A 107294-nucleotide genomic window follows, 5' to 3' on the forward strand; every position below is an offset into this window, starting at 1 on the left:
TAATACAATAAAATTCAAAGTAAATATATTAAACAGAACAATAAAGTTTATTTTATAATGAAGGGTGTAATTCACACTGAAAATATAACTCTCAGAAAAACTCTTTAATTGTATGTGTTAGTTTTTATTGCTGCATAACACATTACTACAAACTTAATGGCCATTACTATCTCTAGTTTATGCAGTCTGAAGTCTGAGCATGATGTATTTGAGTGCTCTGGTCAGGGTCTCACAGACCGAAATCAAATCAAGATGCCAGTCAGTCTGTGTTCTCATCTAGTGTTCATCTAAGGCTTGGGGTCCTCTTCCAAGCTCATTCAGGTTATTAGTAGAATTCAATTCCTTGAGGTTGTAAGACTGAGGTTCTCTTACTGGATATTGTCTTCTTTAGTTAATTTTGGCAATCTATCTTTTCTAGGAAATAATCCATTTCTTCTGGGTTTTCAAATTTGTTGGAATGAAATTGAACATCGTGTTCTGTTTATTTTTTTAATTGCCTCAGTATTATGAATTATATGTTCTTTCTCATTCTTAATGTCCTATAGCTATAATTTCTTCTTTTTTCTTAATTAACATTGCCAGAATTTTATGTATTGTTTTTTCTTCAAAGAACTAGTTATTGGATTTGTTGACAAGTTATACTATCATTCTACTTTCTAATCTTTTAATTTTTGATGACTAGCTCATTTCTTTTTATTGTTTTACTCTTATAAATAATCCTACAGGAAATATGCGTGACTTGCATCTTTTTACCCTAGTGCTCTTATGTCTATAAGGTAGATTCCTAAAAGGGGGATTAAAGAGTCACAAGTCTGATATTTTTTAATGTTGATGGATGCTGCCAAATTGTCCTTTTAAAGAGTTGTGCAGACTTACATTTCCACAAACTGTGAGTGAACCTGTCTCTCCATACCTCGTCAACACTGGGTACCATCAGTCTTAGTAATGTTTCCAGTCCAATAGGCAAAAACATGATACGGCCTATCAATGCACGGAACTGATGGGGTGGGAGTGGGGCAGGCTAGTGTATAAAAAGCAGGTACGTTATCATGGTTAGCTAGTGAGAATAAACTGAGCCAGGGTATTACATTTAGAAAAGAGTATACAGGTCAACAAAACTCTATGATAAGAGAAAATGGAGAAGAAACCAGCAGAATTGTGGAATTTTTCATTCTTTTGACCGCAAGAGGGAGGGGGGCCAAGAACAGAGTGGGCACTGGATGGAGCTGATTTGAAGTTTCAGTTAATGTCCTACGTGTTACAACTCCGGACTGGCCTGGCAGGGGACCCCGCTTTATCATAATGATAAGAAAAAATCATGTAAATAAAGTAAATAATAATGGGGTCTTGGAGGGAGCTCAGGAAGAAGCGTGGTAGGATGTGCCAAGGTCAAGGAGGAAGTTCCAAGGGGAGAATCTGAGTTAGGAAGCTGAGGACTAAATTGACCTGCGTGCTCAAAAGGTTCCGTGGCTTTTCCCCCTGGATTGGTTGCTTCCGGTGTTGTTAAATAAAGGAGAAGCCGACAGAGGCAAATCAATTCTTTTCACGTTCATCATGATGTACCGACACTCGATAGCTTAAAATATTTGTTCTTTGTCTTTCTTAACAGTTTTCCATTGTTGCCTGGACCAAAGCCAAACTCAGCCTCCTTCCTTGACCTTTATGCAAATCCTAACACTTTCCAACATCTCACCAGGGCTCTCTCTTCCTGGCCTCTTTCCTCCCTTATGTCATAGTCATTTTCTTCATACACCCCACTTATTTTCAGCTTTTTATCTCATGCTATACATACCTAAAAAGCTCTCACCTTACCCCCAATGCTCATATTTCACCAGTAAAATCTAATCCTAACCTAAAATAGTCTTTCCTTTTACCGGAATTTCCTGGGCTCTATGTGTATATGTAACTCAAAGCTAGTCAACATACATAACGTGAAGCTAGTCAACAGTCCTTGGTTTCTGTTAGGATAAAACGGAGAAGACTGGATGGATGACTTTTAAGATTCTCAGATTCTGAAGGCGGGTTTGGGGAGTGCCGTGGTTCTTAGCTTTGGAAATTCCTCCACCTACTGGTTGTCTGAAGTCAGTTTACGCTGAGATTGATGTTGCTTTGAGTCCGCCCATTTTCAGGAATAACATGTGCCTCTAGTGAATGCTGACACATTTATAAATCACTTCGAATTCCTAAAGTAAAAAAGGCTGTTTTGAAGAAAATGTATTCTTATAATATACAATATTTTTAAACAGATGATAAATTTCTTAATGCTCTTTGACAACCACTGGCGGGCAGAAAAACATAGAGCAACTCACTCCAAGTTTGGCTAGAGTCGGAAAAGATGCCTTATTTTAATGTGTATTTCTAAAAGTTAGAAATCAAATTATCTTAAAATTTAATCTTTTATTTTGTGCATTGGACATCTTTTCAGATGAAACCTATGGCAGTGGTTATACTTTTTTTTTCAAATTGTGTTCTATCAATGTATCAGATCAGACAAACCTTTATTCTAAAGTACACTTTAAAAAGCAATTTGCCATCAGGTGTGGGTTTGTCAATATTACTAATAAGAACAGTTGAAATATGTTGATAAGTTAAATATCACTAAAAATTAGAGAAATCAACACTAAAACCACAGATTCATAGCTGCCTGATTTTTAGGAACTCTCTTTTCAGTTATCTTAGCAAAACGCAGCTTCAAACATGGCTTAAAATTATTAGCTATTTCCCTAACACCTTCCCTTCCAAAATAAACTCCCAGAAGTTTAGTATACAATTACTATGTCTACTTCCTCACCTTCCATTCCCTCTTCAATCAACCTTTCACCCTTCACCTCAAGAAACTACTCAGGTAAAGCCATCAGTGACCTCTTAATGGCTGAATCCAATTAAGGTTCTTTAGCTAGAAGGATCATAAGCCAGCACTTGCTAACTTCCACGTCAGAGGAACTTACTGGAAGGATATCACAGTCTCTGAAATTAAAGAAAAATGTGTCCCAGTCTCCAATTTGGCACCTCTCCACCCCATATTCCACAGGACTACCAGAGAGATATTTATAAAAGACAAATATGACCAGGTTTATCTCCCTGATTAAAAGTCTTCAACAGCTCACACAGAACCAAGATGGCGGAGTAGAAGGACATGCTCTCACTCCCTCTTGTGAGAATGCCAGAGTCACGGCTAGCTGCTGGACAATCATTGACAGGAGAACACTGGAGCTCACCAGAAAGGGTACCCCACATCCAAAGACAAAGGAGAAGCCACAATGAGACGGTAGGAGGGGTGCAATCACAGTAAAATCCTATAACCAATGGATAAAGAGGTTGTGGTACATATATACAATGGAATATTACTCAGCCATAAAAAGGAACGAAATTGGGTCATTTGTTGAGACGTGGATGGATCTAGAGACTGTCATACAGAGTGAAGTAAGTCAGAAAGAGGAAAACAAATATCGTATATTAACGCATGTATGTGGAACCTAGAAAAATGGTACAGATGAACCGGTTTGCAGGGCAGAAGTTGAGACACAGATGTAGAGAACAAACGTACGGACACCAAGGTGGGGGAAGATGTGGTGGGGTGGGGATGGTGGTGTGATGAATTGGGCGATTGGGATTGACTTGTATACACTGATGTGTATAAAATTGATGACTAATAAGAACCTACTGTATAAAAAAGTAAATAAAATTAAATTTAAAAAATTTTTAAAAAGGATAATAAGGGAATATTATGAAAAGTAAAGCATTAGGCTAATAAATTCAACAACTTAGAAAAAAATGGACAAATTCCTTGAAAAACACAACTTACCAAAATGAATAAAATGAATTAGAAAACTTGAATATCTACTTAGGATATTAATTCATTATCAAAAACCTTCCCCAAAGACAACTCCAAGCCCAGATCATTTTGCTGATGAATTCTATCAAATACTCTGCAAAATTCTATCAGACACAATACCAAAGAAGATAAAGGAATAGCTAACAAGCCCACAAAAATATGTGTGATATAATTAGTCTTCAGGGAAATGCAGATCAAAATCCTATGAAGTGATATTACTTCATACACACTGGAATGGTTAAATGTAAAAAGGCATTGTGACATCAAATGCTGGCAAGTGTCTGGAGCCACCAGAACTCTCATACATTGCTTGTGCACTACGACCCCTTTGGAAAACTTTCTGGCACTTTCTTACAAAGTTAAAAATAAACCTATTCTATGACCCATAAATTCCATTTCTGGGTATTTACCCAAGATAAACGAAAACATATGATTATGAAAATACTTGCACAAGAATGTCTACAGGAGCTTTTTTTTTTTTGCGGTACACGGGCCTCTCACTGTTGTGGCCTCTCCCGTTGCGGAGCACAGGCTCCGGACGCGCAGGCTCAGCGGCCATGGCTCACGGGCCCAGCCGCTCCGCAGCACGTGGGATCTTCCCGGACCGGGGCACGAACCCGTGTCCCCTGCGTCGACAGGCGGACTCTCAACCACTGCGCCACTAGGGAAGCCCTACAGTAGCCTTTTAAAAATTGGGTACAAACTTTCAGTTATAAGATAAATACATTGTGAGGATCTAATGTGCAGCATGGTAACTATAGTTAATAATATGGAATTGTACACTTGAAATTTGCTGACAGTAGACTGTATGTGTTCTCAGCACACACACGAAAAAGAGTTAACTATGTGAGCTGATGGATGTTAATTGACTTGAATTTGGTAATCATTTCACAATGTATATGTACATCAAATCATCAAGTTATACACTTTAAGTATAAAAATTTTATTTGTCAATTACTCCTCCATAAAGGTAAAGAAAATAAATAAAAGTTAATAGCTCCAAATTGAATGTCAAAGGACAAATGAATGTCCTTCAACAAGAAATTAGAAAAAATACAGTTTATTTGTACATTGGAATGGTGCTTAGCAACAGAAAGGGACAAATTACTAATAAATCACAACACTGATGAATCTCACAGACATCATTTTGTTGGAAGAAAAGATACGAAATGTTATTCCATTTGCGTGAAGTTCAAGAACAAGCAAAAGTAAACCTATGTTGATTTGCCTCTCTGGGCATGGAGGATTGACTGAGAAGGAGCATGAGCTACAGTTTGCTGGAAAACTGGCTCTCGGGGGCAGGGGGGCAGGGGGCAATCTCTGGTTTGTAGTATTTGCTGATTTCCCGTCATGGCCCTCTTTAAGATAACAGCAGGATATGGGGATGAGATGTCTGGAGTTGCCTGTGTGGGAGCTATCTCCTGCACACCACTGGACCCAGGAGACTTTTCTGGGTTGAAATGCTTTGTACTTTGACTGGGGTGGTAGTTACTTTGGTGTACACAGTTGCCCAAACTCACTGCACTGTATAATAAAGATCTGCATATTTCACTATTAAAAAAAAAAAAGTCTTCAACAGCTTCTGTTGTCTACAGGATAAAGTCCAAACTCCCTCCTAAGGGATAAAAGCCCTTCATAATCCAGCCCGTCCCTACTTTTCCAGATTTACCTTTACTCCAGACCATAGTATCAGCTTAGCTCTCTGCACGATTTTAGCCTTGTTCCTCCCTCTCCCTGGAGTAACCTTCCCTACTATGCCCTTATAATAAATAACTATATGACTCAACTCAGCTCAAAATCACCTCCTATATAAAGCCCTCTGGATCCACACTTCTTGCAGCTAGAACAGACAGTTGTGCAAGACTAGAGTTCTAGAGATCTGCTGTACAACATCGGGCTTATAGTTAACAATATCGTATCGTACACTTACAATGTTCAGAGGGTAGATCTCACGTTAAGTGTTCTTAACACACATATGCACACACACACACAGAAGCTGTCACTACACAACCAAACACTAGCTGTTCTCCTCTCCCTCTGCTCCCAAACCTCAGATGTCAGAGTAAGAAGGGTTAGGTAAAGATATAAAGCCTATTTTCTGTGATCTTGTTACCTATTAACTAAAAATATCAAATGTGTTTAAAGTAAAATTTTCTAGTTTGGATCTGAAATTCAAAATATTTAATAACAATTACAGAAGAAGAAATAAAATGGCCCCCTTGAAACTTTATGTGTATAACTCTGTGCTGCCTTCTAATGCAGTTGTATTGTTGAGGTTTCCACATGTGTGATCTGTACAGAGACCTGGTCACCTTGGATGGGGTTCATCTTTTCCAGCATGGATCACCTGGGAAGAGGAGTTGCTGGACTCGGGTAAGGTATCAAAGACTCTGTCTTTCTCTTTACTGATTATCTGGATTTAGAGGCAGATATAACATTTCCTATAACTGTGTAGGAAATGAATTGGAGCAGGTCAAGACTAGAGAACCCTGGAGGCCGGGAGGCCATCATAGGCAGTGTTGTAGCGTCTGCACTAAAATTGATGATGGGAATTCCCTGGTGGTCCAGTGGTTAGGACTCGGTGCTTTCACTGCCTGGGCCAGGTTCGATCCCTGGTGGGGGAACTAAGACCCCCCCACACTCTATGAGGCTCGGCCAAAAAAATAAAATTGATGATAACCTGCTGTAGAGTAATACAGAGATGAATTCATTGGCGAATTTCAAAATAAATGTTTTCTGGTTAAGTGATAAAGTCCCACAGTTCAAGCACCCTCTCACCCTTTTCCTTATAACCTAGTTTCCATCCCCCTCAGTAGATAACCATATTATTTCCTATTTGTCCTTCCAGAGGTTTTGTCAACATACATAAAGTCATTGCATTATATATATATATATATATATATATATATATATATATATATATATATATATAAAATTTTGTTCCTTTCTTATTTTACACAAATGACAGCACACCACACATGCTATTTTGCACCTTGTTTTTGCAACTTAATCTGGAGATATGGGTATAATTTATCTGGGCGACATCAGTGCATGAAGAGTTTCCTTATTTTTATTATAGCTACATAGCATTGTATAGAGTAGCTGCAGCACTGTAGAGTTTACCAGTCCCCATTGATGGACATTTAGTTTCCAATCAATAATGCTACAACCTTGTATATGTCATTTTGTCTGCATGCAAATAACTGTAGGGCACATTGCTGTAAGTGAAAATCCTGAGTTAGAGGGTATATGCATTTCTAATTGTGACCAATATTGTTAAATTGTCCTATATCGAGATTTTACCAATTCACACCGCCAACAAACTTTAGCGTGCAACTGGAGGTCTTATTAAAACACAGCTTGGTGGGGCCCGGGCCCAGAGTCTCTGATTCGGAAGGTCTGACGTGGAACCCAAGAATTTGCATTTCTAACAAGTTCCCAGGTGGTGTTGCTATTGTTTGCTGGTCCAGGAACCAGACTTTGAAAACCACTGTAACAAAATGACTGGGCTGCCACTGCACCATGGAACTATCCTCTCAAAGTCAGCAATGTCTTCGTCAATGTCGTGGTCTTTTCTCCATCTTCCTTTTCCTCGACTTTTCTGCTATATTTTAAACGTTCTCCTTTTTTTGAATCTTCTCTTCCTATTTGACTCTGTTAATGTTCTTTCCTGCTGCTGTTGTCTTGTTTTCAGTGACTTCCCTGCCACTTAACTGGTCCAGGCTCCATGTATCGACCCACAACTTTTCAGCCCTAGAAAGCTCACTCCTTCTGAAGACTAGGAACACAGAAAGTAAAGGCTGAAGCAATCTTTTGATCCTAACAGGAGCGCTTGCGTTGCTGAGAGAATCCAGATCCTGATGACATTACTTGAATCCTCTCTATTTAGCCATACCTGAAGCCAGCCCCTCCCTTCACTTTTTCTTTCTTTGCCATCAGAGTAATAGATATACATAGTTTAAAAAAATCAAACTGTAGACGAAAACTGGAAATACTCTGCCCCACCTTTCCCCGCTGCAGACCCCATTCTGCTCCCTGGAAGCAGGCTTGTTGCCGTGGAGAGAGTGCACTGCGTAACCCTTGCAGGTGTATTTACAGCACAGACATTATTTTCTTGCAAATGGCAGTGATTTTTTGTCTGTTTGTTTGTTTTGTTTGTGTTTCCTTTTTGGCCGCACTGCATGGCATGCAGAACTTCCCCAACCAGGGATCGAACCCCCAGCCCCCGTGGAGTCTTAACCACTGGGCCACAAGGGAAGTCCGATAGTGTTTTTGGTTTTGCTTTTACAAAATCAAGATATTAAAATAACTTTCTTACAGGTTTATGTGTCTTGGAGAAGGGGGGCCTTCATTTAGTTTCCACGAAGGTGACCCTATGTACCTTCCATTCTTTTAGTTATTTCATCTGACATTTGCTTCTGTATTTAAAATTTTTTTTTGCAGTATAGTTGATTTGCAGTGTTGTGTTAATTACTACTGTACAGCAAAGTGATTCAGTTATACATACATATACATTCCTTTTTTTATATTCTTTTCCATTATGGTTTATCGTAGGATACTGAATATAGTTCTCTGTGCTATACAGTTGGACCTTGTCATTTATCCATTCTACATATAAAAGCTTACATCTGCTCACCCCAACCTCCCACTCCATCCCTCCTCCAATCCCCTCCCACTTGGCAACCACCAGTCTGTTCTCTATGTCCATGATTCTGTTTCTGTTTTGTAGACAGGTTCATTTGTGGCATATTTTAGATTCCACTTATAAGTGATAACATATGGTATTTGTCCTCTTTCTGACTTACTTCATTTAGTATGATAATCTCTAGGTCCAACCATGTTGCTGCAAATGGCATTATTTTGTTCTTTTTTATGGCTGAGTAATATTCCATTGTATATATGTACCACATCTTCTTTATCCATTCATCTGTTGATGGACATTTAGGTTGTTTCCATGTCTTAGCTATTGTGAGTAGTGTTGCCATGAACATAAGGGTGCATGTATCTTTTTGAATTAGAGTTTTGTCTGGGTATATGCCCAGGAGTGGGATTGCTGGATCATATGGTAATTCTATTTTTAGTTTTCTGAGGAACCTCCATACTGTTTTCCATAGTGGCTGTACCAACTTACATTCCCATCAACAATGTAGGAGGGTCCCCTTTTCTACACCCTCTACAGCATTTGTTATTTATAGATTTTTAATGATGGTCATTCTGATTGGTGTGATGTGGTACCTCATTGCTTCCGTATTTCTAAAGAATATGTTTACTCTGATTTTCTTATATATCAGTTTTAGATGTCAACTATTGACTTGTATTAATAAGGAGATCAGCATTTAGCCGACTTATCTCTTCCCCCACTTCCTCTATTCTCTCTCTTCCTCTGTTCTCTCATAGTAAATACATCACAAATTTTGGTTAAAATAATAGTATTGATATTGTTATGACTCTGTAAATATTATTCAATGATAAGCCAAGTAGTAATTATGATTAATGTTTCCTTTCCTGGGCCTTTTTTTTTTTTTTTTTTTTTTGCTATTCTGTCATTTAACTGTTTATTTTCCATCACCCTTATTTCCATTTTCTATTTAAGAACTAGTCTTAAGCTGGTCTGTAGAACAGCTTAAGACCCCTCAGTGGTTGCTCCTTCCCATTCAGTGGTCTAAGTGGTGGGAGCTGCAGACCAGTCTTTGGTGGCCAGCTGAGCGCTCCAGGCCTCAGCAGGAAACTGCTGGACAGACTCGGGGGCACCTGTGCTCCTTCAGACCAGTCTGTGACCTCAGGTTGAGTAGCAGTCAACTCAGAATCTGGAGTGGTCCATCCCCCCTGAAATTCTCCCTGGGTCCCGGCCTTTTCAGCAGCAGCCTGCTCTTCCTTTTCACTCTCCTCAGGATCTCTGTAGAAGAAATGATCAGGCCTGACTTCCCAGGGGTGGTCACAGGAAATGGTGCCGTACATGTGCAGAACCTCCTGAAGCAGCATCCACTACATCAGACCAGCTGAGTGAGTTCTCCTGCTGGTGCGTGGTGCGGCCGTGTCCACACAGCACAGAGGAGTGTCTGTTATACAGAGCAGCGGTAGGCAGGTTAACATAAGACGCCTCTGTGAGAGGCTGGTGGTCAACCCTGGGATCAGTAACCACTAGAAGTCAGAAAGCCACTCGCATCTGGCCAGTGAAGGTCCCAGGAGTGAAGCAGCCAGGAAGAGGAGTGGCTCCAGTGGCAGCAGCAAACTTCAGCACAGCTCACTGGCCGGTATTCCTGGAGTATTTCACGTGACACTGACATCAGCCAGGTTTTCAATGGCAACAACAGCAAAAGCTGCCAGGAGAAGCTTCTCCCAGGTTCTCTTCAGATTTATGATGTAGATGTCATCACTTTTTGCAGATATGAAACCATAGGTAATCATGAGTTAAATATATTTCATCTGCCTTCACTAATCAAGGTTATTTTAATTGCATGTCCTCCAAGCAGCAGGTAGCCTAACTTGGGACTTGGAGTCAGCTGTGTCTAGTTCCATCTGAGCTGATTAAACCTGGTTAGGACCACCCACCCTCCAACAGGGCATGCGCTAGTGCCCCCTCGGTGACCTTTGACATCAGAGGGCTGAAGACTCCACCCTCAGATTGTGCTGAGTGCCTCCTCATTGGAACGTGGGGAGGCCTGTAGCTTATTACGCCTGCGCAGAACGACGATTACCGCACCTTTTTCTAATCACCTTTCCCGACTCTCCCCACACCTCAGACCGCCCTGCTCCCCTTCAGGGAGGCGGTTTTGAGATTTGTCCGCCCATATCCTCGTATCCTCACTTGGTTGCCCTGTGAACAAACCCTCTCTTGGCTGCAAACTGCAGGGTCTCAGCGTTTCGGCTTGCTGCACATCCCGCAAAATGAACCCGATTCGGTAACAGATGCTGTATTCCATTTGGAAGTCAAGGTTGATGCCACCAAGGTAGGTTCCTGCTGCAAGGAATTTGAGGACACCCTCCTCCTTCATTTTCAGGCTATCGGGGGCTCTGGACATTGTGATAGTTTCCTTTTGAGTTAAGATGGGAACTCAGAACAATGCCATATGGACCCCTTTTAGGGTAACACAGAAAGGCTTGCTTTTCCCGGTATTAACGATTGCCTTTCTTTTAAAAATTTGTTTGGTTTTCTGTATACCTATCCAACTATTTTTTTAATTGTCAAATACTCATCAATATTATTCTCTGCAATTCATATTTATAGATTTCACTTTTGTTTGGGTGACTAATAGGTTTGTTTGGGGGGACTTCTTTCTACACTTATTTTTATATACTAATAGGTTTCAGGTGAGAGTGATAAGCTGGTAAACCAAACTTTTTGCTCTTGGGCCTCCAAATGGCAACATATAGAAGGCTTTCTCTGGGACCATTCAGTTTCTCGAAAGAATAATACTCCAGTATCTAGTTTAGGAGGCATGGCTTTGGCTGATGGAGTTTCAAAAAGAGGAATGGGAAAAAAATGGGGGATAAGGAGTCACTATTCAGCATACAGATTTTTACTCATCAGCTTCCTGTAAGCACTTTCCACTTCCCCAAGTACCTTATACCTTCAAGTTCTGAGCCTCTCCTCAAATCAATGACCTACTGTCTTGCAAAACTGCAGCCACCTTGTCAGTTTATAACTATTCCTTTGTTTCACTTCAGTGGGTGCTTTGGAAAGAAAATGAGTGAATGTGGTCAATTCACTATGCTTTTCCAGACTCTCTTTCTCAAATTCATTTAACTCAGGAATTATATTCTTTCAGGATCTAATTTACTCAAAGTCATTTCTTTTTGCATCTCATTCCTTGCTTTTGAGTTCCATTTCCCTCTTACTAAAGTATATACCCTTTAGAGTTTAGGTGTTTGAGTGAAAAATTCTCCATTTTTGTCACTTTCATTAACAGCTTGGTTAAAATGTTTCATTAACATCTTGGTTAATAAACAGATGGTTGATTACAGGTGAACACACTTGTATTCGCTTCCCAAATCAAGAGTTTTGTCAGTCACACCAGAAGCCTGTGTTCTCCATTACAATCACAAATCCCCTGCCTCCCCCAAAAGTAATCACTATCTCGACTTTGATAATCACCACTTTTAAAAATGTTTTTAAGTGTGCCTCTAGACACTATAATATAGTCTTACTCTTTAATTTGATGTCTTTTAAAAAATACTTAATTGAAGTATAGTTGATTTATAATGTGTTAATTTCTACTGTACAGCAAAATGATTCAGTTAGACATATATATATTCTTTTTCGTATTCTTTTCCATTATGTTTTATCACAGGATAATGAATACAGTTCCCTATGCTATACAGACACTGTTGTTTATCCATCCTACATACATAATAGTTCGCATCTGCTCGTCCCAAACTCCCGTTCCTTCCCTCCCCTACACACCCTTCCCCTTGGCAACCACAAGGGGGAGTAGTATTCCATTGTGTATATGTACCACATCTTCGTCCACTCATCTGTCAATGGACATTTAGTTTGTTTCCATGTCTTGGCTATTGTGAACAGTGCTGCTATGAACATTGGGGTGCATGTTTCTTTTTGAATTATAGCTTTGTCCAGATATACGCCCAGGAGTGGAATTGCTGGATCATATGGTAACTCTATTTTTAGCCTTTTGAGGAACCTCCATACTGTTTTCCATAGTGGCTGCACCCATTTACATTCCCTCCAACAGTATAGGAGGGTTTCCTTTTCCCTGCACCCTGTCCAGAATTTCATATATGTAGACTTTTTAATAATGGCCATTCTGACCCTGTGAGATGGTACCTCCTTGTAGTTTTGATTTGCATTTCTCTAATAATTAGTGACGTTAAGCATCTTTTCATGTGCCTGTTGGCCATCTGTATGTCTTCTTTGGAAAAATGTCTATTTAGGTTTTCTGCCCATTTTTTGATTGGGTTTGTTTTTTGATAGTGAGTCATATGAGCTCTTTTAATATTTTGGAAATTAAGCCCTTGTCAGTTGCATCATTTGCAAATATTTTCTCCCAGCCTGTAGGTTGTCTTTTCATTTAATTTATGGTTTCCTTTGCTGTGCAAAAGCTTGTAAGTTTGATTAGGTCCCATTTTTAAAATTTTGTTTCTATTTCTATTGCCTTGGAGACTGACCTAAGAAAATATTGGTACGATCTATGTCAGAGAATGTTTTGTCTATGTTCTCTTCTAGGAGTTTTACGGTGTCGTGTCTTATATTTAAGTCTTTAAGCCATTTAGAGTTTATTTTTGTGTATGGTGGGAGGAGGGTGTGTTCTAATGTCATTGATTTACATGTGGCTGTCCAACTTTTCCAACAGCACTTGCTGAAGAGACTATCTCTTCTCCTTTGTGTATTCTTGCCTCCTTTGTCAAAGTAATTGACTATAGGTGTGTGTGTGTGTTTGTTTTTGGGCTCTCTATTCTGTTCCATTTATCCATGTATCTGTTTTTGTACCAATACCGTGCTGTTTTGGTTACTGTTAGCTTTGTAATATTGTCTAAAGTCTGGGAGGGTTATGCCTCCTGCTTTTTTCTTTTTCCTCAGGGTTGCTTTGGCGAATCTGGGTCTTTTATGGTTCCATATAAGTTTTAGGATTATTATTTTATTTATTTATTTTTTTTTGCGATACTCGGGGCTCTCACTGTTGCGGCCTCTCCCATTGCGGAGCACAGGCTCCGGACACGCAGGCTCAGTGGCCATGGCTCACGGGCCTAGCCGCTCCGCGGCATGTGGGATCTTCCCAGACCGGGGCACGAACCCGGGTCCCCTGCATCAGCAGGCGGACTCTCAACCACTGCGCCACCAGGGAAGCCCAGGATTATTTTTTCTAGATCTGTGAAAAATGTCATGGGTAATTTGGTAAGAATCACACTAAATCTGTAGATTGCTTTGGGTAGTATGGCCATTTCAACAATATTAATTCTTCCAATACAAGAGCATAGGATATCTTTCCATTTCTTTGAGTCATCTTCAATTTCCTTTATTAATATTTTATAGTTCTCAGCATAATATAAGTCTTTCACCTCCTTGGTCAGGTTTACTCCTAAGTATTTTATTTTTTGACGCGATTTTAAAAGGGATTGGTTTTTTACATTCCCTTTCTGGTATTTCATTGTTAATGTAAAGAAATGCAACTGATTTCTATATGTTAACCTTGTATCCTCCTACCTTGATGAATTCGTTTATCAGTTCTAGTAGTTTCTGTGTGGCTTTTTTTTTAAGGTTTTCTATATATCGTATCCTGTCATCTGCATATAATGACAAATTTACCTCTTCCCTTCCAATGTGGATGCCTTTTATTTCTTTTCCTGATTGCTGTGGCTAGGACTTCCAATACTATGTTGAATAGAAGTGGTGAGAGTGGGCATCCTTGTCTTGTTACAGATTTTAGTGTCCTGAAAATACCAATTAGTCTAACTGTTCTAATGTATCATTTAGGATAATTTGATGTCTTTTAAGTCTCCTTTAATCTGTTGGTTCTCGCCCTTCTTTTTCTTACAATTTATCTGTTGAACTCAGCCGTCTGATCGCAGGCTTCCCCACAGTCTGGATTTCGCAGATTGCACGCTCATGGTGTTTTCAGTGTGTCTTTGTCCTCTATTTCCTGTAAATTGGCAGTTGATCAGATTCAACGTGATCAGATTCAGGTTTAATCCCTTTGGTAAGACTACATTATTATTATGAATTTATGTATTTAAACTTATTTAATGGGTTTCAGTCCATTCTAATTATTACCCTTATTGAAACTCAAATTGTCCCATCTTTGGCCAATGGGGAGCCTCTTCAGGTTGGCTCCTGGGTCCTTTGGACATGACCCTAGAAGTCTTTAATAGTTCCTCTGCTCTTCAGTATGTCAAGATATTTTATGCTCATTCTATACATTTCCTACCCCAGATCAAGAATCACCCATTTCTCCAAGTAGCCTTTGTTTCTTTAAGTGGGACTTGGTATTTCAAAACCACACTCCAGATGATAAAAATGAGCACTGCTACTGAAAAGATGCAGGAAACTAGATAGATAGTTCATACTAATGATAATTACTCATTTTACCCCATATTAAACATACATTCTCAAAATACTAATATTGCCACCATCAATATACTGAAAAGTTAAATTTTTGTCGATGCTCCTCCCAAACTCCTTTCCAGTTTTACAGTAATTTTGTACCAATATTTCAGAATACAAATCCATCTCAGATTATACTTTTTGTGGCTCTCAGCTCCAAATCTTTGTTTGCTGTGCAATAATGGAGCTGAACTCTATAAATACTTCTCCCATATCAGCTGGTTTAATGTTAGGCTTTGTTAGCAGAAGGTACTGTTGCAAGGAGGGGGCGGGGCCGGAGTAGGGGCGGGGAGGCACTGGAGGAGGAAGAGGCTTCTCTTTCTGATTCTCCTGTACTTAATCTCCCTGGGCTCCTGCAGAGTGTGTGGTTCCTTTCAGCAGCGCCCAGTAGCCAACAACAAGTGGCAGCTTCCCAGGGCAGCTTCCCCCAGTACACCGTTTCTTAGATGGCTTCATGAAGTGGTGTGCTGCTGGTACAGCACCTTCCTGTAAGTGGCTTCTCTGGGCACTCTGCGGTGAATTCTGATAAAGGCACCTTGCTGTGGCTAGTTCTCCAAGAACTCCAGAGAGGATTTCTAACGGGGCGCACTGAGGCCACAGCAGGGAGCCACAGTCATGCCTTCTCCAAAAAGGAGGTGGATGGGGCATGGGGGCAAGGGTGCTTCTTGGCCATTCTATTTCAGTTCAGGAGTGGTGGCTGTTCCCTGTATCTACTGTTCCTATATGGTAAGAATTCTCTTTGCCTTTTGCTAGTCAGCCTCCCTTTATTCCAATTCCATTAATATTCTTCATAGTAAATGTCCTCTGTTCAAATTATTGTGTAGTTTCTTTCTCTTGACCCTGACTGAAACAAAGCCTCATTTAGTCTTGGTTCTACAAGTAATATTGAAAGTTTCACTAACTGTCTTTCTGTCACTGTCAGTAATTTTGTTGCCAAGCTTCACCCCTCAGGAAGCACTCAAGTAACAGTCTGAGCCCTTTCATTTTGATAACCAATAGGCTTTTATACTTTTTGTGTGTGTGTGTGTGTGTGGTACGCGGGCCTCTCACTGCTGTGGCCTCTCCCGTTGCGGAGCACAGGCTCCGGACGCGCAGGCTCAGCGGCCATGGCTCACGGGCCCAGCCGCTCCGTGGCATGTGGGATCTTCCCGGACCGGGGCACGAACCTGTGTCCCCTGCATCGGCAGGCGGACTCTCAACCCCTGCGTCACCAGGGAAGCCCCAAGGCTTTTATACTTTCAAGTCAGTTTTGATGGATACAGGGTACTTGGTTCTCATTTTCTTTCTTTGAATATTTTAAATGTTTCACCATTTTCTCCTCACATAAAGTGTTAATGTTGAAGTCTTATGGTAATCCAATTTTCTCTCATAAATTTTTTTTGGCCTAAATGACCATTTTTCAAAACGTAAAGTCTAGTAATTTTACTGACTAGAATACATCTTGTTCACGCTCAGTGCTTTCAGGCGCACAGTATACTCTTTCAGTGTGAGGTTTCGAATATATATGTAAATGTATATATGAATATATATGTGAATATATATAAATAGAATATATGTATTTTACTTCAGGAAAAGTTCTCTTGAATTATGCGTTGTATTCTGTTAGCTAGCTTTGGTTTTCTTTATCAAGAACTCTTAATCCGTACACTGGATTTTCTTTACCTATCTTCAATATTTATCTTTTCTCTAAAATCATTTCTGTTTCTATATTTATTTAAAATCTCATTTTCAAATTCTAGTTCTCTTGGGCACCATCTGTATTTACTCCTGTGTTCCTTCTAGTTCAGTATTTTCTGAAACCACTTTTTCTCTTACTTCTAATTCTTTCCCAAGTTGTTACTTTATTTCTGAGGTATTTTTAATTCTGATTTTTTTTTTTTTTTTTTGCCGCGTCATGCGGGACCTTAGTTCCCTGACCAGGGATGGAACCCGTGCACCCTGCATTGGGAGCATGGAGTCTTAACCACTGGACCACCAGGGAAGTCCCTATTCTGATTTTTCTTTCATGTCTTATATAATTTTCTTAATATCTTCACAGTTTTTATCTGATTTTTTTCGGCATTAACACTATGCAATTTTGCGTTTGTGGTTTGGTCCCACACTTGTATTTTGGGGTTTGTGGAGTTATCTGTTACCTAGTTTAGTTGTAAATGTTGCCCCATGCATTTTTGGTTTCACTATACAGTCTGTTTTGATGTGGTGATTCATGGAGATTCAAGATTCATGTACTGCCCTCTTTCCAGAGTCCATTTATATTTTTGACTCATGAATACTTCCCTTTTTATATCCCTGAGACTTCAGCCCTTGGCTGAGTATGATGGGAAAGGACTAGGGTTGATCCAGGGTGTTGTTTGGATTAGCAGTGGTGCATTACATCACATCCTCATTCTTGAGTGATGATTTACTATGTTGTCCAGGTTATTTATATATATATATATAGTTATATATAGTTATATACTCTGTACTATATATGTTCCACTATCTTTGGCATATTTTTACTTTTGACAATATGGCTTCCAGTCTAAATGTCATTTCTTTCTAGTTAGATTACGTTTTAACTGCTGCTATTTAAGATCATTATTTTTCTCTTTGCTTACATTCATCATATATGTGTTATATGTATATGTTATTTTCCTAAGACTTGATGTGCTTCTTCAATGTAAAGAGCCATCTTCCTTCAATTCTAGAAAATTATTGGCCATTATTTCTTTTTCTCTCTTTGGAATGCCTATTAGATGTACTGTTGAACCTTCTTCTATTATGTAGAACCTCTGAATTTGTTGATTACAAAAGGCAATAATTTTATTTTTGCTTAAGCCAGTTAGAATTAGGTTTATCACTGAAACAGAAACACTCTTACTTTCTCAAAAGCGAAGTCAAAGAAAGAAAAACAGGTGATTCCTGAAGCTGTTATGATTATCTGTAACTAGATATCCTTGAAACCTAAACTACTCCTGAACTTTCTATGCAAGTCAATAAATTCATTTACTTTTTCTCTCTTAAATCAGTTACAATTGGATTTCTGATAAAGCAGCAAAGAGTGCTGATAAATATAAATGTCTGCTATGTGAGTGGCACTATGCCAGGTGCTACCTAATCAGTGGTATGCAAAACAAAGACCAGTGTCTCCAATAACCACAATATTTTACACTCATTCCATGCCATCTTCATTTATTTGTTCCTGCTTCTCCTTCCTCCCCTACCCAAACTTGGAATGCATGTTTAAATGTTACAACTTTTTCACAGTTGATTTTTTTTTTTTAATTTTTGGCTGTGTTGGGTCTTCGTTGCTGCGTGCAGGCTTTCTCTAGTTGCGGTGAGCAGGGGCTACTCTTCACTGCGGTGCGTGGGCTTCTCATTGCGGTGGCTTCTCTTGTGGAGCACGGCCTCTAGAAGTGCCGGGTTCAGTAATTGCAGTGCGTGGGCTCAGTAGTTGCAGCTCGTGGGCTTCATTGCTCCACGGCATATGGGATCTTCCCGGACCAGGGATCCAACCCATGTCCCCTGCATTGACAGGCAAATTCTTAACTGCTGCGCCACCAGGGAAGTCCCGGAGTTGATTTTTAAAATCACATCTGTAAGGGTAACCTTTCTAGCAATAGGCCACCATTATCTTTCCCTTATTTTGGACTCATATTATATTGGTATTGTCTTAAATAGGTCTTCGAGTGTTTCATGAAAGTCTTTCCCTTTAACCAAATCATTAGCTCCTTCAGGGCAAAAGTTAAACCTTTTACTTTCATCTCCCAGAGCAAAGTCAAGAGTGATTACGGGAATCATTGTTAACAAGTATAACCCACGATACCTGGCCCCTGTAGATCTCCTGTATGGGACTGGGGATACGAAGATATATTCCTATCACTTAACCAACTTAAGGACATAGGAAGGTGTATTAAACTATACATATGTAAGGCGCCATATATAATTCAGAGGAAGGGGAAATCGTGCCTGGGCTTCTGTACTCAGAGGAGGCTCCAAAGCCCTGGGATATGAACGGGGGCCTTGCCTTAACAGAAAATAAAAGGCAGGCACCAAAGGTTGAGATAACGGGTCTGAGGAAAGGCACAATTTTGCTGAAGTAGGCTTGTGTCTGCAGCAGTGGCGAGTAAGATATTATGGACACAGGTCAGCTCCAGGATAAGGACAGAGTCTAGCTCTAAAATCAACATAACTCCTCTTTTCTCTTACAATCAAGATCTCTGCCGCTGAGCCATACTATCTTGATAGATCCCAGTATGGTTTGGTTATTAATTTCTTATCCTCTAAGGGGATATGCCTCATATCACCTTGAGTACAGATGGGCGAGGACCAGTTAAGTGGAATGAACGCAGGCGGAAACAAGTAACAAGCCCTGTGCCTAGAGACCAAAACTGTCGCGGTCCCAAACAGAAAAGGCGGCGCCGAGCCCTGGGACCTCTCTCTGAAATCTTCTTCTTCCATCAGCTCTTTCTCCCGGAGCAGCCTGAGTCCACATCCTGTGAGATTATCTGGAGAAGCCTCGGGCCTCCAACTTCATTAAAACCACAAGAGGTGTGTGTCTGGGGGACCGGTGATAGTCTGGGTCCCTCAAGGGATAAGCCCCCGCCCAGCCGGGGAGGAGTCCTCCTGCCTCCCAAGGCTCTGAGCACCAAGGCCCACTCTCACGCCCCGCCTCCTGGCTCCGCCCCGCGCCGGCGACGCCGACGAGGGGGTGGGTTTCCGCTTCCGGTGGCGAATTGTTGACGCCTGCGGCTGCGGCGGTGGTTACCGGGCCGTTGGGGAGGGGCCAGTGGGGGAGTGAGACGGCGCAGTGACAGGACCGCCGAGCGTGCTGCTGAGGCGACGATGGCGGAGGGGCCGGAGAAAGCCCGAGGCCGCCCTCCCGGGCAGGACGACGGCGGAGGGGACCACGAGCCCGTTCCTTCCCGAAGAGGCCTTCCCGCCGCCGCCCCACGGCCCCGGGACGGGCCGCAGGCCGAACCCCAGGCTCCGGGCCGGCCCCCAGCCCCGGGCCTCGGTCCCCCCGCGGCCGCCACTGAGGAGTCGGAGCCGCCGCGCGAGCCCGAGAATGGCAGGGAGGCGGGCTCCGGCCCCGGCTCGGGCTCGCAGGCACCGGCAGGCTGCGAGGCGCCCGAGGCGGCGGCGGCGCCGCGGGAGAAGCCGGCGCGGCTGAGCGCCCGAGAGTACTCCCGGCAGGTGCACGAGTGGCTGTGGCAGTCCTACTGCGGCTACCTCACCTGGCACAGCGGCCTGGCCGCCTTCCCCGCCTACTGCAGCCCCCAGCCGCCCGCGCCCAGCTACCTCGCGGGCGCCGGCGCCGCCGCTGCCCCGGCCTCCGGGCCGCCGCCCCTGCAGCTGGGCTATTACAACCCCTTCTACTTCCTGAGCGCCGCGGCCGCCGGGCCCGAGCCGCCGGCCTCCGCCGGCCTCACCGCCTCGGCTCCGGTCGCCGGCCCGGGAGCCCGCGCGCCTCACGTGCAGCCGCCGGCCCGGGCAGCCCCCGCGACGAGGGTAGGACCCGCCGCTGCCTCGCGAGCCCCGAGCGAGACCGGGCGGCAGGCAGGTGAGAGGCTCTTCGGGGAGCGACCTGGGGGCGGGGCCGGCGGGCCCCTCTCCGCTGTCACCGCTGCCGCGCTCGCCGCGGCTTCTGCGCGTCCGTCAGCTCGCAGGGTGTACAGCGCGGCCCTGCGTGCGCCTCCCCTTAGACCTAGCGCTCCGAATCGGTTCCCTGGCCCCCCGGTCTGGTGGTTTCCACGTGCAAAGAAGTCTTTGCTCCTCAAAGCGTCCTCTTAGCCTTCGTCTCCACGGTGTGGAGTGAGATCCGAAGCTTAATTCACTCTCAGACGGCAAACCCGGCTTGGGGGTAGGGGAAGTTTTGACTGATGATGCTGGAAAGCATCCAGACACGGATGTATTAACTATATTATCTATAGTTAATATGATAACTTTTATGAGTTAGGGACAGTGGAACTGACGGATATTAAAGGAGATTTTCAGGAATGCAAATGGAATTATGAACCTTTGGGCCTTGACTTCATCTTGTGTGTTGTCTGTTTACTTCTGTATGGGAATTAGAATATTCTGAATCACTTACACTTTTTAGTGTATTATTTAGACTTTTTGTTTACTTTATCCAGCCACAGATAATATGGGACAAGACCTAGTTGCCTGAATTTGATTCAGAATTTAGGATGGCAGCTTGATAATCCCTGGATGTGTTAGAAAGACATAGACAAACTAAATAAGGGGTAAGATGAGGGGCTCAGGGATTTACTTTGTACCGTCTACACTTGATATTTTGCTTAAAAAGTTTAATTTTGTGTCATAGGCTTGTAATCACCTGGAGTCTCCTCATTTGAATCCCTAGTGAAATGTATTGAGTACTTGAAATTTATCTGTGAAAGCATTTCTAAACATTAAGGGGGTGAAAACAAGCTTTAAACTGCTCAGTAAATAGTGAAGTAGCGTTGCTGTTTTAATAACATGCCCTATTGAAGTCAATACCAATAATTGTTGCAGTTATAAAATTTTTTTTATCAGCAAGTTGTACCTTGACTTTACATTCATTACCTAGCTTGGGTTCCAAGGTCTATGTGTAACGATTAGTTTTCCTAACTTTTTTTTTTTTTTTTAATTTACAGGTAGAGAGTATGTTATTCCATCCTTGGCCCACAGATTCATGGCAGAGATGGTGGATTTCTTTATTCTCTTCTTTATAAAAGCAACCATTGTCTTAAGCATTATGCACCTCAGTGGAATAAAGTAAGTTAAGGCCATTTGCAGAAGGGTTTTAATGTCCACTGTCTAGAGATCTTGCTTTAATTTTTTTTTCATGCCTGCAAGTGACTTTATGGATAATCTGTGTGCCAGTGTCAGTGATTTCTTTATAGGAGCTTTGTTGGATTTGCTTTCTTGTTGGTTTTAAGAAATAACTACAAAAGAGAGAAAAATACTTAATTCTGCAAGATGTGGGGAATTTCACCTATCAAAAGTAGGTGAAAGGAACCTCCAACCCTGGTTTGATTTTATTCACTATTTTCTTAGGCCAGTTGCAAATTTTTCTCTTACAATCATTTTCAGAGTGGAGTATCTAAACACAAAGGCATAAAGAGGTTTTGGTAGATGAACTATTAATAATCAGCTAGATGGCATTTCCAAATGGGGCTGCGTATACTGTCAGGCAAGTTCCAAGTGAACTGCAAAGTGAGCTATTTATTTGCATAATCTTCCTTTCAGATTATAGCGGTTATCACTTGCTGAGCACTTCCCATGTGCTAGCCTTTGTATGGATTCTTAACCTTGCCACCACTGTAGAGTAGAGGTTAATATCTCCATTTTATAGAGATTGAAATTTGGGCTTACAAAAAGTTAAGCCCAGAATTTACAAAGGCAGTAAGCAACAGTCAAGTTCAGACCCTGGTAATTAAATTTCAGGGCCCCTGCCAGGAGCCTGAATGTTACTATGATTTTTCCCTGTCTCTCCCTCCCTTATGCCCTACACATCCAATCAAGTACCAGCTAACTCTGTTCAGTCTCTTGAATAACCTTCAACCCATACCATTTCCTTTTCACTGTCAGAATTTCATTTTTCATCATTGCTTCTCCCTAGTCCAGTCACTGCCATCACTTGCTTGGATTATAACACAAGTCTTCTAACTGGTATCTCAGTTTACTGTCTCCTGTTTTATCTCAATTCAGTCTCTGATAGAAAACCAAAAAGATCATAAATTCTGATTCTGCCACTCTCCTGCCTTAAAATCCTTCAGTAGTTTCTCATTGCCGTCAGGGTAAGTCTTACTAATGTCCTCATATATTTTAACAAATACCCTTATTTCTTAATCACTCACCTCTCACAGTTATTTGAGCCACACTGAACTGCCTACAGCTTCCATCATACTCTTGCTTAAAGGCTTTCTCTCTTGTTAGTCCCTCTCTCTGAAATTTCTCCCTTCTTAGTCTGGCCAACTTCTCTTCATCCTTCAGATCTCACCTTAAATGTCATTTTTGGGAAGCCTCCACTAAGTTAAGTGTGCCTGGTACGTGTCTCCAAGTACCCAATGGTTCTCTGTTATAGCCCTTTCCCCACTTCATTATTATTTATTCTGCTCTACCTGCTGGGTTAGCAACTCTGTGAAAGCAGAGACCATGTTGAATTCACTTGCCATTTTATCCCCGGGGCTAGTACAGCGCCTGCTCAGGGTAGTGCTGCTTATTTGTTGAATAGCTAATGAATGTTTTGTGAAGCTAGACAGTTGGAAACCTAAAGATTAGTTTATAATTTCAATTAAAGTTTTTGATTTACACTAATGAAAAAGAAATCAATGCAACTGCTCTGGTAACTAATTCTTTGTAACCGAAAACTATTTTTTTGTAGGGATATCTCTAAGTTTGCTATGCATTATATAATAGAAGAAATAGATGAAGACACATCAATGGAAGACTTGCAGAAAATGATGGTTGTGGCGCTTATATACAGATTATTAGTTTGTTTCTATGAGGTAAGCTACTGACTTCAGTAAATATTAATATTTAACCATCTAATTTTAGATTATCAGCCCAAGACAAAAAAGTAGTGGAGATTTTTATTTTTAATCATGTATTTGTCAAATGTCTTTATTTTTTTCTAAATTTCCTTTAACATAATACTTTCCAAGTTAAAACTTTCAGAATGGAGACATTTTTCATTTGTAATACATTTCTTTGTAATACATTTCAGTCTTGTCCAAAACTATATTTTAAGTTGGTTGTGGAACTTGAAATGCATCTTTCCATAGAAGCAACTTGCTAAAAAATATAATGGGTCATAGAGAAATATTACAGTAGATATCTTGTGGTATTGAAGATGTTAGAGACCTGCAGAAATGCATTGAAAGGTTAACCCTTAAGTAGTCTATGAAATTCTTCCAACGTGAAAAATTTAAAACATGAATCATACGGCAGGAAAATTTACCTTTAAAATTGGTATAGTTGAGCCAGTAAATTATTATAAAATTATCCTTCTTTCCTTAGATAATTTGCATTTGGGGAGCAGGTGGAGCCACCCCAGGGAAGTTCCTGCTAGGGCTTCGAGTTGTGACATGCGATACGTCGGTGCTTATTGCGCCAAGTCGGGTTTTAGTGATTCCTTCCTCAAATGTTAGCATTACAACGTAAGTTCTTTCTTTTAGCTTAATGTATTATGTACTTATGAATTGTATTGATTACTGTACTTAAAAATTATTTTCATAAGTTATACCATTTGATAAAAGTATTTTTAGGATGTTGGTTCTTCATGGCATATAATAGGCTTACATTTATTAAGTTTAAAACAAAGTTTGAATGTTTTCAGTGATTATAGACTTCTCTTCAGCATATATCTTCAAAGGTAAGCATTTTATGAACTGTAGGTCACAATAATGAGGAGGATTTGGGCATGGCTACTCTCTCTATCAGTGCTCCAGGCCTAGCTTTATTATTCTCTAGATCTGTGGATATTGGAGTTTAGTTACTGCTGTGCCTTGAAGCTTCCATTTGGTAATACCTGTCATTATCCCATCTTGAATAGGCAATAAGAATTTTGACAGCTATACATGCGTGCATCCTGCTCCTAAGTGATAGAGCTTGTAATACTTCCAGTACTCATGGCTAGCTGTTGGCATCTGGCTCTGGGGGAAGGTACAGATAGTGATAATGGAAGTTGTGGAGGTGAGTAGGTGGTAATCAGTTGAGCAAAACAGGATACTGGCTGGAATTGCTGCCAGAATGATTCAGAGTTGGGTTGTTTAAACAAGAGACTCTAGAAAAAGCCTTGAATTTGCTCACATCTTCAAAATTTCCTTACATTTTGTGATTCTAATAATCCTGGCTGTTACGTTTAATGAGTCAATAATGGCTAATATTTATTGAGCACCTCATAAACCAGGCACTGTTTTAAAAACATTGCATATGTATTAACTAATTTAAGTTAGGTACTATAGGTACTATTACCCTTTTATTACAGATGTGTAACACAACTAGTATAGTTGGTAGAAAATGAATCTGAAACTAAGCAGTCTGGATTCAGAGCCCACATTCAGCTGCTGTGTTATCCTATAAACCATTCAGTGCACCGAAAGGCAGAAATCTAATGTTAGTGGGACAATTCTCCATTCTGAGCTACTGTTGAAAGCTTTCCTTAATCACAGAAGCCCACAGAGAAAGATCTGATAAACAAATACAGTAATTTGAAATGCTGGTGCTCTTCACAGAAGGTAGAAAATGGGACTGCGTAAGTGTACTCAGTTTAGAAGATGGTGAAAACACACAAAGTATAGAGGTACTGAGTGACTATAGAAAGGGTAGTAAAGGGAATATTCTAGTCTTCTGTCAAAATACTAGAAAATACGGTAAACTTTTAGTTCACATTCTAAGACATATTATTGCTTTTCATGTGTAAGTTCTAAAGTCGAACTAACTTTTATGTTACAAAGTCTTTAGAACTAGTCCTGGTGGTTTGATCATACTTTGCTGCTTGAAAGTAATTCAGTTATCAAAGGTTAAAACTCTGTTAATTATACTCTGAATATGTTTTAAATACATCTTGAACTTGATAGAATACTATTAATCTATATGTAGTTGGTATACGACTTACCTGTTTTTTGGTTTTTTTTTTGCTTTAATTTTTTAGGTCCACTATACGAGCTTTGATCAAGAATTTTTCTATTGCTTCTTTTTTCCCTGCTTTCATCACACTGCTGTTTTTTCAGCATAATCGAACAGCCTATGACATTGTAGCAGGAACCATTGTGGTAAAAAGAAATGGGGTCAGATGATGCCCCAAAAAGCCCTGAATTCCATACTCTCTGGAATAATGACAAGACTAAACTATATATCAAGGCCATCAGTATCCCTGGGTTACATTAACTGATGATTTAGAAATTAAAGCAGTCGCTCCAGTGTGATGCAGGTGACTATGCTGAAAGTATTGATTTTACTTGAATGTCAAAGAAAGAACTTTTCCAGAAGAAAAACCTGTTAAGTTCAAGTGTTAAAATTTTTAGATTGAACCGAAGGCAAGTAGTGTCATAATCAACAAGGGACAGTATATACTTAAGATCTAAGGTATTAGAACTTGCTGAAAGCATTTTCAGCTTTGAAATCTCCAAATGAAACTTTAAAAGCTTATTTTGGTTTATCCCAAAATGATGGAAAATGTCCAGTTGTGTTTTGTGAACACACTCATCTTTTAGTTAACACTTCTTAAGGAAACTTTTGTCTTTGCTTTTTGCGGGGAGGGAGTGGGGACACACATTTTATAAGCCACTTAGCGCCCATCCCAGGAGCTGGTGAGTTAGCTGCAAGAGAGAGGGGAAAGTGAGGCCGGCCTAGCAGTTCCCTGACTTGAAATTTTAAAATCTGTACTGCAGTTTACTGCAGGAATGATGTAACTTTATAACTATTCTTAATGCCTAAACATGTATTTGGGGGCAGATTTTGCATGATGATGAAAAAGTATTAAGTCATATTGCTATCTTATCCTTGATTTTTTTTTTGTTTTTTTAAAGAAAAAGGTAAGTTAGTGATTGCTTTTAATGGGGTTGGGGGGAGGGGTAAGTTTTCACTGTAAATTTAAATTGAAACTCACGTGCAAGTGTTTTCAGTGCCCTAAATCAAACCATAAATATGTGGGGAAAAGCAGTCCTATCAAACTGTTGCATATTTACTGTAAAACAATATTCCCAGTATGTGCGCAGCATGAAGAAAGTATTAGTGCTTTTTCAGTGTTCTGAATATAACTTCTCTTTATATACAGGATATCCACATACTAGTTTCCTTTTATTATATTGTTCAAGGAATTAAATAATCTTAGCATTTCATGATTAAATACTAGTAGCCTGTGAAATACTTACCAATTTTCCCGTTAGGGACTGTTCTCTGTAACAAGGAAGAGTAGCATTTCCAGATGTTATTCCAAGTTCTTTGGTTCTGTGGGCCAACAGCTCATTTGGGGCCTGCCAGGGATGATGTTTTTGAGGGAAATGTTAAGTAACACTTTGTGTATTGCCATTTTAATTTATTCTTCGATTGCATAGTTGTAGAGTTTTAAGTGTATGTATGTGCTTTTTGTTAGATGGCCCAGTTAGCTGTGCTGAGGTATAATCTGAACTAAAAGTTTTGTTTCTTAGGCATTTTCTGAATCTGTTATTTTCCCCCAAAACACTAAACTGTGTTGAACAGTTCATAACTAGGGTGCTTACAGGATCAGTCTAGGCTTTATTTTGGTCTTAACAGCAAATACATTTGCTATTACTATATCCGTTTTTAAAGTGGGTTTTTTTTGGACATTTAAAACGTGAATATTTTCAATTTGCTTATAGAAACCTTAACAGTGTCCTTAATGCCTTTTCTTATTGTAAAATTTCATAAACCATGAACCATGGTTTTCATAAACAATGTTTTTCAAAATAACTTTATAGTAAATCCATCACAGAAAGCCTGTTGGTTAAATGTGTCAAAATACTAAACAGATCATTCATTCACCTGTTTCTGGGAAGAGAAAGTGTTATGGTCCTTCACAGTAAACAAACCCAAACCATCCACTAACTTCTTAAATTAGAGGAGAAATTATTAGGAAATGTTACATAAACTTACCGATTAGTAGTGTATACATTAGCATCAGAGTATAACCCCCTTTGCCCCTGACTGGGAACTGGAGTTGAAACGTACCCTTCCGACATGTAGCTCTGGAATACACCTTTAATGTATAATTTCCTCGATGGTTCACCACTTAGGCTATTTTTATACAGTAAAACAAAAGGAAATATGTAGTCCAGTTTGTTTTATACTTTAATATCTATGTAGATGCATTTCTCAGGATTCAAGTTACACTATGTAGCCCTATCAAGTAAAAAGTGTTACTTTGTCTGCCTTTACAACAAAATCCAAGTCTGTTTGTTTATGAATTCAGCACTTAGGGAGATTTTTGATTCCCAAGTTGGGGGGAAAAATGACAAAATGGGGAAGAAGGGGGAGCCACATGTTTTTCTCTTGGGGCTGGGGCCTCCCTATTTTCAGTATACTTTATTATATTTCATTTACAGAAATGCTGAATTTTCTGTGTCAAGACAGAATTCTCATACTGAAGCTCTACAGCCTAAAAAGGCAAAAAGAAAGTTGTCTTCATAGTATTAACATTATTCATCACTTTTACAAGATAATAAGGGAACAAAAATTAGGAGTTATGCTGAGAATAGTATTTCAGTGAACATACCATATGTAAAAACCACAGGTCATGTGGTTAATTTAGGCATCTAGAAACTCTACCTGTTATGAAATGTGCAGCCTGAGTGGCTCCTGCACCTTGAGAAAAGTCTGACATACTAATGCACGCTGGGCTGAGCTAGGTGAGGGAGCAGCGGCAAGCAAGCTGTGCTTTTAGGGAGTCTGTGGCTAGAGAGAAAGCCAGCACCTGTGTGGTACTCGCGTGGCACTGCTTCAGAAGCTACTTCTTTCTCCCTAAACAGTCACCTAGTTTCTCCCAAATATTTAGGATTGAAAAAACATTATATTTGAGGGCTTTGTCTAAATTTATAAAAGTCTTTAATGTTTCAAATGACGGTAAAAATTATTCTAACTAAAAGAAGGATTTTTTTCCCTTAAGTGACTTGTTTGGGCGTTTCACTTAGGCATAAATACTTCCAGCAAAAGGAAGACAGGAGTTGAAAATTAAACTACTTGGGAATAAAGGGCTTTTTGATGAGAATGTATTAACTTTTTTTATTCTACACTTACCCCTATGAAAACAGGCTGCTGTTCCTTTTAAAGAATATTCCTAAATAATAGAAGTATTCCTAAAATCTGGCAAATACTTCAGTTACTTGCCATTTCCCACCCTCCAGCCCATACCAAAGGCCAAAATCTTTGCAATACGTGCTTGCCTGGGTAAAGTTCCTCATCTCAAGCTGTGTGCGTATTTCTTTGCAGTTCATTATAGTATGGCTTGATCCACAAACAGTATCTGATGGCCTGCCTATAAATGAAAATTCAACATTCTGTTTTTAATAATTTGCCACCAATTTGTATTCTTTGTCTCAATAAATACCTGGTCACCAATGCTTTTGTGTTTTGCCTGCTTCTTTGAGGTTTGCTCCAGAATCTCCTGCTTCCAAATACAGCTGCTCTAGCATTCTCTGCCTTCAGGAGATGAATGCTTTCAGAAATAGAGGTCTATCAAAAAAAAAATCATCCACTTTGAGATATATTCTTTTAGCAAGTCACTCAGAAGTTAGCTGTAGATGACTAAGCTTTTAATGTTAAACTAATCCTGTCCGTTCCTTACAGTTGTTAACCATTCCAACCGCAGTGCAAGATACTAAGGACCCACATTACAAATGAGGAACCAGCAGTCAGAGTCTCGTAGCTAGGAGAAGACTGAGCTGGGCAATTTAATCCTAGTCTGGTCTTGAAAGCGTTCCCTATTCAGACCTTTACAAACAAAACTAGGACAGGACACACAACAGGTTCCTCGAGAAACACAAAGATAATAAAGGATAAACTTAAATGTAGTTAAACTGTGGCGTGGTCTGAGTCCTGTAGACAATGTGCTGTCAGGACCTCAGCCATGAACTACTACACATTCTGGAAACCACAGTGGATGTCTGAGGTAAGCTTATAAAAATTGCCCCAGGGCTTCCCTGGTGGCACAGTGGTTGAGAGTCCGCCTGCCGATGCAGGGGACACGGGTTCATGCCCCGGTCCGGGAAGATCCCACATGCCGCGGAGCGGCTGGGCCCGTGAGCCATAGCCGCTGAGACTGCGCGTCCAGAGCCTGTGCTCCGCGACGGGAGAGGCCACAACAGTGAGAGGCCCGCGTACTGCCAAAAAAAAAGAAAAAAAAATTGCCCCATATTACAAGGAAATGAAAGCTCTGACATGGTACATATAGCTGGTGTGTGTAGCTAGACCCAACACACCCATTTTTATCAATTTTACTGTACCAAATTCACCAGTTTCCAAACAGGCCCAGCACATGACATAGTGATACAATTAAAACATAAGTTTTTCCCCAGGCTAAACCAGGAAGTTTATGGCCTGGTTACAAATTCCTAAAACTAGTCCAACACTTATTTCAAGTAATAAAATCCTAATTCTGTGAATAATTCCAAGAGAAATTTCTTACAAATAGCTAAAGACTTATTTCAGTTGTCTGAATTGTACTTCTCAGTGCCCCAAACTGTAAATTACTAAAAAACCAACCTACCACTTGAGAGTGGCATGCCTGGACCTCATGCATCAGAAGTCTTCCAGGTGCTCATGTAATTTGGGGCCCTACCTGGACCCAGTGATGCATGAGTCTCTGGTGAGCAGGTCCCAGGATATACATTTGGCCCACCTCACCAAGCATGTTGATGTACATTCAGTGAGAACAACGGACCCTCTTGTAAATCAAATTATATAAACATACCTGATGATTCCATCTTTCTGCGTATGCCTTTCTTACCTTCAGAGATTATTTTCAGTTAAAAACAATTCCTCATTGATCCAGCACGAGAAGTGGGCTTTTATTGTTTTCTTTCCATAACGTTTCCCCTTCTTCCACAAACAGCGCTTGACTTTCATTTGTGTATGGAGCATGGAACCCAAGGCAGCTATTACAGCCACAGGGAGTGGGTCTACAGCCTGTACCAGTCCGACGAAGAGACACCTCTGCTGGGCTTAAGCAGGGACTGATTTGAGGCTGGAGCTGCTACCACGAATGTTTTCTATAGCTGCCATGTGCAGCCTGAGAGTTAAAGCAGTTGACATGAAAAGACAAGTCCTACCTAAGTCCCAAATACTCTAGCCCTAGAGATCTCAGTTCTGGGGGCCAGATTTCATTTATAAGATAAGCCACCCTAAGTTTGGTTTTCAGTTACTTGCTTTTAAAAAAAATTACTAAATAAAATATTTCCAGCACATTTTTAATGAAAAATCTTTCCCAGAATAGAAAGCCTAATATTCCCATCCATATCGACCTAAAGAATGACTAAGAGTGAACGAACATGCAGTTTAGTTAGGCATTAACTTCTCAGCATCAACACCCCACAGGTTTCCAGTTTACTTCTTTCAGCATTCACCATCATCTGCCCCCAAAAGAGGTTCATGTCAAATGTATATTATTTAATAAGGTGAGAATTATAAATACAAAATTCCTACTCCGAAACCAGCATTTGATGATGTCCTAAGACATTTTCAGTAAGAGAAACCATGTCACTGGAAACACAGAAAAGCTCTTAAACATTTTAAAGTACTGAATTTAACCACAAGTTCAGCAAAATAAAAGGCGGCACAGAATAATCATATGTACAGATTGAAGAATACAATTATCAAACGCTGTCCCAAGAGCACTTTTATGGACCACAGGAAAGAAATCTAGTTTAAAAAAATCGATAAAATAATCCAAAAGAAATTCCACAAAAGGACCACTGAAGTTTTTGTGGGCTATTTTGGGCATGCATCTCCAAGAACTCTATCAATAAAACATTGTCTAGCCACCTATCAAGGAAGATACAAACAGAAATGGCTGCGTGTGTTTATTTTCAACTTTTAAAAAGTATGTCCATTTATATGCAAAGTAGGTGCGATTCCTAGCACCAGACATAAAGCAGGGTTATCTTCAGACACTTCCCCTTCAGTTAGGAGTTGTCCAAATCACTTCAATGTATTCTTCAGAATTTTTCTTCTAACTGACCATTGTTAACCTTCATAAAAAGGTTCCCTTCCACTAACACTCATACCTTCACTAGGATTTAACACTAGAACAAAACGTATTTCATAACTTTTTATTGATGGCATTTATCCCATGGTTTAACATGTTAATTATACTGTAATAAACATGGCTTTAATATTAAACTTTTCCTTATTATCCAAAGTCACCACAGTCCATTTCAGTAAATATAAAAATATATGCTTAATACTTTGTACAATACTGGTTTTTGGTCCAAACAAAAACTGGATCAGAAAAGCCAATAAACTCACTTTAAGAATCCCCAATTTTTTTTTTTTAAAGATTTCCAAATGGATTTAGGCAACTTTGAATAATGGGATTTACATAATAAAATCTGAGACAAGACTAAACAACAAAAAAAACTTTCTAACACAAAATTAAAATTTCAAGTTCACAGATTTATGTTATGCCAAAAAAGTACAGAAACAAAATTGTATTTACACAAGTTTCATAATAAAATAATGAAAAAGGCAAGACAGGTGATAGTCAGAAGAATGCCAATATAGAAATAGCATATAATTATTAAATGGAGAACGAACTAGATCTAACAACTCCTTAGCATGGACCACTCTTTAATCAGGCTTCCTCTATCAGAAAATTTTAGTGCACAATACACCCAACTCACTCACTTCACACATACACCAGCACAAACTCAGCATAGAAATCATTCATTTCAACATCCTCTAATCTATACAGAATTCCTCAGATATAATTACAATTTCAATGCGTTCCATAAAACGCATATCAACGCACACGGTGGTGCAGAGGTTGTATACAAAGCCATTCTCTTGAGCGGGCTCGATTCCTGGGTTCAGCCAGCCTATGCCAAACCAGTGAATAATTTGCTGGATCATAAAACATTTTTGCTGAAGAATAAGTCACCAGTCTAGCTATTATTTTTTTAAAAGGGGGTGGGAGAGGTAAGGTTGGGGCTTCTGTAAAGAAAAAAGGAGGAAAATTCCAAAATTAAAGATCTGACCTCAGATAACCCAGCACGTAGTACAATCCAGAATCTGAAAGTAGGGCACCAGCTGTTGTTAAAACAGTGTGTATAACACCATCAAGATCTTTATTTCCTGCGTCTAACAGCAGTCTTTATCTTGCGACCAGAAACTGCAGTTCCAGGAGAGAATGAGTTTTTCCCATTTGACCTGTGAAAAACAAAAACTCTATAATGTGACATGATGCTCAGATGAAAGTTCACAATCATAACACTAAATGTGACTGGTGATGGGGTGGGGGACACTACTTTCTGCTACACCTCATACCCTCAAGAGACACACGCACATGCACACACACCCTGCTACTTTCTGCTACACCTCATACCCGAGACAGCAGACAGACAGACACACGCACACACACACACACACACACACTCTCTCTCTCTCTCTCTCTCTCTCCCTCCCTCCCTCCTGCTAGTTTTCTGAGGCCATGATCCTCCAAAATTGTAATACGGTAAACTGATGGAGAACATAGATTTTACCTCAGCCATACTGCACCTTGGTGATTCTATACACACACACACAAACACACACCCTATGTTAAATTCTCCATTTCAACAAAAAGCTCTCTTACCCCACAGAAAACGCCGCTGGAGACTGGCTAAATTGAAAGCCCCCCGAGCCAGAGGGCTGGGCTGAGGCCGCAGGTGTGCTGGCATTTGCGCCGAACGTGAACACTCCTGATGGATTATTGTTTGTGAAGTTGAAATTTGTAGCGCTGCTGCCAAACTGGAAAACAGAACCTGCAATAGATGAAGCAGAAAAACTTTATTAAGGTAAAAATGATGGTTCTTCTACTAATGACTCTGACCTTTACATACAAAAACCTGTAAAGGGTTAAAGCTCTTATGGTCACTTAAAGAAAATTAAGTATTTTCTCCACTCACACAATATATACCTGACACCCTCAAACAAGTGACCTAACTCACCCATGACCAAGGAAAAAAGGGCAGGGTGGACTTTTCGCTAAGACCGTGGAATCAACAAACATACTTACCTCTATCTTCTTCAAAATTATGTTAAAATAACAGTAAAGGGAATTTTACAATAAATGGAGAGAGGAGACAACACAACAAAATTTTGAAGCTGGAAGGCTAACTGGAGCCAAGTACTAAACTAGCAGCAAGGGAAAGCACAGAAGTCTTTCCATTTACACTCAACATACCCAAAAGGTTTAGGTTCCAGGTACTTCCGGAAGTGAGAATGAAGGTGTGACTGAAAAAAACCCCAGCAGAATGGTAGAGTATCTGTTTAAGAAGCAGATACCTAGATCAATCCCTCCCCAGCACCAGACAGGATAATAAATCTCCTCTACCCAGCAGAAGAATAGAACTTTAGTCTCTGGAGAGGCCTCTGGACCAGGGGACATCACACATAAAGGCAAAGATACCATACTACAAACAGAAGCATTCAGCATAGCTTGATACAATGAATATTGAGAGCGGCAGCCTTCTGCCCTGACTCAGCTCCCATACCGCTGGCAATCAGGAGTATATATACCCTTCAGGAAGGAGACTGGAAGAATCTTCTCTGGGAAATCTGGCAGTCTGAAAGGAAAGACCTAAAGATATTGTACTAGCATCCAGTTCTTCCCAAGAGGACAAGCCAGTTATTAGATAAACCTACAATGATATTCAAGATCTGTAAGCCCTAACCACATACAATGAATTATTGAGTGGTATTTAGGTGTCCTGCACTCATAAAGTTATAAGTAGAATGGAAGAAAATATTCACAAACCATGTATCTGATAAAGGGCTGATATCCAAAATACATACGAACTCCTACAACTCAAGAGCAAACCTCCCCCCCACCAACAAACAAAAACCAAAACCAAACCAAAAAACCCCTCAAATAACCCAATTAAAAAACGGGCAAAGAACCTGAATAGACATTTCTCCGGAGACAACACACGGGTAAATATAAAAAGATGCTCAACCTCACTAACCATCGGGGGGAATGCAAATCAAAACCACTAGGAGATATCAGCTCACACCTCTTAGAACGGCTATTATCAAAAACATAAGAAATAACAAGTGTTGGCAAGGACGTGGAGAAAAGGGAGCCCTTGTGAACTGTCGGTAGAAATGTAAACCGCTGCAGCCACTATGGAAAACAGTATGGAAGTTCCTCAAAAAGTTAAAGATAGAACCACCATATGATCCAGCAATCTCATTCTAGGTATTTACCCAAAAGACTTGAAACTAGGCTCTCAAAAAGACAGCTGGACTCTCTCATTCACTGCAGCATTATTCACAATGACCAAGATGTAGAAACAACCTAAATATCCATAGACAGATACACAGATAAAGGAAACGACATATATACATAAAATGGAATGTTCATCTTGCAATATGGGAAAACATGCATGCATCTGGAGGACATAAGTGAAATAAGCCAATCACAGAAGAACAAGTACTACATGACTTCACTTCTATGAGGAATCTAAAATAACCAAATTCACAGAAGCTGAAAGAATGGTGGCTGCAGAGGAGGGCTTGGGAGTGGGAAGAAATGAGGAGCTGCTATTCAAAAGGTATAGCGTGTCAGTCATGCAAGACGCGTACATTCTAGAACTCTGCTGCACAATACTGTGCCCAGAGTTAACAACACTGCATTGCACACTTAATTTGTTGAAAGAGTAGATAGATCTCACGTTAAACATGCTTACTACAATTAAAACAAAACCCCCAAACACTAAAAGTAGAGAGGCAAGAAGCACCAAACACGTGAGGAAAGTATTTCATAAGAAACACTAAGACCAGAACAATAATAAAGAAAAGCAATTTGGAGAAAACTGACTAAGCAAAAGCTTTAAGAAGGGGGAAAAAAACCTCTGCATCATTAATATCTTCAAGAGATCAATAGAAAACGCTTCTAAAACAAAAGCAGAAGGATATAAAAAGGAGACATCCACAGAACAAAGAGGACCACTCGGAAATTAAAAAGTAATACACGTAGAAGTAAAATCTCAACAGGTGTGTTTAAAAGTAAATTGAGGGGGACTTCCCTGGTGGTGCAATGGTTAAGAATCCACCTGCCAATGCAGGGGACACGGGTTCGAGCCCTGGTCCGGGAAGATCCCACATGCCGCGGAGCAGCTAAGCCTGTGCGTCACAACTACTGAAGCCCACGCGCTCTAAGGTCCACGTCCCGCAACTACTGAGCTCACGTGCTACAACTACTGAAGCCCACGCACCTAGAGCCCGTGCTCTGCAACAGAAGAAGCCACCACAATGAGAAGCCCACGCACCACAACGAACAGTGGCCCTTGCTCACCGCAACTAGAGAAAGCCCGCGCACAGCAACAAAAACCCAATGCAGCCGAAAAGAAGTGCTTGACTGTGTGAAAGTTGGGAATGCTGTTTATAGGTAATACACATCTCTGTTCTGCCAAGTACAAGAGACAAAAAAAAAAAAAAAAAGACATGCATGGTTTCAAAGTTCAAAGAAAAACATTGTATTTAAGACATACAGAACCCAAATGCGGAAACAAAGGACATGACTACTACATACTTACTGGAATTAGGAGCTGTTCCTGAGCCAAATGCAGACTGACTAGGCTGCTGTCCAAACACGGGAGGCTGGCTGCTGCTCGACACTGTCCCAAAAGTAGGTGGTGCAGGCTGAGAGCCAGCAGAAAATAATGCTGCTGAAGATGACAGAGACCCAAAGCCTGGGGGGTTAGGCTGGCTGGCACCTTGGCTTTGTCCAAATGCTGGGGTCTGGTTAGCACCAAACGCTGGACTGGCAGATGGTGCTGAAGGTCCAGTGCCGAATACAAAGGAGGATCCTAGAGGCCCACAGAAATACTGAAATTACCATGATGGTTAAAATGAGATAAGCCTCAAGAAATCTCTATAAACTGAAAAGCACATTTCAAGCTTCTTTCCAGACTCTTACCTTGCTGAACACATCTTATCAAGACAAGTTTTGAATACTGATTAAGAATACAATTCTCTCTACCATTATTTAGTAAAACCATATAAAATCCAAATAAACAAAAACTTCATTAACAAGACTCCTGTCTTAACAGCCCCAAATTTTTAGGTCTTTAAAGAGATAAATCTAAGAAGACAACTGATCTGCCATCAGAAGTGTGACACACTGCAGAAATCAGCTAATGTTGTGACTATGTATCCGTTGCATAATGAGGACTAATGTCTATTAAAATAACCTTCGGTGTCTGGCTATTTACAAATTAACATTGCAAAGAAAAACAAAACAAAAACCCCCAAAAAGACAAGAAACACTTGAAAAAACTAAAGATTATACTCCTAATGAGATTAGAAATATTGCTTCCAAGAGTTACTTAAACTATACACAAAATGCACATCATTCCACATACTGAATAACTACCACACCCTGGGTAGAGATGACCTAAAAGCGGCCATGCTCTTTTGTGGTATTATTTGCTAAGAGTTCATCTGCTTACAATGAAAGCCATTCAAATTAACATGTCTCTTCTTTTTTAAAAGTACCTGCAGAGCTCGATGTGGTGGGAGCTCCAAAGCTGAAACCAGAGGCGGCAGTATCACTGCTGCTGGCACCCGGACCAAAGACAAATGGGGCGACAGCTGTGCCCGCGCTCGACGTGGTTGCTGGTTTGCTCTCTCGAGAAAATAGCAAAGACTGAGATGTACTGGATTCGGCAGAGTTCCCAAAGGCAGAGCTGCTCACAGGACTGTTGGCCTGTCCAAACACAAAGGCAGCCGCAGGCACACTGGAGGACGAGGTGGAACTACCAAATATGCCACCACCAGCTGAAGTGGCTGGTGTACTTGAATTAGAGGAACTGTTGTTCAAGAAACTGAAAACTGGCTTTGCTGTACCTTGATCTATAAGACAGAAATTAAGAAATAAACAAAAACCTTTAAAAACAAGTAATACCAAAAGCATTTTTTCCTAGTCTAAAGTCTAATACGAGTCCATTAGAAAACAATCATTAAGTTTTTAATATAGATTCATTCATCAAATGGACATCTGTTACGTTAAATTTTTTTTTTTTTTTGCGGTACGCGGGCCTCTCACTGTTGTGGCCTCTCCCGTTGCGGAGCACAGGCTCCGGACGCGCAGGCCCAGCGGCCATGGCCCACGGGCCCAGCCGCTCCGCGGCATGTGGGATCCTCCCGGACCGGGGCACGAACCCGCGTCCCCTGCATCGGCAGGCGGACTCTCAACCACTGCGCCACCAGGGAAGCCCTGTCATGTTAAATTTTGATGTAGTCAAATATATCCACCTTTTCTTTTATGGCTTATGAATTTTGTCTAACATAGCAAAACCTTTGGCATTCAGATTAATAAAAATAAAAAATATTCCTTAAATCCAAATCTAACTGGGTACTTTGGATAACAAATTCAGACAATGGGAGACAGCTACACTTTTATAAATTTGATCTTGCAATTTATGTTAGCAGGATTGTAACTTCAATTTATCTGAACAATGGCCAATTTTCTCTGCCGCCTTTACTGACTGGTGTACCCTTTTGCTCACTAATTTGTAACTCTACCTTTACCACGTATTAACTTCCAAACCTCTACAGTTACTGTTACTAGACTATTTTAAATATTGTAACTTTGTAGTATTGTTTGATATTAGTAGGGCAAACCTACCTGACTGTATGTGTACCCTTCTCCCCAAAATTTCTTATACATTTTCCCTTCCACGTGAATTTTAGAATTATTTTAGCTTGTCAAGCTCCACAAAAATTCCTCTAAGAACTGAAATTATATTGGGAGTGAGGTGAAGAGTAAAGGATATTCTCACTCAGGAACAAGTATAAAACATGCCTTTTATGTTCTCTTAATTCTTTAGCATGTTGCAGGTTCTGCTGATATTATAAAATACAAATTGGAAATGTTAGTAAATACAAATGGGAAATGCTGTCCAACTATTTATTCTTGATTTGGAGAAAAGAGAATGATTTTTTATATGGTGACCCTGAATCCAGCTACCTTCAGTAGAAGACTTTTTTTTTTTAAACTTGTTCCAATAACATCTCAGTTCCAACACTATTTACTAGACAGGGCTGGTCACATTGTGGTATGGGCATTGGTATAATTTACAGAAAATGGAACATGTTAGCTCACTTTCAGGTGGTTTAATAGGACGTTAAAAATGTCTATTTCAATGGAAACAGTATAGCGATACCAGGATTAAATTCGATTAGACCCTATCTCATTTTTATTCCTTTCTAAATAATAATGTATAATTTAGTTTTTGTTTCCTTTGAAAGGTGTGTTAAAATTTAAGCAGAATTTTATAGACAAAAACTGCTCACACCTATGTGTGGAATTCCATACTTCTTTTTTCAGGTTAATTTTTCATTTTCTTGTGTTTCTAATTTATTATTCAAAAGTGTTCATGTTCTTTTGCATTGTGTTCTGGGAAATTCCAGTTCACTAATCCAATTATCAGCTGTTTTTTTGCCCCCGCTGCTCCTCAGTCCACACAATGATTTTATTTCACAAACCATGTTTCTTTAACTTTTAAAAATACTATTTCATTTTTTTCTTCCAGATCTTAGTTTTCATAATCACCTCTATTTCTCAGGGATTTATCATATTTGTTGTCTATGTTCCTTAAATGCCAGATGAAGACTGGTTATCTCTATTTGTAAATGAAGGCCTGTACATAAAGATTTTATTAGTTAAAAAATAAAATATTTCATGAGCTTAAGAAAAAATGCTTATTTTCCTGAACAGTATATGTCAATTCTGATTATAAAAGCCCAAACAGAAGAGAGTAAGTCACGGACAAATGTGCAAATACTGTGGGCTTTCCATTAGAGCTGTGTTTCTCAAAATTAGATATGCAGATAACTTCATGAGAATCACGGGGGGGGATTCTGAAGGAGCTGAATCCTCGGCTGCTTCCCAGAGAGTTCTATTACTGGTACTCTCTCAACTATTTCCAGTATAAACCATTCCTTGACTTGCTACCTTTGACACCTTGTAAAAAAAAAAAAACAACAACAATGTTTAATACCTACCAGCTGTAGTACTGGTTTGAGCTCCAAAAGCAAAAGTGGCCTTCGTTGGCTGTTCAGATTCCTTCTCAGATGGTTTTGCCATACTGAAACTAAAGGTCGAAGACTTGGAAGAACCCTCGTCTTTGGTTTGCTCTGAGTTCCCAAAGGAAAACACTGGTGTACACTTTGGCTCTTCACTGTCAGCTTTTTTCCCAAACACTAGAGATGTAGACGTGACAGGCTCTTGCTGTTTCTCTTCTGTCCTTCCCAAAACAAACAACGAGGCAGATGGCAGGGGGGCAGGGTCCACGCTGCCGAAAGTGAACCCTCCTTTGGAGGCAGGGGTTTCTTCTTTTTTTGCTTCTGGCGTCTGACATGTGAAAGGAGCCCCTGGGACACTCTTGGTGTCCACGGTTCCAAAACTGAAGCTGCTCTTGCTCTCAGAGGTCACTGTGGTGTCAGTAGCAGCAGGGGGAGGGTTAATGACACCAGAACCAAAGCCAAAGCCTGCTGATGAAGATTTCGGCGGTTCTTCTTTCTTTTCTTGCTGCCCAAGACTAGACACCCCAAACTGAAATGGAGCTAAAGAAGGCGGATTGCTTAAACCAGAAGCAAGTCCAAACTTAAAATTATCGTTTTTACTATCTTTTTTAACTTCTTCAGGTTTAGAATCAGATGAAACTCCAAATTTAAAATCTCCTATTGGTTTAGAAAATTTAAAGCCTTCACTCAAAGGGGTTACAGACCCAGAATCTAATGACACACCTATTTTGAAACCTCCTTGATCTCCAAATTTAAAATTTCCAGTGTTTGTTAAAGTCTGAGAAGGCCCAGAAGAGGATGACGGGATACCAAATTTGAAGGATGAGGTTGCTGGGTTCGAAGATGAGGAAGATGGGCTGAAGCCTTCAAAAATATAAGAAACACCAAAAAGACAATGAATTACTACTACTCTCTCAAACAGAATGTCAACCTTGAAAAGTAAAGGGACATGGGACAACTCTGAAAAGGCCTACTTCGAAGAGTATTAGTTTAACAATGGCAGTAAACATGAACCAAGTTGCCCATATTCAGCATCTCGATACTCACAACTACACGGATGTGCCACATTTCATCTATCAGACTGACAGAGATCAAACAAGTTTGATAAAACAGTGCTGGTGATGAGACTAGGAGTAACAGACACTCCAGACATGGCAGGTAGATGTGTAAATCAGCACAAAATTTGTGGAGGGCAACTTGCCAATATTTACCCCAAATTACAGACACATGTACCCTTTGACCCAGCAAGTCTACAGCTGAGTCTTTATTTGAATGATAAACTCAAAGATATGCAGAATGCCATATGCAATCCAGGCAGCTGTAAATGAAGAACAAAGTCCAAGCTAATCTGTGGTAATGTCAAGGGTGCAAAAAGGCGGTGTGGTATACAACCTTTTCTAACAAGGTAGAGAGAAGTAAGAATAGAGAGAATAGAAGTATATTTGCTTGTGATGTGCATAAAGAAACACTGAAAGAGTTACAAGAAACTAACCACAGATAGCTATTACCACTGGTGGAGCAGGAAGGATGGAAAATGAGCCAATAGGGACAAGAGAGATACTTTTCGCTGGGAATCCTGTCATAATTTGCTTTTTAAATCCTGTGAGTACATGTGTTATTTACTTAAGAATTAAGATTTTTAGCACCAAAGAACTAGAATTATATGAGTGGAAGCAATATATTTTTTTTTTGCGGTACGCGGGCCTCTACTGTTGTGGCCTCTCCCGTTGCGGAGCACAGGCTCCGGACTCACACGCTCAGCGGCCACAGCCCACGGGCCCAGCCGCTCCACGGCATGCGGGATCTTCCCGGACCAGGGCACGAACCCGTGTCCCCTGCATCGGCAGGTGGACTCTCAACTACTGCGCCACCAGGGAAGCCCTGGAAGCAATATTTTAAAAAATAAAAATACTATACTGACAAGATCAAAGTCTTGGTTTCAGAATTCTTCTCTGTAGTGGAATAAACTAGAAATGAAGCACTTGAATGACTGGCTCAACACAAAAATCATTAAACGGTGCCAAGGTATTCATCCATTACTCTGTTTACCCACATGTAAATAGAGACAGGTGGCAACCAAGGGCTTGTAAAAATCGCTTGTCTTCAGATTTCCCCCTTTAATGATTACCCACCCCACTTTCTTTCCATAAGAAACTTATTTGAAATTATATCAGAATCTCAAAAGCAGGACTCCCCTGGTGGCACAGTGGTTAAGAATCCACCTGCCAGTGAAGGGGACATGGGTTTGATACCTGGTCTGGGAAGATCCCACGTGCCGAGGAGCCACTAAGCCCAAGCACCACGCAACTACTGAGCCTGTGCTCTAGAGCCTGCGTGCTGCAACTACTGAGCCCACGAGCCACAACTACTGAAGCCCGCGCGCCTAGAGCCCGTGCTCCACAACGAGAGAAGCCACCGCAGTGAGAAGCCCGCGCACCACAATGAAGAGTAGCCCCCGCTCGCCGCAACTAGAGAAAGCCCACGTGCAGCAACGAAGACCCAACGCACCCAAAAAAAAATCTCAAAAGCAAATGGCTATCCACACGGTCTCTGAAATACCTTAAGTGATATTAGACAGAAAGCTAAAAATAAAGGTGCCAAAGACAATAATTAACTAGTTATCACCTCTGACTCAAAGGATCTCAAAGGCACTTCTGCCTCAAAAGGAAGGTTTAAAGGTATGGTGATTACTGTACTACAGGTGGGGAAAACGGGAAAGGGACCATGAGGTAGCAGCCACATAAGGAGCTTTAGTGATCTTCTAAAACCCAAATGCAGTGTTTTTCAAACCAGTTGTATCCCCTTAGCCATGTTAATTAATTCAGTGGGCTGCAACCAGCATTTTCCTTCTCAAATGAAAACAAATAAAATAGAAAATGTACTTATCTTCACTGCAGACTAGCAAACAATTCAACTGCATAGTAATTCAGAGACAGATACGAGCTAAAGGTCCAGGACAAGAGCTCATTTTACATGAATTTTCAACAGAGAATGAATAGTTTTAAAACCAAAGCTGTTTGTAAATATCTCACTTTAAAGTGGTGATCTAAGGAGGCACTTTGCCAACACCGTACCTGTAAACTCAGACTTCGTGCCCGGCTTTGCACTCTCGCATGCTGCGCATCTGTTAGCATCTGCTTTATTCTCCACTAGGCACACTGCACAGTCCCAGCTTCCCTCAGGTTTCTTGAACTTGTCCAATCCTAGGCAGCCTCCAGACAACAGAGAGACAGAGACAGTGCTGCTACTTGAAGCAGGTACTGAACTTCCTAAAAAATAATGGGGAAATACAGGAAAATTCGGATTTACATTATGTCAAGATCTCAATGACACCACTAAGTCTAAATGTACAGTTTTTCATTTGTTTCCTATTAAGAGAAAATGCCAGAAATCTAAACATCACATTGTTAAAAACAGTACAGACAGCTCAGATTTCTTTTAATCTTACAAAAGAGCAACTCACACTCACCTTGCTCAGTGATGAGCCCCCTTTTAATCCCCAGTTTGAACAGCCATGGTTTTTAAGAACCACGCTCACAAATCAGAGCCTAAAAGCCTGAATTTTCCTTAATAATCTATCCAATTTTGTTACACATCACAGATTATAAAACATACATTCTCAATTGCAGGCAACAGCCTGACTCATAAAACACACCGCCCAGGCAATATTCATTTCAAGATTTCAAAGCACAGATCTCTGGCTTTGAAATGACTATTTTTGCATAGAAGTGCTCTTTTATCCACTTCGCAATTCAACTCAACACTACCTACTATGTTCATGGCATTTCTGTTATAAGGTAGCCATTTAACAGACATTTATTAAGCGCCATAACGTGCTTAGGTTCTGGGGATATCGAGATGAATAAAATGTTGCTTAACTTCTAAAGGTGTTTCTGGTCTAAAAGGGGGGAAAGCAAAACGAACATAAATGCATAGCAGCACCATCACTAAGACGGAGAGTGACAAATGATCTAAACAAGAGTACAGAGAAGAAATTACTATGGGATAGGAGAAGGATTCACAGGGGTGGTATTTACATTTTTAAGCAGAACTAGCAATTTTGTGGGCAGATGCGGCGGCACAGGAAGGATAGCTCAGCAAGGCACAGCTGCATGAAGAAATACAGTGTTGAGAGTGGAGCCATTCATTCTGGTAACCTCACTTCTCTAAATGTCCTCTAGCTGTTGTCACTTTTCCCAGTTACCTGATCTATGTTTTACTGGTATGTTCTCTTCCATCTTGCCAACAGAATTGTGCCATCTTTGGTCCACTGCCCTTCTCATGAGCTCTCATCTACTCTGATGATTTTAACCACCAACAAAATCTTTCCCATCCATACCTGAGACCCACACTTCTGGTTTTCATCCCTGTGGTATCTCTTTGTTGGTAGTTCCACTATCCACCTGGCTACCTTGGCTAGATGACAACTCTTCCCTTATTCATCTCTCCAATCTATTTCATTCTCTTTCTCTGACCCTTCTACTGCTCTTCTGATTCAAGCCCCCTCATCTCTTGCTTAATAGCCTTGTTATTGAGACCTCTGGTTTCATTCCCTTGAAATCCATCCTCCTAAAAAGCAACTAGTACCACGTGGTTTTCGTTTTTCCTCTCTGGTTATTCATTTAAAAGATTAACTGCTCCAAAGTTCTATTCTTGCTACTCTCTTAAGTTGGCAGAGTTCAGTTTTAGGCTGTCTTCTCTATTTGCTCTGCTCACTCACCTTATATCACCTCTACTCCCATGACTTACTTGAAAACTATGGGCTAATGACTCCCAAATCTGTATCTCCAGTCCAGAGGGTCCATTATCAGTATATCCAAAGGCCTCACACATATCTGTCAACTTCAGCAGCTTGAAATCAACATATCTTCAAACCGTACATTATTCTATACCCCATTTGCTTGTATTAGTACATATCACTACTATCTCTACCTATATTATTGATCAACTTCCTAATCTGTCCTCTGGTTTCCAAATTTTGCTGCCTTCAAATCTATCCTCCAAAAAGCCACCAGGTGATTTATCAAAAATATAAATTTGACCCATCAACTCAGAATAAATTTTGGTTTCCTACACGTATCAAGAGCTTTCTTTCTTTTTTTTGTTAAGGGGAAGAGGAAGAATGCCAGATGGAAAGAGAAAAATATTTCGGAAAAAAGATTCTGAAATCATATTCTTGTAGAGATGTCTAGCAGGAATCAGAAATATGGCTCACCCCTGGTGTTAAGAGAGGGATGTGGGCTATTAACTCAAGAGCTTTCCATTGCAGACACAAAATCACACATCCATGATAATGCAATAAAAATAGGAAGTATAATTCCCAGGATACTCATAACATGTTTTATTTAGTATCCATGTTACCATATATCTGTACCAAATAATTATATAATAGCATTACAAACACAGCAGAGTCAAATGAATTAATTCCAAATGAATTAAAGATCAATGTAAATCTTCAGTTAACTCTTTCAAAATTGAACAGAAACAGGAAAAACTCAACTCTAACTTCATTTTTCTGGTTACCTAATAGAACTTTTCATTAATGATTCAGTAGTTTATGATCATTGCAGTATCTCTGGCAGATAGCGCATACAGGTACAGGTATCACCATTAACATTCAGCCACAGCCTTCTCATAATGCAATGAAACCAGCTGTGTAAATGACCACTAGCCATCCTCACTTCTACTTAGAGGAAAAGAGACAAAGGAATATTTTATTCTGTGTAAAGGTCTGAGAAAGATTGCCCCGTTTTAAGACCTTTGCATCTATATTAGCCAACTTTGAAAATGATCATGAAGAGCAAGAAGCTTCTGATAAAATTACATACAAAAAAAGAGGTCAAAGCAAATGCTGGACTGATTTTAACACACAGCCTCTCCTAAGAGAACATGCAGTTCCAGTCCCAAGCAAGTCATTTTAATTTCAAGACAGTTCAGAAAAATTAAGACATATGAGGAAATGCTCATCTTGAAACATCTAAAATATTGAGGTTATTCTTAGCTGTTTTACAGAGAATAAATTAAAATGTTCTATTAAAGAAATGAACAAAATTATTCCAAACAGCCATAAACGTACCTGGTTTCTGAGACATACAGGACACACATTTATTGTCTTCTGCATTATTAGAAACACAGCACACTGGACACTCCCAAGATCCCACGGGCCTTTTGAATTTATCTGTAAATCCTAAGGCACCAGTGGTCTCAGTGCAGCTGGAGGAGGAAGCAGCCACAGTAACAGCGCTTTCTGAAGCCACTGGCAACGTAAGGACTCGCTTAACACCAGTTCCCGGTTTCGGTGTTTCACAAGCTACACATTTTATCGCTTCAGGTTTATTTTGCACTAAACAGGTATCGCAATCCCAAGTTCCTACTGCTGGTTTAAATTTGTCTCCAAAGCCTGTCTCTGGTGCAGAAACAGTTGCTTTGCCACTTTTACTCGGTGTCCCAGTTCCGGTCTGTTTAGCAGTATCTTTTGGCGGCAATTTTGCTGCTTGACAGGCTACACATTTGTTGTCTGTAACCTTGTTCTGGAGTAGACAGGTATCACACTGCCACGATGGCCCAGGGTTTAAACTTTCCCCAAACCCAATTCCACTAGAAGAAAAGCTACTTATTGCTGGTCTTGAATAAACTACCAGGCTTGTGGTGGTAGGTTGAGCAGCAAGAGAATCTGCCTTTGGTGATGTGAAACCTACAATGCGGGGGAAGAGGGGAGTGGGAAGGAAAAGATTAGTCCACGTTTTGATTAGAAAGCCTATTATTTATTAATCATTAATAAATATTAATAATATTAATATAGACAATAATTATAGAGTAATAGCTGTTAATGATAAAAATATTATTCCTGGGAGGAAACATTTTTACCTTAATTACAGAGTTATTACAGTCCAAGATGGACTACTTAAAAGTAGTTTTTCACCTAAGCTATATTTCTAGTACTAATCACATATTTAATAAGCGACAGACCTAGGTAAAAGTCTACAAAAGATGTTTGGTTTATAGTATATCATCTTCCTCTAGGAATCTGTTTACTGTAGTTCAACCAATACCTAATTTGAGACTTAATTAAGGTATACACATAGAACCATGAAATAAGGAAAAGTCTTTGGAAATAAGGAAAAAAAGCATGAGGAAAAGTCTTTGTGCTATCAAAACTGGCAACAGTTGAGTTTCACTCAAACTACACTGTATTTGTAGAAATGACCTTTCAATCCTTTACTCTGGACCAATTAACTTTTATTTTACATACACCAAAAAAACACCCGTTTCTCTAGCCTTTAGCATCAAGGGAAAAGAAAATCAGAGGGAAAGATGATACAGAAGGTTGTTAAAGAGGTTTTCTAGTGGTACAAGAAATAATCCAGCCTAGAGCTATTTTTTGCCTAAAGATAAAACAATCCCACATACTTCAGTTACTCCCAAAAGAGGAAAATGTACTATTTTGTTAATGATTAACGTGAGTCACTAAGGTTGGCAAAATTTTAACAGTAACCACTTCAAGGTGTTACAAGTTTTCTTTTCCTCCCACTTTTTTGGATTTTCCTGATTTCCCTCAAGAGAACATGTAACTTCTCCAAATTTTTGCTATTTAAAAAAAGTTTAAAAGAGGGGAGGAGTGGGCATTATGAATGCAAAGTGTAACTTCTATGAAGATAACCTATATGCATTTGATGCTGACTACCACTTAGTTCACCCTAACACAGGCATCCTGGAGTCCTGCCCATAACTGCATAAAACCGTCTATATTGAGACTCTAGTAGGCAGTATACCCATCTATAAAATGGGAGCTACACCAAAAAAACCTAATCCCTCTAAATCTTGCTGTAGCATCCAACCTTATTATTGAAGCTCACATGCAGTTATACATGAACACATGTGCTGGATAAATCTAAATTCTTTCTAAGCTACTAGATTATCTTATAAACACTTTTATATTCTTATAGTATACATCCCAGTTGGAATTATACTATCCTTTTTGATTTTCAAACTGAAAACCTATTCCTATTTGAGGACTTCTATTCATTATCTTCAAATTCTTACCCATTATTCTTAACATTCATATCTTATTTTATTTGAAGTGAGTACTATCCTCTGTGTGTGTGTGTGTGTGTGTGTGTGTGTGTGTGTGTGTGTGTGTGTGTGTGTGTGTGTGTGTGTGTGTGTGTGTGTTACAGTCAGCATATATTTCCTTTCCACCTGGCTTTGTTATATATATCCCACAACTGGGGAATAATCTGAGAAGAACAAGGCAGTTCAATGCTCTCAGAGAGAGACATGTCCAGGTATATCATCAGGTTTATTTACTTTTTTCCAATTTTTGGCCCATCTCTAATTAACAGGCAATTCACATTTTCTCCTTCTATACTTGCCCCTTAGAGATTCCATTTTAGTGCAGAGTCCTTAAATTCTAAAGAAATAGTTACTAAGGTCTTGCACCTAAAAAGTTACATCTGATTACATCTACATTCAAAAGCCAATCTCCTATCAAACTAGACATCATTTTTTAAAAGCCTGAAGTACAACAAAGTATTAACAAATGATATTAAGATGAGATCATGATTTTGCAATTAAGATTTTAGATTATCTCAAGGGCAGCCATTATCTTACCAGGGTTCTTCAGAACATCTAGGACACTTCCTTCTTTCAGGGTTTTTGCAGGTTTGAAAGGGCCCTTGCAATCTTCATCTGGTTTCTTCTTACAGCTTGGACTGTTCACTGCAGTGATATCTTGAGCTGTAATTTTTTTTAATTGTAAGAGATATTATGCTAAGAAAAAGCAAGTTACATGTATTAAAAATCTCTCAAAGTCAATTTGAATCAACATCTTAAAAAAAAAACAAACACCAAAAAAGTCACTGTAATTCAAAGATAATGAACAAATGATTTAAAGTACAGGGTTAACTTGCCATTACAAGGAAGCAAAAAATACTACTTCCCATACTGTACATCTCTCTCCTCCAGAAGGACAAAAAATTATATAAACTATATATAATCTGTAATTGTTACCAATAAGTTCACCAGTTTCATCAGACTGAAACCCTGAAGAGGATATGGCAACAGGGGTGAGTTCAAACACTGTATGAAATAGGTATTTGATTACACAGCAATTTACAACACTGATTAAAAAAAAACTTTAAAAATTAATGTTTATGGGAGCAACCTAAGTGTCCATAGACAGATGAATGGATAAAGAAGACGTGGCACATATATACAATGGAATGTTACTCAGCCATAAAACGGAATGAAATTGAGTTATCTGTAGTGAGGTGGATGGACCTAGAGTCTGTCATACAGAGTGGAGTAAGTCAGAGAGAGAAAAACAAATACCGTATGCTAACACATATATATGGAATCTAAAAAAAAAAAGGTTCTGAAGAACCTAGGGACAGGACAGGAATAAAGACGCAGACACAGAGAACGGACTTGAGGACATAGGGAGGGGGAGGGGTAAGCTGGAATGAAGTGAGAGAGTGGCATGGACATATATACACTACCAAATGTAAAACAGATAGCTACCGGGAAGTAGCCGCATAGCACAGGGAGATCAGGTCAGTGCTCTGTGACCACCTAGAGGGGTGGGATAGGGAGGGTGGGAGGGAGACACAAGAGGGAGTGGATATGGGGATATATGTATACGTATAGCTGATTCACTTTGTTATACAGCAGAAAATAACACAACATTGTAAAGCAATTATACTCCAATAAAGATGTTAAAAAAATTTAATGTTTAATTAAGCCAGATATTTCATTTCTATAAATTTATCCTATGATTGAAAATATCTTTCACTTATTATATTGAAAACCTGGATGATACTTAATAAAAGGGGCTAGCTACATAAATTACAGAACATTGACATGATGGAATGCTATGCAGCCAGAAAAAATCATTCTTAGAAGCACAGTTATGGGAAAGAGTAGGTTAGAAAGTCCAGAAGATGTTGACTGTTTATATCTAAAGAGTGATATTTTTACTTTTCATAGTTCCCAAACTTGCTAAAACGAACATATCCTTATACTTAAAATAAGAGATCTATATTGTGAGTACAATAATCATTTTGTCATTATATTTGTTTACAGATGAAATATGTTTGGGATTGTTTCAAAATTACCTGATAGGTGTGTTCGTGTGTGTGAGGGGAGAAGGAAGGAGGGAGAGAGAAACAAGATTGGTCACAAAATGGCAAATGCTGAAGCTCGTAAAGTGTGTATGGGGACTCAGTCTACGCTTCCACTTCTGAGAATGTTTGAAATTTTCCATAATAAAATATAAATAATCAGGTTTTTCTTCTAAAGTGCTTGCCAATTTAAAAGCAGTGGGTAAAGTAGTTCAAAAACCCTACCTACCCTTACCTCACACCATAAACAAAAATTAATTCAAAATGGATCAATGGGGACTTCTCTGGTGGCGCAGTGGTTGAGAATCCACCTGCCAATGCAGGGGACACAGGTTAGAGCCCTGGTCTGGGAAGATCCCACATGCCGCGGAGCAACTAAGCCCATGCGCCACTACTACTGAGCCTGCACTCTACAGCCCACGAGCCACAACTACTGAAGCCTGTGCACCTAGAGCCTGTGCTCTGCAACAAGAGAAGCCACCGCAATGAGAAGCCCGCACACTGCAACGAAGAGTAGCCCTCACTTGCCGCGACTAGAGAAAGCCCGTGCACAGCAACGAAGACCTAACACAGACAAAAATAAATTAATTAATTAATTTAACAAAAAAATGGATCAATGACCTAAACATAAGAACTGAAACCATAAAACTCTTAAAAGAAAACCTAGGAGGTGTATCTTCATGACCATGGATTTGACAATGAATTCTTAGATATGACACCAAAAGCACAAGTAAATAAAAAACTGAACTTCACCAAAATTAGAAATCTTTGTGCATCTAAGGACATTATCAAGAAAGTGACAACTGACTGAATGGGAAAAAATATTTGCAAATCACACATCTGATAAAGATCTAGTATCCAGACTATATAAAAACGCTACAGGGGCTTCCCTGGTGGCGCAGTGGTTGAGAGTCCGCCTGCCGATGCAGGGAACACGGGTTCGTGCCCCGGTCCGGGAGGATCCCGCATGCCGCGGAGCGGCTGGGCCCGTGAGCCATGGCCGCTGGGCCTGTGTGTCCGGAGCCTGTGCTCCGCAACGGGAGAGACCACAACAGTGAGAGGCCCGCGTAGCGCAAAAAAAAAAAAAAAAACGCTACAACTCAGCAACAAGACAAACCAATTTGAAAATGGGCAAAGGACCTGACCAGACATTTCTCCCAAGAAGATATGTAAAGGGCCAAAAAGCACATGAGAAGATGCTAAACAGGAGTTCAGGTTTTTTAAGCATAAGCCACCTGTTCTCCTTGCTTGGCCCTGCAATAAACCTTTCTCTGTTCCAAAAAAAAGATACTAAACACCATTAGTCTTCAGGGAAATAAATGCAAATCAAAACCACAATGAAGGGCTTCCCTGGTGGTGCAGTGGTTGAGAGTCCACCTGCCGATGCAGGGGACGTGGGTTTGTGCTCCAGTCCGGGAAGATCCCACGTGCCGCGGAGCAGCTGGGCCCGTGAGCCATGGCCGCTAAGTCTGTGCGTCCGGAGCCTGTGCTCCGCAACGGGAGAGGCCACAGCAGTGAGAGGCCCGTGTACCGCAAAAACAACAACAACAACAAAAACCACAATGAAGCATCACTTCATACCCACTACGACGGCTATCATCAAAAAATGGAAAATAGTAAACATGGTGAGAACATGGAGAAATTTGAATCCTGCTGGTGGGAATGTAAAATGGGCCGGCTGCTGAGAGAAAGTTTTGTAGTTCCTCAAGAAGTTAAATACAGGACTATCATTTGATCCATCAACTCCATTCCCAGGTATACACTCCAAAGCACTGAAACTAGTATTCAAACAAATACAAGTACATGCATATTCATAGCAACACTATTCACAATAGCCAAAAAGTGGAAACAACTCAAATGTCTATCAACGAATAAACAGATAACTTATGGTATATCCATATGATGGAATATCATTCAGCCACAAAAGGAATGAAGTAATGATACATACTACAAGACAGATGAACCTTGAAAACGGTACGTGAAAGAAGCCAGATACAAAAAGTCACACTGTATGGTTCCAGGATAGGTAAATACATAGAACACAGATTAGTAGCTGTCAGCAGTTGGGGGGTGGGGGGGGAAATGGGGAAAAACTGGTTAATGGGTACAGGTTTCCTTTTGGAAGTGATAAAAATGTATGGTACTAGTTAGAGGTGGTGACTGCACTAAACACAATCAACATTGTGATTGTACTAAACACCAATGTATTGTTCCCTGTAAATGATTAACTTTATCTTATGTCAATTTCACCTGAATAATAAAAATGTGCAAAAAACAAAACACCATACCTATCTCTTACAACTGTGTCAAAACAAAGAAAAATGCTTTTATTACTTTATCACATGCTATCTTCCTTTATAATTAAAATTGAATTGCTTTTAGCAACTTAAGGTAAATTTTAAGGATTTCCTAAAGTATACTCAAAGAGATGGAAAATGAAGATAATGGGAAAATTAGCTCCTATCACAGCGTAACCATGACTTCCACATTTTCATCAGCTTTTTAATGACAGAAGTGGTGAGAAACAGAGGTCTCAATGTAAGAACAATTCTATATATGCCACTCATAATAAACTCCTGAAAAATCTGGCTAATTTCCCCAGATGTAATGAAACACAAAAGTTGTTTTAACAAACTATTACTCATTCGGTTACCATTAGTAAAGCATTAATAAAAACTGAAGGACTTCAATGCCTTTCCCTCATAACCAGGCATGAAAATGAAATTTGAACTGGTTTATTCTTCTTGAATTCACAGTAACATTAAAGAAAAAAAATCATGTGTTAAGTACACCTGAAATATGCTTATTACTTTCTCTTACACAGGGCTGTTTTATTCAACAAAAATCAGGATTGAAAACATACCAGTCAAATTCTTATTTTGTGCCACTCTTGTAACCTATGCTCTTGTCTTCCAGATCATCCAAAGACAAAGACTTTCTTAGCTGGCTCTTTGACAGCTTTTTAAATCTACCTTTTGAGGGAGGATCTAGTTTTTAAAAATTCCCAAACTCAGCAGATAGTCAACAAAACACTTCTGAATAAGGCAACAGCCCCTTAACTGGTGTCTCAGCATATGACACCCCACTCCCACCCACCTGCCCACTCAACACACTGCTGTTACGCCAAGGCACCATCTCACCCCCTATAAAAACCACCCAATGTTTTCCTACCACATTCAGATTAAAATCCAATTATTGAGCATAGCATTCGGAGAATTTTTAGAATTTAAAGCTACCTCTCAATCTCATGACAAATTATTTGCGGTTTTCAAAGTATGCCATGCTTTTCCTCTTGTTCTCTTGCATTTGGCTGTTTGTTGGGTGAGAAATGCCCTTACTCAGAATTCTTGACCTGAGTAACTCAGCCCAGATTATTCTTCATTTCCCAAACACCCAATACTTGAAACAAAACCACCACCACCACAGCAAAAGCCTATGGTTTAATTATCTGAATATTCATTTCTTTCCCTCTATTATGCCCATTTTTTTGAGTTTAGAAATTATATATCACTATCTGCAGAGGCTGGCATAACCCTTACACATAAAAATGCTTATGAACTCAAGAGTAAACCTACAGATGGAATTCACTGTAATTACAATGTAGACCACCCATGAACTTCCTGTAACATTTCATTTATAGAGCTTCCACGGGCCAGAGACCCGCTGAGGGAGCTCTCCTGTTGCTCAGATGATGACGTCTGCTTAGCACAGAGGAGAGTCTGGTATTGAGAGCACTGGTAGACAGGTTAATACCAGACACCTCTGTGAGACCTGGTGGGCAGCCCTGGGATCAGTAACCAGCAGTCACGGCTCCTGGAAGGATGCCTAGATCTGGTGAGTGGTGGCCTAGGAGCAAAGCTGCAGCAATAGGAGTAGTTCCAGTGACAGGAGCAAACAACAGCACAGCTCCCTGTTGCTTGGTTCCCACAACTGAGGACAAATTTATAACCATCAGGATATTCCTGAAATAATACATCAAATATGATACCAAGAGAAGAGTAACAATAACCGCTGTAATCAAAAGTAAACACAGTGGGCGACCTTCAAGATGGCGAAGGAGTAAAACGTGAAGATCACCATACACTATACGACTAGATACCAATTACAGGAAAAAAATTATAAAAAATACAAACACATGGAGGCTAAATGATACGCTACTAAATAACCAAGGGATTACTGAAGAAATCAAAGAGGAAATAAAAAATACCTAGAAGCAAATGACAATGAAAACATGATATCCCAAATCCTATGGGATGCAGCAAAACCAGTTCTAAGAGAGAAGTTTATAGCAATACAATCCTACCTCAAGAAACAAGAAAAATCTCCAACAACCTAACCTTACACCTAAAGCAATTAGAGAAAGAACAAAAAAACCCACCAAAGTTAACAGAAGAAATCATAAAGATCAGATCAGAAATAAATGAAAAAGAAATGAAGGAAATGATAGCAAAGATGAATAAAACTAAAAGCTGGTTCTTTCAGAAGATAAACAAAATTGATATACCATTAGACAGACTCATCAAGAAAAAAAGGGAGAAGACTCAAATCAATAGATTTAGAAATGAAAAAGAAGTAACAACTGACACTGCAGAAATACAAAGGATCATGAGAGATTCCTACAAGCAATTATATGCCAATAAAATGGACAATCTGGAATTCTTAGAAAAGCACAATCTTCTGAAACCAAACCAAGAAGAAACAGAAAATATAAACAGACCAATCACAAGCACTGAAATTGGACCTGTGATTAAAAATCTTCCAACTTGGGCTTCCCTGGTGGCCCAGTGGTTGAGAGTCTGCCTGCCGATGCAGGGGACACGGGTTCGTGCCCCGTTCTGGGAAGATCCCACATGACACAGAGCGGCTGGGCCCATGAGCCATGGCCACTGAGCCTGCGCGTCCGGAGCCTGTGCTCGGCAAGGGGAGAGGCCACAACAGTGAGAGGCCCACGTACCGCAAAAAAAAAAATCTTCCAACAAAAGCCCAGGACCAGATGGATTCACAGGCAAATTCTATCAAACATTTAGAGAAGAGCTAACACCTATCCTTCTCAAACTCTTCCAAAATATAGCAGAGGGAGGAACACTCCCAAACTCATTCTACGAGGCCACCATCACCCTGACACCAAAGCCAGACATGGATGTCACAAAGAAAGAAAACTACAGGCCAATATCACTGATGAACATAGATGCAAACATCCTCAACAAAATACTAGCAAACAGAATCCAACAGCATACTAAAAAGATCACACACCATGATAAAGTGGGGTTTATCACAGGAATGCAAGGATTCTTCAATATACGCAAATCAATGAATATGATACAGCATATTAACGGACTGAAGGATAAAAACCATATGATCATCTCAATAGATGCAGAAAAAGCTTTTGACAAAATTCAACACCCATTAATGATAAAAATTCTCCAGCAAGTGGGCATAGAGGGAACCTACCTCAACATAATAAAGGCCACATATGACAAACCCACAGCCAACATCATTCTCAATGGTGAGAAACTGAAACCATTTCCATTAAGATCAGGAACAAGACAAGATTTCCACTCTAACCATTACTATTCAACACAGTTTTGGAAGTTTTAGCCACAGCAATCAGAGAAGAAAAAGAAATAAAAGGAATCCAAATCAGAAAAGAAGAAGTAAATCTGTCACTGTTTGCAGATGACATGATACTATACATAGAGAATCCTAAAGATGCCACCAGAAAACTACTAGAGCTAATCAACAAATCTGGTCAAGTAGCAGGATACAAAATTAATGCACAGAAATCTCTGGCATTCCTCTACACTAATGATGAAAAATCTGAAAGAGAAATTAAGGAAACACTCCCATTTACCACTGCAACAAAAAGAATAAAATATCTATGAATAAACCTACCTAAGGAGATAAAAGACCTGTATGCAGAAAATTATAAGACACGGATGAAAGAAATAAAACATGATACAAATAGATGGAGAGATATACCGTATTCTTGGATTGGAAGAATCAACATTGTGAAAATGGCTATACCACCCGAAGCAATCTACAGATTCAATGCAATCCCTATCAAACTACCAATGGCATTTTCCACAGAACTAGAACAAAAAAATTTCACAATTTGTATGGATACACAAAAGACCTGAAATAGCCAAAGCAATCTTGAGAAAGAAAAATGGAGCTGGAGGAATCAGGCTCCCAGACTTCAGACTATACTACAAAGCTACAGTAATCAAGATAGTCTGGTACTGGCACAAAAACAGAAATATAGATGGATAGAACAGGATAGAAAGCCCAGAGATAAACCTACGCACATATGGTCACCTTATCTTTGATAAAGGAGGCAGGAATATACAATGGAGAAAAGACAGCCTCTTCAATAAGTGGTGCTGGGAAAACTGGACAGCTACATGTAAAAGAATGAAATTAGAACACTCCCTAACACCATACACAAAAATAAACTCAAAATGGATTAAAGACCTAAATGCAAGGCCAGACACTATCAAACTATAGGCAGAACACTCTAATAAATCACAGCAAGATGCTTTTTGACCCACCTCCTAGAGAAATGAAACAAAACCAAAAATAAACAAATGGACCTAACGAAACTTAAAAGCTTTTGCACAGCAAAGGCAACCATAAAAAAAAGACAACCCTCAGAATGGGAGAAAATATTTGCAAACGAAGCAACTGACAAAGGACTAATCTCCAAAATATACAAGCAGCTCAATATCAAAAAAAAAATAATCCAATCCCAAAATGGGCAGAGACCTAAATAGACATTTCTCCAAAGATATACAGATTGTCAACAAACACATGAAAGGATGCTCAACATTACTAATCATTAGAGAAATGCAAATCAAAACTACAATGAGGTATCACCTCACCAGTCAGAATGGCCATCATCAAAAAACCTACAAACAATAAATGTTGGAGACAGTGTGGAGAAAAGAGAACCCTCTTGCACTGCTGGTGGGAATGTAAATCTCCAGCCACTATGGAGAACAGTATGGAGGTTCCTTAAAAAACTACAAATAGAACTACCAAATGACCCCGCAATCCCACTACTGGGCATATCCCCTGAGAAAACCGTAATTCAAACAGAGTCATGTACCACAATGTTCACTGCAGCACTATTTACAACAGCCAGGACATGGAAGCAACTAAGTGTCCGTTGACATATATAATGGAATATTACTCAGCCATAAAAATAAACGAAATTGAGTTATTTGGAGGTGGATGGACCTAGAGTCTGTCACACAGAGTGAAGTCAGAAAGAGAAAAACAAATATCATATGCTAACATATATATATGGAATCTTAAAAAAAAAAAAGGGTTTTGAAGAACCTAGGGGCAGGACTGGAATAAAGAAAAAAGACACAGACGAGAGAATGGACTTGAGGACTCAGGGAAGGGTAAGGGTAAGCTGGGACAAACTGAGAGAGTGTCACGGACATATATACACTACGAAATGTAAAATAGATAGCTAGTGGGGAGAAGCCGCATAGCACAGGGAGATCAGCTTGGTGCTTTGTGACCACCTAGAGGGGTGGGGTAGGGAGGGTGGGAGGGAGATGCAAGAGGGAGTGGATATGGGGATATACGTATATGCGTATAGCTGATTCACTCTGTTATACAGCAGAAACTAACACACCATTGTAAAGCAATTATACTCCAATAAAGATGTTAAAAAGGGAAGATTTCATTTATAATAAACTATGACTTTATTTTGACTAAACAAAGACAGTGGATAAATTTGTTATTGTGACCATCCCTTTCACATCCAAACTGTAACCATTCACATTTAGAGAGCTAATTGTATTCAAATGAAACCATTTACAAGAACGGCCAAAGGTAAAAGATAATTTAAAATATCAATCTAATGTATTTTTATGTGAAATATTATGGAAATGGTTCCTTACCTGAACTCCTTGTAAGTGGCTCTGAGGCACCACTAGTGCCACAACGCTCTGCTGTCTTTGCCACGGGCACACTAAATGTAAATCCAATCTGTAGAAAGAGAAGGTGTCTTTTCAGTGTCCATTTAGCTTCAAATGATTATCAAATATAAAGCTCTACTTTATGCCAAGTCAAAAAAATATACTGAATACCACATGTTCTAAGATTCACAGTTTCTCCCATTTTAAATCTCTAAAATTGGTGTGCTTATAATGAATGGTGTGTCACAGTTTAACAAGAGCATTTTAAATTTCTGAAGCATTTTTTCATTCAAAGCAATACGTAAAATAATGTGTTCCTAATGCCCAGTTCTGGATTTCTAAATGCCATTTCCTAATAAAAAGTATGAGACTTTATGGCCAACAAGTGCATTTCAGGCATGTGGCAGGGAAGTTACAAAATGATCTGGAACATCTAGTTGTGACAGAAAACAAGGACACAGTAAAAACAGAAAGTAACATGTTAAAATGATACACATGCCAAATACAGGTAGGGCAATTTGAACATTAAACTTATGTATTTTCTTACTCAAAATATTTATTCTTAATTATGAAGAAACAAATACATATTGTGGGACATAAAAACTTCCAACTTTTCTAGATTAAAGTCAATTCAAGAGACATGTTAACTAAATTCAATATGACTTAGATCAGTCCTAATTGTAAGTGGATCCAGGACCAAGAGAAACAAACAGCAATTAAAGGACAGTCTGGGGCTGATGGGTAGATGTGAACATGAACACTATTACTATTATATCATGTTACATTTCTTGGATAGGATAACTGTATTGTGGGTATACAAAGGAATATCCTTTTTCTTAGGGGATACATGGAAAGGTATTAAGGGTACCAAGATGTCTGCATCCTAACTTGCAAATGGTACATAAGAAAATGCATATGCATATATATATATATATATATATAGTGAAAAATATATAGATGTTCATTCAAAGTTTTCTGTACATTGGAATTATTTTGGTAAGAAAAGTGGTATTTCTTACTACCAATGGCATCTTAGATTTGATTTTAAAAATACAGTATGCCTTTGAAATCAATAAATATGAAATATTCCTTGCTTGTTACTTACAGATGATGGAGGTAGTACATCTGCCTCAGTAGATTTTACAATTGGAGATGAAAATCTAAACAAGGGGCTGCCAGTGCTGTTTGGAGAGGTCATTTGTACCTAGTTTTCCAAATTATTAAAGAAACGACACAAAAATAGTTTTTTAGAAAAGAAATTGACAATAAAAAAACACACCTTAAGCAAAATTAATTATTACAAAGAAGCCAAAAGCAATTTTTTCCCCTTTTGAATTTAAAAATCACTTTTTAACTTCTGAAAACTACTTAACAGTTAACTGCTATAAGATCTTGCTTCCTCTTGGAAGAGGAATATACATTACCTTAGAGGGAGATATTTATCTAAAGGGGAAAAATAACATCTATAAAAATATGTTCAGAAGATGTAAAAGGGAAAAAAGCATAAAAATTTCAGGAGATTAAAAATGTTAATACTACTTGAGAAACAAAAACATAAATCCACTCTCACTGAAAAAAAAAAAGTATTTTAACTGGCAACATTGTCTGGAAACAAACTAATAATCAACTCTTCCTCTAATGCATTCATAAGAATTGAAGAATGCTCCCATCATGATGTACATTAAAAAAAAAAAGCAAAACACTATTTCCATTTTTCTCATCTTACTGAGTTGTTAATTTCCATAGTGAAAATTAATCATTGCTTTAAACAGATTAGCTTTTTTAAAAATAAAGAATGAGAAAAAACAAAAATCACCTCTATTGGTACAATGGTCTTTTACCTGGTTTGTTAATGATTGTGAAGGAGTAGTGGGTGATGGAGAGGAAGTTGTAATCACAGAAGAACTAAAATTGAAGGTAGGCAGTGAAGAACTGGTGATGGGTAGAGAGATTTTCGGTAATACTGGGACTTCCATTTCCTAAAACACAACATGTTTTACAATGGTATATTTCATCTTTCGTGTCATACTTTTGACTCTACTTATTTTCAGGTAGAACTGATATATCAATAGTTACAGGTAAGTTTAGAATAAACAGGGATACGGTAGTATTAATGTGAGCTCTTGAATAAAAAAAAAAACTAAACAAGATATGAATCCCAGCTGTGCCACCAGTCAGCCATGAGACTTTGTGAACCTAACTGTCCTCAGTACCAATTTCCTAACTGGTGAAAATGAGAAAAAAAAAAAAACATACCATAGTTGTGGTATTAATACGAAAGAAAGTCACTTTTGGTCTTGGCATGCAAAACAAGCATTTAATAAATGTCAGCACTGTAAGTCTGGTGAACTGCCTTGGTTTTTAACTCAATATAGCAAAGACCACCACTAGTCTCAAATGACCCAGATTCGAACAAACAAAAAGAGTTCCACTTCTGCTAATGGTGGAGGAGCTTGTGTCTGACCAATGCTCTGACAGATAAGAATTATAGACTCTGGACAATATATTAAAAACATCCATCTGAAAACACTACAAAGCAACCAAAAGCAAGCAGATACTGTAGGGAAAAAGATACTTAGAAGACGGGCTTCTTCTGAGTAAGCTTCCTGCTCTCTTTGAGTTGATGCCAGTTGGATAGTTGAAATTCAGAAAGAAAACTGCAAATCTGTTGGTTGAGGCATTCAAAGGACACACAAGGGTGATCACAGTAGGCAGAAAATAAGGGGAGATGCAGGAATGAAGAGCCACAGAAGGGGAGTCCCCAAGTCTGCATATAAACTGTCTAAATCTCTGGCAAACCAAATCTCTGTAAACTACAGGTGTGTAATAAAGGCACTTGGAGAAAACAAAACTAAGAATCTGTCACCATAAAACCTGCTCTATAGGTTCTTCAGGGTGAAGGGAAATGATACCAAATGGAAATTCAGATTTCTGGAAGAAGTGCAGAATATGTGAGGTAAACATCCATTTTTCCTCTTAATCACTTAACCTAAAAGAAGACAGTTTTCAAAAGGTACAAGAGAGAAACAAAAAACAAGTGGGAAAAATAGAAAATTTTAAAAAAGGTTAGGCCTTAATCCAACCATACCAATAATATAAGTAAACATTCCAATTAAAAGGCAGAAAATAGATAAAAAGGACAAGACTCAATTATATGCTGTCTATAAGAGACTTACGTTAAACGAAAAGGCACAGATTGAAAGTAAATGGATGGAAAAAGATATAACTTGTAATTAGTAAGCATAAGAAGGCTAATTCCAGTAACAAGTGGCTGACTATATTAAACACCGGCTAAAGCAGGTTTCAAAACAAAGAATATTTCCAAAGATTTTTTTAAAGGACATTTAGTAATATTAAAAGGGGCAAATCACTGAGAAGCCACAATAGATATAAGGTGTATGCACCAATGAGGGCCTCAAAATAAGTAAGCAAAAATTGATATTATAAATGGGAAAAAGATAAATTCACCAAATAAAAGTTGACAATTTTAACTCATATCTCAACAATACAGTAAACAGACATCTCCCCACCCCACTCCCTCCAAAATTCAGCAAGAACAAAGATCTTAGAAATACTATCAGTCATCCTATCTAACTGATATCTAGAGAATACTATACCCAACAAACCGCAGAATATACATTCGTCAAGACTCATCAAGCAGACCATGTGCTGGGCTACAAAACAAGTCTCAATACATTTCAAAACATTAAAATCACGACTAAATCCACTTCTTAATAATCCACAGATCATATAAGGAATCAAAAAGGAAACTAGGAAAAACATAAAAGCAGTACTATAAATCTCCTAGAAGAAAACATAGGAGACTTTTTTGGCAGCCTGGGGATAGGTTTCTTAGGACACAAAAAACAGTAAAAATAATGGGAAAAAATGGGTAAGTTCAGACTTCATAAAGTTAGAACATCTGCTTATCAAGGAATACTGTTAAGAAAAGGATTAGGCAAGTCAAACTGGGAGAAAATATTTGTAAGACACGTATCTGACAAAGTACGTGGGTCTAGAATTTACAGAGTTCCTACAACCTGATAGTAAGACAATCCAATTTTTAAAAGAGGAAAAGGTCTGACACTTCACAAAGGAAGATATTATGGCCAATAAACACATAAAGAAGAACACATTATTAAGCAAGAGGGAGAGGCAAATTAAAATTACGAGACACCATCATAGACAAAGCAGAATGGCTAAAATTTAAAGGATGACAGTCAACTACTGATAAAGAGTAGTTGATTAAGAAAAGCCCCACACTGCTGGTGGAAGTGTAAAATGTTACAATCACTTTGGGGAAAACAGTTTGTCAGTTACTTAAAAAGTTAAATACATATCATATAACCTCATAACTCCACTTCTAAGTATTTACCTTAAGAGAAAAAACTTATGTCTACAAAAAGGTTCAAGGATGTTCACAGCAGCTTTATTCACAATAGTCAGGAACACAAGAATACATACTGACTAACTATCAATATGAAGTTCTAGAACCAGCAAAACCATATATATATATGATGGAACAAATGAGAATAGTGACTGTCCTTGGGGCAGGAGGCAATGGGCACTGACAGGGAAGGTGTATGAGTGAACTTTCTGGAGTGATGGAAATGTTTGACAGCTTGAAAGGGGTTTGGGTTACACAGGTGGAAACATTTCTCCGGACTTCCCTGGTGGTCCAGTGGTTAAGAATCCATCTTGCAATGCAGGGGATGCCAGTTTGATCCCTGGTCGGGGAAACCAAGACCCCACATGCCATGGAGCAACTAAGCCCGTGCACCACAACTACTGAGCCTGCACTCTAGAGCCCGCAAGCCACAACTACTGAGCCCGCATGCCACAACTACCGAAGCCCGCACGCCTAGAGTCCACGCTCCACAACAAGAGAAGCCACCACAATGAGAAGCCAGTGCACTGCAATGAAGAGTAGCCCTTGCTCACCGCAACTAGAGAAAGCCCGCGCAGCAACGAAGACCCAACGCAGCCAAAAATTACTTAAAAAAAAAAAAAGCCTGACAGCTTAACATACACACACACGCTTTTAAGGAACTGTTTCAATGGCAGATTATTCTTGTGCTGGGTCTCCCCAAACCGCACCCCTCCAGGGGACCTCCAGGTCTCCCCCTCACCACCACACCAAAGCTTTTAATAATAAACTTCAGGTATTACGATGCTTCAGAACACATTAAGAGTACAACCCTAAAGATGTTAAAAAAAAAAAAAAAGAGTACAACCCTACCTCCTCCTCTTGAGGTTCAGATGCCACAAAGCGCGTCCTCTCTCGCCTCATCTTCCCACCTGCAGCACCTACTCCAGAAGACAAACCATTGGCTGCAGACACACTGAAATCTGGGTAAGAAAAGCCGCTAGGCAAAGGAAAAGAAAATTAAAACCAATGATGTATTACTCTGGTCCATAACTTGTTAACTAATTGAACACCAAAAAATTAGAACTGCTAACAACTGAGAAAATAAATGTTCAGCTGAATGTCATTTTAAAAGCTGACAGATTTGTGTGTGTGTGTGTGTGTGTGTGTGTGTGTGTGGTTTCTATTTTTTTAACCTTCTTAATCTTCAAAAAGGCAGATACAAATCAAATACAGACCTTACAAATAAGTATAAAGAAGCTTCACTATAAAGATGACATTACCTTTCTCGCTGTTCTCTACTTTGTCCTGGTGTCATATTTTTTTCATATCCAGTCTAGGAAAGAATAAACACAATGTATTTACACGCTTGCTTATTTAATTTTCTTAACACCACCCTTCTATCTGTGAATTTTAATATCTGGAATCAGGAATTTGATGATTTTTTTAGTTAGTGAATCCTAAAATCTGCAACCTATACCCTGTCTCCTGAAAGATGACCAAGAGCTACAGTGTGATTATACAAATAAACTGTCACTAAGCACAACTGTCCTTTCAACAAAACAGCAGTGTACAAATTTAATACATTTACCAACCACAAAAATACTTTTACTTATCTCTCATTATGGCCTATTAAATGTGCAATCGAATTTACAAGGATATTCCTTTTGAAATGATTCTCTGCAACTTAAGAGTTCCTCCATCTAAAGGAATCAGGGTTCCTTGGAGAAATGGCTGATTACAGGGCTGGGGCTGAAAACTCACAAGATGAGCCTGGGTTATTTTATAGTATCAAAAAGAAACTAAGTGCTTGAAAAATGATGGGGAAATATTAAAAGGACACACAGGAGCCAGTTCAAAGGCCAAATATGGGACAATATGAGCATCAAAATAAATAATGCTAATAAAAGATTATAATCTTATGAAGAATTCACGCTGACTTAAATAGAGAAATACACACAAAAAAGAGAAAAGAAAACTTCCTACAGTAGAAAACCAACTTCATAAAGGTAGAAGAAATAGTGTAATTAGAAAACCACCATTTGGCATCTACAAATAATAGATTCAGGCAAACATCATCAATAATGCTAACACTGGTGGGTGAAAAAGATACTTATCCTCTCAAAGTTATCTTATTAATTACGAAAGGTAAAATAGTAACTTCACAGTGAAGAAATCCCACTGACGCTACCTTAACTAGTTATCACAGTGTCAGGAGTGGGACAAGCTGGTAGAGCGTGCCTCCTAATACGACACACTGAGAAGAGTTCAGACTCTATTCTGTGGTATTACTACCAAAAGTACCACACTGGAGTCTAATCATGAGGAGACGTCGAACACGCAGCTTACTTTACTCTTCAAAACCATCAAAGTTATGAAATACCAAAAAACAAATAAAAAAACCCTAAAAACCTGTTCTAGACTAAATGAGATAAAGAGATATGACAACTAAGTACAAGACATGATCTTGCATTTTCTTTCTTTTGGGACAACTGGCATCTAAATAAAATCTGTAAATAATAATACTGTACCGACGTCAAGTTTCTTTCTGGTTTGAGTAATTGTTCTGCAGTTATGTGTTTGTAGAAAACACAGAAAAACATGAAGGAAATGTAGTAAAATGTGGAGCTCTTAAGATTTTTCTTGCAAGTCCAAAATTATGCTCAAATCATTTTTTTAAAGTTTGATAAAGCAAATATAACAAAATGTTAAAGATTGGTGGGTCAAGTTAAAGGAAATGGGTAAATACTGTACTATTCTTTCAACTTTAGTTTGAAAATTTTAAAGAAATTGAGTTATGAAGATTGAATGAAATCAAACATAAACAAAGGCACAAATAGGAAGATGTTATGTAAATACAAAAAAATACACTTTAGTTAAATGACACAGGAAAACAGACAAACCCAGGATACGAGACACATCATATAAGACAACTGACCTGGCCTTTTCAAATACCAATGTGCCTAACAATTCTACTCCAAGCTGTAAGACCCAAGAGAAACGAATACCTATGTCCACAAAAAAACTTGCACACAAAAGTTCACAGCAGTATTTATTCATTACAGTTAAAAAGTGAAAACAACCCAAATGTCCCTCAACTGATGAATGGATAAACATGGTATATCCAAACAATGAAGTATCATTCAGCCATAAAAAGGACTGAAGTTCTAATATATGATGTGAACCTCAAAAACATAAGTGAAATAAGCCAAACACCAAGGACCACTTATTTTAAGATTTCATTTATATGAAATGTCCAGATAAGCAAACCTATAGTGACAGATTAGTGGTTGCCTAGGGCTTGAGGGGTAGAGGTGGAAAGTGACCACTAACGGATGTGAGATTTAGGTGAGGGGGAGGGGATGGTGATGAAAATGTTCTAAAATTGCCTGTAGTGGTAGATGAACAACTGTGAATGTACTAACACCACTGAACTGTAAACTTTAAATAGGTGAACAGCAAGGTATGTGAATTATACCTCAATAAGGAAGTTATTTAAAAACAAAAACAATGTGGTAAGCATGAAGATTTGAGGTCTAGAAAGACAAAACCAAAAGTAATATGTGAAACCTGTTTGGATTCTGGCTCAAAAGTAGCCATAGGGAATTAATTCCCTTGCAGTCCAGTGGTTAGGACTCTGCGCTTTCACTGCCTGGGCCCCGGGTTCAATCTCTGGTTGGGGAACTAAGATCCCACAAGATGCATGGTATGGCAAAAAAAACAAAACAAAACAAAAAAAACCCCAACAGCTATAAATAACATATGAATATGAACTACATATTAGATAATATTAGGAAGGAACTGACAGTAATTTGCTTAGACATGACAACATACGAGATCTATACCAAAGTAGTTTGGGGTGAACAGTCATGGTGTCTAAAATTTATTTTCAAATAGTTCAATAACATTAACAAAACACACAAATAAAGCTAGTGTGGCAAAATTATTTAATCTAAACAATGAATATATACTAGTGTTTACTAGTAAACACTAATTTAGGATTTGACCAAGGTGCCAACCATTTAAAGCCATACCAATTCGTAATCATCACTAATTCACAAACTTTATGCATTATCTAGTTGCTAGACTGCAGTAGTAAGTTACTGGTACTTTACATTACTTATTCTTATTCATTTTAATCGATATTCAAAGACTAGTGAAAATAAACACATACTCACACTGTGCTTTTTATCTATTCTTTGATTAGTCTTCCTTAATTCACCAGATGGGGTCAGAGATGGTTTAAAATAAACAGTTCGATTTGCTGCTATGGAAACTGGCTTTGGGGTCATGAGTCTCTGAACAGGGGGGTGTTGAGAGTCCACCTTACAGACAGGCAGAAATCAAAAGACAAACTTTTATTTTCATATATCAGCAATGCATATCTAAAAATTATCTGACAACAGCTAATGTAACCCAGAGACTATGAGTACTTCCTAGAGAAATACCCAGTGGGTGCAAACAAATACTAGGAAGAAAAACTGAAAGTAAAGAACCAAGGGTGTGGGGGGGTATTTATATTATTTATGTATGTACTTATTTATTTAGACATATACCTACATATACACATATAATTTCAAAAGTTTCACAGACTATTTTATTCTAGACTTAATGCCTTTTCACACACATGTGACACACACAAAATGGAAACTATTGCAGAACATTTTGAATAATCTAAGCTTTTACAAGATGAATTTCAAACATATGAACTGATTCATACATAAAACTGATAAACATACATATTATTCAAACATAAAACTGATTTTGCCACATTTTCCCCAAATTACTATCTACATTCTCTTCAGCTGTATTTTTTAACTAGCTATGAAAATATCTTAATTGCTAAAAAATGAGCAAATCTCTCTCCAAGTAAATTTTCTTCCATTGTTATTTAAAAACCAAATCAAAACTCGTACAATTTAAGTCTAATTAGTAAAGCATTGTGAAGAATTCCAAATCTTAAGATGAACTGACTTCATTATCTAAGTACACAAGTGTTTTGTCAACATTCTTTTGGTACACTGAAACGCAGTAAAAATCCTGTTGGCGTAAGACGACTATAAAGCCAAGAGCTTCTACTCTGTCCAAAGACTAATACTATGAATACAGTCCTTTCACCCAGCAGCAGCTGTGAACAACACTGGTTTCCAGGGCAAAGCCTCTGTATAGTTACTAGCTCTTCCCTAAATCCTCATCACAAATGTGCTGATCCTATAATTCAATGAACAAGTCTGTTTTGTAGACTGTTCTGATTACAACCATAAAACCTGAACTACAATACTGTATTCTGGTCTTTATACTTCGTAGCACCCATTACCAAAATTTTACTGATACTATACTCAACCATTAATAAAATTTTTATTGATGAGAACTTCTCTTATGGCACAATTTTTAAATTTTACATCTTTTTAAGCAATCTGATATAAGTGAGTCTGAGAAAAGCAGTTAATGGCTTAAATTAATCCCATCACAGCAGCCAATAATGAATTCTCTTTTGCCTTATTACAAATGTCTGTTTACTACGGAAAACTGAGAAGCAATGCTATCCCAAGAAAAAACTCAATTAAGCTTTCAGAATTTCAGTAACAGTAATTATAATTTACCAATATCTTGAATATAGTTACCACAATTAATTCAGAGATTTATGATAATTTTAATCAATTACTGCTGGGGGAACTTGGTATCATAATAACTGCTTTCACAAGTAATGATCTGGGAATCTGCTTCCCCTGAAGGATATTTAACTAGCCACAAATATAACTGACAAAAAATATATCTCTTTAACTCTATCAAGCTTTTTTTTCCCCACAGTAATCTCCAAAGCTAATTTTAACCAAATAGAATACACTAAAAAAGGTTATCAATGTATAATCTATATTTTATTTTTTATTAGCTCTGCTATCTTGGAACAGTACATTGGCTGACTGATGGAAGATATGCCAACTAGAAATCCCATCACACATAACAAATTTGACATAATGTTTGTTTATGAGGAAAATTTACAAAGATAACTATGTTCAATGAGGGCTTTAGTTCACTGAACTTCTAATTAATAAAAACGTCAAACTCTGTTCACTCTTACTTTCATTTATCAAAAGGTAAGAGTCACTCATAAAGGCTGACAGGAATATATAAAATAGATAACTAATAAGAACCTACTGTATAGCACAGGGAACTCTACTCTATACTCTGTAATGGCCTATGTGGGAAAAGAATCTAAAAAATGAGTGGACATATGTATAACTGATTCACTTTGCTATACACCTGAAACTAATGAAACATTGTAAATCACCTATACCCCCCCCAAAATTTTTTAAAATGTTAAAAAAAAAAAAAGACTGCCAGGATACTGAAGATGGAAATGCCAAATAACCAAGAAATATTCACTGAGCATCTACTACATACACAGCATGTGGTAAGGCCCTCACAAGAGGCTACAATGTCCAAGTAAAAAAATCTATTTTTTCAAACATGTTCCCTAATGACTACCAATTAAAGTCAATTTGTATATTTCCCAACTTAAAAATAAATACAGGGCCTCCCTGGTGGCGCAGTGGTTGAGAGTCCGCCTGCCGATGCAGGGGACACGGGTTCGTGCCCCGGTCCGGGAAGATCCCACGTGCCGCGGAGCAGCTAGGCCAAAGTTATAGTATCACCTGGATCAATTTATCCCTGATATTTAAATCAAAGAGCCATGGCCGCTGAGCCTGCGCGTCCGGAGCGCTCCGCAACGGGAGAGGCCACAACAGTGAGAGGCCCACGTAACGCAAAATAAATAAATAAATACAACAAAACTGCCAATACCTTAAATAAATGCTAAAGAAGTCTTACCTTTTCCCTTCTGGCCTGAAAATTTGTGGTGGTATCTATCCCACTCCTATCAAGAGGCTGAAAAAATAAAACACTATTAGAATAGATGGGAAACTTTGAAAAAATATGACTCTCATCACCAATATATAAAAATATTATCTCCTAAAAAGATTTAAAAGTCAACTTACGGAATTCAGAGGAGAAGAAAAAACAGATGGAATTCTTTTTGCATCCTGTTAATGTTGAAATAACAAAATTAAGATTTTTTCACTAAACTCAAATTCTGTTACATTCCTGAATTTGTGATTTAAAAAATTTACCACTAGAGGGCTTGACATCTTCTCTAAAGACTGCAATATCCTCCGAGCTGTTGAACTAGTCACACCATAGGATTGTGCGTTCAGTTGCTTAGCTTTCATCTGTCTTCTGACTGGTGCCTATAATGTAAACCTTGAGTTATTTGTTGGAACCGTAAACTCTAAAGCACATATTTCAGGCAATGAAAATATTTACAAAATAGAATGAAAGTGAGAAGTGAAATAGGATTAACTGTTAACAGCAACTTATCTCTGGGTGGTATCATTAAGCTCATGTTCAACGTTTTTTCTTTATGCCTTTATTGAAAATTCAATTCTCTGAGAAATTACTTTTACAATCAGATAAAAATGATAAAATAGCACATGCTACTCTAAAGACCAGTCAGCTATGTTAAATGTGAAAAATGAGACAACTGGTAAAAAGTTATAGTATCACCTGGATCAATTTATCCCTGATATTTAAATCAAAAAACACTAATGAGAACTGCATTAGTATTAATTATTTTTGGTATTAAATAACTTCTAACTATAGTAACATCCAAGATAGCTAAACAAGACTGTAAACTTTTATTGAAATGGAAATTAAAAATTTTAAACTGACTTGTTTCTCAAATTTTAATATAAGAAAAATTTTAAATACTCGGGCTATTTCTTAATAAATAACTTTTAAAACGTTCTTAAAATTGGAGTTAAGGAAAAATCCTTATAAAGAATAAACATGTACCCTTTAACACACAAGCAATGTTTACAAATTCTAATAGAAACACTTCCTTTTGTCATGAACCCATTATAACATTCCAATAGCCAAGTGACTACCACAAAACATCCAAGTGACTACCACAAATGTAGTCTGGAAATGCTTAATATAAAAAAAATATATGCTCACAATCAAAATATAACTCAGTTTCTATAAATAGCTCATAATATCTGAAAACGTGAATCAAAATAACTACTTTAAATAAGTTTCTCTGATACCAATATTCATTTTATTTTCAGAGTAGCTGCAATATTCTACGTTAGTTTTATTAAGAACTTGGTGCACTGTTTAGGACTGCTGTTCAGGCCAGAGGCTTTGGCAAACATGAGGTAACATTAAAATCCTCGGGGAAAACATGACAGTCTGTCATTGGATTCTGCTGGTCACTGGCCTCTCAGGGCCTCAATTCACAAATCAATAAAATGGAACTGAATTAGAGAATCTTTAATATACCTCCCAGCTCTAACACCCTAGGAAAGGAATAGGAAATAGATTTAACCCCAAATATCAATGATGAACAGTTGGAAGCTCATGTTGACAAGGATTCTAAGGGTATGTCAAGACTCAGCATTAAAAAGTATAGGATTTGATACAAGAAACAGAGGAGGAAGTAGCAGAAATATACTCTGACTTGGACTATTCCATGAATCACAGGCATGCTTCATTTTATCTTCTAATATACGCTGAACTATTTTAACTGTAAAAATTTTGTGAAAAAGAGTAATATGATCCAGTTTAAGCTCTAGAAAAAACTCCAACATCCAGTTAACACTTTAAGTAACAAAATATTGCCCTTCATGAACAACACACTCAGAAATAAGACTCATAATTACTGTCAATTACATATAGAAGCATCCTCTACTTAGGAAAGAAACTACTCCTAAGGACAAGACACAATCTTCATATATACTTGTTTTGTGTCACTTCTATATCATGGATTGTCATCTTCAAATGGATCTCCCTCTCCAAAAGTCTACCAAAAGCCTACAGGCTTAAAGTATTATTACACCTCCATCTTTAAAAGGTCAAAACCTGTAATGTAAGCACCATGACAACATACACATGAAACTGGACTTTTATGATCAAGTAACTCTTGGGACAAAGCACAGAATGATGCAATTTACCTTAAATTGATGTTTTTAAAAAATTAATCAATTTCCAATTGTTCTGTTAATATATGTATGTAAATACAGCTGATTTTGTATGTTGACCTTTATTCTGTGACCTCGCTAAACTCATTTGTAAGTTCTGACAACTTTTTTTTGGCGTTTCTTAAAGGTTTTCTATGTAGATAAGCACGTTGTCTATGAATGGGAGTCATTTTTACTTCTTCCTTTCTAATCAGGGTGCCTTGTATTTCTGTATTCTTGCTGTGGGTCTTGCAGCACAACACTGATCAGTAGCGGTGACAGCAGACATCCTTGTTCTCTTCCTGATCTTAGGAAGAAAATACTAACCTTTCACCATGAGTATGATGCTCCCGAAGATTTTCCGTAGACAAAATTTATCAGGTTGAGTAGGTTCCCATCTATTCCTAGGTCACTGAAAATTTTTATCATGAATGGATGTTCGATTTTGTCAAATGTGTTTTATGTATCTGTGGAGATGTTCATTCAGTTTTTATTCTTTAGTTTGTTTCCATGGTAGATCACATTAATTTTCAAATGTTGAGCCAACCTTGCATTCCCAGGATAAACCCCACTTGATCATAATGTAGTATCCTTTTTATATATACTGGGTGCCTTGTGCAGGTAATTCAAGAGAAATACTGGTTTGTAGAGTTCTTGTAATGTCTTTGTCCTGTTTAATATCAGGGTAATGTTGGCCTCATAAATGTGTTGGGAAGTATGCCTTCCTATTGTATGGAAAAGTTTGTATAAAATTGGTATTATTTTTTTCTTAAATGTTTGGTAGAATTTGCCAGGGAAGCTATCTGGGCTTGAAGTTTTCTTTGGTGGAAAGTACTTTAACTATGAATTCAATTTACTGAATAGACTATTTGGGCTATTTATTGTTGACTAATACCAAATAACATAAAATACTTAGGTATACATCCAACAAAATATGTGCAAGGTCTGCGTGATGAATACTACAAAACACTGATGAAAGAAATAAAAAGACCTATATAATGGAGAGACATACTGTGTTCACTGACTGGAAGACTCCATTTTGTTAAGATGCATATTCTCCCCAAATTGATCTTTAGATTCAATGCAATCACAATCAGAATCCCAGCAGATTTGTGGAAACTGATAAGGTAATTCTAAAATTATGAAAAAGTAAAGGAACTAGGAAAGCCAAAACAATCTTGGGCGGGGACAGGGGGGTTTGGAAGACTCAGATTACTTGATTTCAAGACTTAATATAAAGATATAGTAATCAAGACAAAAGGACAGTATTGACAAAAGATAGGTGTATATATATACACATGTACGCGGACACAAACACACATCAACGGAAAAGAACAGAAAGTCCAGAAATAGAGCCACATATATGGTCAATTGATTTTCATAAAAGGTGCAAAGGCAATTCAATGGAGAAAATAGTCTTATCAACAAACAGGACTAGAAAAAATGAAAACCAGTATGTTAAAAAAAATGAATCTTGATCCACACCTCATACCACACACAAACATTTTACCTCAAAATGAATCACAGATCTAAATTAAAACCTAAAACTATAAAGCTTCTAAAAGAAAACAGAAGAAAGTCTCTGTGACCTTGGGTTAGGCAAAAATTTCTTAGATATGATACCAAAAGCATGAACCATAAAAAGAAAAAATATGCTGAATGTCATCAAAAGTAAAAACTTCTCTTGACAAGATATTGTTCAGACAAGCCAGAGAATGGGAGAAAATATTTGCAAAACGTATATCTAATAAAGGACTTACATCCTGAATAATGAACTCTCAAAACTCATTAATAAGAAAAATTTTTTTTAAAAAATGGGCAAAAGGGACAGACGAAATAGGTGAAGGGGATTCGTAGGTGTACACTTCAGCTATAAAATAAATAAGTCACAGGGATGTAATGTACACACAGGGAATATAGTCAGTAATATTTTAACAACTTTGTATGGTGATGGATGGTAACTGGTCTTAATGCAGTTGTTTCATAATGTATAAAAATATCAAATCACTATGTTGCACATCTAAAACTAATATTCTATATTAATTATAACTCAGGGAAAAATGTTTTTAGATTTTTTTTTAATGGGCAGTAAGATTTGAATTAGGTACTTCACCTAAGATATATTGATGGTAAATAAGCACATGAAAAGATGCCCAACATCATTAATCATAGGGAAATGCAAAACCACAGTGAGTTGGAGTTATCACTACATGCCTACTAGAATGCCTGAAATAAACAAAACACTGATGATAACAAGTGCTGACCAGAACACACTTGTAACACTGGTGAGAATGCAAAGTGGTAGCAGCCACTTTGGAAAACACTTTCATGGTTTATTATAAAATTAATGTATATTTACCATCTGACTCAGCAGTCCAACTTCTAGGTACTTACCCAAGAGAAATGAAAATTAATGTTTATAGCAGTTTTATTCACAATGGACAAAAATTAGAAACAACCCAAGCATCCTCTCACTGGTGAGCAGATAAACAATAACTCAGCAATAAAAAGGAACTATTGATATATGCAAATACAGAGGCTGATCTTAAATACATTATGCTAAGCTGAATAAGCCACATTCAGAAAACTACACAGTATGTGATTAAGTTTATGACATCCTGGGAAAAAACAAAACTACAGGGAAAGAAAACAGATCAGTGGGTGCCAAGAGGTAGAAGTAGGAAGAAGGGTGCACCGACCTCCGCGTAGGCTGCGCGGCCTAGGCCTCAGCGGGCCGCTCACCGCCTGCTTTCTCCGCACCCCGCCCCTGGGGTCACTCGCTCACAGGCGCGGGGCCCTCATCGGGACGAGAGCACCCCCACACACACACCGCTGCGGGCCCGGGGGTGGGAGACCCGGGGGACACGGACACTGGTGGGTGGTTCGGTGTAAGTAGAGCGGGCCGCGCGCAATGGAGCAAGCGAGGGGGGAAGGGAAAAGAGGAGAGCGAGCGAGGCTGATTTAAAAAAAAAAAAAAGGAATTTAGGTAAAGGAAACGGGCCGCAGAGACAGGCCGACTGTCTGTCTGTCTCCCCGCCCGCCCTTGCTGCCCCGGCTTCCCAGCCCCCGCCGCAGTCAGAAATTCACACAAAATGGCGGCTCGGGCCCGGACGTGCCAAAAGGCTGAGGCGGAAGGAAGGGCGAGATGGGAGGGGGAACTGGGAGGTGGAGGCGGCGTCACGACGAGAGAGGCAGACGGCTCTCCCGAAGGGCCACGGAAAGAGCCGAAGGGAGTGAGGCATAGAAAAGAAAAAAAAAAAAAAGGAGTAGGAAGAAGGGCTGACTACAGAGATACACAACGTAATATTCTGGGGTGATGGAAATGTTTATTCAGTATTTTGATTGCAGAAGTGGTTACTCAACTGTATGTGTTTAGTTAAAATTCAAATACTGTGGAAAGGGTAAATTTTACTACATGTAAATTATACCTCAATTTTTTAAAAAAGGAATTAATCATCATACTTCCTAAAACACACACACACGGACTTCCCTGGTGGTGCAGTGGTTAAGGATCTGCCTGCTAATAATGCAGGCAACACAGGTTTGAGCCCTGGTCTGGGAAGATCCCACATGCCATGGAGCATCTAAGCCTGTGCGCCGCAACTACAGAGCCTGCACTCTAGAGCCTGCGAGTCACAACTACTGAGCCCGCGTGCCTAGAGCCCATGCTCTGCAACAAGAGAAGCCACTGCAGTGGGAAGCCCGCGCACCGCAACGAAGAGTAGCCCCCACTTGCCGCAACTAGAAAAAGCCCGCGCTCAGCAACAAAGACCAAACGCAGCCAAAAAATACATAAATTTAAAAAAAAAAATCCACCTGCCAATGCGGCAGACACAGGTTCGATCCCTGGCTGGGGAAGATCCCACATGCCACAGAGCACCTAAGCCCATGCACCACAACTACTGAGCCTGCACTCTAGAGCCCGAAAGCCACAACTACTAAGCCTGCATTCCACAACTACAGAAACCCACGCACTCTAGGGCCCACATGCCACAATTACTGAGCCCACGTGCTGCAACTACTGAAGCCCATGCACCTAGAACCCATGTTCCGCAACAAGAGAAGCCCACATACCGCAACTAGAGAAAGCCCGTGTGCAGTAACAAAAACCCAACACAGCCATAAATAAATAAATGAATGAATGAATGAGTGAATGAATGAATAAATCACAAATAATGTATAAAATGTTCCCTTAGGTCTCAAATAATATTAATATAGCCCCTAAATGAAAAGAATGTAATCCAGAGTTCTATCATTTCACCAAAGAATAACTAAACCAAAACTCTATTTGAGTGCCAAGTTACTTATTGATTATTAAAAAAAAAATGGTTACGAATCCTCTTCCTATTCAAACCAACCTGATAGGGTGTGTTTTGTAGTTTAGACTGTCTTACAGCAGCTGCTGCCCCACCATATGTCGTTTTTCCAGGGTAAAAAGGAGAATCTCCAAGCTGACTTGTTTTAAGAACTGAAGAATTCCCAAGTGACTGCACAAAAACATAATGATAAATTATAAGCAATAAACACTCAAAACTAACATGGTTAAATCACATCAAATTAGTACTCACAGGAGAAAGTGTTCCAAAGACAGACAAGTTGAATGCTGGTTTTTTTGAGCTGGTGGCAGTGTGCTGTGAGAGTGAATGAGAACGTTCAGCCTCTGGGGACCACAGAGGTGGCACTGAAGTGTTCTTTGAAACAGCTATATCTGAAACAAGAATATGCAATGCATAGTAATGCCACTAATTACAAGGCCTATATTTTTATAAATTGAAAATGACAACCAAGTTAGAAAAAATTATCCCATGAAATTTATTTTTACTACCAAAATTATATACTACCAAATGCCAAGAATACCTTTATCAGAAGCTCTTGAAGAAAAACCACTGGTGGTTGAGATGTTATCATCATCATGCTGAGAGGTAGAATCTTTAATTTCCTTTACGAGGGAAAATCCAGAACTGCCAATTGGGAATGCCGAAGATGTGGAGGGCTGACAGTGTAACGCAGGAGATTCCAACATGGAGAAATTCAGATGGCTCCGATGAAGGGAAGGCCTTGTTAATACATCTGGATAATTTGAAGCAGTACTAGTTGTTGAGGGTTCTTAAAAGAAAAGCATTAATATTATGAATACTCAACTTAGAAAAAGCAATATACTGTCAAAACAAAACAGTGTTTGTTTCAAGAAAATATACTGTATAATAAATATAGCTTCAATTCAAAACACTGAAGCCTCCCATAAGCCCAATTTAAAATATTCTTTAGCCAAAGTTTCAACTAACTGAAATTTACCTAACCTAGTGTCAAAATATACTTCATTATCAAATACACTTCTAAAAGTACAAGCTTCTTGATTTCCCTTGAATTGGTATTATAAAACGTGCTCAATAAGAAAGAAAAAAAACAATAAAATCTGCTCATGGAAAAATAAAAGCAAAGAAGCTATATAAGAAAGTCATAAAACAAAAAGGTAAGTCCATCCCTCCAGAAACAACCCCTATTAAATTTGTATATCCTCTAATGGAATACTATTCAGTCAATAAAAAAAGAATGAAATTTTGCCATTTTGCATCAACATGGACGGACGTGGAGAGTATTAGAAAGTATTATGCTTAGTGAAATAAGTCAGCAAATGGCAAACAGTGTATGATATCACTTACATGAGGAATCTAAAAAACAGAACTAATGAATATTACAAAAAAGAAACAGACTCACAAATACAGAGAACAAACTAGTAGTTACCAGTGGAGAGAGAGAAGTGGGTGGGCACCAGACAGGGGTAGGGATAGTGAGAGATACAAACTACTACATGTAAATGTATAAGCTACAAGGACATATTTATTGTACAGCACAGGGAACACAAGCGATATTTTACAATAACGATAAAGGGAGAATAACCTTTAAAAACTGTGAATCACTATGTTGTACATCTGAAACATATAATACTGTAAATCAATTATATCTCAAAAAAATTTGTATATCCTCTCAGACATTCTGTATGCATACACATTTTCCCTAATCACATAATCATGCTTATGCATTATGTTCTGTGACTTGTTTTTTTCATTTATCATATAATTTTGTCTCCACATACAGAGCACATTCCATGTGAAGACCACATTCTATTTTATCAGACTGATTTAGCATCATTATTTATGTAATTGTTTTCTCAATATTCTATCAAATATACAAGCACTTATATTTGCAGACTTTGTATTCTTTTTGGATAAATCCATGGTTCTTTAAATATGTAAGAGAAACATGAGGAGAAATTATTTAAGAAATATGCCTAAGTGACCCACAAAAAATCTGACTGTAAGTCTGAAATTGGGCCCATAAAGCAGCCTAAGTACTGCAAGGTATCCTCAGAATCAATGGATAAACAATAATTTGTGGAACTGCCCTGTCATACTGGATCAGAGTACATGCTCACTTTTGCTTATGAGAGATACTGTGGATCCAAAGGTTTTCTGTTAAGCTATACTGCATAAATAGTAAATGACAATGTATATTTCCCCCATGCTCTCCAACACTGGATAATAATAACCTTTTCTGATTTCTGTCAATCTGCTGTGTCCAGTGGCATCATTACTATCTGCATTTATTTAAATGACATATTGAACACCCTTCCCTGTTCATTAGTCATTTATATTTCTTCTGTTAACTGCTCATTGATATAGTTTATCTTGCTAATAAAATTAGTCCAATCTAGTTTTTGATCAGTAAGATTAGTGTGACATGATCTGAAATATCACAACTAATTTTTTTCACTGTTGGTTGAAACCATTATTTTTTTGATGGTGTCCTTTGTAATACAGAAAATAATATGTATTTTTACAGAGACTTCTACCATTCCAAGACTAAGAAATAAAAAATTTTACTCTCTTCTTTTTGGTAGTATTGCTTTTATTTCAATATAATGTTTAATCTTGATTCCATATGGAATCAGTTATGATGAAGTAGTCAGGGAATGATTTAGCTTCATTGTTTTCCAAATGGTTAGTCTGTTTATATTCTAAAATAATCTTCTTAAGTAAGCCATCTTTTCCTCACTGATCGAGAAGCCACCACTACCACATAGTAAATTCTAGGAGGCCTTCCCCAACGATATATATCTATACCAGTACCATAATGTTTTAAATCCTATAGCTTTATAACACATTTAATACCTGTAAAAGTTACTCTGACTTACATCACATTTCCCTTACTCTTTTTCAGGATTTCTCTATTCATTTTCTGGTGTATTTTTAAGAACTTTAGAATCATTTGTGAAGTTTCCAAAAGACTCTCTTCCAGTTAGGCTGGAATAAGTGAGGCCCTAGACTAGCCCTTCTTACTGTAAGTAACTATAAAAGTGGACAATATACATGAGGTAGTAACTTTCAGACAACAGAAAACGGACAAGAAAAACTCACAGTGAGCCCTATCACTACCCAGCTGTCTAGGAACATTTCCAGACCTCGCAGAGAGAGTTGGAGTCAAAGCAAAATACAGTAGGCAGAAATCAGAATTAAGGGTATTGAACAGTAGAAAACTACGCAGGAAGGGGCCTCCAGAAGTCTACACAGGAGTGTCCAGAGCGTGGACGGGCTATACACACACAGAGCAAGACCACCTAAGGCTTACCAAATAGCAGCTGCTATGAAATTGAGAAAACAGCTACTAGAAGGTTGATCAGTGCTAGGGGGAAAAAGCAGTGCTGAGGACAGTGAAGTTCCAAGACTGCCAGAATTTAGAGGCCCCATAAACACTTCCTTAAATAACCCTGGCATTCAGCTGAGATACCAGAAGAGCTTTCCCTTGAGACCAAGGGCCATGTCCTAGAACAAGACCTGCTGTAAACCCACCTAAAAAGCCACAGAGGAGACAGAGTTTGAAAAAGCCACAGAGGAGACAGAGTTTGGAGGCTAAATCCCTCCACCTTAGGGGACTTAACACACACCTTAGATTTTCCACAGATGGACATTAATAAAACATAAAACTATATAAGAGTTCAAAATGATCATTCAGTAACAACTGCTTGCTGAAACAAGAATCAATACTTCTCAGAGGAAGACAACAGAACCCAGAATCTCCATCCATATTCTACAAAATAATTTAGTCAAAAGTCACTTGAAAAATCACATTTTAAAAAATGCTTCTATTGTTTCACCATGACACATGATTTCTGGCCTGTGGATGACTGACATATTAAGCAGTGGTTTCCATATTCCAAGTATAAATAAAGAACAATAGATTTGCCATATATATGAAAAACTAACAGCTAACATCATACCTAATGGTGAAAGACTGATTTTCCTCCAAGACCAGGAATAAGATAAGAATGCCTGCATTCCCCACTTCTATTTAACACAGGATTGGAAACTCTAGCTAGAGTAATAAGGCAAGAAAAAGAAACTAAATTCATCCAAATTGGAAGGGAAGAAGTAAAATTATGTTTTCAAATGATATATCTTATACGCAGAAATCCCTGAATATTCCACCAAAAAAAGTGTTAGAATAAACAAATTCGGCAAAGTAGCAGAATACAAAATCAACATACAGGGCTTCCCTGGTGGCGCAGTAGTTGGGAGTCCGCCTGCCAATGCAGGGGACACGGGTTCGTGCCCTGGTCCGGGAAGATCCCACATGCCGCGGAGCAGCTAGGCTCGTGAGCCATGGCTGCTGAGCCTGCGCATCCGGAGCCTGTGCTCCGCGACGGGCGAGGCCATAACAGTGAGGCCCGCGTACCGCAAAAAAAAAAAAAAAAAAAAAAAAAAATCAACATACAAAAATCAGTTTTGTTTCTATACACTAACAATGAACAATCTAAAAAGTAAATAAAGAAAATGATTGCATTATTAATAGCTTCAAAAAGAATAAAACACTTAGGAATTAACTAAGGAAGGAAGTGAAAGACTTGCATGATGAAAACTACAAAACACTGCTGAAAGAAATTTAAGAAGATGTAATAAATGGGAAGACATCCCATGTTCTTAGGTTGGAAGACCTAATGTTGTTAAAATGTCAATACTACCCAAAGTGATTTGCAGATTCAATGCAATTCCTTTAAAAAAACCAATGACTTTTTTTGACAAAATAGAAAAATTCATCCTAAAGTTCTTATGGAATCTCAAGGGACCACTTATAACCAAAATAATCTTGAAAAAGAACAACATTGGAGATCTCACACTTCCTGATTTCAAAAACTTATTTCCAAACAGTAATCAAAAGTATGCTGCTGGCATAAAGACAGACAGGTAGACCAATGGAAAAGAATAGAGAACCCAGAAATAAACCCTTGCATACATGGTCAAATGATCCTTGACACAGTGCCAAGACCAATCAATGAATGGGGAAAGGGCAGTCTCTTCCACAAATAATCTTGGGAAAACTGGATACGCACAGGCAAAAGAAGGAAACTGGACCTTTATCTTACACTATATACAAAAATAAACCCAACCTGTTTTAAAGACCTAACGTAAGACCCCAAACTGTAAAACTTATAGGAAAAAAAACAGAGAAAAGCTTCAAGACATTAGTCTTGGCAGTGATTTCTTAGATATGACAGGCAACAAAAGAAAAAAGACATGTGGGACTATATAAAACTTAACTTTTGTGCACTAAGACACAATCAAGAATAAAAAGGCAACTTACAGAATGGTAGAAAATGTTTGCAAATCATATATATGATAAGGGGTTAATATCTAGAACACATAAAAGACTCCTATAACTCAACAACAATAACAAATCAAATAACCTGATTAAAAACTGGGCAAAGGACTTGAACAGACATTTCTCCAAAGATGATATACAAACAACCAAAAGCATATGAAAAGATGCTCAGCACCACTAGTCATCAGAAAAATGCAAATGAAAACCACAGTGAGATACCACTTCACACTCATTAGGACAGCTACTATCAGAAAAAAAGAAAGTAATGTTGGCATGCATGTGGAGAAGCTAGAAACCTTGTGCACTGTTGAGAGGAAATGTAAAATGGGTGTGGCCACTGTGGAAAACAGTATGGTGGTTCCTCAAAAAATTAAAAATAGAATTACCATATGACCCAGCAATTCCACTTCTGGGTATATATCCAAAAGAACTGAAAGCAGAGTCTCAAAGAGATGTGTACAACCATGTTTCTAACAGCATTATTCACAAGAGCCAAAGGTGGAAGTAACGTTAAGCATCCATCAACAGATGAATGAATAAATAAATGTGGTAAATACATACAGTGAATGTTCTTCAGCCTTAAAAAGGAAATAAATTCTGATATATGCTACAATAATGTGAATGAACTTTGAAGACATTCTGCTAAGTGAAATAAGTCAGTCACAAAAGATTAAATACTGTATGATTCTACTCATATAAGGTACGTAGTCAAAGTCATAGAGAAACTACAGTGGTGTTTGCCAGGGGCAGGGGGGAGGGGGAATGGGGAATTAGAATTTAATGTATATGTAATAATTTCTTATCAAGCTTGCTCAAGTTAAGACAGAAACTGGCTGGAGCTTCGAAATCTACTGGTATCGGCATTTAAACCTATTGGCATCTAAAGATTATCATATTTCAATTTCTCTGCAGTCAGGATTCATACATATACAGGCTGAAATGTTTCTTAGAGTATTAAGTATTCTAACTTTGTAGTATGTTATATCCTAAAAGTGCTTTTTACTTACCCATTCTCTCATGCCTACAGCAGTTCATCCTATAGGATAAAAGTGATAGGACAACTTTCTAGATATTGGCAGACATTTACTAAATCTAGTATATACAGAAGCTATAGAGAAAAAAGAAATCTAGTATGATATACTTCTACTGGAAGGTACGCTGCTAATAGCAATGCCAGTTTTTTATATTTACAGAGCTTCCTTAACCTCCAAATCAGGCCCAATAAAGGATGCATTTGGGGATAATAAGACTAAATAAGGCCACATCATCTACAGATTCACATCAGCCGTAAATGCCCAGTTTCTAAGAGTACACCTATGATCACATAGTATCAATCAGCCAATGCAGTCTACAACTTCAATCTACTGCTGACTAGCATACTAAATATGCCATTGTGGGGCTCTCAGAGGCCTGAACTCTTACTGAATCAATAAAAATCTAACGGGTACATTATTTGAGGTTCTTCTCACTGATCCATGTCATTACCCTAGCAGAAGAAATATAGACACCTAATGGCTCACCATCATTAAGACAGTCAGTACAAGGAGGTACATATAAGCAGACAGTTGCAGACAACAGATCTGAAAGGGGCCACAGATTCTATAACTGTCATACTGCACTGTGCTATTTGAAGAATGTCCTATACGCTCCAGCTCCAGTTACTATTAATACAAAAGTTACAGTGGTGAAATTACTATTTAGTAAACAACACTCAGGACTGTTATATCTAAATTATTTTAAGCTTTTGATAATTTTACACTAATTTAAAAGCAAGTATATCTAAGTTATTTTTTGTGGTACGCGGGCCTCTCACTGTTGTGGCCTCTCCCGTTGCTGAGCACAGGCTCCGGACGTGCAGGCTCAGCGGCCATGGCTCACGGGCCTAGCCGCTCCGCGGCATGTGGGATCTTCCCAGATCAGGGCACAAACCTGTGTCCCCTGCATCAGCAGGCGGACTCTGAACCACTGTGCCACCAGGGAAGCCCTCTAAGTTGTTTTGAGAATGCATTGTCAAATTTAAGAGTAATGTTTCACAGAGTAAACATAAACTGATTTGCTACATCTAGTAAGATCTATATTCACCATACTGGGGAGTTATCAACAGTACTGTAGTCACACATGTGACTACAACTATTGAATAAATACTTTGAGAAAGGTGGAGGCAGATTGTGAGACGAGAACTGCCTGGAACTTACAGATTTTAAGACAGGAGCAGGAGTCAGCTCTTAGACAAGACAGAGGGAAAATGCCATCAAGTTTTTGAAGTTAATATCAGAAAGCTGTTCACAATTTGCTTCTAAATAATCAGGGGAGTTAGACGGAGAAGGTAGGTAAATAGATGTGGGAATAAAGAAAACAAAGTCAGCCATAAGCTCGTTGTCTTTGAAGCTGGGTTACAGGTACATGGAGGTTCATTGTACTATCCTCCTTACTTTTGTAGTTTGAAAATTTCCACAATAATTTAAATTTAGAAGTTATTCACAAAGGTGTGTGTAATATACACATAACAGAAAAGCTACCTTACAAACCTAATAATATAATGAATAAAATCCAAGTTGGAATTAACCTTGGCAGACCACTGAATTAATTCCATAATTTCAATGAAAATACAAACGGAAAAGAACTTTACAGATGTAAAATGAGAAACGCCATTAATCTCACAGCTGAATTAAATTCTTCAAGTTAGTTAATCCCCACAAGCATACTCATTAGGATGCAAAAGAAGGTTTCAGTCACTATAGATATATGCTGCTGTACACTAAAAGTCTCCAGTCAAAAGAAAGAAAGAAGCTGTGGTCCCATTTGATGTCCAGAAAAGAGAACAATATAGAAGCAGTCACCTTAGAGATCTACCAAATAAAACCTCAAGATGGTTGCTGGTAATATATTAGAAAGAAATCTTGAACAGTACAGATATTAAAACTCCCTAAGTTACTCTAATAAAAATAAGCAAGGATTTGAAGACTAAGCCAAACTGAATATCACTAAGAAAACTTAGATTTGCCATTTCTCCCAAGTAAGAATCACTCTTTCAGCCCATTTCACCCTCACTAGTTTTCCCTTATAAGCAAATCAGGCAGGAAAATAAGTTACTAAGTATACCAAAATTAATAGGCACATATCCACATCAATTATTTAGGCAAGACAAGATTTCAGAGTTCAAAAACATTTTTATAATTATAAGTCAAAACACGTAGTGAAAGAAAAAATATATAAACTGAAAGAAACATATACTTGAGGGATAAAGTGGACTTCATCAAAATTTAAAATTTTGTGCTTCAAAGGACACCATCAAGAAGCCAGAATAGGAGAAAATACTTGCAAATCATATACAGGTAAGGGCTTATATCCAGAATATGTGAAGACCTCTTTCAATTCAACTATAAAAAGACAAATAACCCAGTTAAAAATGGAAAAGGGGGATCTGCATAGCCATTTCTCCAAAGATGTATAAATGGCCAATAAGCATGAAATAAGCTCAATAAGCTCATTATTAGTCATCAGGGAGATGCAAATCAACACGAGATACCACTTCACGTCTACCAAAATAGGTATAATTTATGTTTTTTTAAAAAAGGAAAATTAGTATTTGTGAGGTTGTAAAGAAATTGCATTCTTCATACACCGCTGGTGGGAAGGTAAGATGGTGTAGCCACTTTAGAAAGATGGTGTAGCCACTTTTGAGTTTTTCCTCAAAATGTAAAATTACCAGATGACCCAGCAATTCTCCTCCTAGGTATATACCCAAGAGAAAACATATCCACACAAAAATGTGCATAGTAATACTCAAACTGGCACTGTTCATAATACCCCAAAAGTAGAAACAATACAAATGTCCATCAACGGATGAATGGATAAATAAAATGTAGTTTCTCCATTCCATGAGCTATTACCTGGCAATAAAAAGGAAGTTCTGATACATGCTATGACATGGATGAACCTTGAAGACATTATGCTAAGTGAAATAAGCCAGTTACAAAAGACCACATATTTTATGATTCCATTTATATGAAATGTCCAGTATACAGATTGGTGGTTGCCTAGGGCTGGAGGGGTAGGGATGGGGAGGGACTACTAATGGGTATAGGATTTTGCGGTGATGGGGAGGGAAAGATGGTGATTAAAATGTTCTAAAATTGACTGTGGTGACTGAACAACTCTGTATATACCAAAAACCACTGAACTATACAATTTAAATGGGTGAGTCCTATTGTTAGGTGAAGTACATCTCACTAAAGCTGTAAAAAATATATAAAGTGAAATGACAGAGTAATATTCCCAAATATGTCACATTCATGGGTTACACTGAAGCTATTTAATACTTGTAAACTCCACAAAAACGCCATAAACGGATCCACAAAAGCATTTAAAATGCAGGGTCACTCAGTGGTAAGATTAATGAAGTGGCCCAGCTGCACTAGCTGCAGAGGACAGAAGACAACTGCAGTGACACCATACCCAAGTCCGTGTGCTGTGGGAAGCACTGCCACGCTGCTCCTTTAGTGCCACGACCTACTCAAAGGGCTTCAACTTTACTTTTTTCAAAACCACTTCTGAGGGTACAGAGGAGAACAAAGATTATCTTGACCAAAGCCACATGACTAACAATTGGTGTTATGAAAATTCAAACCCAAAGTCTAACAGCAGAGCTTGCACCCTCAACTGATATATTTCAGCCTCCCTTAATAAACAAAAAAGCTGATAAATAAAAAAGATTTCTAATTTGAAGGTGATCATCACACTCCTCCAACATCGTTTCTGTACTACACAATTAGATTTACCATAGCCAGGTAACATAAACATATTTTAAATTAAGGCATGAAAACCTATCATTCACAACAAAATATCCACATTCCATTTACCTTCTGTATTACTGACTGTTGGCTCAGGAGTGATTCTCCCATCATGAATGTTAGGGTTCTCCTCATCAGCATATATTATATGGTCATCTTCCCTATTTTCCGGCCACTGTGCCACCTCTCTTGTGTCTGTTGAGCAGCTACATACGTCTTCACTCTTGTTAAAGTATCTTTGTAACCATCCTGGCACAATATTCTTAACAGATTCTGTAACCCTGCTGAGAATGCCCTGTTGGGGGGAAAACATGTAAGGCAGTTTTAGAAATTTATCTTTTAAATAAGTACCTATTTACAGAAAGCCATACCAAGCAAAACACAACTGTTTCCAACAAAGTTTCCTAAAATTCAGTTACGTGAGTTAATGTTGATGTAATGTATTTTACAAATTCTATACTTTATAAAATTCCTACTTTTTTCTTTCTTTCATATGCATATGTCCATGAGCCAATAATTGTCCCAAATGGCCATACTATTCTAATCTTTAAAAAACTCACAGGTCTTCAACTAAGCAATATAAATTTTAGATTTAGTAATAAGATATGCACTAAAATGTTATAATCCCAGACAAAAGGCATCCATCTTGATCCCAGCATATTAAAAGAAGCAATAAATACCTTCAACAGCTTCCTCAAATATTTTATTGCACATTCTTTAAGAATAAAAATTTAGACAAATGAGAATTTTTTTAAAAGGCAATAAGACAACTAATCCAACATAATAAACTCAAGAAATAATCTAAGATTTTTTTTTGATGGTAAAATTTTGTTATATCAAATGTTGCCTGAAAACCAATTATTTTATTACAGTAACTTTTAAAGGGAGAAAAAGATGTGGTATAACAACTACCAGCATTATTAACATTCATCATAGAACAGACACTGTTCTCAGCAGTTTAAACATATTATTCAATTTAATCCTCACAATAATTTTATGAAATTGGTTTTAACCGTGCCACTTTACAGATGAAGAGAGACAATGAAGTTAAGTAACTTGCCCAGGTACAAACACAACTGCTGTGGTATATCTAGGATAGAGTAAAAGCATTGACTTCGGGGTTGGCAGGCTGTACTACGATTTACTCTAGGTAAATAAGAATAACACTCTCTCCTACTATTACCTGATAGGAATTATAATGAAGATCAAATGAAGTAATGTGAAAGCACTTCACAATTTACTAAATATTAACAGAAACATACACTGATAATTTTATTACTAATGAGAAAAAGAATTAGCAGAAACAAGCTGGGGTGAGGTAATCAGTTTTAGGCAACAATTCCCTTCACAGAATAGGATTTCAGAGAGAAAGTCACGGAAGGGAAAGAATGAATCAGCAGGTACAAAAAAAAAAACAGTAAAGTTAAGGCAGAACACATGAACCTTGAAAGCAAACCCAAGACAAAGAGGCCTTGAAAAATTCTGTCAATAGGAAAGATGGAAGACACCTCTGATATAAGCACTTGAATAGTATTTTCCTGATTATCTGAAAAGCTGTAGGTAACAACTGGGAAAAAAGTAATTACTTTTCCTCCAAACAGAAACTTTGAACAGATCTACATTGTGTAAGATCTCTAACAACACATGAAGCCAGCAGCCCTAGAATACTCACTAATGAAAAACACAAATTCACTGTTCCCCTTTTCTATGCCAATGTTACACAGTATTAGTTTCTTTGGAAAGAAAGATTCTATACCTACTCCAAGATTTAACATTTATAAAAACATTCATGTTTATTATTTTGCTAATTATTTATATTTAAATATTTATTTACCCCCTCCCCATATTCCAAAAGACTTGAAAGTGCTTTCAATACATAACACAGTTTAAATAAGAAAAAAAAAAAGACACACTTGATACAAAGCGATGTTAAGGCACTACAGCAAGAACTTAGTGTAAAATAAATCTTTTGTAGACTTCCTCTAAGGGGTTTAGCTACTAAAAGTATCAGAGATTCCTGTGATCTCTAGTCACTGAAGGAGGCAAGTACAGAACAACTTAAAATCAGCACCGTACTTAACCAAAGGTCACTTATGTGGCAGCATTAGGTATTGTGGAGAATAATCAGTAAAAATTGAACAGTCAAAATGGATTAAAAAAAAAAAAAAGCTCCTTCGTTGAAACTCATGAATTTTGCTTGGAGACCTTCTCTTTTCTAAACTAAAATGTAACCAATTTATTTAGTCTCAGCCCAGAGCAGCTTAGTACAAAATTACAGTGAGAGGGCTTCCCTGGTGGCGCAGTAGGTAAGAATCCGCCTGCCAATGCAGGGGACACGGGTTCGAGCCCTGGTCCGGAAAGATCCCACATGCCGCAGAGCAACTAGGCCCGTGCACCACAAGTACTGAGCCCATGGGCCACAACTACTGAAGCCCGTGCACCTGGAGCCTGTGCTCCACAACAAGAGAAGCCACCACAATGAGAAGTCCCCGCACCACAGCGAAGGGTAGCCCCCGCTTGCCTCAACTAGAGAAAGCCCGCATGCAGCAATGAAGACCCAATGCAGCCAAAAATAAATAAATAAAATAAATATTTTAAAAAATTACAGTGAGAGAGGAATTACTAATGGCACAATGAATGACAGCATGATGCACTTGACAACAAAATTAAATACAGATGCTAAAATTGACCTGGAACCATTATTAAAAAGAAATATCCCCTTATTTCAATATGCCTCTATAGGGTAAATGACCCTAAGTCATCAAGAAAAGTTAAATTAAGCTCAGTATACCCTAGTACAAGTGGTTCCCAAGATGTGGTCCCTTCACCATTTATATCTGCATTACCTAAGGCCCAACTCCAGCCCTACTAAATTCAGGAGACAGGGCTCACCTGTTTTCACAAACCTTCCCAAGTGAACCTGATGTATGCTATAGTTTGAGAACCACCAATCTCATTAAAGAGATTAGGAAATTAGATACATTTCAGGAAATCACAATACAATTCAGGGAAGAAATCCCTCTACAAGAGGTGAATAAAATTATGTATACTTAAATCTTAATATTCAGTTATCTGGAAAACATACATGTGGAGCACTAGTCAGACAATAATTAAAATATATCATAATATTAAAATGCTATTTAATGAATCAGAAAAACAAATCTTATAGTGGACTGTGCTGAATACAATGTGGATTAATAACTATTTCCCCAGTGTTTCCCAAACTGTAGCCATGATTTTTACCTGTACTGTTATTTAATGGTTTTCTTTCTATCTATTTATTTTATTTCTCTTAATAAACAGTTTTTCCTATACAATAAAATCTTCCTGACTGGCTGTCTCAACGAACTGGCTTCTGGATTGGCTCATGAGAGATTCTGGAGGATATTAGATATTAGAGTATGGGAGGAAAGAGAAGTCTTTCTTCCTGTGCTCCCTCTGCTCAAGCGCCCCTTCTCCAAAACTACAGCTCCAGCCAGGTAGCCCTTCCTCCACTCCAGTTGCACAGATTCTTCCCTTTATCCATCCAGTCCTAGGGATGGTAGCAGCTTCCCACTGTTGCTAGTCTCTGGGTATCCTGCTATCCTGCATGTTATTCCTTTAATCACCACCATATCTTTGAGTAGACTCTTTCTTAAAGATATTTCAGCTGAACCATCTGGAGAACTGTTTCCTGTTGGGTCCTTACTTGTTAAATTTGTTTTCTAATTAACATGAAAAATAAAAAGTCAGTCCACGTATCAGTTAGATTCATCTTCTTTAGCAACAATGGAACACATATACCACACTTGGGGAAGCACTCACTATCCAATAAGTTACATCCAACTTTTATCTCTGTAAAACAGTACATAAACGGACCAGGAAAGAGGCTTACCCTGATGAATATTTTAATATCTTATCTAGCTCACAGAGGTAAAAGGCAAACATTGCTTTTCTTCATTTAATCTATACTTATTGATCACATACTACATGTCAGGCAAGAACACTAGGGATAAAAAACAGGGAACAGGTTCCTGCCCTCTTGGAGCTTAGATCCTAAGTTAGGGAGACAAATAAGTATAACATGTAACACATGATATGGTGATTCAGTGCTATGGGCAGCAATAAAGCAATAAAGGGAAGCAAAATGGGGATAGTCGTTTTTTATATGCAAAGACCTGAAAAAGTGAGAAATGAGCCATGTACGTTTCTAGCAGAGAAGTATTATAGGCTGAGAAAGCAAAAGGTGCAAAGACTCACATGTAGGAATGTCCTTGGCACGTGCCATCCAAGCTTCTCGTAACGCTGTTAATAAATGCAAAACCTGATAGACCTGAAATAACTATTTCGATCCTTCAAAATTCCCCTTTAATCATGTGTGTGTGCACGTACATGTATGTGTGAGAATGTACGTGTAACCTTTTGTTCTGTGGCTTATCTAGTGACTATAAAAAAGCCTAAAAAAGTGGTTCTCAAATTGGAATCTTCAGACCAGCAGCCTTGGTTTGGTGTCACCTAAGAGCATGTTAGAAATGTACATTTGTTTTAACAAGCTCTTAAGGTGATTCTTACGCAAATTAAAGTTTGAGAACCACTGTACTAAAATCATCTAAAAACTCTGACAAGTTTCCCAATTAAGGCCATGATAAACATAACCCTGAGTATAAACTTAACTACAAAATAAACTGTTTCCGAGATTATCTCATCAAAGATGTCATACCATTATACCAACTTTCATAAATACCTACTTTATAATATGAATTCTGAAAATCAAATATAGAAGTAAACAAAAGTAAAACATAAAAGGCTACCTTCGAATCTCTTTTATTTCCAGTTAAAGACTTAACATGCTTATTTATAGTAAATAACCCACTACCAGATACTAGAAGTTTAAAAAGCTGTTAGGGAAGAGAAATCTTCTGATTATGCACAGAATAGGGTAGACTGAAGATGTAAGGGACCCTGTCTATCATATAGATTTGGAGAAGTACTTCCCTGGCGGGCAATTTTTATGAGTTTCAAAGTACTTCAGCCACTAATGGAAAACTGAGAAAAAGTGAAGGAAGCTAGAAAAGGGGGAAAAATAGTTTTCTTATGGAAGAAAAGGTTCCTTTTACAATCACCAAAGAAGGTCTATCTTTTCAAGAGTTATTGAGATAATACGCTTCAGGTCTTTACAGGAATGGGGCAAATCAGCTTCCTATCTGGACTTGAAGAAAGAATGTTTTGTGATATTAAAAATAATCAAGCAGGGCTTCCCTGGTGGCCCAGTGGTTGAGAGTCCGCCTGCCGATGCAGGGAACACGGGTTCGTGCCCCAGGCCGGGAAGATCCCGCATGCCGCGGAGCGGCTGGCCCGTGAGCCATGGCGGCTGAGCCTACGCATCCGGAACCTGTGCTCCGCAACGGGAGAGGCCCCAACGGTGAGAGGCCCTCGTACTGCAAAATAAATAAATAAATAAATAAGCAAGCAAACAAACCAACCAACCTTGCGGGGGAAAGAGGTACACTAAGTAAAGGTCTACTAAGCAGTGAATACTCAAATCCTACTTTACCAGAATAGCTTTCTCTCCACTTCCACAGGCTTCAGTGGTAAGCATAACTGCCATCATTGTAACTTGATGTTTAAGTTTTCCTACAGAAAATCTTCTCTGATCCTCCAAGTCTAGGACAGTCACTCACTTACATGCACCAACAGCACCCTGTACTTCCTACAGGCAATCTGTCATATGGGATGGTAATCACAGTCTATCACCTCCCCTGGAGGATCAGCTCTGTGAAGGTAGGCAACAGGTCTGTACAGTGCGCAGATTAGCTGGTGCATGATTTTAATTTTCTACAGCTGCACTAGTCAACCAGCTTTTTATTCCCACATACGAATATGCTGTGGCAAGTTTCAAAAAAGGACATCAATAATCCTAGAATTCAAAAAAAAAATAATACATTTGCTTGGTCTAACAGCTTCAACTTAAACAAATATTATTTTTGTTGCCACACTAATAGTCCTTCCTCCAAAAAACAACTTGTGAAGTTAGCCAAGAGCATGGGAAAACTGAACCATCCTCTGGAATGATAAATACCACAAAGCCAACTAAATGAAGAGAAGCAGAAAGGTAGTCAAAGAAATAAAAATTAATGAAGGGCTTATCAGAAAAAGCAACAAAACAAATGGGGCATTAAAATCTTTAAAATACTCCTCGTAGCCAAAGCAAAGTCTACACCAGATGATCCTAAGTAATGAAGTTAAATTCAAGGATTACAGGAGTGAATCTTTAAACCTGGACTGATTAAAATGATTGGACTTTTTTTATCCTCAAGAACTAAGGGTTCTTCATTTGGCAAACAAGGCAAAAACAAAACAAAAACAAAACACCTCACAACAAAAACACTATCAAAATGTCACTGAGATCTAGAATAAATACTCAATTTGGGGGCCAGAAGTAAATTCAATACTATACACATATCAAGCACATCCAATCTGTAAGGTACTGTGAATATATTAGCTTTTCAAATTTCATTTAACCTGAGTTCAAGGGTTAATGAAAAAGGCTGAGGTGGGGCAAGGCTCTTCTACAATCCTAACTCAGAACTCATTTGTAATGGAAAAAAAATTCCTGTATATCGTCTCACCAATTTGTAATATCGTAATAACCAGAGACACCTCTCCTTATAAATACTATATAGCCTTCCTTCTTCTTATATAATGCTCTCTATTCCTATTAGTTTACTTGAGTTTTGACTTCAGTTCTATTCAACTGTTTTTTTGTTTGTTTTTTTGCTGCACCACGCTGTGTCGCTTGCAGGATCTTAGTTCCCCGACCAGGGACTGAACCCAGGCCCTCAGCTGTGAGAGCACAGAGCCCTACCACTAGACCACCAGGGAATTCCCTCAACTCTCCTTTCTTCACATTACCCTCTACTAAATAGCAGTATTCAGATTATAAAATCTTTCTCATGTAAACTTTACGGGATTGCTAACTATAAATATCAAACATAACCCATCTTCAGTTTTAAGGTTCTGAAGCCCTATTCTCCCAGAATACACTGCTGTTTTGATTTCTGTCTGTTCTTTCGGCTGCCTTTATTTTGTTGAAGCTTGTCACTGACCCTCAGTTTTCTTCCAGGGGCCTGTGAACTCTCTCCTTACCCACTCAACTCCCGTACCACTAGTCTGTCCACACTTCCTGGAAGTCTCATTTCATATAGATTCCCTAATCAGTTTTCCCCCTGCTCCATCCAAGCCCAAGTGAAGAACAAGGGCTAAGAACCCAAGACTTCACATGAGACTTAAAGAATATCTAATTATAAATATAAAAAAACTTAAACACTAAATAGTAAAAACCTAGATGCCATTCTAATCTTTCAGTTAGTTTCAGCTTTTTAATATATCTATTCTAACATTACTTATTTTAACAATGCATCTCTATTATAAAGTATTCAAATTCTAATGCAGTTATACTGAATCTAGTTTCAATAATCTGAATTTAACCTAAGCTATTATTTGTCACATTTTACAACCTACAGATAGTCATTTAGCAGCCAAGTTTCTCCTAACCACCCAGTCCAAATCTTTCTAGCCACGTAAAATCCATTCCTTATACTTTTCATTTCTCTTCTCAACATCAAGAGATAAACTCAAAAAACATGAGCATAGGGACTTGCCTGGTGGCACAGTGGTTAAGAATCTGCCTGCCGATGTAGGGAACATGGGTTTGAGTCCTAGTCTGTTAAGATCCCACATGCTGCGGAACAACTAAGCCCATGTGCCACAACTACTGAGCCTGTGCTCTAGAGCCTGCAAGGCACAACTACTGAGCCCACGCTCTGCAACAAAGAGAAGCCACCGCAATGAAGAGTAGCCCCCACTCGCTGCAACAAAGACCCAACGCAGCCAAAAATAAAATTAATTAATTAATTTAAAAAAACAAAACATGAGCATAATAGTTATTGTAGCTAAGAAAATTTTAAATTACAACTGGCCACAATTTTCAACGTCCTTTAAGACTAACACTAATTCAGGAAGGAGAAACATGACCTGGCTTAGTCTCTTATTTTTAGAGATCTACATTATAGAGGTGGTATTAATAGATAATTAACAGTAATCAAACAACAAGGACAAGAAAAGGAGTCCCTAAGAGACCTTTCAAACTAGCAATAGGAGACACAATAAAAGCCTAAAGCAACTTAATCCACTAAAAGTTATCTACAAGATATTGTCACTTTCCTTTCACAGTCTGTTTGAAAATTGGGTGTTAAAGTTTATTCTTTAAGTCACAAGCAAAGGGGCAGGGAAGCTGAAATATCTTTAGACGGAAGAGGCGTTCTACCATCCTTTTTCCAACAGTAAACACAGTAAATTGTATCTGGTAGCAAGACTTTCAACTGGGCTTAGCAACACAGAAGAATCCTTTAAAAATATATTACAGAGAGGGCGGAGTTAAGATGGCATACTAGGAGGACGCAGAATTCGCGTCTCCTCACCACTAGGGCACCTACCAGGCACCAGTGGGGAACCACAGACACGGGAAGAACCCCCAGCGACCAGGTAGGACAGGGGGCGTGGGGAGAGTGAAGGCAGAGGAGAAGTGGAGGCTGGACGGGACTGGCGCCCCTGAGGGGCGGTTGGGGGAGGGGAAGGGATCCCACGCCCGAAGGGGGAAATTGGGGAACCACTGGGAGGGCAGAAGATCAAAAGGGAGCGTGCCCACTTGGGCCCCTGGGAGCCTACTGAGATCCCGGGCCTGATCCTCTGCCCACCAAGGGCCCCTCCAGCTGCATGGGTCCTGAGGGACTAGGAGGGAGGGAAGGGGGAGCAAAAGTAAAGGCCGCAACTCTGGGACCGGCACCCCTGAAGTGTGGCTACGGGAAGGGAGGGGTTCCTACAGCAGCAGGACCCACACCGGTTAGGGGTCCAGTGGCTACGGGGGAGACGGTGGGGGAGGGGCACAAAGGAACGGGAGGGGCACAAAGGAACGGAAGGGAACAGGGCCCGTGCTCTCCCTGTCCACTTGGGCACCAGGACGCCTGCTGGGCTCCCAGGCCTAATCCTCTGCCCTCGCAGTCTCTCCTGCCACGCAGAGCCCAAGCCCCGCCCCTGCCCCCCCACCCAGGGCCCCACCTCTGCCCTCAGAGATCCACTCTGAGACCCCTTCCAATGCGCTGGGCCTAAACCCCTCCCACACACCCTCAACCAGGGCCCTAGGAACTCCACACTCTGGAGGCCCTCCTTTGGAGGTGCTGCCTCACCCCTTCCAAGCAGGTCCTAAGCAGAGGCCCCGCCCCACGCTTGAACAGTCACCCTGCCTAGGCCCTGCCCAACGCTAAACTCTGCTCCTGACTCAGTTCCACCCCTGCCTAAACTCCGCCAAGCTTTTTTTGACTCCCATAGCCAAGGCTTTTTTATTTTCTTTTTTCCTCTTTTAGATTGGGGTTCTGTTTTACCTTGTTGATTCACTGTTCCGATTCTTTTATATTTTTATTTTCCCTAATAAATCTTTTATTTTTCTAATTTTATTTTATTCTTTATACCTTGTTATTGTTCTCTCCTTTCGGCTTGTTGCCCCCCCTTTTTTTCTTTTTTCTGTTGTAGTTTTATTTTAACTTGCTGCAGTTGTTTCAACTACAGTTTTATTTTTCCTAATATATTTTTTATCTTTCTAATTTTATTTTCTTTTTTATTCTTTGATACTGTAGTGCTCCTTTTTCTCTCTCTCTCTCTTTTTTTTTTTTTTTTATCGTGCCACAAAACTTGCAGGATCTTGGTTCCCAGGCCACAGGTTAGGGCTGAGCTCCTGTGGTTGGGAGCTCTGAGTCCAAACCACTGGACTAACAGAGACCCTCAGACACCAGGGAATATCAATCTGAGTGAGGCCTCGCAGAAGTCCTCATCTCAGCATCAAAAACTGGCTCTATCCAACTGCCTGCAAACTCAAGCACTAGATGTCTCAGGCCAAACAACCAGTAGGACAGGAATACAGCACCACCCAAAAAAAAAAAAAAAAAAATATATATATATATATATATATATATATATATAAAAAACAGACTAAGTAGCAAGGTAAAAACCTACAAGACCAAATAAATGAACACAAACTAGGCAACCTACCCCCAAAAAAATTCAGAGTAATGACAGTAAAGATGATCCAAAATCTTGGAAACAGAATGGAGAAAATACAAGACACACTTAACAAGGGTCTAGAAGAACTAAAGAGCAATCAAACAGTGATGAACAACACAATAAATGAAATTAAAAATTCTCTAGAAGGAACCAATAGCAGAATAACTGAGGCAGAAGAACGGATAAGTGACCTAGAAGATAAAAGAGCAGAAATAACTACCGCAGTGCAGAATAAAAAAAAAAAAAAAAGAATGAAAAGAATTGAGGACAGTCTCAGAGACCTCTGGGACAACACTAAACGAACCAACATTCAAATTACAGGGGTCCCAGAAGAAGAAAAGAAAGGGTCTGAGAAAATACTTGAAGAGATTATAATTGAAAACTTCCCTAACATGGGAAAGGAAATAGTCAATCAAGTCCAGGAAGCGCAGAGTCCCATACAGGATAAATCCAAGAAGAAGCAGGCCAAGACACATATTAATCAAACTATCAAAAATTAAATACAAAGAAAAAATATTAAGAGCAACAAGGAAAAAGCAACAAATAACATACAAGGGAATCCCCATAAGGTTAACAGCTGATCTTTCAGCAGAAACTCTGCAAGCCAGAAGGGAGTGGCAGGACATATTTAAAGTGATGAAAGGGAAGAACCTACAACCAAGATTACTCTACCCAGCAAGAATCTCATTCAGATTTGATGGAGAAATTAAAACCTTTACAGATAAGCAAAAGTTAAGAGAATTCACCACCACCAAACCAGCTCTAAAACAAATGCTAAAGGAACTTCTGTAGGCAGGAAACACAAGAGAAGGAAAAGATTTAAAAAACAAACCCAAAACATTAAGAAAAGGGTAATAGGAACATACATATCGATAACCACCTTAAATGTAAATGGATTAAATGCTCCAACCAAAAGACACAGACTGGCTGAATGGATACAAAAACAACCCCATACATACGCTGTCTACAAGAGACCCACTTCAGACCTAGGGACACACACAGACTGAAAGTGAGGGGATGGAAAAGATATTCCATGCAAATGGAAATCAAAAGAAAGCTGTAGTAGCAATTCTCATATCAGACAAAATAGACTTTAAAATAAAGACCATTACAAGACACAAAGAAGGATACGACATAATGATCAAGGGATCAATCCAAGAAGAAGGTGTAACAATTGTAAATATTTATGCACCCAACATAGAAGCACCTCAATATATAAGGCAAATGCTAACAGCCATAAAAGGGGAAATCGACAGTAACACAATAACAGTAGGGGACTTTAACACCCCACTTTCACCAATGAATAGATCAACCAAAATGAAAATAAGTAAGAAAACACAGGCTTTAAATGATACATTAACCAAGATGGACTTAATTGATATTTATAGGACATTCCATCTAAAAATAACAATACACTTTCTTCTCAAGTGCTCATGGAACATTCTCCAGGATAAATCATATCTTGGGTCACAAAGCAAGCCTTGGTAAATTTAAGAAAACTGAAATCATATCAAGTTTCTCTTCTGACCACAATGCTATGAGACTAGTTATCAATAAAAGGAAAAAAACTGTAAAAAACACAAACACATGGAGGCTAAACAATACGTTATTAAATAACCAAGAGATCACTGAAGAGATCAAAGGGGAAATCAAAAAATACCTAGAAACAAATGACAAGGAAAACACGACGACCCAAAACCTAGGGATGCAGCAAAAACAGTTCTAAGAGGGAAGTTTATAGCAATACAATCCTACCTCAAGAAACAAGAAAAATCTCAAATAAACAACCTAAACTTACACCTAAAGCAATTAGAGAAAGAAGAACAAAAACACCACAAAGTTAGCAAAAGGAAAGAAATCACAGAGGTCAGATCAGAAATAAATGAAAAAGAAATGAAGGAAACAATAGCAAAGATGAATAAAACTAAAAGCTGGTTCTTTGAGAAGATAAACAAAACTGATAAACCATTAGCCAGACTCATCAAGAAAAAAGGGAGAAGACTCAAATCAATTGAATTAGAAATGAAAAAGGGGGAGTAAAAACTGACACTGCAGAAATACAAAGGATCATGACAGATTACTACAAGCAACTATATGCCAATAAAATGGACAACCTGGAATTCCTAGAAAAGCACAACCCTCCGAAACTGAACCAGGAAGAAATAGAAAATATAAACAAACCAATCACAAGCACTGAACTTGGAACTGTGATTAAAAATCTTCCAACAGGGTTTCCCTGGTGGTGCAGCGGTTAAGAGTCCGCCTGCCAATGCAGGGGACACAGGTTCGTGCCCCGCTCCGGGAGGATCCCACATGCCACGGAGCGGCTGGGCCCGTGAGCCACGGCTGCTGAGCCTTTGCGTCCGGAGCCTGTGCTCCGCAACGGGAGAGGCCACAACAGTGAGAGGCCCGCGTACCGAAAAAAAAAAAAAAAAAAAAAAAAAAAAATCTTCCAACAAACAGCCCAGGACCAGATGGCTTCACAAGCAAATTCTATCAAACATTTAGAGAAAAGCTAATACCTATCCTTCTCAAACTCTTCCATAATATAGCAGAGGGAGGAACACTCCCAAACTCATTCTATGAGGCCACCATCACTCTGATACCAAAACCAGACAAATGTTACGAACAAAGAAAACTACAGGCCAATATCTCTGATGAACATAGATGCAAATATCATCAACAATATACTAGCAAACAGAATACAGCAGCACATTAAAAGGATCATACACCATGATCAAGTGGGGTTTATCCCAGGAATGCAAGGATTCTTCAGTATACGCAAATCAATTAATGTGATACAGCATATTAACAAACTGAAGGATAAAAACCATACGATCATCTCAATAGATGCAGAAAAAGCTTTTGACAAAATTCAACACCCATTTATGATAAAAACTCTCCAGAAAGCAGGCATAGAGGGAACGTATGTCAACATAATAAAGGCCATATATGACAAACCCACAGCCAACATTGTTCTCAAGGGTGAAACACTGAAACCATTTCCGCTAAGATCAGGAACAAGACAAGCTTGCCCACTCTCACCACTATTATTCAACATAGTTTTGGAAGTTTTAGCCACAGCAATCAGAGACGAAAAAGAAATAAAAGAAATCCAAATCAGAAAAGAAGAAGTAAAACTGTCACTGTTTGCAGATTACATGATACTATACATAGAGAATCCTAAAGATGCTACCAGAAAACTACTAGAGCTAATCAATGAATATGGTAGAATAGCAGGATACAAAATTAAAGCACAGGGGCTTCCCTGGTGGCAGAGTGGTTAAGAACCTGCCTGCCAATGCAGGGGACACGGGTTCAAGCCCTGGTCCGGGAAGATCCCACATGCTGCAGACCAACTAAGCCTCTGCGTCACAACTACTGAGCCTGTGCTCTAGAGCCCATGCTCTGCAACAAGAGAAGCCACCGCAATGAGAAGCCCGCGCACCACAATGAAGAGTAGCCTGCACTCACCACAACTAGAGAAAGCCCGCGCGCAGCAACGAAGACCTAACACAGCCAAAAATATAAATAAATTAATTAATTAAAAAAATTAATGCACAGAATCTCTTGCATTCCTATACACTAATGTTGAAAAATCTGAAAAGGAAATTAAGGAAACACTCCCATCTACCACTACAACAAAAAGAATAAAATACCTAGGAATAAACCTACCTAAGGAGATAAAAGACCTGTATGCAGAAAACTATAAGACACTGACGAAAAAAATTAAAGATGATACAAACAGATGGAGAGATATACCATGTTCTTAGATTGGAAGAATCAACATTGTGAAAATGACTATACTACCCAAAGCAATCTACAGATTCAATGCAATCCCTATCAAATTACCACTGCTATTTTTCACAGAACTAGAACAAAAAATTTCACAATTTGTATGGAAACACAAAAGACCCCGAATAGCCAAAGCAATCTTGAGAAAGAAAAACGGAGCTGGAGGAATCAGGCTCCTGGACTTCAAGTTGTACTACAAAGCTACAGTAATCAAGACAATATGGTACTGGCACAAAAAAAGAAATATAGATCGATGGAACAGGAAAGAAAGCCCAGAGATAAACCCACACACATATGGTCACCTTATCTTTGATAAAGGAGACGAGTACACAATGGGGAAAAGACAGCCTCTTCAATAAGTGGTGCTGGGAAAACTGGACAGCTACATGTAAAAGAATGAAATTAGAACATTTCCTAACACCATACACAAAAATAAACTGAAAATGGATCAAAGACCTAAATGTAAGGCCAGACACTATAAAACTGTTAAAGGAAAACACAGGCAGAACATTCTATGACATAAATCACGGCAAGATCCTTTTTGACCCACCTCCTAGAGAAATGGAAATAAAAACATAAATCAACAAATGGGACCTAATGAAACTTAAAAACTTTTGCACAGCAAAGGAAACCATAAACAAGATGAAGACAGCCCTCAGAATGGGAGAAAATATTTGCAAATGAAGCAACTGACAAAGGACTAATCTCCAAAATATACAAGCAGCTCATGCAGCTCAGTATCAAAAAAACAACAACCCAATCAAAAATGAGCAGAAGACCTAAACAGACATTTCTCCAAAGAAGATATAGATTGTCAACAAACACATGAAAAGATGCTCAACATCACTAATCACTAGAGAAATGCAAATCAAAACTACAATGAGGTAGCACCTCACACCAGTCAGAATGGCCATCATCAAAAAATCTACAAACAATAAATGCTAGAGAGGGTGTGGAGAAAAGGGAACCCTCTTGCACTGTTGGTGGGAATGTAAATTGATACAGCCACTATGGAGAACAGTATGGAGGTTCCTTAAAAAACTAAAAGTAGAGCTACCATATGACCCTGCAATCCCACTACTGGGCATATACCCTGAGAAAACCATAATTCAAAAAGAGTTATATACCACAATGTTCATTGCAGCACTATTTACAATAGCCAGGACATGGAAGCAACCTAATTGTCCATTGACAGATGAATGGATAAAGAAGATGTGGCACATATATACAATGGAATATTACTAAGCCACAAAAAGAAATGAAATTGAGTTATTTGTAGTGAGGTGGATGGACCTAGAGTCTGTCTTACGGAGTGAAGTAAGTCAGAAAGAGAAAAACAAATACCGCATGCTAACATATATACATGGAATCTAAAAAAAAAAGGTTCTGATGAACCTAGGGGCAGGACAGGAATAAAGACGCAGACGTAGAGAATGGACTTGAGACACGTGGAGGGGGAAGGGGAAGCTGCAACCAAGTGAGAGAGTGTCATGGACATATACACACTACCAAATGTAAAACAGACAGCTAGTGGGAAGCAGCCACATAGCACCAGGGAAATATCAGTTCGGTGCTTCGTGACCACCTAGAGGGGTGGGATAGGGAGGGTGGGAAGGAGGCGCAAGAGGGAGGGGATATGGGGATATATGTATACATATAGCAGATTCACCCTGTTATACAGCAGAAACTAACACGACATTGTAAAGCAATTATAGTCCAGTAAATATCTTAAAAAAAACAAAAACAGTTATCTAAAAGGGAAATATATATATATATATAAAACAACCATGACCATTAGCCAAGTAGCTACAAATAAAACATTTTTGAAAATACAAGGTCATCACATCTTTCCAATAATATTCTGTGCCTAATGAAATGGTTTTAATTAGTGACATCAGACCATTCTACTTCAAGTAATAGGTAATTGCCTTATCAAAGGACTTTCCAGGAAATGGAGACAACACCTGGGCTTTTTTGTCATTATCTGAAAAACTGGCGAGTAAATTGATAAACTATCACACACAAGGGCCTCTCATCACAAACAAAAAAACCTACTATGCATTAAATAATTTAACACTTGGATTTATTTTCTTATACACTTAAATGACAGGCATTTCTATGAGGAACATGTTAAAAATAATGTATTTTTACGCAGTTTAAGGTAGTTTAAAGGTTTGGCCTCATCACTCAGAAAACAAGTTTTTAAATCTAGTACAAACCTATAAAAGATTGAACTTTGGTACATAAAAGAAAAATACCTCTACTAAGAGGCAGCAAAATTCAGAGACGATAAAACATTTAAATCAAAAGGTTCTACTTAATCACAACAATTTCAAATGAGTCCTTACTCTATATGCCAGGCTCTGTTCTAAGAGCTTTCCTTATATTATCTCATTTAACCCCTCCCAACCATTTCCACTTTACAGATGAGTAAATTAAGCAGAGAGAACTTGTCCAAGTTCTGGCAGAATAGGGATTCAAATCCAGAGGCCCTGACTGTATTACAGCACATTTTTTTCCTATCAACTATTTCAATTTCTGTTTTCACTAACAGTATTAATTAAACATCTAGGATAAAGCAAATAAAGATAAAATAAAAGTCAAAACTACTCAGAGACTTCTGGAATGAGTTAAGTATTCAGCCATTAAATATCCCTCCTTTTCAAAACTGAGAACACTCTTTTGCCATCAGAATCCAAGCAGGACATAGTTATTTGGGACAAAGTATCATACAGAAGCTACCAAAACAACAAAAAAAACTACACTATCATATAAACCAAGATTAGGCAAACCACCGTCTGTGGGCCAAATTCAGCCCTCAGCCTGTCTTCATACAGGCGGCAAGCTAAGAATGATTTTTACATTTTTTAAAGGGTTATAAAAACAGAACAAAGAACCTGCAGCAACAAAACCTAAAATATTTACTATATGGTCCTTTACAGAAAACGTTTGCAGACTCCTGATTTCAGCTACTGAATAGATAAAGGGGTTTCCTCCCCCCCTTTTTTAAAAATAGCTAAATGCAGAAACTGACTTGTAAGACAAACTGTATCTAGGAAGATAAAATGAGTGGATTCCCTTAGCTCCAAACCAGAAGACAACACCTCTGAAGCACACCCCCCAAAAAAGGGCAAAAATAAGTAGTTCCCTTCTCACCAGGAGGTGGCAGTAGATTCTTCCAGAGGCAAGGTTCTGGTTTGCCCATGGGCTCAAGTTTTTTGTGGTGGCTATTAAGAAAAGCAGCTTGACCTCTCCAGAGCTGACTTTCTGGGCCTGACAATCTGCACAAAAAGGAAAGGGGAAAGGAGACTGAACAGGTGACAAGAACTAAGCACATTCTCTTTACTGACCTGTTCACTCCCACTAGCAAAATGATACCATTTCCTAAATGCATCTGGGCTAAGAGTTAGGGGGTAGGAAAGAAGGCAAGTGAAGATGATCAACTTAATCATTTGGTGCTGTTCTTCATTTTTGCTTCTACAATTCTTAGGTTACTACCCTTCAGTTAGCTGAATAAGACAATGGATTCTTGTCTCCACAACTTGAAGCAAGATGCCATTTTAAAGATCAGAAGTTAATAGGAAAAAAATGTGAACTTTAGATATACCTCAGCAGAGCTAAACCAGAATAAGTCAAAACAGGAAATTACAAGTCAGTTGAACACATGCGAAAGTCGCAGGTACTGCATGACTGCACAAGCCGGTTGGCCTGACAAGCAATGGCAAACATCCATCAACTAACAGTGCCAGATCGCTCATTCTTCTTTCAAGCCTCTACTACACAACCCAAAAACTTCATTTTTGCCCAGAAACCACTGGACATTTAACCAAAATACATTAGTACAAAACATGCCATGTCATGAAGCTCCTTGCTATTCATGATGACTCAGCAGTTGCTGCAAAACAGAGAGGTGACCGCCTAGGATAGTTGACAGCAACCAGGTAGTCTACAAGTTCACAAAAGTTCCAGTAAGGATTAAAGAAAGTCCTTATTTTAAGATTTAAAAAAAAAAAATCCTTAAAGTATTCTTTTGTATATTCCTGGATACTTTTCTTTGGTAGTATCTGCCAATATTAATACCTTCAGTGTTGATTAAGAAACCCCCAAACACCTTTGATCCAATTCAAAAGCTAAAAATGTACTTTTTCAATTAAATGGGTGGGGCAAAAAGCTGAAAGTACTTTAGATAGGGGGAAATGATAAACTATCAGGCTTTAAAACAAAACCACACAGTCTGAAATCATACCAGCTCTAAGACAAATTGGATCATAGGTGTTACGTTGTTAAGGCATCATCTCCCCCAAATTAGATTTTTATCTAAGTACATTTAAAAATAAGGTGTGATTTTTGGCTTTTTCCACTCAGAATATATGAGCTCCTTTCTAAACTCTGCCCAGACCATCCAATGATCTGTATTTACAAATTTATTTTATGTAGTAACTTTCTTTTGAGGAGATCTAGAAAGCACTCAAAGACATTTATCTTCAGGAAAAACAGAAAGCATGTGTGTTTAACTTCCACTCAACCAAAGGATTCGGTTAAATGGCCAGGCGTGTGACCTGAATTCTAATCTTAAATCTGCCTGCAAGTACCCCTGCTCCTCACAAAGGAATCTGAAAACCAAGCTCTTTTTGGTATATATCTGGGGGAAAACCGGTGGGAGGTAAAAGTAAGGCCAAGACCTGTAACCGTAAGTAGAGAGCTACCTAGTATTATAAACCACAATTTTTACTACTAAGAAATTTCTCTGAAATCTTTTAAAATTCTGTTTTTAATGATACAATTTAACACCAGCACCAAACGTGTTAAAGTGTTCAATATTCATCATCATCCAGAACAAGGCAATCTAGGAAGTCTACCCTTAACAGTAAGCGACACGTTATCAGACCCTTTTGCTATACCTTTGTGTTTTTTATAAGTTTAAGACCCACACTTACTCCTACCTTAGTATCCCTGAAAAGTGTTATAAGTGACGTTTATTAGAATATTCTTAACGTATTCCTACTCAATCCCCATAACAAGTAAAATTTTAAAAATAGAGTTGTCTCAGAATCAAATGTCTCAGTTACAATTAGGATAAACTCCTTTTCATAATTTCAAACACCCACGAGTGCACAGGGTGCTTAGATTATAAGACCACCAACATTCCTGGAATGTCAAAAGTACCTAAACTTCTAGAATACGCCCCGTAACATTAAAATAGTTTGTGCGTGAGATCAGAACTGGAGTCCCGGTCAGCTGTGCAGAATGGCCAATTCCAGCTTCCAAAATAAAAGGCGGGGGGGTGGGGTGGCGGGGGGGGGATTGGACAAAAGTGGGGAGGAAAGAGTCTCGCGACGGAAAAGAAACGTAAGTGCGGAGAGGGACTTTCAAAATGCCCCAGTGCCACTAACTATAAGCCGGTTAAGAAACAAACAAACAAACAAACAAAACAAAATCGAAGCCAGTGCTCTCAGATCGGGGAGGGACACCGGGAGACGGAGAATTAATTAATCGCGTTGTAACTTACTTCACTTTCCGCGCTAACAGCGCCCCCGACAACCCCCGGGTGCCCCGGAGGCAGATTCCTCCGGGCAGCCCCCTCCCCACACACGCTAAGACGCGGGAGACTAGCAAACAGCAGGCGTAGGGGCCTCCAGCCACATCTTTTTCCTTCTCCCTCGAGAGGACGTGAGTAATACCCCCAAACCCCCAATCCCCGCCAAAAAACGGAAGAATTCTAGGCCCAGCGTGGCCTAGGATTTCTGTTCCCGCCCTGCGCTGGTCGGGGGAAAACCCCAGGCGGAGAGGGCTGCGGAGAGGCGGCCGAACCACACGTGTGCGCCGCAGGATTGGCCCGTCTCAGCCCACTTCCCGTCGCCGCCCCAGCGGCCAGAGCTCCCGCCGCCTCGCTCGGGCCTCCGCTCAGGCCCTCCCGTCCGCTCCACGTGGGGCGCCGGGGCCCCTCGCCGCCCGTCCACTCCCGCCCAGTTCCCGACCCGCTAGGCCCCCACGGCGCCGGGGTCCCGTACCTGGTGCTGTTGTCGCCCCTGCTGGTAAGGTTTAATTGGCCCCTGGTGGCAACGCCGAGTCCGGATCTTGCCGCCACCGCCCCCTCCTATGCCTCCAGCTCCCGAGGCCATGGCGTGAGCCTCCGCGGCTTCCCCCTCCGGGGCGGGAGAGGCAGAGACGGCCTTAGAGCCCCCCCCGCCCGGCCCCAGCCCAAAAGTACGCACGCGCTGCCCACACAGCGGGGCACAGGCACACCAGGAATCGCGGGGCTGCGAGCAGGAGCGGAGAGAGAACGCGCGCTGGCGGCAGGGAAGGGGGTGGCGGCGACAGAGGCCGAGTAGCTGGCTCCGGTCCGGCAGCCTCCCGCGGACCCCAGCCTCTGTGTATGTCACCGTCTCTGTGTAGATTCCCCCGCAGAGGACAGTGCGGGCGGCTCCGGGCGCTGCTTAGGCCTAACTCAACCGCCGGCTGCTGGAGATTCTTCTTCCGTCGCCCTAGCCGTAGCTGCCGCAGTTGAAGCCGCCGGCGCCGCCCGCCTACCCCTCCCCTTTGCGCACAGCGCCCGCCCAGCCGTCGTCGTCTTCCCTGCAGTCGCCGTTGTTGCGTCTATTGCCGCTGCTAAGGCCGCCGCTGCAGTCGTGAGCCAGAAAGTCGTCACTTGTTAGCGCCCGACGAGTTTGCATAATCACGCTGCGACCGGGTGATAGGCAAGGAGGAAGGAAGGGCGGGTCGAGCCCGCGCTCTTGGCTGCGCGGGCCTCTGGGAAACGTAGTTCAGCAGAAGAAGACGAATTCTCAGGACGCGGAAGATGGGCGGTTCGCCGCAGAGGCACAAAGCCAGGGGTTCCGTTCGCTTTATTGCTCTTCACTGCAAACGTAGACTTCGAAAGAGGCGTTTAGCACAAAAAGAGTAACCTCCTTCCCAGTCTCCTTCTCCCCGTGGTTGGTAAAGCGGGCAGAAAGTGAGCTGATCGTAAAATCACAGACAGAAGCTAACAATACCTTATAAAAAGAAAAAAACTGGTTGAAAAGACAATGTCCATGATCTTTAAGCCTAAAGCAGAAATAGAAAATACATAGTTTCGTTAATGTTCCATTAACATATAAGGGCTTTGTTGTCAAAACACACAAGTGCTGGAATTCTCACTCCACCACTCTCTAGTTTGACCTTGGATAAGTCAAAACCTTCCTCCCCCCTATAAAACGGGAATTTTAAAATCCACCTCATAGAGCTGTTGTGATCATCCAAATGGAGCACTTAGTATATTTCCTGGTATACAGGAAATGCAATAAATGATTACCTACAGCAGTCAGCTCACATTAGAGGTGAGTGGTATATTACCAGTAATAAAAATATACATATATTTGCCCCAAATAGAAGGCATTATATTTAGGAAAGTGAATAAGCGAGCTAGGCTCAGAGACTGCATCCACAAAGTAGAGAGATTGTAAGAGCTGTTAGAAAGATCTTGGTGATCACGTGGTCCAGCCCTCATTCAACGGACAAGACAGGGGTCCAGAGAATTCAGGTGGCATACTGGAGGACACTAAGCTGCGCAGTCAAAGCCAGGACTATAACCCAGCTTTTCTATAAGAGTTCAAACAAGTAACCAAATGATTAGGGAGAAAATCTACTGTGAAGAAACATAGGCTTAATGTTCCATTTGAGACAATTGGTTTGAAAGCTTATAAATAACTTCGGAGTCAAACAGACTTAATTTAAAATCTATCACTTACTAGCTGTGTAGCCTTGGGGAAGTTACTGATCCTCTTTCTAAGCTTCAGTTTCCTCATCTGCAAATAGAATGAATATTAACCTCAACAGGTTGGTGGTTCTGATGAAGGGATTTATGTATCTCTGTATAGTTCATAATAAATGCTTAGATACAAAGCATCTAATATCATCCAGTTATCAGATACAAATAAC

The 107294-nt window shown here is 39.0% G+C and overlaps 2 protein-coding genes and 1 pseudogene across 6 annotated transcripts; 1 reads left to right on the forward strand and 2 right to left on the reverse strand.

Moving 5' to 3' along the window:
• Nucleotides 1–9472: 9472 nt before the first annotated feature.
• On the reverse strand, nt 9473–10857 carry LOC101338343 (small ribosomal subunit protein uS2B-like; annotated as a pseudogene).
• Nucleotides 10858–19608: 8751 nt separating this feature from the next.
• On the forward strand, nt 19609–28943 carry FAM8A1 (family with sequence similarity 8 member A1). Of its 3 annotated transcripts, XR_002178343.3 has the most exons (6): nt 19609–20436; nt 21515–21635; nt 23248–23371; nt 23883–24022; nt 24418–24557; nt 25519–25655. XR_002178343.3 is itself a non-coding variant. In XM_019945165.3 (5 exons), the coding sequence occupies exons 1-5, from the start codon at nt 19719–19721 to the stop codon at nt 24422–24424; spliced, it is 1110 nt and encodes a 369-aa protein (XP_019800724.1). In that variant the 5' UTR covers nt 19609–19718; the 3' UTR covers nt 24425–25512. The 3 variants fall into 3 exon arrangements, 2 of the variants coding, with proteins under 2 accessions (XP_019800724.1, XP_004314132.2); XM_019945165.3 differs by lacking the exon at nt 25519–25655 and having other exon boundaries at nt 24418–25512; XM_004314084.4 differs by lacking the exon at nt 24418–24557 and having other exon boundaries at nt 19612–20436; nt 25519–28943.
• A 2424-nt stretch (nt 28944–31367) lies between these two features.
• On the reverse strand, nt 31368–105976 carry NUP153 (nucleoporin 153). Of its 3 annotated transcripts, XM_073810390.1 has the most exons (23): nt 105389–105973; nt 102534–102658; nt 85557–85782; nt 75895–76143; nt 75606–75745; nt 75396–75524; nt 69154–69270; nt 69022–69066; nt 68855–68911; nt 66202–66348; nt 63307–63359; nt 62897–63023; nt 59499–59636; nt 58763–58861; nt 57640–57727; nt 48219–48344; nt 45685–46302; nt 42683–42877; nt 39588–40472; nt 37077–37433; nt 36116–36388; nt 33172–33340; nt 31368–32747 (listed from the first exon to the last, which is right to left on the reverse strand). In XM_073810390.1, the coding sequence occupies exons 4-23, from the start codon at nt 76058–76060 to the stop codon at nt 32666–32668; spliced, it is 4011 nt and encodes a 1336-aa protein (XP_073666491.1). In that variant the 5' UTR covers nt 76061–76143; nt 85557–85782; nt 102534–102658; nt 105389–105973; the 3' UTR covers nt 31368–32665. The 3 variants fall into 3 exon arrangements, with proteins under 3 accessions (XP_073666491.1, XP_019800723.1, XP_073666492.1); XM_019945164.3 differs by lacking the exon at nt 102534–102658 and having other exon boundaries at nt 105389–105976; XM_073810391.1 differs by lacking the exon at nt 102534–102658 and having other exon boundaries at nt 105593–105973.
• Between the last annotated feature and the right edge of the window lie 1318 nt (nt 105977–107294).

This window comes from Tursiops truncatus, chromosome 10 (genome assembly GCF_011762595.2).
Source record: "Tursiops truncatus isolate mTurTru1 chromosome 10, mTurTru1.mat.Y, whole genome shotgun sequence".
NCBI classification, from domain to species: Eukaryota; Metazoa; Chordata; class Mammalia; order Artiodactyla; family Delphinidae; genus Tursiops; species Tursiops truncatus.

Excerpts from the sequence above, each read along its gene's own strand:
- NUP153 (XM_019945164.3), bottom strand. The coding sequence starts at position 105,499 with ATGGCCTCGGGAGCTGGAGGCATAGGAGGGGGCGGTGGCGGCAAGATC. Across the intron at positions 76,144-85,556 it reads AACAGTCAGTAATACAGAAG|AACCCTCAACAACTAGTACT; the intron begins GTAAATGGAATG and ends TTTTCTTTTAAG. Across the intron at positions 46,303-48,218 it reads AGATGTTCTGAAGAACCCTG|GTTTCACATCACCAAAGGCA; the intron begins GTAAGATAATGG and ends CCCGCATTGTAG.
- FAM8A1 (XM_004314084.4), top strand. The coding sequence starts at position 19,719 with ATGGCGGAGGGGCCGGAGAAAGCCCGAGGCCGCCCTCCCGGGCAGGAC. Across the intron at positions 21,636-23,247 it reads ATGCACCTCAGTGGAATAAA|GGATATCTCTAAGTTTGCTA; the intron begins GTAAGTTAAGGC and ends ATTTTTTTGTAG. Across the intron at positions 24,023-25,518 it reads TCAAATGTTAGCATTACAAC|GTCCACTATACGAGCTTTGA; the intron begins GTAAGTTCTTTC and ends TTAATTTTTTAG.